At 42.6% G+C, this 129,059-nt stretch overlaps 1 protein-coding gene across 1 annotated transcript; it reads right to left on the bottom strand.

The window, feature by feature from the left end:
* Positions 1–9,406: 9,406 nt before the first annotated feature.
* On the bottom strand, positions 9,407–112,218 carry tmeff2a (transmembrane protein with EGF-like and two follistatin-like domains 2a). The gene is made up of 10 exons (XM_079169858.1): positions 111,913–112,218; positions 99,049–99,158; positions 71,853–71,982; positions 60,393–60,419; positions 29,749–29,845; positions 18,545–18,693; positions 16,598–16,642; positions 16,297–16,426; positions 12,799–12,957; positions 9,407–10,042 (listed from the first exon to the last, which is right to left on the bottom strand). The coding sequence occupies exons 1-10, from the start codon at positions 112,109–112,111 to the stop codon at positions 9,946–9,948; spliced, it is 1,143 nt and encodes a 380-aa protein (XP_079025984.1). The 5' UTR covers positions 112,112–112,218; the 3' UTR covers positions 9,407–9,945.
* Between the last annotated feature and the right edge of the window lie 16,841 nt (positions 112,219–129,059).

The following is a 129,059-nucleotide window of genomic DNA, read 5'->3' as shown; positions in this document are numbered from 1 at the left end:
CACGTTGTGCCCTAAATAGGAAGCTACAACCCGGACACAGTTAGCTTAGCTTAGCACGAAGACTAAAAAACAGTGGGAAACAGCTAGCCTGGCTCTGTCCGACAGTACAATAGCCGCTTACCAGCGCCTCTAAAGATTGCTCATCCGCACATTGTATATCGCATGCCCCCGTTTTCAGTCTTCGTGCTAAGCTAAGCTAACCGGCTGCGCGCGGTAGCTTCGTATTTGACCGACAGACATGAGTATCAATCTTCTCATCTCACTGTTGTAAGCAAATAAGCGTCCATCCCAACATGTCAAACTATTCCTTTATGAAATAAAATGGCACCTTTTATTGACATGGCATCAATATAGTTTGCCATTTTCTTTCTGTTACAGCTCAGTTTTTTGAGCACATGCTTTCAGAAGTGCCCTTGACAGATTCTCCCATGTCAACATCCAAGGCTAACACTTCTCCTTGAGGGTTACCCGCTCGACAAGCTTTCAAAGCTGCCGGAGTAGAGAGGCGGTGTGACACGCACTCGTCCACAAGCAAATTTCCCACTTCCTCTCACTCAAAACCCCAGTGTTTCCAGGCCATCTCTCTGTCGCCGCTTCTCCTCGGAGGCGCACACTTCTGTCAACATATCACCTCCCATCCCGAGCGCTTGAACTCTTGACTTTTCCCCACTTTCACCCCCTCGGTTAGAGCGGACGGAATGACGCTCCCATCCGGTCATTCTTCCAGCTGTCCCCCTGCTTTCCATTCCTTCCCCTTCCTCTGCCCCCCCCCCTATTTTTTCTCCATCACTCCCTTTATCCTCCTCTCTATCTTCTGCTTTCCTGAATTCCTCCCGTGTTCCCGATGGCCTGGCATGTTTCACACGTTCCCATCGCTGCGTCAAGGAATGTTGTCTTTCCCTCGCCTGTTTTACAAAAACACTTGCTATTTATTTAAGGTTCCCCTTTCTCGGTAAACCCTCCTACAGTTACATTTAATAGAATGCACTTCAAAACAATGATGTCACGCGCTCAAGCTGTCAGAGAATGGGTTAAATAGGAGAAGGGTGGATGGACAGCTTTACAAGTCAGCAAAATGGATATATAGCGCAATATCCCCTCTGGAGGCCTAGAAATGCCAGTGCATGATCTGATTCTGACACTTCATTAGACCTTTGTGAAACAGAGCAAGAGCCAATAATTAATATATCAATCATAATTCATACCTTTATATTCTGCTAGAGGTGATTACGATTGATAAATCAAGTTTGAGATTTTCTTATTTTGCCAAAGAACACGTCCACAATCAGATTCTCCGTTAAGAAGTATGCTACTGCAGCAGGAACAGCCATCAGCATATTCCATCATTTTCAACAACAAACATGCCGCTGCAAGTCGCATCATCACATGAATGAGCTCCGTATCCAGGGTGAACCTTCCTGGAGTTGTTTGAAAAACCTCCAGCAGGAGGTGTGGCATTGCTGTAACCGTTGGCTCTTTGGCAAACTATCAAGGATTATCTTCAAACTAGTTTTTGAGTTCTGACCTGAAGCACCAACCCACACTGTATTTTATACACACAAAAAAGGGAGGAGATGGTTTATTCTGGGAGGGAACAACTTCTCACACACATGCTTAATCACCTGGGTAGTTTCCTCAGTCTTGTTTCTTTGTCTTTGTTTTATTTCACCTTTACATCGTCCACAGTCCTCTTCATGCTGGCTTCATCTGCTGACTTAAGAGGGCGGTGACATGGTCCCTCCCGGTCCTGCTCTGGGTTGCTCTTGGCCACATGTTTGTTCAAGCGCCCGCTTGATGCGGGTACAAGAATGCAACTGAAACACTCGATTGATGGAGACTTTAATGATGGTTTCCCACAGACGGCTTGGGTTGCAGGTAAACAGTCAGTGTGGAGGGCAAAAGAGGCGGCTGTGCAATTTTGGAACCCACAGGCCTTCGACAATGATTTAGCTTTTTATTGGTTTAAAATCAGGTATGCTGAGAACAGAAAATACCGAAATCAAATATATCGTTTCTATACCTCCAGTTGCCAGGTGAGGCCAAGACAATGACATACTTTATTATTTAGAAAAAAAGTCTTCTTAACACAATAATCACATGCCATATGTACAAGATAGTATATTGTTTTTGCTTTTGTTTGTTGAACATGGAAAGTTCAACTCATCCACCTGCTTCCTCACACTTCACAGTCAGTTTTGTTCACTCCAGGTCATGTGATACCTGCAAGAGACACAACAAGCAGGTTCCCTGATCAGTGTTTAAATGTGACCCCTAATGCTTGTGATTAGCCACAACAACTCCGCACAGGTGGTCACGCCTATGATGGTACGATGGATGCCCGGCAGTGTTTGATTTCCATAACCAGCTCAGACTGGATGTCTGGTCGCACAGTGGGAAGGAAGGCAGCAATGGTACCCTTTTCCCGCTAAATCAAAGGCCCCACACGGAGGGGAAAATGGCATGCTGGGACCAAAACAGATGGCGATGGATCTTTAAATGACCCTTTATCACAGACCACCGTGCGTCGAACACGCGCTCACTTAAAGCTGGCCTTGTGTGCTACCATAGGTGTGTGTTTGTGTGTGTGTGTGTTTCCGGTGGTGTGTTTGATTTCTGTGATGCTATCAATTCCGAAGCTAATGGACCAATTTTCGAGGTGTTGAGCTTTTATACACATAGAACGTGAGGAACATGTGTGTGTGTGTGCTTGTTTGTTTGTGCAAGTGTACATGTTTTCATGTGTCCAACGCCATCTATCTTCAAACCAACGGGCCAATCCTTCACTGCCAAAGGTGTTGTGGTGCACTTCGTTGATTGTAAAATCAATGCGAAGGCTCTCCTGGCCCGACGGTTCCCACAGCGTGGATTTCTGCAAGGCGGCCACGTGCCTCCAAGCAAAACAGTTTGATTTCGCTGTAATTTCATTTATCACCTGTACTTCTCTACACGCCATCGGTCATTTCCCCAGATGAATCTCTCGAATAGAGGACATTGTATTATTCAGTGATATGTCATTTTTTTACATTTGAATGCCTTGGAGAGCGAGCCTGCACGTTCAAACACGCCGTCTAAAATGGTACGGAGACCGTTCTGGAATCGTGCATTTCTAAGATAAGTGTCAGATTCCAAAGCTGAGTGCCTATCTGTTAGGCTGTGTAGGTGTGGAGTTGGGATTCTGCGAATGGGGGATTACTTCTGCGTACACCGGTTGTTGAGTTTAGGTGTGTTCTTCCTTCAAGGTCTTTGTCTACCACAAATTAACCCGGGGCCATCCGAGATGGATCGCTTCAATGCATGGCCACACTTATACTCCTCTTTATTTCACTTGTGCATTCAGTCGAGACACAGGGCAAACATTCACAACACATATAATCCTGTAAAAGGCACCTCTGTGCTTACCTTTGGTAGTAAGTATGGGGTTGGTGGGACCGCGAGGACCTCATCGGTGTAAAAGAAGACCTGAGCGGGCTTTACCATTAGGTGGGCAACTGCCTCGGCCCACCTGCTAAAGGTCTATTAAGATATTTAGATATAATACATATAATTTCTTACAATAAATAATGCAATGCTCCCAAATAATTTATTTTATCATTGGCAATGTGTCACCTCCTGCGCTCAACAGATGAATGGATTATTCCATCAGCAGGCGAGCCACCGCTGTGCAGCACACACTAAGTAACGTGAAAACGCCAAATGCCCTCTCTAGAGCCGGTGTTTAGTTTGTCCGTTATGGGCTTCTGTAGAAACATAGTCGGACCCCGTGAGGAAGACCCACTCCCCATGTAGATATAAAGAGCTCATTCTAAGCTAAATATAATATAAGAATATGTTATATTTTATTTCTGCCTTAAATCTCCCCAAAGCTGACACACCGTTCCTTTAAGCCTCACGGTAAAGTGCAAATGACATCAACACTTATAACTGAGTTATCACAGTGGGCATTCCCACAGTAAAGAAACCTTTAGTTGATATGACCACTTTATTAACAGTTGCTTATTTACACATCCAGCAGCTACAGAGCAACTTTATTATTCATTTGAAGTCACGTTTCTGGCCACCTGATGAATACAAGTCTAATATTCACTCGGTTTTGGTCTCAACCAACTCCTGAGGGAAACATTGGACTATTTGTCTGCTAAATGCTCCACTATGTTCACCAGCTAGTTGTTAAATGCAGGCCTTTTTGTCGTCTTCTGTTGTTAGTGCTAAGATGTTTGTTGGGTAAAAAGCTAGCTAATTAAAGGGTCTATGCTAAATGACCTCAACAAATACAACTTGGTTGATGCTAAGTGCAGGTGGTGTCAGAGTGTTTTGGAAGCTAACATTTACTTTAGTCCTATAGAACCATGTGACATTTGTAAATCCAAACTTTACACTAAAATGAGAGTGCTGTCGTGTAAAGACACAGCTCTGACAATGATTAAGAAGAGACATGAGAATGTAACAATAGGCCTATTGGAATAAGTTGGAAAACGCAGGTTATAGCTGAAGTTAAGAGTTAGTATAAATGTAGTTAGCTTAGCTAAACGTTTTATTAAATAGTATGGCACACAAGTTACTTCCACACATTGTGTGCTTAAACTCAAACATATAACGTAGGAAAATTAAACAAATTCTTAATAATATACTTTCCTAGTTTGAGAGGGGAACAGTACACTTTGGTAATCTTTACCAGCACGTTAGCTAACTAACATCTGACATTAGCGCTAATTAAGATCCTCGCTAATGCTAGAATGATAATGTTAGTCACGAAAGACTGAAGATAAAGTTATATTTGCCCAGCAGGATTTGAACATTCCACTTTCTGTGCGACTTTCTTACATATTTGGTTTGATTTCACTTGTAGTACAGAAGTTACGGTTCTGTCCCCCAGCCATTCATAGAAATAACAAAACTGTTGAAGTGCTTCTATATTTTTGTGGTAGAAAAGTGACGCACCTCAAACCCGGGGACCCCCCTGTCTTCCATTTGGCTCACACACCTGGAGTCCCCAGACGTGAGGTCTGCAGTTAAACCCATTTGTACAGCAGGGCCACTGTGAAATGTCCATGTTGTACTGTTGGCAGCAGTTTCATGTGGAAATTGAATCTAAAAAAGCCTAACAATAAATTTCAAGTTGCATCCAAGATTTATCACTGGTGCAGTATGTTCCTCCTCCACCAGCCACCTCTCACAAGCTGTCACTGGAGCAAAATCTGCTCCATCAACCTGCACTTTATTCTGTTTAAACTTGTTCACGCAAATCCAAGTAATAGTGGCAAATGGTACACCCACAGATGGCAGAAATGAAAACCACATCACGTGCCGTCCACATGTGACTAAAGTCTTCCTTTATTTCCTGAAAACGTGGAGGGGTTTCCTATCTTTTTTTGCAGCTTGTAGCGCTAGCTGTCTGTCTCAAGTTATTGCCTGGGTACACATGTTGTTCAAACTTTTGAGCAAGTAAAAGTGAAATCCACAGGGATGATAATGCTGTCCGCTAATGATAGCATTCACCACATTCCTCGACCTCAGATCAGAGCAGATACTCAGGCATTCACAGAAACGTCCTTCGCACTCCTCCCTGGCCTCAGGCCCACTGGATTTGAGCTGAAACCAGCAGGAGAAGACAGGAAACTGAATGGATTACACTGACTGGGTCTGCTGGGTACTGTGCAGACACACAGATGTGTATACAAACAGGGCTGTGCCCATGGGTTGACCCTGAAGGCTACGGAGCCCGGGAGGTGCCGTGGAGAAAAAAAACAAAGCAATCCATGCTCTCAAATTACTTGTTTGTGCTCTCGATATAACAACTCCTGCTCTCGAACTAGCAATTCATGCTCTTATTTAACGTTTTTTTTTCTCTCACCTCCGCTCCTTAAAAGGTTGTATAAACAGGATTCAGAGCATTCATACATTAGCAAACAACTACTTATGTTGTGCCCCTGTCGTGATATCGTGATACACAATTATGTCCTCTAAGTTGACAGTGAGAAGCACATACTAACTCATATTTCTCAGAAAATCAGAATTAATGAGAAAATACTACTTTTGATTTGTAAAGTACTCAATTCATACAAAAGGACCGTGTGGTTATTCCATATAGACTTGAATGACCAGATATCGTTATCAAGGTGTGAAATTAGATTTATTGTGATAGAATATTTTGGTAATGTCGCCCAGCCTCATAAATGGCCACAGTCAACATGTTGGCATGTGTCATACGCAGAGTTTGGACTTGCACCAGCTGTGAAATAAAAATGTTGTGACAGATTTGATGGAGCTCAGGGCTCCTCCTGAGGACGGCTGCTTTATTCCAAGATATTTGACCTTCTGTGTGGAATCTCTGTGTTACAGGTTTATGAACTTATCAATGACGTTACTGCTGCTGTGCCACATGCGTGAACATTTTCTTAATTTAGAGATGGCTATAAGTATGACACGTGACCATAATGGGTAAGATTTATTCAACACATTGCAGATTAATTGTAGAGCAAAGTGATAGATACTCAACTCAACATACATGAGAGACATTTCTGTGTGTGTGAAGAATAGGACAGGAAGCAGAATATAGGTGCTCTTAATGCTGCTTATTTCAGATTTATCACACATACAAAGACTGCCGCATATGAAACGCTTGTTTTTATGTATAGTGTGAATGCATCATTGCATCAGCTGACCCTGAGCACACTTCCACCTGAGAACCTCCTACATGAACCAGGATCTTTTCCCTCACTGACCTCACTCACTCACTGAGGAATGCTGGTGGTATTTGTGTCCTTAAGGCTAAATTATAAAACATCAACTCATTCTCAGGTGGCTTTATTAATATGTAACCAGCAGTGTTGACAAAAATAGTGTTTAATAAAGCTAATAAAAATACTCAGTATGCTGAATGTTGCATTATTGACTCGATATTACAGATGAAATACTATGTTAATATCATTGTAATGTGGAAAACATATGGATGTTTCACTTTGATATAATGTCAGGTTTAATTCAGCACTTTCTGATTGCAAAACCAGAAGCTGCCAACTGGCTGTCAAATACAATGTAGAGCAGAAAGTACAATATTTAAGTAAAAGCTACATTTTTTTGAGATTTTGGGCTATTTTGCCTCGATAACATCTTCTTTCAGACTAGTGGAAGGACACATCCTTGATACACATCTAGGTGTTTATTTCACTACTTTGTCGATTTGCGTCCGTAGATCTCCTATATTCACCGAGCATTTCAGAAAACGTGTCATACAGACAAGAAGTGTCTTAATGTAAGTGATCAACATTGTTATATCTATAAGTAAAATGTTTTGCCCTATTCACATGGGGTGTCTCCTTAAATAGGGAGGCAGGAGTTCGGAAAAAATGTTGGATAAAAGCTTGTTTTTGTGTTTATTAGTGTTAAAAAAAACACACGTCTGTCACATGAAGTACTTCGGGAATAAATTACTGCATTCTGTGGTTCATAGTGGTACAACTGATGTTGTGTACGCCAAATGAATTACAAAGTTGTTCCAAAATTGAAAATGTTCGTTGTCGGCAGGATTCGAACCTGCGCGGGGAGACCCCAATGGATTTCTAGTCCATCGCCTTAACCACTCGGCCACGACAACTTTCCACCGAAGTTGCCATAAAAAACAAAGCTATTCATCACAGCTGGCATTGTTGCTGACAGAGCGTTACTGAAATGGGTCGATCATGCGCCATCCTTCCGCTCACGTTTACATCTGAAGCCGGTTGTAGAGAGGTGCTGCTGCAGCACAGCACCATCTAGCGGTGGTGGACGCTTGTAACTGATTACAAATCACATTCATTGACATCGCTCTCTTTGTATGCACTTCAAAGTCTTTGGAAAAGTAGAAAGTCGGTTTAAACGACACAACAGCGAGAAATGAAAACAATATGCCAAGCGAGGGCGATAATAAAACATGAATATAAACTGGTATAGACACGGGAGGCATGCAATCTTCACTAGGATGTAGGATACAGGATCACGCAGAGCTAACACTGTTGGAAAAGTACCCCATTAAATGTAAATTCCTGCATTGAAATGCCCTTAAAGTAGGCATATCACAAGTAAAGTACATTTCCCTGTACATTTAAAGTTACACTGTAGACACACATTCTCCCTTCAGAACCTTACAAACCCAGTTCAGTAACCTGTTCAGTGCATCAACCAATCTGATTAAATCCTAAACTAATTTAAGGTGCCTTCAGACTTTAGCTCAGTGTATCAATCTAGTACATGATGTCAATGCATAAATAACTGTAGAGGTAACTCTTTAACATCTGTTAGCTCAAATGCACATTTTGGCGGCCACGCACACCAATTCATACAGCAACGGAAAACAACTAACGCTGCACAGGTTAGCCACTCGAAAAAAGAAAGACTTCACTTCCCGTTTCGCTCTTTACGTTCCACCAGCTTCCTCTGGAGTACAGCGCCCTCTAGTGGCTTTAGTGGCAACATCATGTTTGCCACTAGGCTACATATAATTGATATATATATATATATTGTATATATAGTATTATATTAGCCATATTTTGCTGATGCGTTAATGCGTGAGTCTAATTTTACTGCTGCAGTTGGTCAAGGCAGAGCCAATTTTCTCGACTTATACTTATATAATGCGTCTGTAAATGCATTACATTCTGTGAGTTTATCATGTTTTGTATGAAAAAAGTAACTCATAATACAAAGCTGTCAAATAAAAATATAGTGGAGTAAAAAGCACAATGTGTAGTGGAGAAAAAGGATGAAGTGTCCATGAAATACAAATCGCATGACTTCTTTAAGACTGGTGGAAAGAAAACATCCAAAAAACGTATTTATACTAGCTTTGTCTATTTGCGTCTGCAGATTTCTCCTAAATTCACCAACAGTTAGTTTTAGACAATAACTCATTTGCATATTTCATCATCAAATAAAAATAACTATAATTAAAAATGTTTTTCTTTAAATGCAGAGAATGTTATAATAATGTTATATATTTTATTTATACATATATATATTGTTACCAGATTAGCCCAATTTTAATATATATTACTTAAAACATTGTGACAATAGTAGGTACTAACTAGCCTCTAGTTATTGCCCGGTCATTGTAAAATAACAAAGAGCGACACAGCATGTTACATTTCGTGATATAAATTATTTATTTACATTTACAGAAAAATGACCCCATCAAGACAATGTAGTAATAACTATTGGAAATAGAACCCAAGATACAGAAGCCGACGTCATCGTCACAACCGAACAGAGAGCTCTATAATAACATTGTGCCCTCTGTCAAAGGTCTCCTATAACACAAGGTGCAAAGGCATCACGTGTAGCCCCGAAAAAAAACCTCCCAACCCCCCCCCCACACCCCACACCCCCTCCCGGACCAAACAACACGCAACTCATTTAAAGCCCGTTACCCTGCTCTGCGCTACCCCGCTTTGCTTTGACCCTCCTCATCTAGAAACGACAGACACCGGCTAGCGCGCCTCTACCAAAGCTCACACATCTAATACACACTCCCCCATACACACACACACACACACACACACACACACACACGCCCACACACATTCAGTATCCCCATTGCCCCCCCCAACACCTCATAGTTCAGTTTTTCAGAAAAAAACCCAGGGGGGGGGGGGGGGGGGGGGGGAGGGACACGGTGCAGGGAGACACATCTGCACCTGAGGGGGTTGGCGGCGGTCGGGGACTGACCCCAAATGTGCGAGTCCCATCTCTGACTGGTGCGCCAGCTCTTTGCTTCACCGCCATCCTCCCTGGGCATCCTTGAAGTTCGTACTGGGAGAGAAGAGGGCGAGGAGTGAGGGGGTTGGAGGTGGGGGGTGGGGGGTGGGGAAGCAGATCCTAATTTTCGGGGTTGGCCTACGAGGAGGGGGAACATCTAACGCCACAGCGCTCCGTAAAGCGGAGGTGGGACTCCTGTCCGGTGTGTGTCCGGGCTCAGATGAGCCGCGTGGAGGCGCGCATGGTGTTCTCTGTACTGAAGTGGACGTTGTTCTGCTTCTGCCGGTTGATCCTGTTGGTCCGTGGGCACTTCCTGTGCAGGAGAGAAGAAGGGGAGGGGGGGAGGGGGGGGGAGGGTTAGCTATGCCACTCTGCAGCTGTGAAAGCTCATTCTGATGCAATTCGGATATTTGTATAGACCTCAGTACGCTCGTCCTAAAATGATTTCTGAAAAGGATGAGGATGGAAATGTTTTTCTTATTGTCAACAAATCCAACGAAAAGACCAAAGCCAAAATTGATTGAGTAGAATCAAAGCCTGATGTATCGTATTCCTCTGTGTCACAGAGCTCCATTGTTGCTCGACAAACACATCAGTGAGCCACACCATTGCTCTGGGAGACATGTTGCTTCACTACAATGAACACTGCTGTGTATTTTGGGTGCTGTGCTCACTAGTGCATCAAATGTGTATTAAGTCCACAGCTGAAAATAGTCCCCAAAACTGTCCAGGATGTCTTGTTGAAATAATGGCCTACTTTTGATTTCAGAAGCGGGGACACACAATAAAGTCAGACACACATATTTTCTTTTTTTTTTTTTAAATCTAATAATTAGGACGTTAATGGTTATTGTGCTTCCATAATTATTGGTAGTTTAAGAACAACACAATGTATGTAAATCTTTGTGTCGTTATGCACTCGTCCGTCTTAACATCAGCTGTAGTGTATTTTATGATAGATCATAGCTTCCTTACTAAAAAGACGATTGTCCTTTACTGCCTTCCAAGTTTCGATTTGACACCGTAAATAAACACAGAGATTGAAGATAGATAAAATGCTTTCCCAGCCCAGATCCGTGCTTAAAGTCTTCCTCTCAGCCTGTGCACTCTCCACAACCTCCAGCAACAGGGCAGAGAAGTCAAACCCAGGGTAACAAAAACCCTCACTCATGAAGCTAACTGCTTTCAGCTCAAAGGAATAATGAAGTTTTGAGGGACAAACTAACGTTAGTTTGGGTCTTTTTCTCAGATGTGTAGCAGAATACAGAGTTGTGTGGGAACAACATATCATCTGGCACTGAATCCCTTTCGAGCAGACCTTTTCCAACATGTGGCGTGATGTTATACACAGGGTGGCAGAGCGTAGAGATGACCTTTTCCACTCCCGCCTGTTTGTCCTTTAAGTGAACGGCAAGTCTTTATAACAAGCGTGAACCACAAACAAATCCAGCAGCATTGATACGACTACAGCTCAGTCTGCCCCCCCCCCCAAAATAAAGGGATAGGACACTGATTCAACCGGACCACTTTATGAGGTACACCTGGTCACCTGCTCGTTAACGCAAATATCTCGTCAGCCAATCGCGTGGCAGCAACTCAAAGCATCTGTAGATGAGACGGTCTGCTGAAGTTTAAACCAAGCATCGGAAATGGGGAATGAAAGGTGATTTAAAGGGCTTTGAACGTTGCATGGTTGTTGGTGGCAGACGTGCTGGTTTGAGTATTTCATAAACTGCTCATCTGCTGGGACTTTCACGCACAACAAAACATCTCTAATGGTTCGAAAAAGAGAAAATATGGATGAGGTTCAGAATTTGGCATCAACAACGTGAAAGCACAAAATCCATCCTGCCTGGTATTTACTGGTTCAGGCTGGTGGTGGTGGTGTAATGATGTGGGGGATATTTTCTTGGCACACTTTGGGCCTTCAGTAGCAGTAGAGCGTTTTTTTAATTGCTATTTTACCTTTCCTAAACCTTAACATAGTATTTCAGTATTTCCCTTGACCTAACCAAGTAGTTTCCAGGGAAGACAGAAGGTCTTTTTTTTTAAAAGACCGTATATACAGTATGTAACGGGCAGCAATTGACACGTGTTGCTGGACTTTCGTGGGAAAACGCACAAAAAAAAAGAAGGTATTTTTGTAAGGTATCATATGAGGATACGTCTCAATAGAGCAACATGTGGGGATGTGGCGGAACTGGAGACGCCGTCATGTCAATATGAGCCGAAGTCAGTGCCACGCAGAATTAAAGAAAGATGTACCTCATCAAGTGTCCGGTGAGCGTTTGTCTGTTCAGATTCATTCACACTCCTTCACATTGTGTTCATTCACTAGACTCCACTGAAACGAGCGAGAGCCGTGTGACGCATCGCGGGCTTATTAACGAGGCGGAGTGTTTTTATACTTCTTGCCCTAAATTAATATCGCAGAAGCAGCAGGACACACTGATTTAACAGTGTGTGTATTCAGTGTTATAACTCTCTCTTTCCTTCTTTATCCCCCCCCCCCTTACCCCCCCCCTCCATGCCCCTTTACAACTCTCTCATTTTGTCCCCCGTCCTCCTCTCCTTTGCTCAGAGGAGCAGTTTTGTCTCGGCCAAAACTCTTTTAAAAATCTTTTATTAAATGTCATAAATTGCTTAGGTCAGCCGGAGGCAGACAAGCCCCAGGCTATATATATGCGTGTGTGTGTTTGTGTGTGTGTGTGAGTCTTTAATGTGAATACAAAACGTCTGTTCAAACACAAGTTTGAACGCCTACACAGATATCTGTGTGTATCATTGCTTGTACGAACGCGTTGCATGTTTTCGGGTGTGTGTGCGCGTGCACGCTCGTGTGTGTGTGTGTGTGTGTGTGTGTGTACGTCCACAGGGAGCGTGACGGTACTTTCTCTCTGTGGTGTAAGCAAGGTGACCTTTCAGCTGTTTCCTCCAGGCTCAGGAGCTCCACAGCCCCCCTTGTGACTCCCAAATACAGACCGCATGGAAAATACTGCTGCCAGGCTCATTAGTAGTCTGTGTTTCAATGTGAGTGTGTGTGTGTGTGTATGTTAGGCCATGACTCACCTGGTAATGCAGAGCACCACCACACAGATGATGACCACCTGGAGTGCTCCAATGATGGAGGCGATGAGGACGTAGTGCAGTTTGCCGGAGCCTGGAACCACATAGAGCACGTTGTACTCTTTGATGTCACACTGGGGGCCTCTGAAACCCGAGTGACAGCTGAGAACACACACACACACACACACACACACACACACACACACACACACACACACACACACACACACACACACACACACACACACACAAAAAGTGAGATGGAAAATGTTTTGGGCCCTTTGTCCACAACTACAGATGGAATTACGGTTCAGCATTTACAGCGTGGGTTCAAACGATAACACCGGGGGCCGGCTCGTGTTTTCTCCCACAAGTTTCGGACGGCGGTGGATTATTAGCGGTGGAGACAAACAAGCAGTGGCAGTAAGCTGTATTTGTCAAATGACTTTGCGATCACAGAAGAGCGATAGTGACAGTTTGCCTGGTTAAATCACCAATGTGACTGTGAACTGTAATTCAGGTAATTTAGAAAAAGCAACTTGAAAAAAAAGCTATTAGGGACGTGCGGCGTCAATGTAATTGACGTTTTCGGATTTAGCCAGCTTAGTGTGGACGTAGTCGGAGAGAGCCAGACACACACACACACACACAAAGAGAGAGAGAGAGAGAGAGAGAGAGAGAGAGAGAGAGAGAGAGAGAGACTAATGGAGATGATTTTTGCCCTCAGAGAGGAGCTAAAATGGTTCCCCTTTTAATCTCTCTTTCTCTCTCCATCTCCCCTTCTTTCTCTGCTTGCCTCTCTCTCTCTCTCTCTCTGGGGAGGTTGTTACCCACCAACACCTGCATATCCTTGTTTGGTACCAACATACACACACACACACATTCTCCATCCCTGTGACCTGACACTGGGTAAGATGAACATTGCAACCCTGTTCTGTTTGTGCTCCGTTTCCACAGACGCACGCCGCTCACATAGAGGCGACCGCTGTGCTTCCCTCCTCATTAGGACACAAGCTCCGGCATCCCTGCAGCCAGCAGGGGGCAGCAGAGACCTTCCACAACCCCCTCTCTGACGAGCCCCCCCCCCCCCCCCCCCCCCCCCCCCCCCCCCCCCCCCCCCCCGCTCTATATGCATGAAGAATGTGTCTGGCTGGGTGAGCTGGGACGAGCGAGGTTAGAGAGAAAGGAGGGGAGATAGAGGGAGCGAGCGATACCAAGACCCCCCCTTGGCTGCTATCAGGCTGTAAACGATGGCAGACAGGCTCAGGTCTGCCATGTGCATTCATTGTTTGTGTGTGTGTGTGTGTGTGTGTGGGTGGGTGGGTGGGTGGTGGGTTTTAATATCGTTCCTCATTGTACCTTTATGTAAATGCGTGTCTGGGCTGCCTGTGTTCAGGTCTATGTTGTGTGCTTAGGTGAATGTGTATGTGCACTGTATGTGTGCTGCCTGTTGCAGCTTTGAGGCCGCTGTTCTGCAAGTGTGTGTGTGTGAAGTGTGTCTGTATTTGCTGCTTGTATTCCTATTCTTATGAAGCCAAAATGTGACCAAAACCCTCCAAGGTCCGGACATTTTGCTGCCCAATGTTCGTAATGGTTTGGACGCTGTATTCCCCAAAAGGCAGCGCTGAGATCTGGGAACCACTAAAGGCAGCTCCGAGGGAGCAACAAAACAAAGCCCCCAGGTTAGCCAAACTGAGGAGAGTTTTCTTTTCTGAGTTTCTAAGTTGTTGTTTTTTTGTGCTCCTCTTCAAGGTGAGCCTCCATCACAGGTCACAGACTTCCAGGCTAAACTGCGCGCGCACAGGTTTCCTCTGCAGTGAGGGATTATCACAGACACGTTCAGGCTGAAGCCAGACCGGTGTGTTGAGAAACGACGAACAAGCTTCACACCCCATTGAACTACGTACAGATCTCAGTTTGGATAATGGCAAAAAAAAAATGGCTAAGCATTCAAAATGTACATCTAAATGGACTAAAACAATAATTATCCTTTAAAATGCTGGTTTAGGGTTCGGACTAGAAGTAGGACTAGGTTCAGGTCAAGGTTTCTAGTAAGATGAGGCATGTAGTGGTCATGTTTATGCTGCTTTTACTATTTTTTGGCCACTTGGGATTAGCCTAACAAACTGTAAACAATACTGAGATTAGTGTTGTAGTAATGAGTTGCTATGGCTAATGTGTTAGCAAACAGTTATATATTAAAGCACAGACAAAACATATCTGTCTCTTTAGCTGCTAAACACACCAGCTCGTGGCTAACTTTGTCCGTTTTGCTGTCCGGTGCTGGGTAGACCGGGTACAGGGGGTTTAATCAGAGCTTTCCTACTGAAAGCCACGGTGATGAGAGGAGCGATGGTGGATAAAAACTGTCAAGTTGTGAGAAGAAGAACCCCCAAAAATGAGCTGAAAGATGCTAAAAGAATAAGTAATTTCAAGTGTTACAGCAGAACTGCTTTCAGGTTAGTGCTGAGGTTTTTGAGTATTAGACTGTAAGCAGTAGTTGTGTTGATCACTTGCAATTGAAACGCTTTTTATAGTTGCTGTGAACAATACTCAAATATTTCAGAGCTTCTGGGAACTCGCTGATGACACACTCGAGGTGTCAGTCTTCCATGCACGGTGGTGTGTTTGCAGCCAAGTATTATCATCGGCAGACAGATGACGGTGCAACAAAGTGTGGGTTGTCGAGATGAAATCATCACCGAAACCGAATGATACTTGTGTGAAACGACATCATGATGTGCGTGGAAGGAAACTCCACCGCGGGATCCATTTGAAGCGGTGAAGCATATTTGACTGGTCAACAGCCAGATCTCGACTACTTCCTGTCCCTCAGCACACTGGCAAGATAAACCCGACAAATTGATAACAAATAGGCTCAAGCGCTCTCCTTCAAAGGCTTAATTTCACAACTGACGAGCCATCTTACATTACAGCGCTTTCTTTTTCGGTGTCTCCAGATGAGGGAGGGACGGCGTCATCCAGTTTGTGGTGAAAACACAAGAGCCGGTCTGGGTCCTCTCTTGTTATGTCGGATGTATTTACAGCCCCAACACAGTAACAGAGTTACAATGTAAAAACACTGTTGCCACTAATAGCCGAGATGAATATAGTTTAATTGATTGCTACATGAGAATCCATGCACTGTAGCCCATAATTAGCTACTACCCATATAGCCTTACATATTGCTAGCTATTAAAAACCCATTCAACTCATTGTGAATGAATAATCAATAGCCCCGACTCCAATGCATTATGCTAAAATTACACCATATTTGGAAAATAGGGTTCAATTACCTAACTTTTTAGGAATGCTCTAAACTTGTCCGCCAATATTGTGGCATTAACTGTTAAAAAGTGTTAAATAAAACAACAGCAAATACGTAGAACATGATACTGATACTGTCTGCCCTGTCCCTACCCGTCCCTTTTCCCCACAGAACAGTACCACTGTGTGTGTGTGTGTGTGTGTGTGTGTGTGTGTGTGTGTGTGTGTGTGTACCTGCAGGAGGGCTGAGCCGGGATACTTGGGAACTGACACTCCCCGTGGACGCAGTAGTGTTTGTAGTCATCCGGACAGGGGATGTACAGGCCGCGGGCCAGCTCGTTCCTCGGATCCTCTTTTTCCTCATCTGCGTGAACACAAATCGCATGCACTCAATCCACCAATCCTCAAAGCAACACGTGCGAGATGAGAGCAACGCTCGAGAGCGACGCAGACAAAGAATAGAACGGGAGTCAGGAGGACTAATGCAGCTTTGAGTGGCAGCACGTGTTATTTGGCGATCCGCCATTGCACTCACCTGTGTTGGCCCGTGCGAAGTGTCCGTCTCCGCCTTTGATGTCGCCTGGAAAGGTTGAAAAACAGATTCAAAGTGATTTCAGGTCACCACATCCTCCCTAGGGCTCCAGCCCCCCCCCCGCCATTATGGGTTACATTGTTCAAACTGACGCCGGTGCGAGTAGGGGGGGGGGGGTTGAATGTGAATCATCATCTCAACAAAGGGTTCACCTGGTGTGTGTGCACCCGTCCAGTTAATGTGTATGTATGTGAGCTATTCTCTTCAAAAGTGAGAGAGCGTCACACCTGGAGAATGGTGGAACGGAGCAGAGGGTGGAAGAGATCAGGGGGAATAGTGCATGTTTTGCTCACCTTATTGACGCTGCATTGAATTCCTCTTTTCACAATGGCAAGACGAAATCTCCTTCCAATCATTATCATTTTATTGATTTCTTTCTGTGGTCCGTGAATTTATTCTGTGAAAGTATTTCCCAGGTTTACGATGCAATTATTTCCTTTTTAAAAAAAAAAAAAATCGTATTTATTTTTCCTTTTTTATTGGCTCTCGGGACACCAGCGGAAGAATAATAGTGAAGAAACAAAGCGGCGTTTCCGTGAGATCAGAACCTAGAGTCTAGTTTGTATGGCATCCACGTAAGAAAAATGACAGAAAACTAAATTCCTTTTTAGGGCCGCTCAGAGGGGGAGACGCTGCAAACTAAACAAGACTACAGCTACAAAAAAAGCCTCTTCTTTCCTCTCATCCTGCTTCCTTTCCTAGCTTCACACATTGATGACAACTTGAGGTCTTAATGATACTGCACTTCAATTTATGAGCATCTGGTGCCACAACTGCATAAATGAAAATATTTTAAATGCTATAGGCTTGTTCAATTCTGAGCTACGGTAGAAAGCAAGAAAAAAAGAAAAAAATTAAAACAGTTTCCCTGTAATATGACAAGTGACACATGGGGAAGTAGTGTAAAACCAGCAATCTAAATATCAAGCTGCCACTTTGAATCCCGGCTAACGTAATGTCTACTTTTTCACGGGTCCAAATCCCTCCCGTTTCTTGCTTCGCTCGCCACTTTTCCTGATTGAAACGGAATGCGGGGAGCCGTGATGGGATCGATCGGGGCGGTGCGACCCAAAAGGGTGCAACATGGGGGAATACAGATTTGTCTTTGTGTTCCAGAGCTGGTTAGCCCTGATTACTTTCCTCCCCATTACTCCTCAAAAGCTTTCATCTCGGTTCTCACATCTCGATCAATTGTCCTGTTGGTCCTTGGTGGACGCAGAGCCAAATAAAATGCTCGCACATGTACCCATACACAACAAAAGCCGCTAACAATTGAGATCTGAGCACCCCCCCTGGATTGAGACGGTCTCGTTCTCTCTTTCCACCTTGTGACAACTTCGGGCCAGATCTTGTAGTTGCATAAAGCAAAACTAAGGAGAAATTGAAGTGTTGGGAGATCATACCTCAAATAAAATTAAATAAAAAAAAGCTTATCCACAAGAAATGTTCTCAAGCGCCTTTGTCTTCTCCCCTCGTGGATTAGCACTATCACTCGGTGTAGGGATTCAACCACAGAGATTAATAAAATAACTTTATCCCTGGGACCGTTGCAAACAAACGCTGCACCCAAATAAAAGATACTACACTAAAAAGGGGGGGGATAATCGTTCAGTAAAATTATCAATATACATAGCAGAGAAGGCTATGTGGGATTTGGGGATTATCTTTGCACACTATTCCGAAATATGATTGAGTGCAAATTCTGAAATGTGGTTGCAGCTGCGGCTGGAGGGAGATATAGAGTCGTGTGGTCTGCATTCAGATCTGCAAGCTGCCTCATTTACCCCCAACTTTAACCTGACGGCTTCCACTGTGGGTGTGTGTGTGTGTGTGTGTGTGATGTTGTGTCTCTTGGAGCGATCGCATGCTGTGCGTGTTTTGGAGTCTGACCTTGGCAGTGGCCCAGGTACTTGACCTCGATGCGTTCCTGCTTCTGACAGGACGCCTCCTTCACCTGGCAGGGGTTGTCATAGGAACGACCGTCTGAGGCACACACCGGGTTGAAGCTGATGTGGGAACAGTCGATGTTGCAAACACACCTGCAGAGCAAGAAATCATATTAGTCGAGGCGTCCCAGCATTTGTTTTATTATCTATGCCAAGATCTGAGATAAATGAGATCTGAAGTATTAATAACAACGATAGCATCTTTATTCTGAGAGACTTGTATGTGGTTTTGACAGCGAGGGACGCGGACTCGTTTGGGGATTAAAAAACGAGACAGAAAAAAAACAGTACAGCTTGCACTCAGTCAGGATGTTGGACCATGCATAGTAATCCTGTTCAAACTGGGTTCTGGCACATTCAATCTGACACAATAGAAAATGGATTTAACTCCAAGAGACAGACTCCACGGAAGGCTTGATTGACAGATGATGTATTCTTATAATGGCAGGAAGCAATTAATAATGACAGAATTGTAGATAACAAAGCAGTACATTTTTTGTGTTGCAGGGGGAAATTGCAGCACAAAAAACAGCCGCCATTCCAAGGCTTTCAGATATGTAATTTATTCTAGATAACATTGAAAATAGCCTGAATGGAAAATAATAACGTATAAGCTAAAGCTATCATAGTGCACACTGAAAAACAGCTCGGTGAAAAAAAAAAGAAAATTCATTGAAGATTGCAGAGCAGCTTTCTGGTATTACCCCATGTCTTTTTAATGTCCTTTAACAAAGCCCACTCGGCTGAGAAATTCTAAAAAGCGATCATCGATGAGGATGAGGACGGCCGCAGAACATTGGCTTCGAGGCCACAGGCATGTCTGGTGTGTTATTGTCACAGCTGGGCACTAAAGTGTGGCCTACATTACCTTCAAATGGAAATTCTGTTATTTCCACAAGCAAGTAATAATCACTGATAGCTTGATTAGCTTAAAGTGGTGATATACATGTTTTTTTTTGTTGCTTCATCCCATCATTATGAAGTAAATGCTGATTGCAGAATCTAATGGCTATAGAATAATGACACCCTCGGCGATCCGATTGTTTCCCTATTAGCCTCGCTTTCACTATGCAATTCTGTCCGCCACTGGGTCGTGGTCTCCCGGGGAAAATGAAGGCTCCATCTTTTACTAGTTTTACTCTGCCTGCATAATAGCACTGAGCTCAGGGTTTCTAGTTCAAATTGGTGTTCTTACGGTTGGTTCTTGCTTTGGGCAGTAGCCAGGCTAGTAGCGGTGGCTATGTTGCTAACGCCACTGCTAGGTAACGCTAGCAGCCCGAAAACGAACCGGGGACTGCAAAAGAAACCAACATCTGTGTTTGTTTCTGGCTGCTAGTGTTAGCTACCGCTAGGCTAACACTAGCAGCCAGACAGAGACATCTACGATACGTTGTCCGGTTGGGAATCCAAACACAGATTTTCTTTTTTTGCAGTCTCCTTTCAAAAATGAGCTACTATATTCTGTTGTATCAGTTACAACTTACTGACTACCAGCCAAACTAAAATTGTGTTCAGGTTTAGTAAAAGACATGGTTTGGGTTAAAATGACTACATTTGTTATGTTATTTAAGGACGGCAATTTAAATAAATAAACGGTCACTTTTGGTTTTAAACGAGACACGATCAGAAGTCTCCTGAGTGAAAGTCTCCTGAGTGAAAGTCTCCTGAGTGAAAGTCCTTTGTTTTTTTGCCCCATCTACCACTCCATCCGCCTCCCGACACAAACTTTCGCGGACAGTCTTTTGTAATCCGCAAAAATTATATTTCCCTCGAAACTAATATATAACCAAATACAAAGAGAGAGTGAATGTCAATTTTGTCTTCGGCATGTAGCTATGCTTTTTCGACTCCGTAAAGCAGATCAGTTGCACCCTTCCATACAGCTGATGTTTCTGGTGTGTTTTTGTGGCAGACTAATGCATTCATTTCTCAGTGACTCAGGCGCTTACTTGATGCTTTCAGGGCTCGCAAATTAACCGGGCAATTTGCTGTCGCACCACAATTTTCTGTGAAATTTAAGCGTGAGACATTCTGTGTTTGTCTACGTGTGTGTGTGATAGTCTGTGTGCGACATCTGCAAAAATGACAGAGAGAGAGTCAGCACATACACCTGCGTGCATGCGCATTAATGTTTGTGTGTTTGTGTGCGCACGTCTTTTGCCACACGTGTAGTGTGACCCTTAAGTGCGTGACAGGCCCGATCAGCAGAAATTACACCCAGATTGCCTTCCCTAGACAGTTGCTGCTGAGTAGCACTAAACGCTAGATTCTGTAATTATAAATCTGTCATTATTCTCCTGGTCTTTTCATTTTCCCCTGGTGCCAAGCTCTCAGTAAAGCACAGGCATTCAGCTGTCTTACAGCTGCATTTGCATATGTGCACACGTGGGCGCCCACCAACACATAACCGTGTGCCCACACACACACACACACACACACACACACACACACACACACACACACGAGCAGACACCTTCTCAATCAGCCATGATGATTCGTACTGCTGACATTGATGTTGATTGAAACGCCGTGCAGCAAAGCGTGGCAGTGCTCAGCTACTGTTGTAATGATGGATCAGCAAAGTAGGAATGATGTAAAGAAGGGCTTTGTTATGCATCATAGAAGACATCCAAAATCCTGCTTGACACTGCAGGTGAGCCGATGCAGCTCTGAATGACCTGCCACTGCAAAAGGTTACACAATGACTCTGCAAAAAGAGTAGGATTTTCCTGAAAAATAACGTCTAGACTGATCCCATAACAATCCCTCTCAATCATCGCTTATGAGACCTAGCTACCGTGGCTCCTATAAAATGACGTTCCCATGGAACTAAACTACATTCTCAAACTAGTTTTGAGGTAAACAAATGTATTACAATTGCAGTTTTAAACAGCAAAAAAATGCAACAAACTACTTTGTTAGGTTTAGGCAACACAACTACTTGGTTAGGTTGGGTAAAAAACATAGTTTGGGTTCAAATAACTACGTTTGTAATGTTATTTAAGCTGCGGACGTAAATTAGTATAAGTAAACGTTCACTTTTGGTTTCAAACGGGACACGATCGGTGGTCTCCTGGGTGAAAGTCCTGTATTTGTCTGACCCGTCCACAACTCCAACCTCTTCCTTACATGAACATCATCTAAAAAACAAACGTAATCCACGTATTACGTTTCCATTCCCTCGAAACATAATACAGCTCGGCGAAGGGGCAAACGGACAAAGCTCCTTCTAAAACAAGAGAAAATATTGGGTTAGCTGTCACCTGCTGACGACTACCCTAACCTCGTGGAGCCAGTAGGCTCATTGTGTTTAAAGGGTTAATTCACCCAAATGACAAAACAAGATATATTCCGTCTAACCCCAAGACGATCTCTAGCCGTGCATAGTTTGGGTTTTATTTGCAAAGGTTTTGAAATATCTGCCTCAAGACCTCGCTGTCAACAGCTCTCACCAGAGAAATAGTCCCAAAATTAACTGTTGAGTCTGTATATCACCCACAGAAGTAAAGATACTGTCTGTGGAAAAATATGTTATTGAATTTTTATATTTGTGATTTTTTCACTACAAATGAATCCCCATTCGCTTCCCAATAAGAGGTGTAAAAGTGACAAGAATCAGAGATAAGAATACTTTGATAAACAACCACAGATCCAACACAAAGTCTTTGTGACAAAAATTGATAAAAAAATATATTTTCACTCTGAGCTCATCTGCCTCTGATCTATGTGTGTGTGTGTGTGTGTGTGTGTGTGTGTCACCACTCTCTCGCTAGCTATTCACATACAGTATGCCCAGATTTTCAAGGAGAATAAATAACATTCTACCCGTATACAACACTGCCGGAAAACCTTACATTGAATCGTCAGTATGTAAAACACACAGTAGTATCATAAAATGTACCAGTGGCAATATAAATCTTGCAACATCAATGTGTACGCTGACAGCAGCAAATGTCACATCAAGACTACACCAGCCCCTGACTCCTCTTGGTTGAAGGCAAATACTGAAGAACTCTGTTTTATTTACAAGGACTTGTACCCGTACAGCATTATTCAAGACAATAAATTTAGGCCTGGGTAGATTTTAGGTAGCATAAAAGCAGAAAACGTGTATTACTCCCCACGTCTACTGTTATTGGTGTAGCAGTAGACAACAGGTATTTGTCATTTAGTATTTGATATAAAAATTAAGAAAATATTCTTTTAGTCACGGATAATTAAAACTACATATAGTTTAGAAAAAAATAAGTACAAATATGAAATCTTGTCCAACCGTGGCTTAATTGTGTTGTGCTGAATTGGCTTGGACTCACAGAGAACTGTATTGTTATAAATATAACTACTGTATATATTTTTTTGTATCGGATCATGGACAGTGTATCGAGACATGTGTCAAATCCTCAAAGAGGGATAGATACACACCCCTACTTCCATTGTGAAAGGTGGATGCAGATACCACACAGTTAAAGACAAAACTATCTGTAGAGCTAGATACAGAGCTAGAGAGGCAAGTGAGTTGTTTTTAGTTTGAGTTAACCTTTAAAGTGTATTAAAAAAAACAGACTTTAATTTAGCAATAGCCACCCAGCCCCAAGAGACGATTAGGCTCACAATTAAAATGGCTGCTTTATCATTAAGAGCGTCTAAATGAGCATAGTTCAATCATGAAAGGAGGCAGCGAGAAGAATTGTGATGAACTAAGAAAGCGAAACATCTTAAGAGCTTCTGAGCTAAAAGGACATTTTCATAGGGAGTATAGGCTTCACGCTGCACACATGTACATGTAGACATGCACATTATCCCCCCACAACCTCCCGCCGTAGGAGAGCTTTCAGAGCCTCGGCCATCCCGAGAGGCCGCTGTTGCTCGGTGGCTGATGTCTGGGCTTCATGCATTTTTAATGAGGCCTCTCACTTTCTCCACAATAGGCACTATACCACCAGACTGCAGTGCGTCAACACATCCTAATGCTGCCCGCACACGCACTCGAACACCTGCAGACAGGCGTGCGCAAACAGCCATGTACATGCACGGGGCGGGCGATCGCTTTGTGATAAGCATCGCTTTTTGCTTTTTCTCTCTCTCTCTCATACACCAAATCATTGCTTTCACACATTCTGCTGAGAGGCACAAAGTCGTTGAGAAGTGCTAGTGGTGTTGGTGTGTGAACGTGTGTGCTGTACATATCGGAGTGTGTGTGTGCCACGAGAGCGCACTTTCTCGGCAGGATGTGTCGTATTGATTAGTTCCCTGCGATTGTTTCCCTCCCATCAAAGTCCCCCCCACCCCCCCCAGACTGTCTGCTGGCTTCCCAACCGAAAAGGGCACTTTACACTCGTATTTTATTACTTTAAAAAAAAAAAAATTTAACCTTTATTTAGATAGACAGTAATCTCATTGGTTCTCAAGAGGGACCCGGTTAAGACACAACAGCAATACGACACAAAGTTACAGACAGACAGGACATTCATACAAAGACGAAATAGAACAAGAATGATTAAAAGAAGTGGGTAGTTTAATAGCTATGCACATGCTGCTCTCTCCAGATTTCTAAAAATAAGTTTAAAATCATACTGGACAGCTTCAGTTCTTGCTGTAGCGTGTTCCAGGTTGAAAGGAGAACGCCGTTTTCGTTTTTTTTTACCAAATTCTGTACGGACTGAGGGGATGGAGAGAGTGATGAAGCGCTGGGAGCGTAGACTACGGCAGCCCTGTTTTACGTGATATGCATGCGGATAGTAATTGGGCAGCAATCCAAGGGTGGATTTATAGATAACATTATACCAGTGCAAAGTTCGGCGCATGGATAATGGCGGCCAGTTGACTAAAGAATAAAGAGTGTAATTGTGTGTGAGGGGTTTACAACCGGTTATGAATCTCAGAGCGCCGTGATAGACAGCGTCCAACGGGTGAAGAGAGTGAAGAGCTGAAGCGTTCACGTACACAACATCCCCATCATCCAGACGAGGCAAGAAAGCAGCAGCAGCAAGCCATTTCCTGGCATTTAAGAAGAAACGGGATTGTGTTCCTTAAAAAAAAAGGAATCCAATTTCCTTTAAAGATGATCAATACGGAAATTTGAAAGAAAGGCTTTCATCAATATTGCTATGCCTAAATATTTTAAGGGAAACTTTGTAGGACACTGTAACATAAACACACTGCAGCTGAGGCCAACATATCCACTGACGGCCTCATGTTGTGTACAAATCCTTAGCAGCAAACCTCATTGCAACTGAACATAGCATTGATTTTCGTAATCCTTAGCCTCAAATTTCACTGTAATCCTTTGAAAAAATGAGTGAACGGCAAACAGGCAGACAGGGAGAGAGAGCTAAAGAGAGAGGAAGAAGAGAGAGAGAGAATAAATCAGCAATGTTGACACAGAAAGAAAAAGGGAGAAAGAGAGAAGAGAGGATATACGTCCATATATATGTACACATATATTATATATATATATATATATATATATATATATATATAGAGTATATATACTAGGCTTGAGCGATATGATGAGATAATCGTCCAATACGACATTGGTTGGCCACGAAATTGTCCTCACGTGTCCTGTTATGAACTCCCCGTTCAACAGAATACACAAGTCTACCACGACTCCATCCAAAAGGAGCAGCCGGACCAAAAACACCTACCACAGTGAGCAATCAACCCTCAATCTTTGGGGCATTCGCAAAGGCAACAAAATATCTATGTGCGACTATAAATTTATCGTTGTTTTATCGTCAGTAAGGGAATTTCAATATCATCCCAGTGCTTCCCATTCATTACCTAGACTCTGGCGGCCAGCCAAAGTCTATTTTGTTCTGACACAGTTGTAAAAATGAACCACACATTTCAACAGGTGGGCTGGCTGGCCCCCTCCGCAATCAAATGGCTACAAAGAGACACCAAACAACTTCAAAGAGATACAAAACAACCTCAAAGAGACACAAAAAAACACAAAGAAATGATAAAAGACTTCAAAGAGACAGAAAACGACGACAAAGAGACACCAAACAACCTCAAAGAGATGCATATCATCCACAAACAGACTAATAACGAGTGCAAGGAGTCACAAAACAACTACGAAGAGATGATAATTCAACACAAACAAAAACAAAAAATGACCACAAAGAAATGGCTCATTCAAAGGAAAGCAGAACTACCATAAATCCGTTGTGGGTGTCTTATTCCTGTGTAGGAGGGATGTCGTGGGGTCAGGGAGCTTGAACATGTCTGTGCCCGCTGGCCCATTGTCTCATAATCTGTCCAAGTCAGTAATGTGTGGAGGGCTTCCAGGGAGATGTTGTGTGTACATGTGTGTGTGCGCATGTACCCAGCTCAAGCAAAACAAAGGCAGCTGCCCACCTTCCCTGTTGGCCTGTGACTGTCTGGCATTTCATTGAAATTCTCTTTGCTCTTCATAGAATGGGCTTTAATAAGGTCGCAAGTGGCGTCTTTGAAAAGCCCCACGCTCCTTTCTCGGGAGGTCGAAACCCAGCGTTCGCACGGCAAGTGTCCCCCCAGCCCCTCTCTATGGCTAGCCCACTATTTGCTCCTCCTCTACCATAATTCTATCAACACTGATGGGTGCTATTGACGGGTTTGAAAGCTTGGCTTTTCGTGGGTAATTACAGTTTTACACCACAAATGGATCTAAATGGGTTTTTGCAACACTCTATTGATCCTTGAGGGGTAAATTGGTCTTTTTTTTGCCTGTCTCCTGCCTCCAGAGTACATAGAGCTACAGAGGGATGGCGTAAGGAAAGCAAGACATTTTGTAACAGCAGGGTCAAATGCAGTATACTAGTTTAGCCAAAACAGCTTTAACCAACGTACAGTATTTCAGTCAGTCACATCACTGAGCACAATTTTATTTTCCTTATTTGTATCTAAATGATGATGAGAAATATAATCAAAGTAATGTTGATTGGTGAAGGGACTGGAATGGAAACGCTGCTTTCTGTTGACCAGACTGCTCAATGAAAGTATCACTTCTCAGCACATTATGACAATGGCCCTTCATCATAAATGTCACGCATGCTATTCTGTTGTCAAAGTGTATTAAAAGACATCAAAATGTTGTGTCATGATTGCACTGAAGAGCACACTGATGGTTTATTCCTCTAAAGGCCACAAATAATGCTGTTGATGCCACCAGCATTGGCTCGGCATTTTGGAAAGCAATACATTCATATCAGAGTGGCTTTAATAGTACTTTGAGTTTAGCCAAGTTCCAGATCTCTGAGTTGTTGCCCACATTTCTCAAAGAGAATAAAGCGCTACTTCACCTACACAATGACCATTTGTAAATCATAGAGTAAATTTCTGCTTTTGCGTTTTACCGCTGCGGGGCTTCCACAGGTTTGATTATATGCAAACCTGCTAAACCCACATTTGTCATTATGACACGTTCTGGCAAATTAAAAAGTAGCCTACATCCGCACGCCAACTAAATACAACTTGAATTGCATTAATAACAAGAAATATGACTATCAGACTGACGGAGTCACTAGACAGGGTGTGCACAATCCTGTAGCCATATGCCAGCTACAGGAAGGAGATCACATTTCAGTAGAGCTAAGAGGGGAAGAGGTGGAGATGAGCATTGTGTTTCTTCACGAGAAAGTTCATGTGTTTTTTTTGGGGGTGACGAGACGGGTCTCGCCCAGCCAGTATAAAGTTATAGTTGAGAACGTAGCAGCGCAGTGTGTGTGTACAGTTTATTCGTCTGTGAATGAATGCTGCGACTTCTCAACACCAAAGCCCCTGTTTGCACTGCACTCATACGGCGGTTCTGGCTGATAACATCGCAGCACCCAAGCACCCGCCCTCTGGTTCCCCCCCTCATGACACCGTCAGCTCTGCCAGCACTTTCGCCATTGTTTGCACTGTTAGCACAGTTAGCTGCGAATTGCCGGCTTAGCCGTCGCCATGTTGAGAAAGCAAATACCCCCAAAAATGGAATGATTCTGTTGGTGCCGTAAGATGCAACAGTGAAGTCCGTTTACAGCCCCTTACCAATCAGCTGTGCACTATGTCATGCAAGTCGTGAAAGACAGTAAGCTACGAGGGGTCAGGATCTAATGTGTGGCCATGTCTGTTGAGCAAGAATGCATGTCTTCGTGATTGCCTGATCTTCCACGGTGACCATATAGTCCGACCAGAAACAACAACTTTTAAAAGGAATGGTTTGTAACTTTTGGGATATACACTTTCAAGATATTCACTTGTTTGCAGAGAGTTGAATGAGGAGATTGAAGCCATTCTCATATCTCATATCAATCTTCTAATTCAACTGTAGAAAAGTGAAGAAGCGGATTTCCCAAAAATGTCCCGACAACTCCTTTAAAACTGATTTCTTGGATCAATACGACAAAAGTGAACTGCTCTTGGCAAAATTCTACCGCAGCTTCTATGTCGGCTGAAGACGACATCGCCAAGACGGACGCATCAGTCGCTACTAAACGATGATAACACGCTCCCAAACACAATACAACTAATATGAATAAAACATCAGACTAAATGATGAAGTGAAAACAAAATGTCACTTGAGTCTGATTATCATGCCACTTTGAGTCCCACATACCCTAAAACGCAGTGGCTAGCAATTTACGGGGCATATATTTATCCCTACACAATGTTTGTATGAAAATAGGAAAAAGGCATTATAATAAACACATCACTTTTCCCATCTCCTGGCTTTTGATTACAGTCATCTCTCTCCTCTCATTGTTTGATTAACTGGCGGTTTTGTTTGATTAAAATCAGCTGCCGCCTGATTGGAACAATATTCATTCTAATCAAAATGATCCTGCGCCGCGCCCGCGGTTGGCTGCTGTTTGATGAAAATTACCTGCTGTTGGGTTACGATCACCTGTCTGATTATTTGCCAGAAACATTTTCTTGTCAAAGTACCTTGGGGCTTTTGGAAGATTAAAAGAGAACTTGTAGTTTCCGTTCTACAAGAAAGGACGCTGAAATATTCATGTCTGTTTGTGTCAACTGCTTTTTTTTAACAGGATACATTACTGACTTAGGCTGCCTCTCTTGTCTTATCCATTGTTTTATTTATTTTTTGGGGGGGGGGCTTTGTTCCATGCTTGAGGCTCCATTATCTCGAATGCTTTCAGTTTTGCGTGCACGCATCATCGACAGAGTGCTCTGTGCTGTTGTGACCTTATGAATTTGACCTTTGGGGATTAAGAAATTGCCAATAAATCAATTTCTGTGTTTTAGCAGAATGTTAAGGTGCATTTGTGAAAGTGGGTGGCATCACGAGGAGTGGACTCCAGCTGTTTGGTATTTGCAACAAGGCTCCGAATGCATCATGAAGCCATTCGTTGGCATTACACTTACGGCACACCAGGGTACATTATCTTTCCATTACATCAGGCAGTTTGATAGAGCCATACTCTCAGGGCACTTCTAATTTCAAGCGGTACGTCTGGGATTTCTTACACGGCCTGCCTTATATTTTGCTGATACCAGCCGATCCCTGTTCCTCACCGAATCAGCGATGTTGGTTCACTGAAGCTGCCGAAAAGCAAGTGCACCGACGCTGCTGTCTGGTGCAGAAAAACCGTGCACCAGACGAGCCTTCATCTAATTGAGCTCTGCACCCGCATTGTTTATCCTGCACCCATGAGGGTGCTTCTGGCGCTGCTCCTTTGCTGATGCGCGCCGATAACACATCGCCCGAATCCGTCTCAACCGCAAACAAACGGTTAAACTCACAGCGAACGTTAGTTCTTCGCTGAACTAGTTTTCCTTGGATGAGTCAAAGTCATTTTTGGCCTGACATTGGCAAGTCCTGTAAGGATAGTAATTGGATTTCCAGAATAAGGGAAGAAATCTCCTTTCTCTCTGTGCCCTGCTCTAGTAATTGAGGTTAAATGAAATGGTCAACCATGCAGTAAACCTTCAGTGGGTGTTCAGCAGCGGATGTGTGCAGTATAAAGAAGAGTTCTCATCTGAATTCTTAGTGTTCAAACTCGCAAACATTTTTTGGAAAGGCAAACATTGATGTATATAAATATATATATAGGGGGGATTTTTTTGACAGAAGAAATATGAAAAGGTGTCAAGATCACTTGAGTCTAGCTGTGTAGGTCAACTGGTGTCACGTGGCTTTTTGTGTGTGTGCAAACTCACCAAACATCCTCGGCGTCCACGTCGCATTCAGCCCCGAACTGGCAAATATCGCAGGTAGACGTTTCCTTCTGCCCTGCCTCGGTGGAGCCCTCTCCTCCTAAAAAAAAAAAAAAAAGGGATGGAGGGAGACAAGAGGAGAAAATGTTTCACGCCTGTTTCACTCAAGACGGATCTGCAACAGCGTGTCTGCGACTGTATTTGTCAAACACCCAACTGGTGCATTCAGAGGGAGCACAAACCTGTCACAAGGGCGCGTAACAATGCACCCCCCCCCATCGCAATGCAATGTGACCGTGAGACATCAGTTTTGGACAACACAAGTGCATTTATATTCTGCCATATCCCGTCATAATCCCACTGAAGCCATCTCCTTCATCCTTTCAACCCCCCCCCCCCCCCCCCCCCCCCCCCCCCCCCCCCTCCATCCCCTCCCTCTCGTCCCAGACTCTCCCCGCCTGACTCTCATCTATCACTCCCAATATCCCCCACTGATCTTTTTGGAGTCCCTCTTTTATTTCATCCCGCTGATTTCCTTGCGCTGGGAGTGCGACGACTCCTTGGCGGCGGGGCCGGTACTGCCGTCGGGCTTACCGCGGCTTAGGGACCCCGCCGGTGCATATCTCGCCTCATGAGCGGCCGAGGGAAGTAGAGAGAGAGAGAGAGAGAGAAAAAACAAAAAGGAAAAAAAAGCAATCTGGCCAATCTGAAATTGCATTCTCCTACCACAGAGGACTCCTCAGTCTCTGCCAGCTTTGGCTCTTCTTCTCTTTCCCCTCGGCCCTCATCTAGAAAATAGAAAAGCTCTATTTTTAAACTTACTAGGGCCCTTGAGGACAACTTTGGAGAAGAAGGCGAAGAGGTGGAACTTGGCATCATTTCAACATGTCATATATTTAATCTCCCCCCCCCCACACACACACACGTGCACAGACACCGGCATCCCTCCCTTGTGTCGCCTCTTACATTTCCCTCCTGAAACCTTTGTTATTTCTCGTGATCCCTGGCGACGGATGAATTGGAAATAACTCTTTTCGGGAGGTTTAACCTGATTTTCCGCCGTCAAACTTAAGTTGGGCTTGACTCTTATTTTAAGGTCAAAGTCAGTCGACGTTACTTCGCTGTCTTTCACAGTTGAATCCGGTTAGCATGTGACTCTCCTCCTGCGTAACTCAGCTTGGATTTCGTGGCTGTTGTGTCGGATTACGCAAACAGCTTCGTTCGCCTCTTTTGCCTGATGTCCAAACACACAGTGCGGCCAACAAGATTGGAAAGTTCCTTTGCCGAGGATGTTAAACTCCTTTTCAAATGCCCAGCCTTTGCTCGCAATGTTCTTTCCTTTGGAAGCGGCGTCTGAAGCTTCAGGTGTTGGACGGCAGCCACGGCGGTAAGGCATCGCGTCCTCTGAATGCTGAACATTAACGGTCAGGTGGCAAGATGTACGTTCTGTATTCACAGCTTTGCTTCGCTTTACCTTCAGGTCACAGGACTGGCAGGACTACAAGGTGTGAAGCTGCATTGGCATGTAGCCAACCAGTGGAGCTTGAACGCCAAATTGCCTCAGTGTTCACCGCAAAAAAATCTCGTATATATATTTCTGGAATCTATTCTATTCAAAGTTTCCACCAGAGCTTCATTTGTTTCCAAAATATTCCTTGAAAAGTTTCTCCATAAAGGTTCCCTCTTTGTTGATAAGATAATTAAGCATTGAATGTAGTGAAGGCATCTACAAATAATGGCCTTTTAGTAGAGGAAATCATTCTGGCTTACAGTTTCATGGCGGTGAGGAGGTTACAGACTTCATGTGCTGGCAGAAAGACCAGCCGCGGTACGCGCAAAGCTGGCAGTAACAAGACTCTTTATACCGCCACCTGTCTCTGCTACTGTTATCATGAACCTCATCATAGCTCAACAAAACTTTATCTGGAAAATTTCAGTTTACCACTGAGATCCATCGCCCTCCAAAAAAAACACGTTTTAACCATCTACAGCTCCTGACAGAAATCTGAGGGGAAACAGTTTCTCCTCATTATAAAAAAATACACAGCTGATTTCATTAAAGGGGCACTCCACCACTTTTTACTCATGCAGTGCAGTTCACCAATCAGCCGATGATGTCATCAGGGATATTTTGTCTTGGGACACAAAGAGAAGATGTGGGCTGTGAAACAAGTGGGTATTCCGTTGACATGTAGGGTCTAATAAAAGATTCTATCAAGTTGCATTGTGGGAAATGTACAGTAAGATCCAGTGTTTTGGGAGCTAAAAGTCAGGATATCTCATGCTCGGCTGCACAGATTTAGACCATTCTCCTTATTATCTGTCTCTTGTGAGATCTACAACATTACTGAAGTGCGATACTAAAATGCTTTAAGTGGCCGAGTGAACCAATTCCAAATCCACGCGCAGAAAAAAAAAACAGTCGGCAAAATGCTTTCAAAAAGTATTGAAACGTGAAAAAGAGAAACGAAATCATGTAGTAAAATAGTTGCTGTCGTAGCGACTCCATAGTGAGCTTGTTATACATTTCTCTTAAATAAGCTGGAGTACTTTTAGTCCCTAGTATGGTTTAAACTCCCAAAACTCTAGATCCTACACTTAATGTACCATAATGAAACTCGATAGCATATTTCTGTCCCTGCCCCGGTTACTGTCCATGTCCTTCAAACTCTTTGCCCCTGATTTGACAGGCAGGCTGTCTTTTATAAATACGTCGTCTCAATCTCGAGGGTTATTTCCTCCTGAGCCACAGAAGACATTACACAACTCACAGTACTACACACAACCTGAATACTTTGCTTAGCGAAGTTCCCCTTTTCAAACTCGCTAATGCCAGCAATTCTTACAAGCCCATGTTCCTTAATTCATAGACTTTCAAGGCGTCTTGCCAGTGTTGTCCTCAAGTGTTCAATTGTGCGAGACAGTTCAATTATATGGGCTTGTTTTTCCTGTCTCACATCAGAGTTCAAGGTGCTGGAAATGTGATTTCCCTCATTTGCACCCGTCGGGTATGTTGTGGCGTGTGAAATTTTTCACAGGGCTCTCGCAGGGCACCGGAGCTAGCCAGCCTCTCTGGCTGCTTTGTCCTCTGTCAAATGATCAGCTCCACATAAAGGCTTGTGGGCAGGCAAGCATGTAAGCTCTCCCACGACTCTCCTCTCCTACTAGAGAGAGGAGAGAGGGAGGGGAGGGAGAGACTGTACATGATTCAGCGATGCCTGCTCGTATTTTCTTGCAAGTGCAAAATGCCAACATTGCCTCCTCTCCCTCTTTCTTTCTGTCCCCTGCTCCCCAAAAGCCAGCACATCTTGTATGCACACACTCTTCCTCCGGATCCCCGTACACGGTACCGCAGGCGCAATTACCAAAAGACGACTGGGGACTGCCAGTGTTTTCCACTCCTCAAATCCCCGATAGAGTCTCCTGTAGCACTAACACAACATCGGCCCTGTTTCTGCGTCTGCTAATCCCTGGAATCAGGAGACACGGCTGGGTAATGACTGAACAGATTAGCCCATCCACTGCCCCCGCGATCACCCCCCGCCAGCTCCTACATCACCCAGTATCGATCCGAGTCTGGGCCAGACCGGTCGGCTGGCCTCCTTCTGTGACCACTGTCCTAGCCTCACCTTCATCTCTGCCGAATCTTTGCTTGCATGCCTTTTTCTTTCCTTTTTGTGTCAAGCAGAAACAATTTCACAAAGGTTGTGTGGAGCTTCCTCGGCGGGTGGAAGGACGTATATTAAATCCCCTTACTGGTGTCTGGAGCTTGGCCATGCTGTACGTACCATATAACTCACATAACAATGACAACAGAATTAAACTTCTGCTTTTAAACGACTAGATTCCAGCCCTGCACTCACCTACCTTTTCCCACAGAAAGGAAGTGCTGCTGTAACTTGTAAAATAGAAGCAGGGAGAGCCACTGTGCAACGCAAACTAGCAAAAAATACTTGATATAGCATATCAAATCTTTGTTTTTTTAAACTCGCTTGTCAAAATAAAAGCAATGAATGTATATTTCCATCTGCACATCAGCTTATTTGATGAAATTCCTAGTATATTAAAATAAGCAAGTTATCTAAGCTTGATATGAATGAAGGACGAATATCATGCACAAAATAATCAATTGTACAAATTCAATTTACAAAAAACATTACAAAGTTGAAGAATAAGTTGAGTGGAGGTCATATGTATATATCATGGTGTAGAGCGACTTTAGGGTAAGTCGGCCTAAATCTGGATAAATGTAACAGCTGATCAGTCATACGACTTTATGATTACTTTATAACTAATTGAACGTTCCAAACTAATCCGATGAGGTGCTCAGATTGAATGTGAAGCAACTTTTCACCGAATAATTTACGCAAATCCATCCCACACAGCCATGAAAAAGCATGGCGGAAGTAGCAAGCTAACTAGCCAGCTGTCCGCTAGTTAGCTAGCGAACACGCTTGTTTTTCCCACCATGCTTTACTGCTGCACTGGTTACAGAACATAAGCCAAAGCTGTCACCCATCTGGAGGTGGCGATGCGCTGTCCTCTGTGTGTGTAGAAGAAGCATTAAGTTGTTGAATTGTACTCGTGTACTCTGGCTCTCTACTGCAAAACCTCACTTTAGTGAGTCAGCCACTTGACCATCCTGCTACCTTGATTTAAACTTCTATTTTATTTCCGTGAGTCCAAAAAGGTCACTGGTGAATGAGGCCATTTTAATGATCTACAGGATTTCATGGCAAAGATGACACTCAAGACACCGTTGCCAGGGTGATAAACTTGTCGCTGCTTCATGTCTATCTGGGTTACAGTTTTCCAGTGACCACATGGAGACTCTGAACCTATGTGCAAGGAGTTTATATGCTTTAACAACACTAAAATAGATGGTGTCAACGGCTCAAATTTTAAAGAACCTCATGCAAAACGACTGAACTTACGTCCTTGTGCAAAGACAAATGGGGGATAAATTGCGGTGTCCAATTTGTCCCCAAGCTGATCGACCTATTGACATAGACTCAAAGCTTTGACTGCTGCCAAAGCCTTGACTATATACTGACACAAGGGGTGAATGTAATTATGGTATGCTTTTGTTAGTCTTACCTGCACTTTGTCTGCCTTTCTTTCTTCCTCGCACTATCTCACCTTGTTCTGAATATTACATTATAAAATGTGCTCTAGTACGGTAGAGCATGTTTCACTGCTACTGTACTGTATGCACAGGCACGGAGTGTAGGTGCCTTTCTTGTAGATACATCAATGATACAAAAAAAGTGTATTAGGGAAGGAGACAGGAAGAAAGACCATTCATTAGAACGAAAGAACAGAAAGAAAGTGAGACAATTTCTCTTAGTGGGCACACACACACACACACACACACTCACACACACTCACACAGACAAAGAAACACACCCAAACACAGACAGGAGATTTAGGGCACTCTAGCATGCAGCTATCATACGGATGATGAATGAAGCCCACACACCCCTGGAAAACAGAGCGAGACCACGACGACCTTGGTTGCAAACACACCGGGGAGAGGAGATGAGCAGAGGGCTGGGAGGGAGACACGGGCTGATACATCCTACATATATATATACGGCAGTGTGTGGTCACTGAAACAGATTCAGGGTAAACCCCACATGGCTCACTATTGTTACTGAGCCGCCCTGCAAAAGGTTTAGCCCGTGTTCAGACATTTTTACAGCGATTTATTCAAACCCCCCGGAGCATTTTTACTGATTTGTTTGGTTCAAATGGGCTTCATGTGGGATGGGCACGTGTTGTAATTTCACGATATGGCCTTCAACGTGCATAAAATCTGTATTGTGAGCAGGTATGGATATTGCACAGGGAGAATTGGTTTAGGACAATAAAACGACGGATGAATACAGATTATTATAGTTTATAGTAACTTCCTATAAAATACAATAAGGCAGTGAAACCCCCGGTAGACAGTATTCTATAGCTTACCCTCATTGATATACTTTACATGATGTGGAAAAAACATTAGAAACATCTCTCAGTATAACACAATACAATTAAACAAACTACAGCCTCCAAAATTGCCACTAATTTCAATCAAAAGTCTCTAAAATAGTCTCAACAAACAAACATTATAACCTTCATGAAGGTGTACGGCTGTTGTGTTAAACGGGATTTGTTTTAGCTACGTATATGTACCGAATACTGTACATTTATCTTACCAATTGCATTGAATGTCCCAAAAGAGTTGTAGACAGGCTACAGCAATAATTGCACCATGCAGGGAAACAAAATTATGCCTATTGGCAGCTGTGATAAATCTTAGCGAGGGCTGTTTTCTTCCCGTAAACAGACATGTGATCCATGAAAGGTGATACAGGAAGCAATAAACATGAGCCAGATAGCTGATAATGGCCCGGGACGATGATACTGAATCTATGGTACGGTCACATTGTATCTGCATCACACCGCCAGCATTACATGCAGTTTGAACTCCGACTCATCTACATAAGATGTAGTCTTTCAGTTGTGTGAGCAGCTCCATTAAAGAAAGACTGCTGACAATTAAACTATGAAAGCCATCAATCAAAATGGCATTATCAATGGGCCGCTGCCCCAAGTGGCCGACAGGGCGACATCTGACAGGGCGAGCTGGGCCAGAGAACAGAAGACAGCCAAATATTCCATAAACATAATGGACATCAATATTAAAAAGATGACAGATGAGACTGCCGACAGAGGCCAGGATTCAATTTCTATTCTTTTTTTTCCCCTGCAGGAGACCATATCGCTTTTCACAAAGTCATTTGTCAGCCATAAGGCCGATGAGGAGAGGCCGAGCTCCTCCAAGAAGTGAGCCAAGGGCTGTTGTTCCAGTGACGCAAATGACAAAATGAATCAGGCACGGGGCAATAATGACGTTGATATGAATAATGTTTCCATCAAAATGCTTGGTGGGCATTGACATGGGAACACAAAACACCGTCCATGTAGTAGTACTCCAATAGACCGAGGTGGATGTAGTCACCCATTGGATTGGTCATTTTGAAGCCTTGAGTTTGCGTTTGGCTGTTGTAATCTTGGCTTTTGACCGTCACCATCTTGTTTTTTTTTGCAACCAGAAGCGCCACTAGTTGTAAGATGAAAACGTGACTCACAAGGTAGCCACGCCCTAAAGCATCCTTGTTTATAACTGCACAGCAAAATGGTACGAGCAGCAGAAGAGGAGGGATGCTGTCGAGCTGCTTGTGTTTCCCCCATTGGCCAAGTTTAGCCCGAACACATCATAACTCAGATAAAGTCTCAACAGGGTTGATTTATTACTGGCTTGTCTCATGTTTTAGCAAGACCCTATCAGAAGTGACAGCCATCATTTGTAATTGAGGCTTGCTGGTGCATGGTGTAAAGATGATTCACATGCGACCTTGCAGCTTAAGTGTCGCAAAATATTGCTGGTTCTCTTCATTCATGTTGCAGGTGGTTTGTGGTGCAAAGGCAGAGTCACATAAAGGGGGGGGGGGGCATTGTTTGTTGTGGTGGTTGCATCAGTTATCACTCAAAACAATTCTCATTCTCTCACCTTTTTACTATTCACGATAAAAGACTGGGCCTCTGAAGTAAAGTAAGTCGGAACTAAATTCAGCAGATAACATGCTAGAAATACAATTTGACTGAGTTTCAGGTATCACAGGTGCAGCTGCAGCCAAGTACAACTACTGATCCATTGGTGGGGACTGCGCAGCCATTAATGAATCCGTGAATAAGGTCCCCAACTGGGTCAGAGCCTTTCTCAATGGATTAAAATGAGGAATTATGGCTTTAAACCTTCATCTTTCCCGGCGTTGAGAGGATTAGATTCTGCGTTCTGTTCTCCTCTTGCCTGAATGGCTCAGCGACTGTCTTTCAAACCCTATGTACAGTCAATAAGAGCTGTGCAAAAGAGCATTCAGGTTGCTCAATAAACTTAATGAGAAGTGATCATCTGCACCTTTTACTTTCTTCAGTCTTAACTGAACACAAGCAAGAGTGTCTGTGTCCTATTGATAGATATGCAAGTGATTTAATACCTAATTTAGAGGGGCATTTCTATTAAAAGAAAGTTGCTGTTCCTCAAGCTTCTTGATTGTGTCCTGGTTTTTGAAATGTTTCGATACTGGTCATAGACTGTATACAAAATGTGGACTTAGTCACCATGACATCATCCATTGGTTTGTTGTTTGCTGTTTTGAAGCCTCAAGTTTGTTAATTTGACCGGTGCCACCATGGTGTTTGGCCACCTTTGTTTTTGGTCGCCATCTGGATTTTTTGGAACCAGAAGTGTAGCTAAGTACAACCAAAACTAAAAAATAAGACATCTTTACCAAAAATGTTGCTATCAACTTTCATGAACTGAAAACACCGTGAAATGGTTAAATTGTAGGACAGAAACACTCAGCCTGGACAGTGCCGTGGTAGCGACCTGTAAATCGCAAGGTAGCCACGGCCTAAAGCGTAACCTGCTTTACTATCTTTTTTACTTTTAATGAGACCATCATTTACTAAATGAACATCATGCTGTATTGAAGAAGACTTGAGACTTGTTATTGAGACCATAAACTCATGTTCCCAATGTTTACTGAGGTAATAAATCAAGAGAGAAGTAGGTTCATTTTATTATAAATTTCTATAAAATCTGACTTATTTTTGCAACCAGAGGAATCGCCCCCTGCTGGCCATTAGAAGGAATGCAACTTTAAAGCACTTCAGCATTGGCTTCACTTTTCAGACCCGGAGGTTGCCGTCAGATACTGGTGCCAATTCAGAGTGGAAATGTTTTATATTTTAGAAAATAGTCTTACCCACTCTCTTGACGAGAGTGACATGAGAATATCGATACCATTCCATCTTGTTGCCAAGAAACACTTCAAGAGCATGTTACTCCCCTAAAACAACTTTTAGTTTTTACTGTTTGGGTACGAATTAAATGAGCTATGTGTTGATTAGTGAGCTTAAATTGTGCTGTTAGGCGTATTTCGAGCTGTTTCTCCCTTGCTAAGCTAAGTTAATTGCCTCTTGGCACTAGCTCCAGAGTTAATACACAGACATGATTGATATCGATCTGTCCATCTGACTCTTGGCAAGGAAGCAAATAGGCACATTTCCCACAATCTCAATGCATTTCTTTAAATGATGGTGCCAATGCCAAAATGATACTGCACATATTTTGATAACTCACTTTGAGGAATCATTTTTTTCTACAAAAGTCAAAAATGAGCAGAATTGTGTGCTTTGGCACATCTCAGCCCAAAAAACAGTTGAAGCTTTAGTAGATGAAATCTAACTTGGCCGCCAGGAAATGATTTGTTATTGTTTTGTATGTTTTGTGCAGAACAGTGTGAGTTTCAATAGAAGCCCATCAGATGTCACACAGTATTTGATATCAAGTTTTAGAGACGATGCACAGTGCACTGTTTTGGCAACAACAGGGTGTGGAATCAGCTTTTGTGCCTCTGTATTTGCTACGGCCCACTTTTTGAACAGTCCCTTCCTTTGTCGTGTCCCAGGCAAGATTCCAATTTTAATCCGGAAATAAGATGAACTAGCCTAAAGCAAGTCACATTCAACTTCAAATAACACAGGGAGAAATCAATGCAGGCTATTCCTCCCTAAAGAGGACACCCATCTATTTTAAGTTTGATCTGACTAATTCATTATGACAAAGCCACGGCACTGGCCCACAGCACTAAAAAAAAATTAATCAACCCCACTAAATAATTCATGCCTTTGTTTCGGGCTAATTTCAATTCTATTTAATTCACATGAGAGCGGGAGATAGTGCCAATAAGGCATCAAAATGCAACGGATCACCATTATTGGGCCAATGTTTTCCTTTTTGTCCATCTCTCCTTCCTTCCATTACTGCAATATTTGTCGTCATACACACACACCTCACAAGTATTTTGAATTTCTCATTCACAGCTCGCATCAGCATGCTCGTTGGAAATTCAATTAAATTCCCTCTCAGTTCGCACTAGCAGCTAGGCCTCTCTAACCTTGGCATATTTACTCTCCAAGCCCCAGCACAGTGTGGAGAACATACAGGAATGAGCTGGCAGGGAGCCGCACACATCCTCTGTTTCTCTATCTCCACCGTTAACCATTCACCCTTGTGGAAAATTGTGATGCACTCCCGTTTGCCGAGTGGTCGTTCTGCAAAAAATATCCTGTCCTGTGCGGCTCGTTCGGGCGACAAGTAGCACACATTGACCAGTGTGGAGCATTCATGGATAGGTACAGAGACACTTCCTTGTGCTTTGATTGTATTTTGAAAATTACCCCAAAATAATACACTCCCAAACTGGCTTAGCAAAGACATTACTGCAGAGTTATTTGAGGAACCAGAATGTTGGTCCACTTCTCAAACTACTGCTTTCGAGCGTGACAGCAACAACTTGTCATTTCGGGAAATGTATTCGTTGAATGAGGAGATTGATACCACTTGCATATGTGTGCAATATGTGGAGTTAAGAGATGGGAGGCAATTAGCTAGCTTAGCATGAAAACGAAAAGTGGGAGAAAGAGCTAGCTAGAATGTTGTTCCTCCATCTGTTCACAAAGCGAAATGTGAAAAAAGACTAGTTACCTGCTGTAACTACTTGTCTTCAGGTGCAGTGATATTGGGCCGAGCCAGGCTCAGTGCCATAGCTGTTGACAGAAGTGTGTGTCTACGCCTCCCTTTTTCTAAATTCAGCTCCTTGGTTTTATCGATGTCGAGCAGTAGGTTGTTGCAAACCTTCGACTACAGAGTTCTCTTCATGTCGGGGAGCATGAAGTCAGGTTTCAGCTTTTCAAAAAGGACAATGTAAGAAGGTCCTTTATGCACGGACACCATCGTGTATTGAACGGCAAGAGGAACGCATGCTAACCTTGGAACTGTGATGGTCGATTTTTTTGTCAGGGAGATAGTTTTGACAAGCTGGTGCTGCCGACTAGATTCATGGGTGAGAGTTAAACCGAAAGAAAACACAGCCAGCCCCAACTGAAACCTAAGGCGAATCCATGCAGATGTCGCCGCTTACCCCGGGTCCTAGCGCTCAGCTGGCAACACACCAGGCCCCACATGGCAAACGAACAAGAGCTGACGAATGACTGCAAGCTAATGCTTTGTTTGACCAGCAACGGAGGTAATTAATGTGTCATTTGCTGTAGATGTTACTGCTAAACATGCCTAGCTTGACTGCTTGTGGTGGTAATTTGGGGACGCAGACAATGTTTCAAGTGCTTTCCAGCTGCACCCTAACTAGCCATCGTCTGGTTGTTGAGCTATAGCAACAGTATTTAATAAGTCATTTTTGTCCATATGCTCAAGTGATGCATCATTGTCAGCCAGTGGCTTAGAGCTGTATTATATTGTCGTAAAAATAACAGCTGTCAGACATTTTTCTTTTTGTAATTTCTTTGTTTAAAGTTTGATGCCATTTCTTTAACCACAGCATGAACTGTTTCATGTTGCACGGCAGCAAAATGACCCTTTAAACCTGTCTGTCTGTGTATATCCCTCCAGCAGGAAGAAGAGACGAGAAAATGATAGAGATGAAAGGAGAGAAACAATACAAGACAGAGAGCGAGGCAAGGCATGCAACCGTGTGGTTTCCTTTGAGTGTTTTTGTGTGAATTTCTATAGATAAGAGGACCGATGACCTCAGCAAGAAAGAAAGAAATGATTATTTATTATCCACTTTGTAAAATCAATTGATAAAAAAAGTCCTACACACAAACATTGTGCATTTCATGCAATGCTTTGAGGCACTTTGGCAGTGATAGAGGGAATTTCAAAGCCATTACTGACCCGTGATAAATGTTTAAAATCAAATGTTGCCAACATCTTCTCATTAAAATACTGAAACTGACTCTTCAACCCTCAACATTTACATGTTGCTATATCAGACCAGTACAGAAAGAAAGTTAGCTTTGCTTTGACTTTGGACTGGCATCAGTCCATGTTTTAATCTTATCTTGGGGCTCGTCTTTAAAGCAGCTCAGTTAGTCTGCTGTATAATGAGTTGATCTGTTAAAACACTGCTTTCATACTGAAACAGATATCTGGCCAGAAAGGACGAAGCTCTCCAGTACGAAGCTACTATTATGAAGCTTTCAGGATCTGACAGAAGTTTCAAAAGCTTTGTTTTAATTTGGCTGCCTATTTCTCTGCACCATTTAGGAGCACTTCAATCACAATATGCATTTCACTCTGGCGTGTAGTGCAGACATCTGTAGTGTCACTGTAGTAGGCACAGCTGCAGCGTTTCGCTTGATAATTTCCTAGATGTAAGAATGAGAAACCTAAATATACTATTGGGGTAAAGCGCTTAACAGCACATCATAGAGCCATATAGGAATGGATAGCCAACCTCCTAAAGTAATGCATTGCTAAACAAACCACGCGCTATTGTTTTGGTGTCAAAAGTCTGATAGACTGAAAAAGATGAGCGCTTCTTCTGAGGAAATCTCTGGCCAAAAAAAAAAGCAACAGCTCATCAGCCGTAACAATCATAAACGTAAAGATTCATTGTGACAAAACGAGGCAACAAGACGTCTGTGGTTGCTTTAAGTCTGACACAAAACAGACAAATCTAGTCTGCCAACGCACAATGTGAAAGGTTTCTTTTGTGGTGATGAATCTATAGCAAATCACCTGAATCTGCAGCTCCGCTCTGCTTTACGGAGCTTTAAAGTGAGTTGCAGCTCATTGTTTGGCTGTCTGGCCCACAGCTCCACTGTTTCGGTTCACTGTCACAGCAGCCTTTTTATAGTGAACAAGCGCTAATAACCCACTGTACACGGAAACCGCTCAGCAACAAACGACACACAGGCACAGCTAGCGGCTAGCCGGTGACAAAGACGTTTTTCAGCATTACTTCATGTTAGAGCATCCACGATTCTCTTCTAATTGTTTCACGTCCTTTCGTACGACTAATGAAAACTGAAACTGCTAAATGTCGAACACAACTCTATTAACAGGAGCTCATGAGGAGTATTCATCAGGCTGAAACGGCAATTTGCGACCAAGTTTGTCCCGTTAAGAGAGTTTGGTGAATCCTGAATTGAAACACTTGTACGAACAAACCTCACAGAACATTTTGGGAAAGTTTGAGGATAATAAAATGAAACTTTAAGATTCCATTTAAAGAAACTTGGACATTTTGTTCACCATCTTATCGTGGAGTGTACTCATGCTACGAAGGTATCTGTTCATGTCCACGAGGAATGATTACAGTGACCAATCATTACAACTTACAAATGGTATTTGAGTATTTTGTTAGGATAAACTTAAAAACATCTGAGCCAATCATTTAAGTTTAAGGGGATCAATAAGCTAAACAAAAATATGGACTTGGTCTATATTGTGATACACAGTATATTGATATTAAGTCAAATAAAGAAATGATCATGATAGAATGTCTTGGCATAGAACAAGGGGCCTCATGCAAGAACCACGACGAACCGATTTGATCTGAAGCGGCTTGTGTGAGTGATTTAGGAGAACATGCCGCATTCAGACATATTCCTGTATTTTGAATGTTCTCTTAGATACAAACACAATTTACGAGGAGTCACGTGCAAATGTTCTGCTGTTATCCAAGCCAAGTTTTTCCACGAATGAATTGTATATTTCATTACTTTTACAATTTTGAGTTTGAAAACCCTTCATATTAATGTTGACATTATCCTTTGTCTTTAAATTAGCTACTGATGCATGCTATTGCATAAAACTACATAATCAATAGAAAACATATCAAACCGCTCCCGCTGCAGCTGTTGATGGCCTCGCTGTGGCGAGACGTTTTTTCTATGGAACCATTTTTTCTATGACAGTACGACTCTCAGGTGACAAGGCATTAACAGCACTCGTTAGTTTTGCCCATTCCTTTGCTTTATCAGGTCCCTTAATTCCGCTGCTGACTCTGTTAAAAATGATACGACTTTACGGATATCTGAAAGCAGGAATTCAATAAAGGGACATATGGGGCAAAGCGTAGCCCTATATGGGGATATTGAATTTATAATTCTCATAAAAGCACGCTCATTTTCGCACAGGTGGCATTCATCATGTTTATGCTGGTCATTTTCACAGTCATCTGAGGTTTGGAACATTTGCTGAGTCTGACGTGGCTAACTCGTACGAGCCCACTGAATAAAAAGTTAAAACCCTCTAAACCACAAGCAGTTTCGGGCAGTTTTTTGCTCCTGTCACATTTTTCTCTCTGTGGCCTTGACAGCAATATATTAGTCCTGCACGTCTATGGAAACAGCACAATCATGGCTAGAAGTAGTAGATAACTCAAAAGTGTCTTCTGTGCAGTATAACACAGTTACAATGCCATAAATCATAAAAAGTGCAAGTTGAATTTCTTTGATAATTTATTTTACGAAAAGTTGCCAAACAATGGAATAAAAAATTCCTTGTATGTGCAACATACATTGGCAATAAACAGTTTCTGATTCTGATCTATACATCCGACATTTGTCTAAGTTGTCACATGTTTTACCAATGTTGGAAGAAAAATGGAGGCTCCATGGCCTATATATATATGTCCTCTTCTCAATGCACTGTGTTCAGCAGCCTGCAGGTCAGTCTAAGTTTCATGGAATTTTTTGTCACGTGACTGTTGGTCTCAGCTAAATCAATCATGGCTTCCTAGCTGCACTGAGAAGTGCGGAATTTAATTATTTTTTACAGTATCTGATTACTTCAAACACTTTATTCAGGGCAAGATTTTGAATGAGACATGTAGAATAAAATGTTTTTGAGGAAATATCAAAATTTTCAGCTTAGTTGCGGTTGCGTTCTCTAACGGATGAGTGTTCGTCACACATAATGTGTTCAAGAAAACTGAGGATTATGATTGTTTTTAAAGCTTCTGGGTATGATAAACGGTGTAGTTTTGGGGATTGTTTAAAGAAATCATGCTTTTCCATCCCACTGACAGGTTTTGGGGTTCAGAGGGTTAAGATAAGAATACTAAAATGTTCTTGCATGAGCTCCAATGTATGCACCTGCATGCACTGATTCTCTGAGCATTCCCCTGACGTCCCCATCTATTGACCCCTCTGTCCTTGGGCAAACAACACACTTTAGCAGCCTTGGCACAGCAATGCCCCTTCTGTTACCATCACCTGTGTGCTCCATTGTGCATCGGTGACAAAAAAAAAATCTCAGGAAATGTCAGCCTCCAGCCTGTGGCTATTCCGTACCAACTCCACCTGTGTCGGCTCACGGCCCACTGAGCCCCACCATGCCACGTCTAAACTCGCCACCACCCTGCGGGGGCCAATCGCGCACCACTGAGTGTTGGAGAGGAGCCGCGGACAGCCGGATGGTGGGTGAGCGGTGGCAGGGTTTGGTCTCGAGGGAGGAAGAGGATGAGAAAACTCCGGGCTACTGGCTAATCCTGTGTGCACAAGACCACCAGAGAGGATTGGCCGGGGCTAAAGTCAGAGCTACAGTGGGGGAGCAGATTGGGGATCAGACTAGGCGGAAAGGAGCTGGGGAAAAGGGAGGCAGAGTAAAGCCATATCAGGGTATGGAGGGTGTGTGGGGGAGAAGGATGAGGAGAGGCAAGAACTGGTGGTCTCCGGTCTAGATATTTGACAGCACAGATATCCGCACTGTAACAAAATCGTAATGAAGAGAATGTAATCAATCAGCGCAGCAGTTTGTGCATCCCTACGATGTACAGTATGATATGCAGTCAACATTTTACCTTGAAAATAAATCTTAACCAAAAACCGTAACCATGTTTGTACTGTTGTAACCATGAGGACGAAGCTCCTCTAACCTTTGCAAAGTAGTAACCCAAAACACAATCTTTCCTTAAACTTAACATGTCGTTTTTTTTTTTTTACTAAACCTAACCAAAGCTTAACCATAGTTTTCCCTACATAATAGAAATGAAATATTTTAGCAGCAATTTGTACCAGTTATGGGTGTGGGATCAGATAACGTTGAGATGTGTTCACTCTAAAGGGCAGTTACCAACAACGTAGCTTGTCGTTTTAATGTGAAAGGCATGTTGGGTCTCCAAAAACGAATATCTGTCCCTTCAGCAGTTGCTGACTTTGTCCTTCTGCTGTTTGGTGCCAAGCATAGACTGTATGAAATACGGATGTAGTCTCCTTGACGTCACTCATAGGTTTCTCATAGGAGTTGTTGTGAAGCACAAAGCGTGTGGCGACTCATCCTAATACCCTGGCTAATCCAAAAATGGGCAAAGGGGTGACGCAGAGGAGACAGCTAGCAGCTAGCGACCTGAGAGTAATAATTCACTCCCGCAGTGTTGTCATGAACGGGGATATTAGCTCAAGACACCGAGGCTGTAAACATGTTTATTGCTCCTGTAGTTGTTTTTGGGCATTTTAACATGGAGGTCTATGGGGATTGACTCACTTTTGGAGCCAGCCTCTGCAGAACGTTATTTTATGTAATATTTCCACATTAAGTCAATAATCAAATGTAATGCATCGTCCCACAGGTGGCCTCATTTAATGGGGTTAATGTTGAGACTGACATAAACAGTCCAATGAAGACGACACAGAAAAAAAAGGCTGTACACTACATTCATTCACAAACACTGTATGTATTCGGCTTTACGTTGAGCAAGTTCCGGTGGATCTTTTTTTTTCTTCTATTCGGAATTTGCCTTTATTTCATATTTTTCATTTATGTAACTTATTTAAAATATTATCAATTTAGACACAAGTTTGTGCACTTTGTTGACTTGTTTCGGAAAGTGTTTTATAGGGTTAGTTTAATTCGATAATCGATTGCACTGCGTGGAAATGCACTGCAAAAAAATGAAAACGATGCACTCTATTTGTGTCGTTTCTTGGAGTTTTCTGTGGCAGTGAAAAACATCGGAAGGAAAAATGTGGCAGGGAATTGTTCCAGACACAGTAGTGAATTCTTGCGTTTTTTCTTTTGCTCCATACGCGCCATGCCCATGTGTTTTGCTGCAACGCAAACAATCACAGTTAAAGAAGTTGATGGAAGCAAATCTTTACAAAATGTGTTGATTGTCTTGGTGTCCATACAATCAACACCTTCAAAACAAACGTCACCAACAGCTATTCAACACGTTGTTGCTTCCACATTTCAGAGAGGTTAAATTCAAACACAAAAATGTAATGTACAGCAGAAGCCACACCTGAAGCGCGATTGACACGTGTATTCATTATCTAGTTAGATGTGTTGAAAAGGCAACTTTCTGATGGAACTGTTGAGCCACAGAATGTTACGAAGCAGAGGGACAAACGTAGAGGAAGGAGATATGCGTTTGTAAAACGTTAACATTTTGGTGGAGCTAACATTAGCGGCGTACGTTAGCACACCATTAAAAAGCATTAGCTCTTTTATGCTAAGCTAGCTACTGAAGGTATACTGAATGTATTCACATGCTGCTTTTGCTTTCTAATGATTGTAACAGGGAATAAAGGCCTACACAGCGTGATAGGAACAGTGTTGTTTCTTAATTTCATGGTCTTCTGTCTGGATCTCCAGGTGATATGGTGGTTCACTTTTGCACTGTGAACTGCTTTAGCTTCTATCTTGATCCTTTTTAACCTGTTTTTGCTGCTAAATCAGGTTCACATCCTGGATATTTCCTTCAAACACATATTGTAGACCCTTCTGTCTGCTTCTCTCGTTTTTTCTTTTTATCAAAAATTAGAACCCTGGCAATTAGTGACAGTCTGGCAGAGTAGCAGCAGGGGGGCAAACTTAGCAAAGGGTCAATTATTACCTTAAACGACTCCTTCAGACTTGTTGGCACCACTGTATAATTTTGAAAGAGTACAAATTCAATCAGTTATGATAGTTTTATAGTTCCCTCACTACCCCCCACTTCCCCCTCATTGAAGAACTATTTTGAATCTATAAAGCGAGCCCACAGGACCTCCAAATCAGAGAGAACAGGACCAAGTGGTGGCAATGCTGCCGTCCAGTGATGAAGAGGAGGAACAGCCACACGAAGAGGGCAGTGAGATGGAGCGTTACATGAAGGATCACACAAAAGGCAACGCAGAACAGCTGGAATTGGTGGGGGGGGAGCTTAAAACGCTAAAATAATCCCCAGCATGCCATCCACCTCCACACCATCAGAAAGGATTTTCTCCACGGTAAGTTTTATTGAGAGTAAAACAAGGGGCGCACTTCTCCCCAGGTGACGGGACAAATTGGTCTTCCTCGCAAAAACAATTTGATCAAGCTGATGCAGGTGCAGTGATAGACTGGCTTATTTAGTTTGATGAGGTAGGACGAAGTGATTTAAAAACATTTTAGCCAGTTCTAATGAGATTTTTGGACACTTGTTTAGGCCAGTTAGGTCTCTGCACCGGCTGACGGCGGACTTGATTCTGACTTTTATTTCTATCTTAGTTATTTCTATTTTATTTATTCATCGGGGAAGCTTTAATTTGAATTGCTGATATTTTGAAATTGTTTGGCCAAATAATTAGGCCTATCTGCAATTATTTATTTGTTATTGATAGGTTTATCTCATTCTATTTAATCCAATATGTTGTACAATTTACTTGATTTTGCGTGGATTACAATGTTCATCAGTAGGCGATGGGCAGATTCAACCAATAAAATTAGGTATATTCTTAATTGGGGACACCGCTAGCGTGCTGTGCGGGTCACCCTCGCAAAAAAATAAATCATAATAATCAAGGTTTCGGTGTAAAAAGACTGAATAAACACGCTGACTGTTTCTTTACTGCCAATGCACAATGTGAACTCAATATGATCTGCTCCTCTGATGTAAACAAACCTCCAGCCTCGCTGGGCGTTCCCAAAGCACAACCTATAAGTTCTGCTCTCAAAACACAAAGCCATTAGCACGCACGGTTTCCCCCCACTTCAGCGCCACGAGGGATTCGCCCGCTCCTCCAGAGAGGAGTCTTAAAGCCCAAAAGTAAACAGCCTTCAGATGTTTACATGTGGAGCACGACGCTGGCGAATGCCTGCAGAGAGTGAGTGGAGAGCTAGTTTGCACTGATGATGAGAAGAATCAGAAATGGTTGCCTTTGGTCTATGGTGATTGAAGCTGTATTAATAAGGGATACATATTACATCCACAGGGCAAAAGGAACATTTATACTTTAGCTTGAATGAAGCAAATTTAGACCTATCAAATATAGCATTGTAGATCATTTTAACCTTTTTCATATAAAAGTGAGAGAGTGCTGAAGGATTAACTGTATATCTGTGTACCTATAATCCCTGTTATTTCTAGTGTTAACTGTAAAATAAATGCACTAATGGAGCCCACCGTGGAAACACTTGTAATGTCTGCCCTACTTTCATCATATTAACGGCTACTGCAAATAATAAGATGAGTCAAACAAACACCTACAAAGTGTCCAGCAGATATTACACCTGAGCTGTGAATTTAAGTCCCATAAACAATGACCTGTTCTGGGTTACTGCTCAACTGAGCATCAGCAGAATAATAACTGCCGCAATTATATTCAGGCAAATGAAAGAAGAAAAAAAAGATGTCCGTGGTAAAATGACCCACAAGAGAAACCTCACCATCTTCTCTCTCTCTCTCTTTCTTCATACCTGGAATTGAGGCCAATGTCTCTCTGTGAGCCCGTAACTCAAAACTGCTTCGCCAGCATCATCCAGCCGCACGCAGCCTCTAATGAGCTGCGCTAGCTCGCCGGTGACAAAGGAAATGACAGCTGGCGTGATTACGGAAAATCTGGGACTTGACCAAACTGGAACTTGCGGGGAAGGAGAAACTCCGGACAAGTTACAAGTTACAGTAACAGCATGACAACATAGTATAGTATAATAGTGGTAGTAATACTAGTATTTCTGAATACAGAAATAGAGAAAGTGGGCCAATGTTCCATTACAAGTGTTTTCTATCAGGCTTACATAAGAAGGCATGACCTGAAATCCAGAGCGAAGGGCCAAAAGGGCAACGCCATGTCCCCGCTGCTGCTGCCGTGTGAAGGATTACGAGCCTTCACTTATCTGGGACATCCTATCTGTTTCCCAGAGTACAGTCTTTACAGCCGTGACACTTACACCATAAGACTTGTGTATACAGCAGATGGTTATGGGACAATATAACTGAGCATCACTGAGCTGATATATGTGTAGTCCGCCAGGTTTCGCCCGGAAGATGAAGATGCAATCTGTCATTTGTTTTATCAGCCCCTGTATGTGTTGACATTATAAGAAACCGCTGGCTGCTGTATGTGTACTTTTACAATCTACTTTTTCTCCAGTTAAATATGGAGGCTCACGACTGCTGACACACTGAAACCTGAGAGGGGCGGCAGTTTGTAACAATTTCAAATCCTTCTTCTGCGATTATGCCCCCTCACACACACACACACACACACACACACCGCTTCTTTCCTAAAGGGCCCACCTGATTCCCTTGTTCCCTCTCTTAATCCCGGTCAAATCCTGGCCATTACAGAAAAAAAAGTCCAATCCTTCCATTTCTCTCTACCAATATCTGTCCATCCCTCCTTTTCCATCCCTCCCTTTCCATCCATCCCTCCCTTTCCATCCATCCCTCCCTTTTCCATGGCCCTATCTTGCTGCCCTCCTGCTCCACTCTCCGTCTCAGCCCTGTCCCATTATTTTCAGGATGACAAAAAAAAAGAAGAAGAAGACAATAAAATCCCTGATGCCGGTGAGAGCGAGAGCTGGCCCAGAGGTGACCCTGCTATTCTCATCAGCCTCCGTCCCACTTTTCACCCACCTCCACTGATAGCTCTGACACGCGGCGGCTGCCACTCGCCGCTTACGCTCCCTTCTCACACCAGATACTGTCTTAACCTCACCACCATCATCACCACCACCACCACCACCACCCCAACTCATCTCATTCAGAGCCCCTGCTGTGCACACAAACACACACACACACACACAAACGCTAGGGAAATTTTAATAATCATTTCAGAGTGGTATGATTGGATATGTTCCCGTGGAGAGACGAAGGAAAAGCAAAAGCAGCAGAGGTGAGAGATGGAAAAAGGAGAGAGAGAGAGAGAGAGAGAGAACGTGTGCGGCTGAAGGGATCTAACGACTTTGCTTCTATCTCATTCGCAGATCCCATCCCTCTCCGTCTATACACTACCTTATCCCCGAGCCAAAATCAAGGCTTATCGGCCAAGCCTCTCTCACGTGCACCGCATGAACGTATGCTCTGAGAAACCGCGATCTGTTATTAACGTGGGGACTGTCTCAGTGTACGTTACAATAAACCTAATATATCCTTCCACAACAATGTGCAAACCCTTTTATCTTTACCTTCACAATCAAATGGGAGTATGAAATGCTGCTGTTTGGTGGATTAGTTTATCCGAAGAGACTTGTGTCTTTTTTAGCTCAGTAGTGCTATACTGTAGCTTAGCACTGGTTGTGTGACATCACGCACGAAGCAGCTGGATTTCAAATGTCAGTGTTTTAAATGACATTCTAGTTAAAAAAGTGAGAAGATCCTACCTACTGTTATAATGCATCCTGTTAATGCTGCTCATTAGCAGGTATGTTCGCAGTTTTAGCAACTATAACCACAGCAAATGATGTATTATTATATTACTGGTTGAAGTGAAGCCAATTTGAGCCTATTTATACATTCTGCATCATCAATGTGACAGTCCTATAACCAGTCCTATAAACTACATTATCGTTTCCTAAAATATGTTGGTAGACATCAAAAGTTAAATTCATAGAATATATTTCATAAAATATAAACCCGGGTGCATCATTTTATAATATTTTCTCATCTCAGTCTTGCTGTGCTTGTAATTTTTCTAATGTTTGAAGCTTTTCTCTGCTAACCGCTGTCGTCCTGGAAAGCCCTTTGATGTTCAGCTCTCACAATTTAATAATTCTGTGTGGGGATAAAGCTGTTCTCGTGGGCCTGATCAACACAGGTCTGGTCAGACAGTCAGTTCAACGTGATCTCATCCCGACTGGTGACCTAACATCACCTGACATAACACTGTCGGTAATAAAAATCACTTGAGTAAAAAGCCTGTGTTTGTGTCCCCCCCTTCCCCCCCTTCCGCCCTCACTGATCTTCTTGCTCATTAATACCACACCCGTTGCTCTGAGTGTCTAATAAAGGTTTAGGATGGGTTTACATTGGAGTTATTGAAGGGGGCCTTGTGTGCCTGTGTGTCTGACTACGGTTTTGAAGCCGTGAGTTCGACATGTTTTGCAACCAGTGAACAGAAGTGACCATATCTGGACTGCGGAGGAGTGACGTACAGTCGCCATATACGGCTCTGGTAGCGGTAGCGACCTGTCAATCACAAGGTAACCACGCCCTAAAACATACCCTGCTTTATCATGTTTGTTTTTTTTACTAAAAATGGGACCATAACTATCACAGTTATATATTACCTACAATGTTGCACTGGACGTTGCAGAAGTGGTTGAAACAAGTCAAACTTTTCTGTTTTCACTGAGCTTTCCTTTAACGTCGAGGCTATTGGTGCAGAATGTCAACTTCAGTAAGGTGCAGACTTTTCAACAGGGCTGGAAGCCTATCTGCCCTTCGGCTTTCACCTGCCTATTAGGGTGGAACATATTGGCTAGATAGGTTCTGTTTGTGTGTGTGTGTGTTTGTGTGTGTGTGTGTGTGAGAGAGAGACATGCAGCATAGAATGACCAAATAGGACATGGACAAACACACACACACACGCGGGTGGGCTGGCGTTAGTGGGCCTTATCGCAATGCCACAAAGTGGGAAGATTAGATTACTCACTTCCCCAAACCTCTAACTTGGTTACCATAGCAATAGCAGTGTGACTGGGGCGGCAGCTGGTCCTTGTGGAGGCTGCTGAAGCGGGAGTGGATGGTGGAACAATCACCGCAGGTCAGCCAGTTATTATACCACAGTAACTCACCGTCCTGTTCTATTCTGTTCTACCTTGTTTCCTACGTCAGGTGAGCTCATGCTCACCAAACACTGAAGATCATTCCTGATCATGCTTAACGTTAGCTAGCGTCAGCACTAACACTGGGCTTTTGACTGAACTCGTGGCTCCAGAATATTCGGAGAGTCCACAGAATAACCTCATGTAATCATTTTTGTGCATTGCTGCATGCCGACCACGGGGAGATCAATTGAAATTGAATTCATAATTGCGCCGCGGTGGAACCTCGCCCTTAATTCAAATTAATGAAGTGCTTGCAAATCCATAGTGTTGTGGGTTTGATCATTAGATGAATTACCCCAATCGGGTCATTGTATTTCAATTAAGCCTGAGCCCAGTGTTTATCTTTTCATTAGTCAACACTCAGGGAAAGTAAATGTAAAAATAAAGTGAGGGGGCAGGAAGTGTGTCGCATGTGCACAGGAATATTCAAACAGATCTAACGCCGCTATCCATCTCGGAGAGACTGTCGCGTTAACTACGGCGATATAATGACGGAGTAGTCATTTTAATTGTCTTGATGGCGCTGAAGGACTAGTGCTTAAAAAGTCTGAGCCTGAACAAAGCTCAGCGAATGATTAAAGACACACAAAGAAAATCAGGCGGCTGAGAGGGACACTTAAGACAACACTGAGGCGTACCGTAGGTTTGCATATGGACGGTAGGGACACGTCCCTGTCAATACTTTGGGAGACCAGAAGTGTCCCAAATAAAATAAATAATATTTCACATTATCACACACACAGAAGGAGAGGAGCAGAGGAGCAGAATCGCTCGTTGACAGTTACGGAGAAATTTCACTTCTGGCGTGACCTCGTGGTCGTAGCCAGCCATGAGGTCACCGAGGTCCGGACCTCGATCATTATTTCCTATAAAGCCCCACCGGCTCTCTGCATCTGAATGACGTGAAACCACTTGAAACTGACAGACGTCAATAAGACGGCGGCGAGGTGACTGGAGAAGGCAGAATGTGTGTGAGTGTGTGTGTGAGTGTGTGTGGCGCATCGCAGTGACAACACAGTCGTGTTCACGGCAGCGAGTTTGCAGACAAAAACTATATGATGATGAACCACATATACGTAGAAGTATTAGAAGTTATTATTGAAAACTATTGACGCTCCGTGGTACCATTCTCTAATGTCATTTGATGTTATCCTGGATTTCTACATCCCATGATGATCATTTTATCAGCTGCAATGCGCTCCACAGCTGACCGGGAGTGTCCGCAGCATAAAGTCCGGCCCTTCTCCTCTGCACTCCGGGGGATTTGAACCGCTGGTTTGATAATGTGGATCCAGACCGCACTTTATCAGAAGCGGTGGGCAATGAGCCACACGATGGTGAGATTCATGCATGATTAGAAGTGTTTTCTGTTAGTTTTGGTTTTATAGGGCAGGGACATTTTTTAGAAACTTTATCCTCATTAAATTGCAACTTTATTCTTGTAACATTACAAATTTCATTATGTCTTAAAATATCACGACTTTGTTCTTATTAAATTGCTTTAATTTCATTATATTAAACAAGTTTTGAACGTGAGCAGAAATCTTGCTGTGAAAATAAGCTATTGCAGTCAAGGGGTGTATAAATGAATTAAATTGTATTCATGTAACATTGACGTTAATAGGTACCACACGCACATTTTTAAGAGGTTAAAGACACAAATGAGGCGGAAAGAGTAACTCATGTCTACATGTGGGAAGTCTCAGCAGAGACGGCATTAAATAATAATAAGTTGATCTAAAGGAGAATAAATATTTGAAGCAATACAGAATGCGCGAGAGCTTTACTGCATTATATTCCGTTATATTTGTGTATTTTGAATTTTCACCTGGCGCCTGAATTTCGTCTTCTCCTTTACATTAAACCAAAACATTTCCACCATAGATTGATGCAAACAAAAAAAATGTATGCAGGAAATTAGGTCCCTCCACTTAATATCTTTCCCCAACAATGTTAAAACCAAACTTACGCCCTTGCACTTAGAAGACGCCTCATAAATACGAGTATTAAGACTGCAGGCAGACTGATGCTCTCCCTGCTGCCGCTGAGGGCTCATAATGGAGTCGTTTTTTACCATTCAAACAGAAAAATGGCTCTGATAAGTCACAGGACACTGTTTTGACCTTGACAAAGCACTTCATTTAGATAAGAGTTACCCTTCGAAACTGCAGTGAAATTAGGTCACTTTAATGCCCGAAGCACTCAGAGCATGACAGAGTTTAAATCTTTGACTTTGGGGCTTGAGGCAGGAGTGTCCTGCTGCCTCCGAACCAGCGCTGGTTTGATTTGGGACTACTTTAAGTCTACTGAAGGATTTTTCAAAAAGTACATATTTAATATTGAATCGTAAAAGCCACAGAGACCAGAATTACACGTAGGTCTTTTAAAAAGATATTGAATAATTAAAGTAGCTGGTTCTTCAGTATTTTCTATAGAAGTACATTTTAGAGGTAATTAGTGGTCAACTCCTTTTACTGTGTTTTTTTTTAGCCATGCCAGCTAAAAACGAATGGATTTGCATCACATTTTGTTCAGACATTCATGGTTCCCAGAGGATGGATCCTAATCACTTTGATGATCCCCTGACTCTTCCTCTAGCGTTCATGGGGTTGGCATTAGGGTTGCAATCAATCGAGAGATCAGATAAAAAATAGTGTCAGGAATTTAACAGGTCATAATTTCCTCTCTCTAATATATATATTTTATTTTGCTGTGAAAACATCTTCAAACAACTGTATTTAATCAAGTTTCTCACCAAAAAATACACTTTACAAGATTACATTAAACACATTATGACGACGTTCTAATTTACCTTTGCCAAACACTATATCAGAATAAAACTGAATGGAACCTCTGTTAACCTTGGCTGTTAGCTCCGTTAGTTAGCCAATCAGGACTGCACTGTCCACTGTAGCAGCTAACGTTAACCAGCTCTCCTGCTGCCGATTTCAACGCAGATTTATGTTGAAATCAATCTGCACACCGTTGATTTACAGCACTGTAAACCCCCGCCCCACGATTTTTTGTAATCGAGTTACTCAGGTAATCGCTTCAGCCTTTAGTTGACATTTGTATAATGCCATCCACTGATAACATCAACCTATCAGACGAGAACACGCATCTCCTACCCACTCTTCCCTGCTGCCTACTCCTGCCAGTGGGAGCAATGAAAAACCTTACAGCCCTTCCCGACCACACGCCTCTGGTCAGCCACAGAAAACTATTACAGAAGAGACATCCTCCGCTAACTATCACTCCACAGAGAAATAGCAGCAGCAGCTTCTCTCCCTCTCTCTCTCTCTCTCCCTCCTGAAGCTGTCCATGGTTCTGACACATTTACTGGGTCAATTCAGGCGACCCATCTAGTTGTTGACTGACTGACGTTGTCGTCCATGAAGCCAGCTGGCTAAATATTTCTCTACGGCTCATTTCTTACACGTGACATAATACAAATGTATCTCTCTTATAGTTGGGCATGGCAGCTTCACAGACCTGCACAACATCTCTGTAGCCAAATTCCAAAAATACACAAGTGGGACTTTGTTGACCCCCACAGAAAACTTCAACGATCAAGGCTTTGGTTGTCCTTTTGTCCCCCCCCCCGTGGTCATGTGAGCGCAATTCAATTTTCTCCACGGCGCAATTTGATTTGAACAAATGTCTTGATTCGGACTAAAGGGGCCATGTGACCAGACTCGTGCCCTCGAGGGATGTCTCTGCACAGTTGACTTGTGGTCTCTCTTATTAGATCAAATAAACGAGCGCACGAGAGAAGAAGACGCCGTGACGAGCCCGAATCCTGCACCCTCGCGCACACACATGTAGAGTTAAACAAAACTGGCAACTATCCAGCTGAGCGGAGCTTTATGTGTGTAGATTTATCCTTGGCCATTAAAATACATTTGATTTTTACTCTCCACTGCTGATTTCCTCTACAGGAGTCCAACCCGCCTTTAACAACCGCTTTCTTTAACCTTCTCCCCTGCTCATAAAACACCAGCAGCTGTCCTCTTCCTCCACCTTCTCCTCCCTCTTCCATCTCTTCTACTGTATCTCTCTCGACCTCCACTACGATTCTATCTTTATAGGATGTGTTTGCCTTTCTCCTCCTCCTGTCCTTGGCCCCCACCGCTCCCCTACTGCGCAGATACCCTCTAAGCCCCTGAGCTATTTTTTCTTAATTGTCTCTTTTTCCTCCTGAATGATCGATACGTCAAATTTATCTGACAGTTGGCGAATGAGGACCGTTCTCCGGCTTTAAAACACCCAGAGGTCTGCAAAGGTGAGCGAAGAGCTTTCAATGGAGGATATTCAGAGCGAACCTCTCTCGCTTGTTTTCAGAGGATGGCGGCTTATTTTAATGCGGATAATGACACGAAACTCTTCCCGCCTGATGCTATCAATTTCTGCTGCTCGCTTTTTTTTTTTTTTACGACGACACAGTGAAGCACCGTAATATACTTCTATGGGAGCAAATGTCCTGTAATGTAGAATTAGTAGACTTTTACTTCACGAGGAAATGATTTCCTGTTCTAGCTCTACTTCCTGTTTTATGCATTGTCTGCGCTCTGTTTACGGCCTGTGTTTTGCCATAAGTCTGACTGTTAACTTCAAACAAATGTGAAGTAAATGTAACAATATTTTCCCATTTCGGGAGCTGAAATTATATTTACTTTCACGCATTAAATCTGCTCATCAGAAGAAGAAGTTTCTCGAGACGTGTGCATGGGGCATTAGAACCTTGTCGGCTGGTATGGAGCGACTATTACGCCGATGGCATTTATGCAAGAGAAACTCTGAATTATTTGTTTCTCTCCCCCCCGTCAAACACTGCGGCCTCCATAAAGCTGAATCAACGCTTCTCTAGAACAGAGGTGAGATTATTGATTGTATTTCCAAAATCTATGTTTCCCTTTTAGCGTCACAAAAGGAAAGGGCTTTCAGGATGGGGATCTAACCGACGTGTTTGGCAAATGTAACACTACACCCGGTAACTTTGCTCGAGTGTGAGTGTTGAGCCTCAGACAGGCTCCCTCACAGTGGATGTGAGCAGGGCTGTTGTGATGTAGCCCCACAACGCTCCTCGGCCATGGACGTAAAGTCCGGCAGAGACCTGATCGAGTCTGTTTTTCAAAACCATGAAAATGCATGTCTCCTTTTGTTTCCTCTTCCTCGTGCTTCTTATTCCCGAATACCCTCCTTCTCTTTCCCTGCATCACTCGCCTTCTGTTTCTTCAGTTCTGTTATCTATTTTGCGACTTTCCTCGGGCCATTTCTTTGTCCAAGCACCCCCCCCCTCTCTCTCTGGTTGACCTAGCACCAGTTTCATTTCCGCTCGTTCATCCGCCTGTCTGCTGTCTCTTTTTTTGGGGGGGGGGAACTAATCTCTTTTCCAATCTCTCTCTCATATATGCTTGTGCATGAGAGTTAATGAAGGGACTGCATGGGTAAACACACAGGACGACTGTCAAGAGACGGACCGGAGTAAATATATGCATGCGTACGAACATGCGGCGACGGGTGAACCCGACCACCGACTTGTGTGCGGTCTGGAATGACAACAGCTCTTGTTCGTCAATTAGGCAACAAATAAGAGTCTTACTTGAATGGCACATTAATAATTAGCTGGAGCTTTGGCGTGACTAAAATACAAAATACCTTCTCCATCACTACTATAAACTCTCGCAAACTTCCCAAAGCCCCGTCCTCTTTCAGCTCAATTATTTATTATTTGTAATGTTGGTTACACAGCCACTGTTACTCCGTTTCCTTCAGCAGGAGAAGGAACTTGAAGTCTTAAGAGGACAAGGTTCCCGGTGCCACATGTGGTCTGCGCTGTCCTTGCAACTCTTCTTCTGAAACTAGCCTTGAGTATTTTCAGTTGAGGGAAAACGACAGTGGCAGTGCACATGTGTTGTGTAAGTAGATTTGTGTATCCGGCCTCCCAGTTGTACCAAAAAAAAAAAACAACCTCAGTCAAATTAATCAGTTTGAGATTAGGATTCCCAGAGGACTGTGCCAGTTATGTTTTAGTGAGCCGTGTACACAAAAATTGTGTAATTGCATTTTCCAAAACACACTTATCAGTTTTCCAAATTATTTCCTGCCTCCCAGGCCATACATTTAAGGATGATCTGAAAATGATCTTGCCGAGACTTGAAAAGTAGTTTGAGACATAAAATCCATCACAGTTCCCTGTCACAGTCACATTATCATTCACCGCAGCAGCTGTGAGCCAAAAAACCCCCCTCTCGTTTCATTATGATGCTATCAAGGCCACTTTGATATGCTTTTCTCTGTAAACACTCCCTGCTTCCTGTGGAATTACAAAGATATAAACACATTTGATGGGTAAAAAAATAATGGCAGTGAAAAGTGTATTGATGCACAGAATGTTGGTGGTTGTCCTGTTGGGCATAGACGTCACGAAGGGCGTCGGGTAAATGAAGTCCAGGCCCACCGGTGCTCCTGATGACCGGTCCGACTCTGGCCTAACCAAGTGCTTCCCACAGCATTCTGCAGCTCTTTTTAGGATCTATGTGGAGCTCTCTGAGAGCAACATTAAGAGGCTTGATCTATGATGACCGTTGTGCTTGAGAATTTAGTGCTCTGGTAGACAATTCAATCATGTACGCATATTGGTTGTATGGCGATGACGCGGCAAAAAAAGTCACACCCGCAACCACCTTCACTCCGGCTCTTTTTTCAAGCCAAACTAGAGCCGGCCGCCGCACGCTGCCACGGAAGAAATGCGTCCTGCGAGAAAAATCATAATTCTGTTGGAGATTAATTTTTTTTCGGTGTATTTTTCAGTAATAATTTATCATAAAAAGCACCACATATGCCGTCTGGCTTAAAATTTAGAAGGCTGAAATAATATTCTGACTGATGTTATCTGTTTCTTGTGCTAATGTAGGTAACATAGCCGACTCTGCCGCCAGTAATCACACTGCTGTCACTTTACCTTGCCATTTGTTGTCTCATATGCTTTTTTTTAAGTACCTCTTATTTTATCTTTCTTTTACTTCCTCTATTCATCTGTGCTACTGCCGTCCTTGAGACACTGCAACAACCAAATTTCCCTTCAGGGATTCAACAAAAGGTTTATCTTGTCTTATCTTATCTTTCGGTAAATGGCCATGTGGGGGCAGTGGTATCAAGCTGTAAACACAACACTGACAAATTATCACAATATAGAGCTGCTTTGGTGAATGTGTTACGGGACGGTCGCATTTTTAACACATAAAAGCAGAAATGGAGCCACATTTCCATTCATGTGGGGTCGTGTTTATTTCTTCATATGAGGGAAATATCTGGCTGCTTAAGGCTCCGCTATGTTCACCACTTAGTCCTGTGATCCTTTAACAATATACCAATCTTGATTATTGCAGCTTTAAACAACAAGGTGTGTAAATTAAATTAAATTAAAAAGTAACATTTTAATTATTGGATGGTGCCGTGTCATTATATTCACATTTGGATGTTTTTAATGATTTAATGATATTAAACTTAAAATACATTCATGTTAAACTTCTTTGTTTGTTTATGAATAACCCCTATTTCCTTTAAATAAACTGAACTTGTTTGCCTGTTCACTTGTCTGCCGAGTTGCAAATAGAGAGTCGGTGGAGGAAGAAACACAGAGAAATACATTAAAAAGCAGCGCATGTGGAGTTAGAACAGAGGAGGAGGAGGAGGAGGTGAGTAATCTTACCATCGTCTCCTGATCCTGAGCCTGCATCTGCGGAGGAGAAACAAACAATTATTAACCAGAGTCTCACACACAGACATCGGCTGAATAAGCCTGTGTATCTGCCTCTGTGAGAGTGTGAGTGCACCAGGGCTGTGATGAATGCCATTTTCTTTCCCACACATTTGAAGCTTCTATTGAGGTTTGACGCTATATTAATGCTCCAAATCCCAAACAAAGAACTTTTTAATAACAAGAACGGGTCAGTTTTGTCAACATAAATACACATGTGGTTTTATAATTGTAATTTACGGTGCTGTTAGACTGCTGTTAGACTGCTGCTAGACTGCAAGCCGAATACTTTGTTAAATAACAGCCTGTCGGAAATGATTACGTCTCTTTTTTCAATCAATTTAGACTTCTGGACTTCGCAGGGTTCTGAAGTTGTTAGAAATATTTTGATAAAGATTCAGCACCAATCCTATTCCAACGCTGGAATCTAATCCTGCAAATAGTATTTCACTAATAATATCAGAGTGGCCCGATCTTTATCTGCAACCTGTGCAGAAATAACAGGTTTATAGACAATGAATAGTCATGCAAAAAAAAAAAAAACAGAATCAAATAAATCTGCATTCAAATATCGATTTAGAATCCCAACGTTATCAAAGAAGCTTCGTACTATTTGTTCCAGCTCTAGAATGCGTGGAGAGACACACTTTATGTTCTTGTGTGTGCATTTGAGCGATTCTTTCTAAAAGATGGGGCAGAAAGTGATACTGAGAATAAAAGTGAAAGGGCGCCCTGGGGGCTTTGAGCATCTTCTCCATTCCCTTCTGCGGTAGGACTGTGGGAAGACACTGTGCTACGGCGACTCCTTATCCGCGGCTTTCACACCGAATCTGTGCGGAGCTCCCTCAAAACACACCGAGCGTACTGAAACTGTTCAACAATACGGCTGTGAAAGGGATACTGATGAGCACTTGGAAGAACCGGCACCGTGTAACTTGAGCCGCGGCATAAAGCGATCCGCTCAAATGCCCAGGGGCCATAGACCGGACGCAGAGCCTCAGAGGACTGTGGGGATAATAGCTCAGCTCCATATGAATATCATGTGAGAAGGGCTTAGTAGAGGAGGTGCACACACTAAAACACATGCTGTCTGCCCGGCAAGCTGTACTGATACTTTAATGACGTGAACTTTGGGTCGATAAAATACATTTGTGACGGGATAAAACCATGTCTCCAGTGGGAGGATTCTTTGAGGTCAGTGCAGCAGATGGTGGGTTGTGCCAAGGGAAAGAAACTCTCAAAGCAACCGGTCAATAATCAGTGAGGTGGCTCCGCCTCCAAAATCACAGCAGACATGAAATGTTGTACTGGCAAATTTTGGGGAAAAATATTTTCTTCTTTTGCTTTACATCAGTCTCTTTAATTGAGACGTGATAGTATAAAAATAAGAATTACCGGCTTGTGGTCGTATGTTGTATATCAAGTTTCAGTTTACGTCCATGTCCGTCTTAATTTGTCATCACTTCATTTTATCCTTCAACCCATGGACCCGAAGACACTGACTTTAAGGGCAGGAAGCAAGACAGACGTTACGAGTTTTCACCAGGTTTGTCGATTTTCTTGAACAAAAACTACCATCAGGATACCATCTGGACAGTGCACGATGCTATAATCGCTTAAAGATTGCACGCATAGTGGTTTTAAAATAAGTAATCTAAAATCCATCAGTGAAATCTCTAAAGGCCAATTCTTACTTATGGGGATAAGTCAGCATTAAAACGCCCTGACCACCATCACTCTGCCTCAAAGTTGGTGTTGGGGAAGGTGTTATCTGGGTGTCAGTGTGAGCATCAGTAGTTAACTGGACTAAAAAAAGCGGGGGGTTCTGATTAGAGAGTGGCACCTGTGTGGACAGATGAGAGACTCATCTCATCTGGTTTGGGGTTACTTTATTGGATACTGATGAATAACGATTTTAAACCAATACACAAACTGAAACAAGAGGGTTAGCTTACTGTGTAGGGAGTAAAGCCTTGGTCGGACCAGAACTGATCGCATACAAATACATTTCCCCCTGTGACAAAAAGGGTTGCAAGCATAAGATGCAGGAGCTAGCTAGCCCTCTCTTCCAGGCTTTGAAATTGCTGCCAGATGTGCAGCACAGCCACATAAATAATATAGCTGCAAAACGGGAAAGGGCTATTACAAGAAGATGCTCCCACAATTCCCACAATAATTTATGAAAAACAGGTGAGGGGAAGGTCGTAGTTGCAAAGACCAACACTATGAATATAAAAAGTAATTCATAGAGCTGCTGGATTAAAAGAATTTGCCACATACTTCAAGAATCTCTAAGAAACAACTACTGCAACGACAGCCCTGCAACATACAGAGGCAAAATAAGTATTTTATACAATTTTCATGAAAAATGTTGATATGACAGCTACACTTTCTGTATTTCAACACAACCAACTCTTCCCGGCACTCCCCTCTCCAACTCTAACTCACGTTTCTACCGCCGTCCTCTGACAACAAGTCACCTCTCGAGAGATTTCGGAACGAGACTTCTCCTTGAGCGAGACTTGGTTGGACACAATAAAAAAAAAACTATAATCAGATACCAGTATTTAAAAATATGAGCCTGCCAGTGTCAGAAACAAGCTCTGTCAGTGGACGTATAATGACGGTGAGGAATTTCCCCGAAAGCTTTAAAAAATCCATGTTGTAAAAACCCAGAAGTTTCCCTTTGATACACTAAGACATGTAGCTATGCTCCAACAAAGGCAGTGAAGAAGAAGACTGCCAGCTAGCAAACAGGGATGCAAACAATGCAGATTTCTAAAGCTGGCTTGACAGGTGTTTAACGTAGCCTGAAATGCATTCAACACGCTTGTTGGATCTCAATGATACACACAATGCATTTTGTTGAGTAACAATGAGTGCAAATAGAAACTGCTACACCTACATTGTAAGTCTGTTTCAAAGAAAAATCCACATGGGCAACTTTGATGTTGGAAAAAAAAAAAGATCTCAGTGCACACCCTGTCTTACCTCCTTTTACATCTGCAGAATTTCAGTGACCTTGGTACATGCGGGACACTGCATGTGCAGCGTTTCATGAAAAGGCTTAGCTTGAAGGATCAGAAGGGGTTCATGGGAGATCAATAAAAACCTTTAGTATCTGCACAAGGGCAGAGGTTTCAGGAGAGAAAGGCTGGCATTAGAAAATAGAACAAAATGGCAAGGGAGATGGGCACAAGCGTACTTTTCTGCCCACTTGTCTGCCAAATAAAGGGTCACAGAGAGGAGATAGCGTGCAATTTTATTTTGTGAGAGGCACAGAAGAGTGAGCAAGAGAGCAGAGGAGGCGTGCCAAGAGAGAGAGAGAGAGGGAAAAAACAACCTAGTTACCTTTTGTAGACAATAGATGATTGAGGTGATTTTCTTTTCAGTTTCGCAGCGATTGATTAGACGAGGGACAAAGCAGAGAGAAAGAGAGAGGAACCTTCGAGGGGAACTGTAATTAACCTCACTGTGCTGCTTATATCAGAGGCTGGACTGCATTGGGCACACACACACACACACACACCAATGGAACACACTTTCCACCTTCTGCTGTAAATAAGGCTTGAAAGTTAGGCTTCAGGATGGCTGCAGGGATGTCGACAGGCACTGCATGGCAGGCGGTTTTATGTATCAAACTACCTGTGTGTCCTTGTAAAAATTGATTCTCATATTCTGAAGAGCTATCTTCGCGGTGAACCCTTGTAATGGATTTTTTTTTGTTTTGTTTTTATGATACACAAGCAGCACCACTTCATTCTTTGTACAAAAACTACACAACCTATATGTGCAATATCTACAACGGCAATGAGAGGCAGATTATTTGAGCTGGGGCAAGCACAACTAAGACTCTTCAGTATTCGCAGCTTTAAAAGGCTATGGTAGCTGTCTGGGGAGATGTAGAACAAGTTTCTGCACCTTTGAAAATGATGTTCCATCAAAGCCGAACTTGATAGGAACATTTTCAGCTCAGTGGGAAACATATGGTTTTTAATCTACTGACCACAGGGGGTTGGCGTATCCCGGGATTCCGCAACAATCTTCACCACCAAATAGCTTTCTAGATGGAACGCAGATCCCAAATTAAAATCTCAGAAGCGGCGGACAGTCCGGGGTCATCGCTATATCACACTATAATTTGCCAGAATTGCTGACGTTTCCTCCCCGACTGCGATTAGAGAAGACTTTTCAGGTTCAGAGCCCCAACCAGCCCAGTATCTCCTGGATTTATGAGCATATTGCAGGAATCTGCCTGGCACGATTTACGGCCAGTGCCAACATGTCAGCATTTATGTAGGCAGAAAGCATGGGTGTGGAGGTTGGTGGGGCCGGATGGCTGTCACAGATCTGCAATGAACGCTTGCATTTCAATTGCTGACCGTAACTTGCCATGCTCCGATACTGCAGCAAGCACACACTTTTTGTTTTTGAATGAAGCCCAGGTATTTTTGGATTTAGAATAATCATCTAACCCTGATGTCCCAGTCTAAAGATCGGGTTGTCCCAACCTAAAATGTCCTTCGGAAAGACCTTGAATCCCCTCTGGGGCGCTGCTCAGTATAGCTCATCTTGACCTCTGACCTCCCCGGAGGAGAACTAGCAAATAGAAAATCTCCCTACAGATCAATAACGTATTAGACGATCATCACTTAAAGTGCTTAGAATTCAGATAGAATTTGCAATAAATTAGCGCCGACAAGACCTGAATATTTTTGAGACCTGAATATTTTTCTGGGGGAATTGGGGGTGTATTGATGACTTCTCCTTTACTGTATGTGAGATTATAGCAACGCTGATTGTCATTTAGCTCCTGGTCTACTGCTAACCCAGAGTGCGCGTCTTAAATCATCATAAACATATGGCTCCTGTCATCTGTTGGTGCTCAGGGATTTGCAGAGCGACAAAACGGTGATTAAACATGTCATCAACATTTTAACAGTGTGTCAATTAAACCCTCTCCCAACTCCCCATCGAACGACTTCCTGGAAGTTACACTGTTGATATTTGCGGAATGGAATTGGAAAGTGCTATGTGAGTGCTTGCCTTCGCTAAACTCCCTCCTTTGGGGAAAATAGACGGCTTCGTTTGTTTCACTTGGCCAAGCTAATGCTCCTCACTGCGCCGGGCTCACACTTGATGTGATAGAAAAGTGGTACCATCCTGTGGTAATCAGCTCTCACTGGTTTTGTAACGCTGAGAGCTCTCCCCGCTATCGGCCTCTAAATCAGAACTTCCTTATCTGTCGGTGACATGAAGGGAATAAAGACCTGAAAGGACTGGAATAAAGGAAGTGAGAATTTGCTTCTCTGTCTGACAGACGTTGCACTGTAAAAGTCAATAATGGGCAAGAACACCCCACTTTGTAAGATGGTTCGAACCTAAACCTCTGTCGTATAACATTGCTCAGGACGTGCACACTTTTCTACGGCCGCCATCACAAGACGCTTCTCCTTGGGGCCCATAAAAACAGAAGGCTTTGGTATCGCGTTCGTCTGTGCCTCAGTTTCGACACTTAGCATGAAACTGGCACCTCAGCACGCCTCCTGTTTACTGTTTGGAATGACAGCAGACTCTAACGTCTGGCCTCTTGGCCCTCAGCAGCATCCAAGAGGGTTTGACGGGAGCACAATAAACTGTGCTGTCAAAAGGTCTGTCATGTACAGTAAAGACAAGAAGAGATCTGGTCATGTGACAAGACAACAACATTAACATTGTTTCTCACCAAACACAACATTTTACATGATTACCTATGAACGCATCACGCTAACATTATAGTTTACGTTTGCTCGATACTCATGTTTACAGAATAAAGCACCAACGCGTCGTAATATAACTCAATGCAACGAACGTACGTATGTTAGCCGTTAGCTCTGTTGAGCAGGACTGTGCTGCCCGCCGGCTGCTAACAGCTAACCTTACTAGCTCTCCTCCTGCCGGTTTATTCACAATGTAGCATTATTAGGGGAATTGTCTATCATCTCTGGTACCATATGGTGAAGTAGAGAAACGAGTACCATCCCGCTTTTTTAATTTTGGCATTGACTTAAGTAAGTATCGTTTCTCATGACATGCCATTTGCTGTTGGTGGTAATAGGTCATGTTTGCGATCACGTTACGCATAATTACTTCATGAGGTAATGGTTTAAGTCTGAATAAGTTGTGTAATATTTAAGTGCGACAAAAAAAACACGTAAATTTAAAAATCTATAAATCCAAACTCCCTATGTAAATGCTAAAACAGGTAAATGTGATAGGATTGTTTTTTCAACATTAACAATGGAGAACTCTACATCTACTTTACACTAATTCATATATATAACAAGTGTTTCCCTCAGAGATGTCTGTTTTAGGATGTTTTTTTCACCCCAGCTATTAAAAAACAAGTATTGGAACTGGCAAGCAGATATCCATTCCACTACTGTGGGAGCTAATGGCATTCTGGGAGATGGGGATGGAAAGGAGGACAGGGAGAGATCGAGAGAGAGGGAACCAGAGGGAGAGGATTTTGTGCCAGTACATGTACAGCTTGGGTGAAGTAGTTTTGATGCTCGCATTACGTACAATTAGTAACTCGTATTGCTGGTATTCGTGATATCTCCTAACGTTTCCCGCCGTTGCACTCGTTTTGCGTTGGCTTAGCAGAGAGTATCAACTAAATGGCTAAGTGGTGAAGAGAGCCGAGAGGAAACACTTCAGAAGTAGCTGCCTGCCCTACTTTTCCACATGAAAGGGTTGTGTGCAACACTCGCTTACGTAAGAAAGCTCCCACACAGCAATCCCGTCGTGTGTTTAACTAAAAAATGAAAAGCAAGCATTTGTAAATTTAGATATCCCCATGTTATCGAAGACTTCATTACTTTCCTGACTATATTTACATTTCTTTTCAATTTCTTAGTTTCAAATTTCCTCTTAATATACCAAAGTTGCAGTACATAGGACGGCACTAATTTCAACAGAAATGAGTAACTCCCACCCATTTTATTACTGCATTGCTGTGGAGTTTTAAATACATCTAAACAGCCCTTTATGTCATGTCATGATAGCTTGTTGCTATGCAAATACTTAATTGAAGTATGTATTTAATGAGTTCAAATGTATTTCTTTTTAATTTAACACCCCCTTAAATATATCTGTTTACTACCATTATATTTGAATGAGTGCATCCGTTCTCCACTGAGACCTGACTCCCCCTGAGGAGAGCGGTTTTCTCGCTGCCTTTGACCTTTTGCAAGCTACCACAAACAGAAGGCGATAATGCTCACATTATGACTGGAGATTACTCGTTAAAAAAGGAAATGAAAAACCTCAATAAATGAGTGGAGAAACATAATGAATGCAGATGCTCCCCTACGGGGCCCAAGGACTCGCTGAATGGCTTGATGAGTTGTGAATCACACACTCTGACCTTCAGTCACCAGATGTTAATACAAACGAATACCTTTCCCGGATTTCACAGCGACAGAGTGATGCCTGTTTGTCGGGTTTAATCGTTAGAGACGTTCCAAAGTAGCAGTTTGATTGGCATGCATCAGCGCATATATCTTGTTATTAACATTTAGTATCAAAGGAAGTGTCGATTCTTTTTTTTTTGAGCAAAAAAAAACAGTATACTATGAAAACTAGCACAGTAGACGATACAATAAGAACGTAGTATGGCACTGGGACACCAGTCTTTGCGGACTATCATTTCTGACCGGGAGAAATGTTTTATACCTTCTCTTTTAGTTTGGTTTTTACAGCTCCATATCCCATCACATGAGTGCTTTACAGACAAAAGGCAGCAAACTTTGTATGTTTTACATTGTTAAAACAGTCTTCCATTGTTATTACTAAATGTCTCTGGGCCACTGCTGCATTAATATTACATTGAACACATTTTCAGTCTTCTATCATTTATTTGTTTGTCTCAAGGGTACGTCTTATTCAAGAAAGTTCTTTTTTTTCCCCTCACCGCGTCACCAACCACATTTCCCAAGTTCCCCAACCAAATGGAACGACACAACCACACTAAAATGACTTGAACGCACAATAACCCTTCACATGTAGTATTCAAGATAAAACCCACTGAGCTAAACTTAGAAGGAGGCGTGAGAGTCGGACTCCACTGGAATGAAAATTGATTGAGCCGAGAGAGGGAAGTACACTTGCTTTCACTGTGGCCTTGTTCTGGAGAAATGCCAGAGCAAAGAGAGGGCAACATGTGACGCCGAACAGAGCATACTGTAGAACCACTGTCATTGATTTGTTTTTTCAGAGGACCACAAAAACATCCTTGTTTGAACCCTGCGTTAACATCTAAGAGGCACTGCTTGTTGCATGGAAGAAAGGGGACACTATTCACTTTCAAAAGATCCACAAATCCACATCACGCACACTGGCTTACGCTATCACATGGCTCGCAAAGGACCTCACACACACACACACACACAAGCACACACAACGAGCACTTTAGAGAGAGGCTGGAGGTTTCATGTGACCGTGCAAAAGTCCTGCCTACTGGCACACAGACTGTTACCGAGGTCTCCGCACGTTCCCTCTGCTGAGCTGTGCCCGTTCGAGGGCAACTGAGTCAGCGACTGCTCGACTCAAGCCGGCGATGCCGTCTCAGCCTCAGCAGTGACTCACGTGGGCCTCGGAAACAGCCAACGCCACCTTGCCGGTGGATTCACTCATTCACAACTTACTCAGAACATGACTCACTTAATTGGTGGATTTTGAAAGAATTCCTTTGGGGGCGTAAGGGAATGCTTATTTTTTTTAAGTACACGCTCGTCCATTTGGATTTGTCATCACAGGATGCAACACATTGCGTGGGTCAAACCAATTTCCAACATGTTCTTACAATATAAAAACGAGACGGGGTAAATAAAACACGGCCTGCTTTTGTGTTTAAAAATGTCCCAGACTGCTTGTTCAATGAAAAAAGGGCATGAATAGGAACCAGGCTGGGGCGGTAACTGTGTCTTCATACGTTTTATACTTTTCACAAGCAGCGGGTACCGACGGTACCGACACATCAGTGGTCTGAACGGAGATGATATGGTGATGGCGGACTGGCAGTTGAATAAAATCATCTGGCAAAAAACTGCTTTTGTAGTTTAAAGAAGACCAAAAAACCAAAATCGCCATCTTTCTGAGCTCTTTCAGCTGCCTGTTACACCGCAGAGACCGACCTCTGGTTGCTGTGCACTAAAACACATCACATCAAGTACAGCATCACAGAAAGCACCGCGTCTGTATTTGTGACGGGACTAAAAATCACGCTGTCAGGATTTCTAAATAACCTTGTATACCATAATACAGTGGAACATGTAATATATGTATAACTACATCAAACACTAGTCACAGCGGTCATTTTCAAAAAGAAGGCTGAGTGTCATAATTAAAACAGACCCACCTTAAACGCAGTCACCCGCATGTAAATGTCGTTATTTTACGAGGATCTCATTTCTACTGCTGCCTATAGAGTGAATCCATATAAGCGTTCCTAAACTTTTTTAATGACTAGGAACCTTTAACTTTATGGCACTGCATAGTCCGAGCGGCACTGCCGGTGTTCATAACGTGGCTAATGAAGTGGCTGACCTTTCCCGACTGAAGGCGCCCACCGACTCAGCTGCTTAAACACCAAGCTATATCAGCAAACAGTAATCCCAATTATGTTAGATAATTACACAGAGGGCTTCTACTTTACAGCCCAAGAACAGATGAACACCATAGGTGATTGCTAATTGGACAGGGTACAGAAAAGGAAGTTATATTCTTATTTTTATAAAAGAAAATGGGTATTCCCTGTATACTGTATTAAGGTTAATCTACAACAAGCTATGCAGTTGTTGAACAAAAAAACAAGACGGAACCTAATCGCTCATTGATGTGAAGCAGAGGAGGGGTTTGCCCCTGTGGAGTATGTTGTTTTTTATTACGGGAACAGATTTATCTTGCTTGTATCATGGCCACTTGCCAACATATTATTTTAAGGCAAAATGTCTTGAAAGATTGCACCAATGAGTGTCCAGATCTTAACCCTGACTCACCAGAATCAGCCAAGTCAATATCTTTTTCTACGACAAACATATTTAAGCTGGATTTGAGCATCACAGTTAAAGAGAGTTTCCACCGTCTACTGTATATCGTCTTTATTTGGCTCCATTAGTCATACAGTCAGGATAAAAAACACACCAAAATTAAACAAGTGGGTTCACTGGATTCCTCGCAGAACTGGTGCGAGCACTCTTTGAATTTCTTTTAAAATAAAAAATGTCTTCACATTCCAGTAAAGAATGAAGTGGCGATCAAGATGATGTGTGATTCAGCCATTGGATTTTCTGCTATGTTGAGCAATGCCTCTTGGCAACAGTGTTACAGTAACCACCTATGACAATTCATGCCTTTTGACATTTATTTAAGCATTACGCAACGAAAAGGCCACAGCTGTCAAGCTTTCTTCAACTTTCTGTTTAACACACCAAATTGAAGTAAACTGTTTAATTGACTTGCTTAACGCTCGGCGGTTGAGCAATGCGGCGTTCGGTTTGTTGCGAGGACATTGTGTGGCTATGATGAAATCTCCATCCGTTCAATGAGAACACTTGTCACTTGTCATGGAAGTTGTGCTTGTTACATTAAACTTGGGGAAATTACATCAGTCTGTCACCTCTGGCAATTTATTTTTTCATCATGCTTTAATTTCTTTGAAGTACTGCATCACTCTGCAATCACTGAACCCCCGTCCACTGCAAGTCTCTGCATGTATTGATGATTAGGACATTTAAGCCTGGAAATTGAACTGCTGTATATAATACAATGTTCGATTAGCTATTTTTTACCTTGAGTTATATTACTGCTATTTCAGTGGCCGGTAGATTTGGATGCAAAGACTGTGGTGTGTGTGTTCTGTTCTGAGAACCCCCTGCAGTGCCACACTCGGTGGTTTTCCCGCTGCAGTTTTCTGAACCTGACACAGATAAGACCTGCGGTGAGGTTACAACCCAGGGAAGATGTTCTGAGGGTGGCTGAAAAATGCTTATTTCGGTTTAATCGAGACCTGTAGTGAATGGGCGGGAAATCGGGACAGTCTGCGTTTGCTTCTGGCCAGAGACGTCTAGGTACCAAAAATAAACTGTGCACAAGGCGTCGAATGTCTGAGTTCACGCTGAATGAGTCTCAATTTACTGTCCCATTTTTCTGAAGATGCTCTTGACGACAGCACATCATTTCTTGCGCGAAAGGTGCGATACAAATGCACCTTCTGCGTTACATCCTCTGCATGTTTCCAGAGTGTTACCTTTTTACTCGAGTCTTATCTGTTGGTGTACGTGTTGTGGGCGCTGCAGGGGTGCGATTGTGATGAGCATTTTCTTGGGTTATTCGTCTGCGTGGGCGCCATAATAATGTAAATGCACGTACCAGCAGGACAGGCGCCTTCTGACATAATGAGTACTTCGGACTGCTGCTTGCAGGCGTCCCTGCGCAGGAAACACTCGTTCTGGTAGTTCTGATTGTTGGAGCCGCACACCGGGGCATAGTCGTTGTTGCACTGCAAGAGAGGAGAAAGCGGGTAAGAACGTTAGGTCATATAAATGTCATGTAAAAAAAACACATTGATTGTGTGTCATAGAATCAAGATGAATGTATATTCAATATTCAGACATTCGAGCTCGGTGCCATTGTCTTGACAGGCTAAGGACTTGCTTAACACAGCTGAGTGCTCAATCATACGCCGTGTGTGAGGCCTTGGTAAGGGTCAACTCCATTTCATTAATGCCACTTTAGAAAACAATGCCAAGGACTGATTTTATCATTGTATTATCTAGCCAATTTCTCTGCTCATCATGCAGCATTTTTTTCTAATGGTAAAAGAGAGATTTTCTCAACTGCGAAGATAATCCACATATTGATAACGTATAAATACATTAAATCATTTGAAATGAAATCAAGAGGAAAATGCAACAACTTGAAACTTTGTTTCGAAATTTCAAGACCCCTGAATGAAGATGATATAGGAATACATTTTATTTCGATTTCGTAAAGCTTCTATTTCCTTGCTGTATTTGGAGATATCTCACTAATTTAGTTTTTCAGATGTTGGGGGATGAATGTGTAGTAGAAAACAGAACAATACGTCCCTTTATGACACCGTCAGAGGTCCTTTCAGTGCAAATGTGGTGGTTTAAAAATGCTTAGGGTTTCAATTTTGACCTGAAAAGACCTCAATTTAACATTTTTGAATTCATGCTGGGTCCAGATTGGATTGTGCAAAATAAAATAATGCAATCACACAATGTAACAAAATAATAATATTAGTAATGTGTGAGTGAGAGCCAATGGTTGTGTGATCTGTTTTACCAGCGTGAAATTGAGATTTTCAGCCAACCTTGGTGAAACAGATGCCAAAGGTTGTTGAAGCTGTGTTTTGTGCCTCATGGGTTCGATTATGACTAGATAATAATGGTGAAATATGTTGTTTAAATAAAATCAGAATTACTCATCCCCAAGGTGAAGCAGTGTTGTATACAAATACATACAGCAGTTAAATTGTGCAGAAAATCAAAGGTACAGGATACTTTTATCAAATTGAAACAGACTGCACAGTTGGCTGTTTGACAGATCTATACATTCAGTGCTGGGATTTACAAGGTGTACATTTGTTTATCCCCAAATTCAGCTATAAAGGACAGCTGGGGGTGCATGCCTCGTCAGCATTGTATTCAATTATGGAACTGACATCATCACAATCACATTACAATTGTGAAAGCCCTGAAATCACATTTTCTCAATCAGCTTCTTACTAAGAGTTTACACTCAAGGGACGTCTTTTTTTTGTTCGCACGTCAATACGTTTTTTCCGAACTGTTATTTCTGACATGATACTCTCATACAAAACACGAATATTACGTGGCGAATAAGCAACGTTATTTATTTTTTCAGAACGAGAGTTTTTCGCACTGCAAATAAAGACATCAACCAATCACGTTGTGCGTAACGGACATGTTGAAAACGTACACTATAGTGTACGACAACACAGAGGACATGAAGTCCGAACCGAGACGGCAAATTGTATTACTCCAGACAACCTTGATATAGGCAGCGCAGACCAGATTGAGCCCCACACATATAGACTGTGTCACTGTTTACCAGAGGCAATTTAAACTCACCCAGAGCATTTCGCTCAAAGGAAACGGTATGAGTCAATAGAAACCTGGTCGATGGTCCTCTGCCTGCGAGAAACTATTCAAACCTTTTATTAAAAAGAAATCTGCAACTGTGACAAATTTGCATCTCTGCCGGTATGAATAACTTTGAATGCGAAATATTTGCAGGCGAGAGTTTTGCATTTTGGTGTTGAGTACATGAACACACTAATTTCTGCCAAAGTTAATACAGTTTGATTTGTTCACTGGTTCAAAGTGGACAATGCTTAAAAGGAAAAGGTGATGTTATGTACTTCCAACATAATCTGGTGATGAATTTGATCAAACCAGACCCACACAATCCTGATGAAGCAGATTAACTGACTCTGAAATTCTTGAGAAATAATACCGACAGATGTTTTCTATTTTTAATATTTACCTATGTTAGATTTGCTCGACATTATTTTTAATCAGTCATATTCATGCAACATATTTCTTCAGAAAACAGACCAGCATCTACTGCTGCTCTCCTCTGGTGCCGCTCCACTGGAGCAGTAGCAGGTGAAGTGACTTGCTCAAGGGCACTGAGCAAAATAGCTGCTACGGTACAGAAGAACACTACGCATTCATTTCCCCACATGATTTGTTGTCTTCGGAGCAAGTTTAGATTTCTGATGACTGATGGCACCGAGCACCGACGAGTCTTAGTTTTCTTTTCCTTTTTTTTTGGGGCCTTAGAGGAGAGATATTCATTTTGATTTGATATCGATTCCCCTGTACAACACCGCAGGAATAACACATGTGATTATTCAACTGTGAAATATTCCCTTCTATTCCCTGGGAAGACGGAATGGCTATCAGAGGGTCCAGAGAAATTGTTGCTCCGAAGTCACATACCATAACCTGATTAAATTCAAATGCTGAAAAGTGGGCAATGTGTGAAAATGTGTTCCTGCTTGGCTGTGTGACATCACAAGGACAAGGGGCTCGTTTGAGAGTCCCCACAGGAAGGAGGCTAAGGAGCTCATGGCTCTTTGTCTCCACTTCTGTTCCCCTTTAAACCTCTAATGGATTGACCTGGAATCTGTTCTCTCTGGGCCAAATCATCCGTCTGTGGCCTCAGAGAACATTACATGACTCTCCCATAAAGCATATGACTGTGGAGAAGAATTGCCACTCTATGTATGTTTACAGCCACTTGACACTCCCAACTAGAACGTAGTAGATACGTCCACACTAAGCCAGCGTAAAAATGCATCTTTGTCTTCTCACACTAAGCCCGAAGCCTGAGCTGCTTAAAAACATTCGCCAACGTGAACACATTTTTAAAATGCCTTGAGTTTTAGTGTGGACGGGAAAGAATGGGAGCTTTGTTAAAAGGATGGTGTAAGCCTGCTCCGTCACAGTCAGGAGCTACGATGTAGTGAAGAAGCAAACTTTGCCACCCATAAATCACCGTAGGAGCACTCATTTTAAATAGCAATGATAGCCTATCACACCATACAGCTGTTGTCACGGACCTGTTCTTATGTCACAGACTGTAAATAACCCATTGGTTTGTTGACTGCAGTTTTGAAACCTCAAGTTTGACATTTTGACAGTGACCATCGTGGTTTTTGGTCGTCGCCATCTTGTTTTCTTTGCTACCAGAAGTGACAGAAGAGGGTGGAGCTAAGTACAACCGAACTTACAACAGACACTTTAACTTAAGGCAACCAAAAAATGTTACAACTAACTTTCATGAACTGAAAACACACTGACAACTCTCAAACTGGACAATGCGGTGGGAGCGACCTGTCAATTACAAGACAGCCCCGGCCTAAAGCATACCCTGCTTTATGGTCTATTTTACTGTAAATAGACCATAATTAACTAAATAAACATCATGCTGTATTGAAGAAGACTTGAATCTAGAGATTGAGACCATAAACTCATGTTTACAATGTTTACTGAGGTAATAAATCAAGAGGGAAGTAGAGTCATTCTCTCATAGACTTCTATGCAATCAGAGGAGTCGCCCCCTGATGGCCATTATAGAGAATGCAATTTTCAGGCACTTTTTTAGGCTTCTTTTTTCAGATCCAATGGTTTGCCGCCTGATTTACGCTCATTTGTCAGAACACATTAAGTGACATTTCATCGCAGTAGTACAGGAGTTACTGTTCACAAGGTTAACATAAAACTTTCATGACATTTCTTTTAACATCTTTTTTTATTTATTTAACGACGACTTTAAACCTTTGTCTTTAGCGATCCAAAGCTCACATGTGTTACGAGAGAACGCTCACCTTCCTCAAGGCAATTTCTCTCTAAAACAAAAAGGCCAGCCAGAAAATGAAATGAAAAATATTCATATGATTATCATGCTCGTTCAGGTCATACGACAGAGAGATATGGAAAGGAGAACAGCTAAACTGAGAGTTAGGTATACCGAAGGCGATCACAGAGGGCAGGAGGGGACTGAGCGGAGAATTAACGGTGTTGGTTGAGATCGTTTAGGTGTCTTGAGTGTGGACAGAGATCTTTAAGCAAAGGACCTGAAAACAGCAGCGCGAACGCACATCGTATTCACACATAAACTGCTTTTTTTTCAAATTCAGCTGGCTTGGCGAGAATGTCATCTGAGACACGCAGACACACACACATGGTCTGTTGGCCGCGGGGGGGAAGCGCAAAAAATAACGCGCCATCGATTCAGGAGCCCGGGAGCCTCAGAACGATCAAGTGCGAACACTGTCTTTAACCAGCTTGGGGGAAGGGGGGGGGGCAGAATGCACATAAAGAGAGTAAAAGGAGGAGGAGTATGGAAGGGGAAAGATAAACTGCACACTGGCTCTTGATCAAAGGGATTGAGATGCAGGAAGGAATGGCTGTAGAGCAGAAGAGAGGCAAACATGGTGAGTGAAATTGGACTGGGGGGAGTCAGTGGAAATGAATGAGAGTGAGACAGAAGGCGACTGAGAGGCAATGAGAGTAAAGAAAAATACAGACATGAGACGCAGACAGCTACAGAGAGAGAGACAGAGAGAGAGCGACAGAAAGAGAGAGAGAGAGACAGAGAGAGAGAGAGAGAGAGAGAGCGACAGAAAGAGAGAGAGAGAGACAGAGAGAGAGAGAGCCCTGGCTCAACAAACTTGGCACGATAAAAAAGAAACACAGCGCCTGAAGAAACCAAGGCACAAAAAAAGAGAACATTATAAAATAAAATAAAAAAAGAATGAGAAGAATAAATGGGGACAGAGAGAGAGAGAGAGAGAGAGAGAGAGAAATAGAAAATCCCCTCAAAGGAGAGTGGGAGAGAATGAAAAAATGGCAACCCCACAAAGGCGCTTGGAATAGCTTACTGCAGGGCCCGCGCTCTTTCTTTTTTTTTTGCCATCCTCTATCCTTCCCCTCTGTCTCCCACTCGCTTCCCCTCACTCTCACACTCTCTCCCATCTGGCTCAGGCTGTTCTTAACCTGGGGACTCTCGCTTTATGCCAGACGTGATGCAACGGAAGGGAAAGCTGCCCGGCAGAACCCTGTGGGTGTCTTTTAAGAGTGCCTTCTTTTTCCGTGAAAACCCACCCCCCACCGCCATCTCTTGATCTTTCCCAATTTTTTTTGCCTCTCACCGTTCTGCGGAAAGGAGAGGAGTGACGGGAGGACGGGTGATTTAAAAACCTCCTTCTCCCTCGGAGGAGGTACAAAACGGAGGCAGCTGTGTGCGGATTACGGTCTCCTCCAGAAATACTCATACGTGGGTATGAAGGAGGATCCTGTGTGTCGTGTAGGCCTCTTAAAGCATGTTGGCTGCATCTCTTTCATACTTAAGGTGATGAGGACCAGAAGTGAGCGGCTTAGACAGGCATGGTGGCGGAAACAGATTGCCAAGCGTAAAATGAGACAAGACACAAAACATCTTGACTTGATGCTTTCAACTGATCTACACCTGCTCTAGTCAAAAAAAAAAAGAAAAAAAGAAACCTCGACACTTATCTGCCAAGTTCTTATTTACTCATCAGGGACTTCTCTTGATGTGACAGCGAGGAAGAGAGCGAGCCGAGGTTACAGATTTCAAAACTTTTCAAACTGACTCTGTATTTCTGCGCAAAGCACTTCTTTACACAGCACATGACCGTATTAGAGACAAAGGCGTTCTTGTTGTAGCCTTTGTCGGGGGCGCTGCAGCTTTGATCCTCGAACGCCTTGATGACTACCAGCGTGTGATGTCGGCGCTCTGCTAATATAAGCTTCGTCAGCTGTTGCACTTTACTGTAAGTCGGCCCTCGGATCACTGTCAGCTAAATGTAAATAAAACAAGACAAAGGAGCCAAAAAAAAAAGAAACCGGAGATGTTTCTATGAAAGATAGGGCCATTCGAAGGAAGATTGTGAAGGAGATAAAAAATGAAGTGGGTATATTAATGAGAGGGGGGGGGGGGTGAACAAGACAGACGGTGAGAAAATGTGATCCTCCACAATTGTGTGCAGACAGGGTAGCGGGGGCCATCGGCCCGGGCCATATGGCACGGCCTTATGTGCCCGCTGCCTCGGGCTTTGCGAAAGTCGCAGACATGGCCTTGCACCTCCGCTGTGACAAAGCCTGGACAGTCGTGCGGCGTTTCCACCGAGAGCGCAGCGACAGCGGGAGGTGTCGACGGCCCCGTGTGAAAATGTGCTTGTGCTCTTTTGTGTGACCGGAGCGGCTTAGGGACGGGACATATGGAAGAGAACGCACGTCCGCCCATAGAGGTGAACGTCCGTGCACTTCAGCATACGTTCGTGTTCTTTGGAGATCACATTTGCAGCATCTTGTATGCAATTAAGTTTGTTTCTATTGTTTCGTATCCCTTCCCACCTATTCTGTTTGGGGTTTTTTTTTGTCACTAGAATTTAGTTTCCATAATCCTCCTGCAGGGGCTGCTGTGGATCTGCCTTCCCTCAAACTCTCTTCATCAAAGTTCCAAAAGCTACGCTTTGGGACTGCAGCCAGGACCTGTTGTCTCTCTACCTGCCTGGGATCGGTGCATCACACGCATGCACAGACACACAGACACACACACACACAACGTCTGAGCACTTTGCACAAAAAAAAAAAGATAGGCACCCGTGCCTTACCAGGTCACAACAACACACAACAACCTTGCAAAACAGGCAGAACCATCATCATTCATCCTGTGCCTCCGTAGAAGCTCCCAACGCTGACTTCGGAGAGCGTCCGACATCACCGCCGGCTGACAGGGGTGGAACAAAGACAGGTGGTGGGAAGAGGATGAGAGGAGGAGGGAGGAGGAATGCAGAGAGAGAGAAAAAAAAGCTGGTTTTGAAGAGGAGGGTGTGAGGGGGAAAAAGGAGGGGACTGAGAACGGAGATGCAGGGAGGCCGGCGGGGTGAGGGAGCAGAGGAGGTAAAGAGACTGAAAGGTGGAAAAAAGTGGAAGTGACGGAGGCGGACGGATGAAGGCGACGACAGGGATGAGGAGGAACGGCGCAGGGGATGGAGGCAAGCGACGTGCGCGGGAGGAAACGCTACGAGTGGGAGACAAAGGAGAGGGGAGATGCGAAGTGAAGGCGAGTGCAGGCATCAGTGCGTGACTGTGCGGCAGAGGGAAGGGGGCCATGCCAATTTGAGGGGGAGAGCTCTGCGAAACGCAGCGAGAGCAAACATGACAGGACATCAGCATCAATGAGAGATAAAACAAACGAGTCATCCGTCCGTCCAACGGAGCTCCTCCGCTCCACCCAAACCCTGCAATCTCCACATATGCAAAAAAAAAAAAAAAGATCATTCCGTGCAACAATTAGTCAGACAAGTAAGATATCCACTCTACAAGATTGCAAGATCATTGGATTTGACGTTGAATGGAATACTGTAGTGCATCATTAGAAATTACAGTTTTTAAATCATGTTTAGGTTTAGATGCAGAGTAAAGAATCTGAACTATAAGTCCAGACGCGAACAAACAAAGCTTGATAGCTTGAAAAGCAATCATTAAAAAAGGGAAAAAGGTTTGTGTATACGGCTTATAAATATGCAGCTGTCTGACAGCAGCATATTAATTCAAGGCAGCATGATGACCAAGTTTGTCTGCCGCGTACTTAACTGCCTTCGATTCATTTTGGCAACACTAAAATCTCACGGCAATATACTTGTATTGATGAACAACGGCATGACGTTTAAGCGTGGCTTTAAAGCTCACTGGATTACATTTCTCTGTCTGGTGGCATTGTTGAAACACACATCTGGAATTATACCACAATATTACCGCTGTTACTGTGGTGGAACCAAATCACGACAGGTGGCGCAGTTTTAGATAAGGGGGACAAATTTGTAAATCGAGTAATATTGTGTTATGACTCCCCACACTGTTAAATTCAGTGTAATAATAAATGCCAGAAAAACAACTTTACAACTATCAATAGCTGCTATAGATAATACAAAATAGGCTACTTTGCGATCCATCTGTCCGGATGAAGATTGTCCCTGCAGTGTGGCCTCAGTCCGCCCCCTGGGTCTGATGCCAGGTTACTAAGACTTTAAATACCTTCACAAGGGGGGCACCCAGAGGAAACAACTTCACCATGAACTGCCGGAAGCCATGTTTGTCAATGTAGAGGAGCAGATTTCCAAAGTCCCTGGGCTCCTTATGGTCGATGAAACCCTCTTTCAGACGAAGTGTCTCAACTCCAGTGTTTGTTTTTAAAGCGCGCTTCGTCCTGCGTGACGCCCACATTACTGCAGTCATCGGATCTAGCTATCATTTCATCCCACGATCAATTTTACCCTCACTTTCGGAAAAAACAACAACAACAACCGCAATATATCCCAGACAACAGTCACAATACTGGCAGAAAATCTCTACTCTTTCCGCCTTGGCTTGATCACCATAGCTGACTCCACTGTGGACACAGCACCCGAGCTGGCCTGGTTTAGTGCCATGCTGTCCAACTGACCATCCCCCTGAATGTTTGCTTCACATTTTCTGACCCCCCGATCTTTGTTCCAAGTACCTTTTTAATCCTATTGATGCCAAGTACGATCTGGTATTTTGAAATTATCTATATTTTTCCTTTGATAACACAGGTATATGGCACAGTGTGAAGTCGGGCCGACATTAAAATGAGTAAAACCAGCAGCGCTGCCTCTACTTTCACTTCCGACATGTGAAGAAGTGGGCAGAAAATGACCAAACAGCTGCAATCTACAAAGCGTTCCACCAAGACAGCAGGTGCTCTACAGTACTCTTACTCTTCCTGAACACTATGCTAATTGCAGGGAAAGTCAGCAGCGGCAACACACTGCAGCAGAGCCCAGCATTCACGGCTAATTTTTCAGCGCACAGATGCATAAAGATGAGTGGCTAAGCCTCTGGAGCCCTGTTAGGAGGTTTCAGTGTGTGATCATTACATAAAGGGTTACAATACGTGGAGATTTTGGAAATTCATGGGTGAAATTTGAAAAGCACAGCTTGACTCAATGAAGCTCGCTCACACAGACGCTACTGTACTTTGGACAAGCGAGGCAAAAAGCCACAGTTGTGATTGGGTGCAGGGGGTGGGAGAACATGCCATGTTGTACTTCACGCCTGGTCCTTGGCATTTGGAATTTGGCTTGAAATCATTTTCACGAAATCTTTCATACGATATTAGCGCGGGACACAAAATGCCAAAAATATGTGCTTTGTGCTCTGCATGCGGGACAATATCATGTCCCCACAACGTGTTGAGAACTGGCTTAGTTAAAAAAAAAGAATAACAGCCGTGGCATCATTTTCTATACCTCAGGGGTTTTCAATACACATTCTGCAGGGGTTAGTTAAACATCGGAAACCAAAAAAAACAACTCTCATGTTGACCCTAAGGAGTACCACGTCAACCAGCAGAAGCTCCCCATTCACCAATCAAACCACCAGAAAACCATTGCCATACTAATAAGCTGCTGTTGGCCAATTAAGGCCAATTATGAAGTGCACGCTGCCAGGTGCGAAACACTCACATAAGGTTGCTAAGTAGTAAACGAGAGCCAGGAAAAGATCCTTTGGTTTATTTACATTTTAATGACAACGGTTTTAGTGACTCCAGAAGTGGAAAGAAGAATAAATTGGAAGTCTGTTTATAAAGATGCATAAGTTATACATCATACAGAATGTGTATCAGAGCAAGCTGGTGCATTTCTCCTCTATTTTTAAGGGGGAAAGGGGAGATCAAAATACATAAAAAATAGTAATTGGTTGAAATAAACCATTTCCCAAATCTCATTTATAAAATATTTTCCTCTCTCCTTTGGAAAAAAAAATCAATCATTGAAATGTGGACTGATGTGCAGAAAGTGGTGGTGGGAGGCAGAGGAGGATGAGCTCCTGCTGTCCTCCCTTAGGGCCGGACCTCCTCTATCAATTTAATGTAATACGTTTTTTTTTTCAAGCTAATCGGAGATTGGCCAAAACACGTAAAATTACGCTCCAATGACGATCTCCAAATGTCATCGTCGGTTCTCTCGCGCTTTGCACATGATGAACTGTCAGTAAAGCGAGGATCATTTCCCAGGACTTTTCCAGGACATTTTCAGTGATGATCCAGCTGGTATGACAGATGAAAAATACTTAAATTTACTACCATGAATAAAGGAATGAAAGAGTTACTATGACTATATTCAATTATAATCAATTATACACCTCTTATAAAAACATCAAACCCCTTGAGTTTCAAAACACTGTGTGAATTGCAAGATTAATAAAAGATTTTATTAAAATGCTCGGAGATTATGTTACATCAGTCTCTTGGCTGAGCGAAGCATGATGTCACTGTACAGATGTTCTAGTTATGACAACATTTAAGTTGTAAATCGTTTGATAATTGTCACCCACGAGAGATTACAAACAATTCTTGAAAAGAAACTCTGACTGTGTCCTCAAAACACAAGGTCTACAGACTCCCCTGTGACGTTGCATTCAGACAGCAGCTGCACAAGTATCAACAGAGACCATATCACAAGCTAATGATATGACTGGCTCGGTCGGGGCAAATTTAGAGTGCACAGCGAGGGACTGTTGCACATGCAGGCAATGTGGCAGATGTTATTCACTGAGAAAGGCCTTAACTAAAATGGACTTACTGTGGCCGCCTTTTCCGTCAGGGACTCTTAGTCCCAGGACAGCCTACTGCTATGGGCTTACATCAAGACTGAATGCCTCCACTGCCAGTGTGTCACGCTCAGGCAAAGACTAAAGTCTAACTAGGTCCATCGATCTCAATAACAGGCCTGCAACGTAAAACCATGTGCAAAGTCCATGCTGACTTTTAATCCCCATCTAAAGTGTTCTCCGTCACCTCAATGGCCGACTCTAAAGAATCAAAGATTACACATTGCTATGTCTCTACCTACCGCCTCACTGTGTGGAAGTGACTGGGAGCTTTCTTTTATGCGTAAGGGGACATCAGGCTTGACCAAACATTGTATATAAATATCAGTATCGGCTTCAGAAATCCAGTATTGGTCAGGTTCTACTTCTCTAGTTGCTTCTCTAACCCTAACCCTCTAGTTACCCTTCCAGCCCTTCACGTGACCAAACAATTGAACGGTGGGACACAACCATTGAGGAGCCAACGAAATAGAAACCAACATTCTACATGATACTACTGCAACGTGTACAAGAAGGCCAGCTCAACAACTTTTACTGGAATGCTCACATCTCCAGAGAATGAGTGCCCATATGTGGGCCTGTTGAGTATCCTCCTAACTACAGAGTCAGTGGCTCAGAACTGCTGAAAAGGGGATTTCATTCCGCTGAAGGACACTCTCGGGAACCTTTCTGTGCAAGCATCTCAAGCACCACCCCAACATAAGACAGGGGTTTGAAACACTTCACTACACCGCGATCCCTTCATCAGCATGTGTGGCATATAGACTGAATTTCAAGGACCGCGTTGACATTTTCTGAGGGCAAAGAAAACTGTTTCAAGACGATGGAGTCCACTGATCCCAGCTGAGAGCTAAGGTGCTGTGCAATAATTTATTACATGGCCTTCAAATCCTTCCTTTCGTCTGAGTTGGAGACGCACCGGCTGCAATTTTCTTGGCCAATTCTAAATGTATTAATCTTGTTTTTTTTAAGTCTGATCTCCCGATTCAAATATTTACCAGTTACGATTTTCTTTCGAAGAACCACAATCAACAGCAAGGTTCCAGACTAATGTTTATCCCCTCTGTCCCGGAATCGTCACGAAAAATAATTGCAGCCGTCCCGAAGTTATTGTAAACCTTCAAATATTATAAATATTATAATTTTACTTCTTGTTATCTATAGTGGTTATATGCACAAAACACACAATTCAAATGATTAGGAAATAAATGATTCTATTTCTATAAATACTTGCTTTGAATTAGTCATTTTAACTATGTATTATAAGAGCTAGTGTTAGGAAGTTAAGATGATAATCCCATCGCTAATACCTACCTTACATTGCTGTGAAAACATCTCTCTCAAACAATTGTACTTGTTCATGTTTCTCTCCAAAAACTACACTTTATAAAATGACATTCGAACACGTCATGATAGCGCCATGAATACGTTTTGCCTAATACTCATTTTCACTGAATACAGCTTGAATGCATCATAATGCAAGACAATGCAACCTCTGCTAACGTCAGCTTTCCAGCTCTGCACTACATAGTTCCTTTTGGGTCTATAAAACACAGTTTTTCATTTACCAGTTAGTAATTAACTTGAAGTCTAGAGGAAGACGAGGCTGAGCCTCCACAGCCATCATGCTCAGATTTTTATTGTTTGATGCTTTTGCAATAATCTTCTCATAGAGCACTTGTTTAAAATTCAAAATGAAATTTCAGGCTTTCTCTTGTTTTCTCTTGTTCTATATTCTTTTTGGAAAAAAAGCAAACAAATCTGCTCCAAATAGAAGATGTATGGTGGGTCATACACACTAGCTCTGGCTGTATGAGGAGGCCACAGGCAGACTAAGACGTATAGAAAACTGCCAATTTGTGATGAATTGAGGTAGAAACGGTGCAATATAATAAAGCGTAAGAAGCAATAGACTTCTATGGATTCACTGTTTACTACATGCTAATGTCCTTTTGGACTCATCAATCATCACTGCAGAGCCTCATAAACATAAAGAGTAGCTACACACCTTGCAAAATTAGAGTGAGGAAAGCGTTCAGTGGCTAACCAAAGACCTGAGAAATTACTGAAACTCAATCCGTTTCATTCATAATTAGGTTTCTGACAGGAGTACAAGATAAGTTTCCTTTATGCAATGAAGATACATGTGTCCTCAGGAGCCCACAGTACTACAGTCCCACCAAGAACCAAGAGCAGCCAAGCTTTCCAGGCATTAGAATAGATGATGTAGCGACATCAGAGGAGACGTGAGTTGTGAAAGCGTCGATCAAAACAACACTGTTTACAGTCGGCGCTCGCAATCTCTTGATTTACCGAGACGAGAGCCGACACAGAAAATCAAATCAGCGGCAGAGGGTCAGACAGAGAAAAAGTGGAGACAGACAAACAAACGCATGTATCCACAGAAACAAAGAATATATAGACGGAGGAAGAAGGAAACTAATATACCAGTCACTTAGCTGCCTTAGAGAGCTGACAAGAGAGAGAAGCCTGAATTGACAACACAACTGCATTAAGGACGCTGCGTATAGACAGCTAGATATTCCTGTCTTCTGTTATAAAAAGGTGCATATTGAAGAAATCACTGTCCACAGTGTTTTCCAACAAAACTGTCCAGGACGTTGGGCTAAGTTCAGTATAACATGTGTAACGAGCATGTGCAATAGTATTTGGAACGACAATTACCTGGTTTATGCTGCCCTCTATGGGCTAAACATCCGGGCAGGATAAGTATGGAAAAATACTGATGCAATAATCGTCAATGTGGTGCAAAAGGCAAAATTGGACAAATTATAACAATTACTCAATATTTAAAACACACATTAGTCCAGCAACTATGACAGTAACGTTATATTAACACAACCACACACAGCTAGCTTTAACGGTAGCGCTGACGCTGCTAAACTTACATTTTAGTGATAACTGCAATGTTTGGGACCTAACGACAGAAACATTTAACAAAATTAACAACAATGATGAATACCGACTTAAAGTTTTATGCATGCGCGTACATGTCCACAAACAAGAGCTAACTAACGCGGCAACATTAGCTTGAATCATAGGTTTGAATCCGACAGTCCGACTGGAATGTTCCTGCCCGAACACAAGTGAAAGGCGGTTCAGTCCATTACTACCACTGCTAGGGGTGATGTGGAATAGTCCAAATCGCAGCAGAAACAGGGGTTTTGCTGGTTTAACATTGACCTGCAAATGTGACTTTGATGCCTTGTTTTTTTTTATTTTAGTTTGAAAATAAAGTTATAGTTTCAACTCATGAAAATACGTTTGTACAAGAGAACTTCAAATGGTGATGATTGTGGGAATCATTGTGGCAGATAATCGATACGCTGATGTCTGAGCAGGAGAAAAACTGATGTAAGATCAGATCACATAAAGATATAGATGAGATAATACCGTATTTATCCTGGGGGAAATAACTGCGCAGCAGTTCACATGACTTATTTCACACAATTATTCAATTAATCCTTTTAACCTTTATTTTTATAGTGCGCCACATTTCATTCGCAGTATTTATCCGCCACTTTCTCTTTGGCCTAGAAATCCTCAGGTGTCTGGACTAAGCCATGGATATTCACTGAACCAGAACAACTAGTGTTTGATGTTAACATTTTATTCCCATTACTCTGTAATTGTTAAACTGTATTTTCATTTAATCCACTTGACGGTATTGCTCCACTCAGGCCAAAACAGACATTACGTGGTGAGATATCACTGCGCTCCTTCAGGTTTTCAAATTATTTTCTTTCCCTTTTTTTCTTTTCTTTTTAAAGAGCAGCAGAGCAGCCGAAAGAAAATGGAAGCATTATGGCGTCGATAAAGAATCAATAGTTACCTACAACAACGCTGTTCACTCAGCAAGTGGAGCTGATGTCTATACTCTGCAGGGGTTTGTTTCACAGGCTGGATCCTACTCCACATTCTTTTACCTTTTTCTACTTAATGCAACTGAACCCACAATTAGCCACACCTTGGAGCAAAGTAACCACTTTTGCAGAAAATTGCAGTTAGTTGTGAGTCAATTGGCTGTTAACTCCTAAGATTTATTCAGTGTTCCATTTTAAAAAGGCAATTGAGGGATTTTTCAAAAGAAATGTTGTAATTAAATCGCGGCTTTTCTGTCACTTCACACCGTTAATCGCATCACATGCCGCTCTGACCGAAACAATTAGCGGTCTGACATTTAACACGTCCCCGTTGATTCTTACCCTCGGCGAAAACCTTCAACATGAATGTTTGATGTGCGTTTCACATTTTACTGAAGGAAAAGCCTTGATTAGCCATGAGGTACACATGCTTATGATACTGTACGTCTCAGTCAGCTCTTCCCTGTATGATTCCCACCAGCTATTTTTCATCAAAAGCTCTCGATGCACAATGCTTAGCGGTGCAGTACGTACAGATAGTCGGAGGCTTTTGCTTTTGTTATTTGCATCAAATGAGTGGATTAGCGTTATCTTCTCCAAAGGCCAGCGCAGCGTCAAAGGTGTTTTCACTTATCGTGTCTGATTAGACCTCTTCGGAGGACTGTGTGGGCGTGTGCAGACGGCGGTTGATTGACATCTCTATTACATTTTTTTTTCCTTTTCGTTTCGCTGCAGCGGTTCGGGTGGAAGGATAACATCTTTTACACTCGCTTAAATTCATGACGTTTTGGTTATAATTCCTGGAATTGTTCTAATAAATGTCTTTTGTGATGAAGCTTAGAAATGCTCCCAAACAATATTTCATTCATGCCCCAGTAAGATGGCATCAGAAGACCACAGCCATGTATGCATAGGCAGTATTCAGAGTGATCGGACAAATGCGACTCAAATGTGAATTCACCCCTTTATTGATCTAAATGTCTGCAGTGCATATCATTTAAATATGGAAGCAAATGCAGGAACAGCAATTGTGTTCGTGCCGATTTCAAATGTATTTTCAGCTTGGCTCATAAAGAAGCGTAAACTGACATTTTCACAGAGCATTCCTCTGAGACTGCTGTTTTTGTTTTCCTCTGTGTGTGTGTGTGTGTCTACATTTCAGTATGTGCTATAGACTCCCACTGGGAAAGCGCCGCAATCTTTGTTTTCAGCACTGTGCCGAGTTACACCCTTTTAAAATGTTAAAAATGGCGCTTTTAAAGCGAATTTCAAAAGATGCATTTGAGTTTAAGTAATCACATCCACACGATGCACGTTATCAGCGATTTGCTACACGTGCTGATGGTTAGGTTGCCCGGCCTTAGTGCAAACACAAACACACACACACACAAAGGGAGACACATGCATACAAAGACACACCCTTCATCCACGGAGACCTGACTGATAGCCTGATCCATTTCCTGCATCCATTAGAGGCGGCTCTAGATTATGCAATTCATCCCAAGGCTATCATCCACCTCTATCAATAATAAACATCTCCGCGAAACTAGGGCTCGCCTCGGAGGATGGAGACGACACCGCCCAGCACGTTCTACTTCTGATGTAACCCTCTCTGGTTTCATCAGATGTAGGAGCGCTGCCTTTGCTTTCCACACCACTTGTCTTCAGTTGCCCCGGCACAGTCTTTACTTCTGCCTTCTCGCACTTTTCAAAATCATCGGCTTTATCAGCTCTGACAGAGACGTCTCAGCTCTTATGATGGTGGCTCGAGCACCTGTGGCTCGTGACAAGAGGCAGACGCTGTCGCCCTAGAAGATTCCTCTGTCTTTCCATCAGCTCGCCCCCCCCTCCGTGTTATCATGTGATTGACGTCCGGTGCAGCATTTGTGACATGATCTGGTGCCGGGGGATGGGGGTAGTAACAGAGCTCAGAGACGAGGGAAAGTGTTTTATGTCTAATGAATGAACTCCGTGCAATGTATTCTGTTTGAGCCTTTGATCGGAGGCTGTTGTCAGAGGTTAATCTCCGGCGTCGCTTCCTGAGCCCAGGTTTCCATCCAAAGGCAGCGTGAAATTTTTACAAAATTTTCAGATATTAAACTACCGTCAAGTGATCATTAGGAGTCTGGCTCATCAAGATAAACAGTTGGTGCCGTCAAACCATTGCGGAGGAAGAGGGTGCAATGAGATGACCCAATTACAAAAAGCTCCGTGCAGTCAAACCTCAAACAGTGAAAATGCGGGAAAACATGAAGGAAATATGATATTTATGCTACTTAAAGCTTGTTATGCAGAATTGACTTTTTAACATTTGTTTGGCCATTATCCATTTGGATAATCAATGGGGACAGCAGGAGGAATTTTAAGTGACATTATTTGTTTATTTGAATATACAACTCCGGTAAACCTGTGTTGACAAATATATAAAAAATCTGCATGAATTGATTGTGTTGCTACAGCATGTCCAATACTTAAATAAAGTTTTCATCAAGGCAATGTATTTGATACATTTAAATGATCCAATATCCATGAACCCACAGCCAATTGAGCCTACTCAGCCTCAGAGATGTTCTTGTTTATAATTCTACCCGTCCCCAGAGAAATGTGTCTTGAATCTGAAGAATGTATCTAGAAGCAAGACCAGGTAAGGACCATCACTGGCCTTAAACAAAATGTAGTGTAGTCAAGTGGCCAGAAAACAAGAGAATTAAACAAATTATCTTCACTGATTCATCCATTAAAAAAAAAAAAAAATGGGAAAAGGGTCTTGAAGCCAGAACTGGATTACAGGTGTTAAACCCATTTAGGTCAACCTGGTTTATCCTGTGTCACTGTCTTGAAACAGCTATTTGTCAGATTATTAGCCTCATGCTGGGGGACTGACCTTCTTTCATGTGGGAAACCAGGACAACCAACGCCCTAATGATGGCTCACTGAGGAAGAAGAAAAGCAGTGGTGTGGGTTGGTGTGCCTGAGATAATGGTCGCCGACAGAGTTGGGCCAATTATATTAATCAATTATATGAAACTTGGTATCCCTGGAGAGATTGGCCTTGATTTTCACTGGAGTTAGTACCGACTGGAAAAACAGCTGCAGACAAATGGTGTGTTCCACAGGCCCAGCAAAGTTTTATTTAGTTTGAGAAAAACGTGAGCAAAGCAACACCACCATACCCCCAGACACTTAGAGGCAGTCGATGTCAGGGAAGGTGAATGGGAAAAAAAGAGCAAGAGACCCAACAACAGATCCCTGAGGAGCGCCGTCGGAGTGACAAATCGGTTTCGGCGCCTGACACTGTGTTGCATTCCACAGACCTCTTAGACGGAGGGTTTGTCAAACGTTGTCTGGGTAAGTGACAAACTCTTCTCCCACGATGCCTCGTCCTGTTTACGAACACTGGTCAAGTCCTCACAATGGAGGGAGAGACAAAGAGAGAGTAGCAGACGGCGGAGACGAGGGAGGGTGAGCTGTTTGGACAAGCGAGGGAGGAGAAAGAGACAGTCGGAGAGCAATGGAGGAGAAGGGAGTTACTGTGACAACGGGAAGATGGAGAGAGATAGAGGGAGACTGGGAGGTGGCTGGCTTGTGCTTCTGCTCTTTAACCGCGTGGCAGTCTTCTCTTGATTAGGGCCTAGCCCGCCGGTCCCTGCGGACTCTCCCCAGCCGAGTCACGGGAGACGGGCTCCTCTGTAATGGTGTCTGACAGGCCAGCCAGAGCCACAGAGGAGCTGACACAGATGCTCCGTTTTTTTGGTCAGGAGAGACGCCCGACACAATTCCTCCCCGAGTCCATGCGTCTTTCTTCTCCGCCTTGACTAAATGGTCTGAATGTAGCCCCGGCTGTGGCATGAGTGAACTTTGGATGGTCGGAGACGAGGTGGAAAGGAGCGGCCTCCCTTGAGCACATTTAACCACGTCTGTTGTGGTTTTTAATCTGATTCTAATCAGGAAAGGCAAGCTATGATCAGAATTGGCTATTCAAAACCTAATGTGATGATGCACACAGTGCACTAATACGGCAGCCCTGAGATGCGAAACATTTTAGCACATGATGAATCTCAAAAACAGAAATCAGAAAACATCACATGAAAGATATTACACAATCAGGGAAAGATGCAGGGGGGGAAACAAACCAATGGGAAGTATTTGCTTTTTCTCAGCACAGAACAGAGCAGAGGTGAAAGGATTAGTCAGAAAATATGACAATAAAAATAATAGTTAACGCCCTGGGTCACAAAAGTGACACCATCAATGGCATACAGAGCCACAGGGGAAAGGGAGCGATTGTTGTTTTTTTCCACCTCAAGGCCACCGTACTTTACAGCTTCGTACACATTCAAAAATAAATAAGGAAACCCGGTCAGGGACAAATTAAAACTATATTAAATAGCACGTACAGTAATAGCACATGCTATACAAACACAATTATTTCAACAGTTCACTCCATGAAACAGTCTAACTTGTGCTTAACGCTCGATTCCTTCATCATCACCTGCTTTGTTTGAGCTGCAAGCTCTCACATGTTCAAACCGGGGATATGGGGCTCAGAAACGGGCTTCCTGTGCTAACTCATCTTGCTGATTTCAGTAGGTGTCTTTATCATGCACAAGAGGTGGTGGTGCCACACCGCAGGCACCTCACAGGAGGATTATGAGAACCTGAGAACAATTAATTGACCCAAATGAAAAGAGAAAGCAAACACACTTCCTCACTTCTGCTGCCACTGTAATACAGGGGAATGACATTTTGCTTGTCTCCTTTACCTTTACAGAAACCACTCAAGCTAATCCACAGATCTTCAGAGTATTTTTGCCTGTATAAGGTGTAGCTTGAAGCAGGACAGAATTCTGAGAACTACAAAATGACATTCCCCACCATTGTATTGCAGTTGCGGCAGAAATCTCAGTGGGAGTAAATGGTAAAATATGGGTTTTTGTCATTTGGACGAACTGAATCTTTAACAGTTTGATTCTCCTACAAGCACAGAAAAACTGGCAAGAGGACCACATACTGTTGACTGGAGAAAGACATGCGGGCAGAGACGAAAGAGTATAATTCAGACACCAAATGTATTGTTGAAATAGTTTTGGCCCCAAAAGAGGAAGAAATAAATGAATAAAACGCTTCTTTAGTCCAAGTCCCCACAGTGTTACACGGCAGGGGAGAATACTGTTGGAACCATTTCCCCCCCTAAATACCCTTCGATTTTGAATTTCTTTTCCAGTTCAGAAAAACAGAAGTGACCCTAGATCACGATTGCATTTGGGCTCCAAATATTTTGGGTGGCCTTATTCTTTCACCTCGTTTTAACGATAGCTTTGCTTGGGCAGCACAACTGGTAATGCTTGTTACAGTCTTCATTATTGTGCACTTGACATAAAACAGGAACCTGTTCCTATTTAAATCTGCACGCATTTTGATGCTAAGCTTCCAGTTTCTTTCACCAACGACTGGTGATTTCTACTCTTCTCACTGAACTGTTGCTCAGAGAGTTATTTGTCTCTTTCTGCCCTTTCAATCATCAGTCTGGCTGAACCATTGGACAGTTTGTTCTCCATGTAGAAAGCAAACCCTTCACACAAAATAACACCTATTTGTAAAGAGGACTTTATACGAACCAAAAGCCTGACAGACAATTCACAAATACAGAGCAGTCGTCTCAGACATCTGACTGTAATGAATCAAGCAGGCAGGCACCAACAAAATGAAATGTCTATATATATATATATATACACACATATATATATATATATATTATTATATATTATATATTATATATATTATTATATTCAAAGGAAGCACTGTATAATAATTGTGTTTTTGTTAAGCCATTTAATGCTACTTATTAAATAATGAGATTAATTTCGTGCTCATTTTACAAAGCCTTTCAACTGAGGTCCCTAACCCTATGCCAAGAATAAAATACTGAAAGGAAAAACCATCACAAAATGTTTTCCTCTCAAAACATTAGTATTTATGTAATTAATGTCATCTGAAGAAAAAAAACATATTTATTTATTATTTATAATATATATAATTTAGGAAAGCTACATAATGACTGACAGATTTCTGCTACTGTGTACCGCTACCCTGGTGGTGTGTCATACTTTAAATTGGGACCCATGGCAGACATTTGATCCATCTATTCCATTGACTGGATCCCAATACACTGGAATTTAGCATTATTATTTAATGAGCACTAATTAAAACATAAAACATTAGGAACACATTAAGAGGGTAATAAAATGGAATTGGAACGATGGAAATAAACACCTGTGAGATATGACAAAAATGATGGGTCCAGGGTCTGCGGGGACACCACTTGGCAGGATGAGGGTTATTCTGTTATTCCTACAGAAGGAACCGTTGGTGCTGTAGAGAAACTTGCTTTTTTTTTAATAACGCAATCTCACAGGGATCCAATTCCATCGGGTATAAGTGTCCATAAACAAATGAAATCGCAAACATAATACTCTAAAGGTTGTTCAAAAATGACTTTCAAAATCCATCGCTTATCCAATTGCCTTTAGTCTTTAGCTGTGTGAAGGGCCCTCTACAGCCACCTCATTACCACTCGGTATCAGTTGCTGGAGCTGATTGTGTACCGTATGAAAACAAAAGTGCATTCAGTTTCATGAAAAGTCTGATAAACAACCCTGAGATGATGGCCGGCATTTTCCGTTCCGTCACCTTCGCCCATCATCGTCTTTGTGGGGGGTCCCCGCCGTTAAACGCTCCCATGTGCAGCCGTTTATACGGGCCTGCATCAGGAAATAAATTCACCATTACCCAGAATCCCTAGTCCCAGTCCGCTCAACATGGCCTTGGATGAAAGGAGGATTGATAAATAAATGCAAATATATGGAATGGGGTCTACATCAGAAGCTGGTGTCAGTACCACCTGGGCCTCTGTGTGTGTGTGTGTGTGTGTGTGTGTGTGTGTGTGTGTATCTCTAAAATGCTACGTATTTCATTATTTTACTTATTATATAAGCCTGTTTGTGTGGATGCGGAGATGTTTGTGTGCAGAGTAAGAGAGGGGAAGGTGGGCAGGTCAGTCAAGTCCTGCACTTTGAGCAGCATACTTTGTGTGTGTGTGTGTGTGTGTGTGTGTGTGTGTGTGTGTGTGTGTGTGTGTGTGTGTGTGTGTTTCTTTTTTAAAGGTGTGTCCCAAAGCATTTTCACAGGTCCCTGTTTCGCGCAATGTGAAGGACGCATTGACCTTCCACACCCTCCCATCAACAGCACATGAACCCCACACTTAGCTCTCATTCCCCCTTTGAACCCTTTGAAGTGCCGCGAGCTTCGGCGGGCCCCCGGCCATCACAACCCCACGAACATTAGGCGGCTTCTGGCCGTGAAAGGCGGGAGGGAGCAATTTGAGGTCGGACATTACAGCGAATGGTAGCCACATCAAACAACCAGCGGGGAGCATATTGAAGACCAAATGTGGTGGCAACATTACCCTGAGTTCTTTTATATCAAGTCAATAACCGCGCTACGCCGGCTGAATGTGCATTAGCACGTCAGAGGATACTGTCTGCACAAGCAGGGGCGACTACAAGCCACTAAAGTGTGAACTGGTGTCACATGAACTTTCCCTACAGTACGTGTAGCCGCGAGGGGTCAGCGTCAACTAAATTCACTCATCTGCCCATGAGGTTGTGATCCGGACGTCCATGCATGTAGCCCAAAAATAAATAACTGAGCACCAACTGTGTTGTATGCAGACTATTACTTTATTAAGGATCCCCACGAGTTATTACCGCAGTAACAACCATTCTTCCAGGGGTCCACCATAACCCAATAAATGCTGGGATTTTTAAAGACACTGATATTAATATTTTGGGTTGTTTTGGGACTTTAAAAGAATCTAAGAAAATGAATTTCTTTAACATAACAATGTTGATATTAAAAAAGCCCGACCATGATACATACTGTGCTGGTCGGGACGTTTTACATCTGGAGTACACAATACACAACAGTGTATTAGTGACTCTAAAGGCCCTCAAACCTTGGCCCTTTGGCATTTCTGTATTCTGCAATTCTGGCTGACATATACACAGATACTGATACAATTATCTGCAATGAGCTCTCATACTGAATTATATAAGCATAGGCTCTTTTTTTTTTGTGTGTGCGGAAAATTGAACACTGGATTTATCTGTTAGCTTACTGGAGTTAACATCTCTGACATTTTGAAAAGGCGAGCTTTGTGTTAATGTACAAGAGACAACATAAGACATAAGAGCTTAGGTGCTGTGCAACTAAAACGACTTAATTACTTGGATAAAAATAAACCAGTTGGTAGGTATTCATAGGTTGTTGTAAGTATTTGAATGAATGTTCTTTCTGGCAAGGAGGGTCTCAAATGTAATACTGATGATTTGGGCTCAACTAAAGAATGTTTGCATTTTGCATTTGTGTTCAATGTGCCAATAAGAACATTAAAGATACATTTTTGTGACTTCAATGTCGATAATGTCAATGATGTTTTCAGACACTGTTAGCAGCAGCGTTAAATGAGATCTTTAGAGCTGGTGTGCGCCTGCAGTAAAAGACATAAATTTCCCAGAGTTATGTTGATTTTATTGACTTTTCATTCAAATTGAACTACCGGTAAAACACTTTCCTGCACCCTCACATTGTGGTAGAGATTTTGCTTCATTTTGAATGTGGGTGAAACGTATTTCTTTTAAGTCTGCAGTCAAAACAATTATTGCTCTTTATGGGTGGAATAATGGAGTTTACCTGAGCAATTGTGTATTTCCAATAGCCATTTCAAGGACTACAAACAGAAATACGGTACTGCACACGTGCAGTAATTGTGCTTTTTCAGATCGTTCTCGCACGTTTATCACCAACACGTCAACGGCCACTTTTACACAATCACAATTATTGCATAAAAACAAACTTTTCGATATCATCGTTCAGCGTGGTGTTATGAACTGAACTGTTCCGAGACAATCCGAACAAACAAGCTGGATGTCATCTCCCAGCCCCACAGTTGGCTTCCTCTCGACACGCCTGTAGCCGTAGACATGGCTGGGTGACCAAGCAACACCACCACGAGCCTGTGAATCACTACATGCTACCTGCTCGGCAGCACTGAGCCGTCAGTAATGCCGACATAAATGACCCATCACATTACTCACATCTGCCGTGGTTCACATCTGTCTCCCAACTCATCTGCAAAATCTTCCGCAGGAGTCTCCTCAAACCTCGGGCGCGTTTACAGATATTCCACTCTCGCAATCTGCTGCAGTGCGGCGTCTCGTTTTGTGAACAAACCTGCCGTCTGTCCCCGAAGTACACACACAGGGTTGTCCAACTCTCCCTGCCCTTTATGACTTGAACACCTTTCAAAAGGAGTATCTACATCAAGACGCCTTTCTGCCAATTGCACTTTGAAAAGATGCGCTGGCACACATTTTGTTGGATGCTTCGGTTGTGTCTGCTGCCAATAATCTTTCCTCTGAAACTCACATTTTTTCGACCGTCGGACATTTTAATTTACTGTCGGCCGATTGGCATATTAATTACCTTATGTATGTGTAAACAAAGGTTAAATAAATAAACTTACGGGCAACTAGTGTCACAGTGCCATGGATATTTTGAAATAGTAATCTAGCATTATATATATATTTATTTAGTCTTCTTCCAGAACTGCATGCATCTATGGATTACTATGCTGCTGATTGGTAAAAGGGTTCCTTCCGCTACCCCTACTCCATAACTTGAATTAACTGTCCTGTTGCATTAATAAGGACATGCTAAAGAAGTGATACAGTGTTAATATCTGACTCAGAAAGACAAAGTACAATTACCCTGCCAACTGACCTTTCAAAAGACACACATTTGCTCACATTTTATTGGATATATTGGTCCTGGCAACGAACTTGGGAAATGTGTCTTTCTGTTGGCAACTGCTGTATGTAAACGGCATTCATTGAGAACTGTAAGCAGAGGTCTTCTGTACCAGAAACTGTACAAAGGGCAGCAGAAAAATCTGAGCTGCAGTCACATATGAGAAACAATTGGGGTGACTCTCCAACCCCAAAGAATATATTACTAAGCACCATTACAGAAAGCAATGAAATGTGCCATTTACCCTTCGGTGGACAGTTTTAGTTGAAGTGTTTTCACAGCGCCACGGGCGCACATATTTTTAGAACGGTCGGCTCTTCGGGGAATCGGCACCGCGACCTGACATTAACGAAACCAAACTGGGCAACGATAGCTTTTCCCAGCAGCTACTGGGAGATGAATTACAAATAAATGCTGCGTGTTATTAGTCAGGGTAAGGCGTTAGTTGACAAAAAAAAAAAAAAAGCATGCTCATTTACAGGTGAATGAGGGCATGTTGCTTTGTAGCAGTTTGACTCCGGGCTAGTGAGTGGAAGTCTTGGCTCTTTCAAGAGCCAGTGTGAGACGAATCTAATGCATCTTGGCAATGAATAGTGTCCATTGATTCCACCACATCAAACTCACTTCCTCTTCACAGAGCCCCTTGCATGTCCCTTCCTTTGGTTTTTCTTCTTTTTTTTTTGTGTGTGTGTGTGTGCGTGTGTGAGAGTGTGCACATCCAAAGATTCTGTTAGAACAAAGGAAAATCCATCCAAGATGAGAATTTATACAACTTTCATGTCTCCTCCGTCAGTCCTGAGCGAACTGCCGACGGGAGAGAAATCTCGGACCCGCTGATTTGACACGGATTGAGAGTGACTGATTGTTTCAGGGCACGGCGACAGTTGCTAGGCTAGGAAGGTCACGCTTACGTTGACTGATGAACCGTCCGCACGAACAAACAGAAGACGCATAGATGAGCTGACCTCAGACCCGCGGTATTAAGGCAGAAATTGCGACGTGACCTGCACCGTTCTGCCAGCACAGAGAGGCACCTCGCTGCACAGCGCCAGCGGTATCAGTGTGAGATCTCCTGAAGAGGAATGGAGCTGTAATGTCATTTATCTGCAGGCCTCTGTTAACGTTTGCTCTCAGGGAAGTACGGAATTGAGATAAAAGCTGTTGACCAATCGAGTGCCCGCCTGGCTGCGCAGATGACGCGGCGATAAAGGCGACGGATGAGAACACATGCTGCGTCTTCAGATCTCAGCGGCTCCATTCATCTGGGGCCCTGCGTCGCATGCAAGTCGGCAAAGCTTGCAAGCGTTATACCAAAATCAATACTCGGCGGACTGGTTTGCTCCTTTTTTTTTTTTATGATAGGTCTGGTCGTAAAGTTAAGTATGAGTCATTATCAAGAAGAGCATAATCTCCCAGATTTATGCCATTAACGAGGGCCTTTCAGGCTTCGGTCTCGTCAGTGGCAGTCTTGTTTATGAATGTGGAGAGCGTGCAGTGGTCCAGAAGAGTGACATGGGGTTTCACAGGGAGCCATAAACCACTGCCCCCTGGGGCCACTATTGTCCAATCAAGACAATGGACTTCGATCCAGTTGATTATATGGATAACTCTTTGAACTATTGCTTCACTTTAATAATATATCACCTTTCAACTCAACATAATATCTTCCCAGTTCCATTTGTTTTTATTAACATGTGCTGTGTCTGAAGAAGTTCTCTAGGGCACTTTTAAGTTGATACTCAAGTTAACCGTGTGAGCGCTTTCGTGCCTCTTCTCTGTTGTTGATTGTTTTTAGACTACAACAGAGACGATTGGATTTCTTGACAATGATACTGTTCGACTAATTACTGCAGCGACCCAAAACAACTTGCCAGCCCTCCCCCGACTGACCGCCTTGCAGTTACAATTTTTGAAACAATGAGTCCGGCATTTTTAAAACAGAGGTGGACAAAAGCAGGCTTCACATTTCAAGGCAGCAGTCGTCCATTTTGCCGGCTGAAATTACAATTTAATCTGAAGCTAGCTACCTAATTAACGCTCCATGGATTGGTTGAAAATGCTGTCTTCTGCTCGCATGTTCATAATTTCATACTAGGGCTACAAGATACGTAGTTTTTTTCTTTGTAAGTTGATATTGAGATATTGCTATATCAATAAACAGCACGTTAAAATGTTACCATTATTCATTTTTTATTGGTGCCTTGTACTGGTTCCAGACAATGGAGAAATACTCAGCGGGTGTGCCAGTCATGAACATGGCTTTTTTCCATGACCTGTATCCCCACAAACTAATACTGTATAGCTATCAATGAAATGGCCCTGGTAGGAACACTTTAATGTAACAACTGTAGGTTGTTAGCCGGGTACTCATGCTATTGTATCCTATGTTGGAGCAAATAAAACCCTGTTTAATCCATTCATCACATATTTGCTGGTGTTTGCAGAGTATTGTTGTTACTCCAGCTCCATGCATACGGTTGCCAAGCTATGTTTGGACATTCTCCCGTTCGGAGAAGGGTTAAATGAAAACTAGATTAACACCAAATGCACGTCAAAAGGAAAACAAATTATATAAAATAGTAACATCACAGGTCTTACCTTGAAGTCACAAATGCACGTCACCATGTTCCCAATCCGTAGACATTCCCCGTCGAACTTGCATGTGTTGGTGTCGCACAAGAACAGGTCTGTGTCCCGGTCATCAAAACCTGGAGGACCAAAGCCAACAAGAGACATCAGTGACTAAGTGTTTTTTTTTTGTCTGTTAGGCCCTCAAGCAACTCTAACCTGAGCCCGATCTGGGGTCGTCCATAATGAGTGTCCACCATTAGTCATGGCTCCCACAGCACAAGGCCCTCTTTGATCACATGCTGTGCACTTTTAAAAAGACAATGCTAGTACACGTTCTTGTCCTTAGCTGCCAAAATGATGAAACACATGTAAAAGAGACGAGTCTCTGGACTCTACTGGAGGCACGAACAAAATATATTTCTTCATTTGTTGTTGCGATGACGGCGGCGGTGAACAGAGCTTCATATGTCGGCCCACTATCTCGCGTAGGTCTTCACTAAGGGTTGCGCGTGGTGACTGTAGAGGCCATCGCATGTGAGGCCCCATCTAATGGGAGCATCTGCATTCGTCACGCTTCTCTGCTCATTTATTCAGGTTGTTTCTGTGACATTTGTTTGTGTACAACGAGGCTGACTCTGGGGCGTTGTCCCGGAGAGGCAAACCTGGGATATGATCCGATTCAGGCTGCGTTAGGGATCCCAAATGACTCCAACAAAGCATCCTGAATCAAATCAAAGAGTCACATGGGCATGCGACTAGACGGAGCTCGGGGCTATCAGTCTACCTGAACTGATTGCTTGCACAAAAAAAAAACAATAAAAACAACCCCATCTACATGCAGGCTTTTGCATTTCAAAGTACATAGGTCTACATTCACTTGAATTCTAGCTGTCATGGAGCAGAACATATGATGTCATAGCATTATGGTATATCATTGTGGGGACCTTATCATCTCATTAATTTCAAGGTATAAGAAGCAAAGGTTTTACTCCAAGTTTGCCGTACGTATACATTTTAAATTACTGGTGAGAAAGTTAAACTCATTATGATAGGATACTGAACATATTGGCACAGGCCACAGTGGTCCGAATTCATGAGGAGCAAAACATTTCGAGTCACATTATTTTTCATCAAACCCGATGAAGAAAAAATACATGCTCTGCTTATTTTGATGATGAATTACTAATTGCTTGATGGTAACGCAAATGAGTCTGATTACACCATGTTTTGAAATGCAGTGTAGTAAAAAAAAATCTTATTTTTCTGATTCTCCGTTTGTTTGTACTGCTTATGCATTTGGAGGGCTTAGTGTAAAAGTCATTATTATGCATCTAAAATCTGCTTCATCAGCTTTTAGAGACACGAGAGCCTGACTGATATCCCAGTTATATAGGCTTATCACAGATATGCAAAACGAAGTTACGGTACATTCATGAATGATCGGCTCTGCTGTTGGTAGTTAATCCTTGTTTTTTTGTCATGCTAAGATTAACATATTGTTTTTCTAAGTTTTTTGTTTAGCATTTATAGTATTTGATTTCCAGTAACATTAAGCATCATCTTTCATAACAATATAACGGTCTCATTTCAAGCATATTTGCCAAATCCCTTTATGAATGTCTTAATGACAAAGAAATATGAGATATGTAGCTTTCACAAGGGATTATGATGCTGTAAGCCTTGAAAGTCCATTGGTCAAGCTCTAGTCGTCACATTTGGATCAAGTGCATGATGGGAAAAGAAACAGACAGATGAACCTTTAGCTACATGTCTTAAAATTACATATAGAACTTTTACTATGAATGCACATGTTCTTTTTTTCCAAAGCATGATGTTGCTCGCACGAATAAGCAAATTGAATACTGGAATTTGAATCTCAATGTCTGAAGAAATGACAAAGCTGTCTCCCAACCATGCTTGCAAATAAAGCACAACAGGGCGACTGCACTAAAAGAACCCAGAGAACTGTGGGTACTGATACGATGACTGGACAACAATGCAAAACACCTTATGTTGTGTTATCAACTGAAATCTAAGATATATTTTTACTTCAACCGACCCTATACTAAGCCCTTGAGTCATAGCGTAGCTTTCGGCCAGCTCTCGCCAAGGTCACTTTTACACTGTGTTGTGTAAAAGTGATCGAGTTCTATCTTTCTAACTGGTTTTTACTACTGAATCAGATATATCCTCCAAACGCATTTTGTAGATCCTTCTTTCTGCAGGTCATATTTTAATGAAGCATTAAATATGACAAATATTGTAATTTAACAAGAGCCTGAAGTCCAGAATGTGTGGTATAGTTGGAATGTGAAGCGGACGATGTAAAAGAGATACCTATCTTTGACGTTTAACTATGAACAATGTGTGGCTTGTCCCACTATTTGTCTCAGTTCATGCTTTGTAACCTCATGGAAAATTGTTTAAAACTACAACATGCAACATATTTTACCTATGTAAGTCAAGTGAATATGAATTGAAAATGTTGAGGTACAAACATCTCTTAAAAGTAATATAACTAATATTCAGGTTATTCTTTATTAACTAACTTCATTATTTAACCAGACAACTTCAGTATGAACAAAAATCAAACAAAAAATGTACAGTTGTTCTGTATGAGTGATAATCCACTTCATCAAAAAGGGCTTTATAGTTTTAATCCCCAGGAGAGTTCCAGGTGCTATTGGTACAAAACCTCACAAGAGCTGTAATCAAATAAAAAAGTTGAATTTAACACAAAATGAACCCCAATGCCCTGGTAGAAAACAGGCAGATTGTATCACCCCAAAAAGTTCTCAATGTCCTCAGTTTTGGACTCTTTACCATCAACATTATGAGCCGGAGGTTTTATTTTCCATTCATAGACAGTCTTATTATAATGGGCACTTATACTCAGCACCTTCCGTAACCCAACTGTAATAACCGATGCCCCTTTCCACTTCTAAAAGCCCTCCTTGGCATGGAACAACCTATCAGGCGATAATACCCCATGGAAGAGAGGCCCAGTGTTCACAGGGAACCTGTCATTTGCCAGGGTCCTGAATGACCGTAAAGTGCAAGCCCTCTGTGCAAATATACAATCATCGAGCCAAGAACAGTGACATGAGAGGTCTCGACGCTTGGAGTGCATCGACGGAACAAAGCCCTCAGACGGAAGAGGGCCATATTGTACGAGGCAATCTGGAAAGCCACAAAAAAACAAAAAAAACACATGGCACACATGGGAAACTGGCATGGTGACACCCACTGGAGAGAGGCATTGTTATGAGGATCAATCATACTACTGGCCAGGTGTATATAAATGACTAAAATATCACATACTTTTCACACCAGCTGGTAGACTCTTTGTAAAATGGGAAATGTTTTGTTGTGTGTGAAACCACTCCAAGCGACTAATTTGATAGTTTGATATTTTAGCTTTTGTTTTTTTTCAGGGTTCACTGGAGAGCAGGCTATGGAAAACAACAAATGCAAGTTAAAAAAAGAGAGAATGTGGTGCCATGCCATTAAACGTCTTTATCGAGAAACAGACGTGCAGCTTGGACATCGGCAGGAGCCACGAAGCAAGAAGAACACATGTATCGGTGGTAAACAATAATATCGAGGAATTCATTACCGATGGAGTCATCCTCATGAGCAACAGTGCAATCGAGACTTAGAAATAAAAATACACAATTTGACTACACTAGAATTACAAAAAAAAAACAACAACTGTGAACTGTTTACAAGGATGCAAGTGACTCACCAGCTTTTGTTATGGATGTCAAGCCTCTGAATGAAACAAGTACGAAACATAATAGAATAAATGTCCCAGATGATCACCACTCAGAAACATCAGGGCCAACAGGGTTTTGGCTTCAAAGAGAAGTCAGCACAAATCTTAATTAGTTGTATGACAATGATTGCCTAAAAGCGAGTGCAAATATAGATTTACAGTAATGGTACAACCTGAGAGGCAATTTCTCATACTTGTCAGTTAAGGGCTGAGGGAATGCAATATTCTTAAAAAAATGTCGTTACTGTCACAGTAATAAATGACGTACGTTCACCCCGACATGCAAGTTAGTTTTCATCATCCTGGGGACGTTGTCTTTTACCCATGAAACTAATTTAGTCATTGCTACAATCCCTTTTGGGTCTCTCTCAAGTGGCAGCTGTTTTGAATTCTGCAATCTGAGTGCATACGTTAGGAAAACATCAACGCTGCTATTTGCAAGATTTGTGGCAAAAAAAGCAATTTCTTCATGGCATTAAAACATGAACATATGTCATATGCTAAAAATAAGGGCTGTCAGGGAGATTGTTCTGGGGAGTGAGACTTATTGGGTTTGTAATAGCTCAAAGCATAGTTTAAATCCAAACATGATAATCATTTTTTTCTTTTTTTCAAAAGCTTCTTTTTCATATGTCCACATTTACTACTCAAGCTTCTAGGTTTGTCCAACACAAATCGCTTTCTTTGTTGCGCATGTAAAGATACTAACCCTGACAGCACTGCACACCCATCACATTTTCAGAGAGTGTAATGTCAACATCCGCAGCATTTGACAAATAAAAGCATTTACTGGTATTGTTCTGTCTCCTTGGTATCCATTTCTGAGCTGAAATTCAGTTCCGACAACTACAGATTGCCTGTCTAAAAACAGGAAAAAAATAGAGTGCCTGTGTAGTAAAAGAAACGAAACCAGAAGAGTGACAGTAAATGTTCACTTTCCTTCCAACGCTTGGGCTTAGAGCTCCAAAACTTTAACAAATGACTAAACAACATCCTTATGATATGAATTGTCTTTAAAGATGAGCATTTCCAGTTTGCAGAACTATAACCACCCACCGACATGAAACTGTCAGAATCTCGGAGCTAAGTCTTTCTGATGGAAACAATCTTTGGAAGTACGGAATATCAAAGATGTCTTAATAAGGCAATGAATCTTTATTCAATCGTTTAAAATGATGTGAAAAGCTGCACACCGTCATAATTGCTATATACTGAACCCTGATTCAAAATCCTCAGCTTTAAGAGGAACCTTTTGGCAGTGTTGCCAGATTGGGATAGTTTCCACCCATGTGGTTGGCAGCCTGAGGTCATTCATGTGTGGGACGGTAATGTATCGTGGCCTATGTATGTAGGCTATGAAATGTGAAAAAAATATATACATATATGTATAGGCTACACTTCAGTGACATTTTTGTAAGCTGGTTTTCCACCTCGAAAACAGAGAAGCTGGCCGAGACGTCACATAAGGGTTTTAGCAACCAAGCTAAGGGTTAGCAACCAAGCTAAGTTAAAAAATAAGAAATCTGAACCCTAATGCTAGCTGCAACACTGACGAAGTTGAAAATATGTAGCCTATCCATACGCACACGACAGACCACATTCTCATAAGCTTTTTGCAGGACCATGAGCAGGTGGAGAGAAACTGTCGTCAGCTAATAACCTGACGTGTTAGCTGACGATACTTAACACATTAGCGAAAGATACTTTGGACTTCAACTGTGGACTTCATGTCCTGACAGGCAGGAATTTGTGCAGCCTGAACAAATAAATATTTGCCATGACAAAAAACTGCAAAATGCTAATTGAAAATATATTTTATAAAAAAGACCAACTAAAAACCTACTCACACAATGACATCTAATATATTATGTCCTGTCCTAAAGTAAACATTTAGTAATTAGCAGAAAAATCAGTAGTTCCACCAAGAAGTAGCTATTTAATATATTTTTTTAACATATAAAATGAAATGAAAGAGACTCTAAATGTCTAATTAATTGTAACATTTGATATAATATTCATAATGAGCTGTCATTGTTTACATGTGGTACCAGGTGTAGTGTTACTTGTTTGTTTTTCGTCTTTTTACGTTATCTGAACTTTTTGCCATTGCATGATTCCTGCTCATGTACTTTTTTGAAAAACTAAAAGTATACACATAATCAAACGAAATCTGTCTCTCTAATAGGGCTGCAACAACGAATCGATAAAATCGATACAAATCGATTATTAAAAGAGTTGCCAACGAATTTCATTATCGATTCGTTGTGTCGGCGATTATTACGCCACGTGGCGGAGATGTTTGAGTGTTCACAGCAGCAGAAATAATGGAACGGGACTCCGGTTCTGTAGCTGACGCTGACCGGCGTATAAACGTTGCCATGACAACACCGGAAGTTGATTTACGCGATTTGTATTATTTTCGCGTCATTCGCGCCGCCGCCGCCGGGGACCTCGCGTTTGGTCGCGATCGCCGGGGACCTCTTCACCGCGTTTGGTGTTCACACACCAAAGGCGATGAACGCGGCCGGTATCTCCGGGGACTATTTGTGTTCATTCGCGTGCATCGCGCTGGACCACCGGAGAGGGGGCGTGGCTTATCGGCCTGAAAGCTGTTCACTGATGGATCAGCGCGTGTCTACCCGCTGAACCCCACTCCTGATATTAGTCCATTTATTTTTTTAAATAATGACTTTAACAGCTCAGGGATGTTCGAGCAACCTGTTTGTGCACGTTGTGAAGATGTGTTGCTCTGTGAATATGCACTGTCAGTTCAGGGTTGGAAATTAATGCTTTTTTGTTTTTTTTTATCCGATTCATCGATTAATCAAACAAATAATCGACAGATTAATCGATTATTAAAATAATCGTTAGTTGCAGCCCTACTCTCTAATACTAACTTCTTCCACACAATGTTATTGGGTGCCGGTTGATGCGGGTTCTGTGCACAGCCCAAGTTGCTCATGTCAGAGGCCTGGAAAACGTACACTTCCTGCTGCCACCCTGCCGTTCCAGGAGGAGATTACAGTGAGCTGAATAATTAACGAAAACAAGCTGGCAAACATCAAATATTGAAAAGGTAATGTTTATATGCTAACGATTAAGATGGCAAGCCAAGCACTTACTTGTCTAAAAGAGAGAGCTTGTCAGCCAAATGCATCTCCTCCTACCTACCTGGAATTTTCGCAACACTAAGAAGAACAAGGAGTCCTTCCCCCCTGTTTTAAGCATTGTTCTGATCAATAATTAAGTAGACTAAATTAATAATGAAGGCTGAACAACCACAGCGGTGAGACATCCTTTTCCTGACCTCTCTAATGCTAGGGGGCCTTTTTTGTTCTATAACTTTGCAACAGGTTTTGAAATGTTTGCCATGGAGAGAGTTATATTTCAGCCCTCGTTACATTATTAAAAAAGCATTAGAAGACCCCAAATAGTCATCAGAATGGCTACTTTAATTACAGTCTGAAATGTAAGGCATTTTCAGGTAAGCAACTCCCTCAAAACAGCCAGTTGCTATTTAGTAACTTTTTGATGAGACCTCCCTTTCACTGCCATGTCTTATTCGATTACACGGCTTTCTGCTGTTGTTTCCTCTCAGAGGTGTGGACCTACATGCAAGGGAGGCACTTTTGACCTCCGTGTTGACAAATCTTGGAAGCAGATGGCCGACTCTCCCCAGACTACTGGTAATTCTCTCCACTTGATGGGATTTACAGGCGGCTTTGCATATTCTGCACTCACCCCTTGTCACTTCAAATATCAAAGCATCGCATGGCCTTTCCAGAGTGAACAATAGCAGGACGGTTCAGTGAAGAAGGGATTGTGGCCCCAGCTTGGAAATTCTTCCACAGGAGATGTTTGTTAATTCATGGGGTAAATACGTTTTGGGTAGACATTCATGCAGTACCGCCATTACAATACTACAACTTATGCAGCTATTTTAATTGTGATAATAACAAAAAACGGAATTGGACTCACTGAAACTGGCACATCGGCATTCAGCGAGAGATGAAAATTAAAATTCTCCGCCTCAACTTGTTTTTTGATTTGGATGAACAAAATGGCAAAAAAAGACATGAGCTGATTTTTGGCCAAAGTCTGCAAGTGCACCTATTAAAGATAACAGCCTTAGCTCATTTATCTAAAGTGGTACAAGCCAAAAATGACAAGGCAAACTGCCACCCATGGGTTGACTGTGATAAGTACACAAAATGTTGAAAACACAGTCAACTGTGCTGGATGGATATTAAAAAACAGTCCAATTTGTTTGAAAAGAATTGGCTTTCCATCTTCATTTGCATGTATAGAAACATTGCAAACATGGAGCATTTTGGGGGTTCTTCGCTACAGGGCACCTTGGCAGTGCCCAGGAGGCAAACTAGCACCTCTTCATCTACTAGTCCACACTCCGTACTTGGTCTGTGACTTGAACCAGAAAACCTTTCAGTTCCCAAGCAACAGCAGAAAGCTTTGATAAACCGAATGACACATTTTGCAACTAACTAGTGGACCTGGCGGAACATTTAGCAGCTGAAGAGACAGATGTTTCCCTTATGAATAGGTTGAGACCAAAACAGAGATAAAGACTATATTGAACTTTTATTTGCCAGGTAAAGCTTGTTTCTGCTGCCCCCGAGTAGCCAAAAAATAAGTTAATATAGGTTTAATGCTGCTATTTATCTGTCTCAAAAGTTTTGTATTAGTAATGTAAAATGGTGAAATCATAAATGGACTGCATGTAGCACCTTTCTACCTTAAAGGACAGAGGCAATTTGCTTCTCATTCACCCATTGACACACACATTCATACACCAACGGTGGCTGGGCTGCCATCGCGAGCAGGCTGTTCTCATATCAAACGTAAAAAAAGTAATCCACTGTAATCCGTATACATCCCACGAAATTAATTTGTAGTAATCCACGTGAAAGTTAACCAGGAAGTATTAAGAGCATAGGAAAGAGATTGCGGTGGAAGGACCTGCCAAAAAGACCAGACATTCACCCAGGAGGCCGCTGTTTGTGGTCCGTGTGAAACCAGAGGTCAACATTGATTTATTTGTCACGTAACAGCCGTACTTTAGTAACGCCACTTCTGTAGTTATCTTAACCCAAACCACGACCTTTTCCTACACATGAGTAGATTTGTTGACCAGGTTGTTCCCTGTGATGACGGAAGTTGTATTTGGAAAGACCTAATGCATGCACTGTCTACTGTAGGATAGATTCTGCATTCACATCTATGTAGAATCTGTATGCAACAGGACCATGTGAAGCGTTCTAGTTTACGTTTGTAGTCCGAGTAGTAATGACTAATCACGTTAAAAAAAGGCAGAACGCAATGGCCAAAATGTAATCTGGGAACCCACCGGCTATCGTCTGACGATGATTTTTATTTTTATTGGTTAAACATTAGCTTGTAAACTGGCTGCTTGTGAAACAATCCGGTCGCACACTTCGTCTCTCAACTCCAACTCTGATCTTGCATCTTACGCTGCTAATCTGACTGTAAACAATGGAGAAAAAAACAGAAAAGGAAGTTTTGACCCGGATATCCGCTGGCTACACCAGATTCCAGGAAATATAGCCGCTTGCCGCCACAAAATGCACAAAAAATGGGGAATAGCTATTCGTAGGATATCATACAAACCGTTATATGAGCATATGATGTCAGGAGCCACTTGAGGTTCAGTGTCTTGCTCAAGGACACTTCGACATGCAGAGGGATTGTACCGTCAACTATGTGATTAAAGAACAAGCCGCTCCACCTCCTCAGCAACAGCAACACTATGTCGTAATTAAAGCCACGGTATACCCCCCCCCCCCCAGCGTAAGGTATTTCTGTATCCAAATGTTCATCCTACAGCCTGAAAAGTAGCACATCTTACTTGTTAATTTATGATGTAGCAGGTGTAGGAGGTATGAAGGTATGAGGTAATCCTTTCCTGCCTACAAATATTTTGAACAACGCACCTACCGAGATACAATCTGCCTTTTTTCACACTGGTCCCAGTAGAAAAGCACAAGTGTTACTGAATATCTGGTTACTGAGTATCCAAGTAAATGACAGTGTGACAGTAAGCCAGCATGCACAACACCTGAAACTAAAGCAGCTAAATGGAAGTCAGCCCTCATTAATTTGATTTGTGTCAACTTGTCTTCAGTGAAAAGGGGCTAAAAGCTCATAGAAGTTCATTTATTAAAAAAGGCAGAAAATTGTCAAATTAACACTTTTTCTATTATATTAGTGGGGCGACTGGCTGAGTGGAGAGCAGGGCCGTCTTTCAATCAAAGGGTTGGTGGTTCAAACCCTGGCTCTGGCTCCGGCACCACTAGTTGCAAGTCGATGTGTCCTATATCCAACACGTTCTCACTCCCGACCCGTCAATTAACAACTCTCGGTCGTCGGCTCCAGCGTGCGTCAGTTTTGGATGCGTCAGGGACGCCATGTCAGTTTCCACTTGTTACATGCACAGTGTCTTCTCATAATAAACTTCCGTCTGTACAGGAAGTGAGGTTCAAGTCAACGAAACCACTTAGTTCGATTTAGGAAAAAGAGCATGTTGACGTTAACTTGACTCACCTGAGGGTGAACAAAAGAGTCACGTGACTAGCAACACACTTGAGTCACATAATTAGCAACACACAAAAAAAACGACGCAAGTGGGTTTACGTAGGAGTTAGTTGAAAGCGCGTTGCGCCGAGGGGCACCGACCAAGTGTCTGTATTTGACGAGTTGAGAGCGACACATTGAGCCTAGTGCATCTTCACACACTACAGTACATGTATCCCAATGACGCACTGGGTTTCACCACAGGCAATCTCAAGACCAAGCCATCACTGCACTCACAATAGAACAAAGACGAACTCAGTGTCAAGACCATTTAGGGATCCTCTGTTCTGCCTGAGAGAAGCCTTCGATGGCAGTTGTTCATGGCCAACCACAGATGCAAACCAAACAGAATGACAATCTTTGTTTTTTTTCCTCCCCTCTGTTTTATTGCACGGAACAGAATCTCATTCAGCACTGGTTTAAAGGCAGCACAGCTGAATTTGCTACCTTATTCCCATTTTTTCTCACACTACTGCCCGTAATTATCTGTGTCTTTGCACTGAGGTGACACTAAACTCATCACCAAACAGTTTTTTCCAGCCTGCCTCATTCTCCACGGAGCTGAAAACTGTCACACGTAGTGCTGTTGTTAAAGTGCATGATGTCCAGGAAGGGAGTGGATAATGAAGCCCTGTGCAATTACTGCCTGTTTTCTTTTTTTGTATTATTATGATCATTAGTGAAAGGGCTTTCTCTTTTTCACGATGGATCACGTGTCACTTTTTCCGTCTTATTAATTCTAATTGATGCTGGGTGCAAGAGTGTATGCTTTATTCTCAGTAGAATATATATACAGTATATGCACTTAAGCCTCCTCAAGGCGTGTGGGATAAAAGCCTTGAAACACATATGAGAGTGTATCAGGAAGTAAAGAGGTGGGCAAGTGTGCATTTGGACAGGATGTGTACCATTATCGGCCGTCACGGGGCAAATCATCACCACCATCAACAGCAGCGCAAAATGAGCCTCCAATATAAAACAATACATATAGTGTGGAGAATCTCAATACACAGACTAGGGCGAACCACTGCTAAGGACAATATATTTGTTAAGAAAAGGTAATCTAATTCATCACTGGATTCTGAGGGGAAAACGGTGCCTTTAAACTAAAGGAGAAGAAAAAACAGCAATATGAGAACTAGACTCCAAAGCTTCATTTTTAAAGAATTTAAATATCAAAGATGCTTACAATGATAACAGCAATCTTCAAAATGTTACTAATCAGCATCATCTTAATTAGCCTACTATCACGATCAAATTCATAAAATTAAAAAAAAACTTGAATATCCAAATGAGGTCCCTGTATCTTCTGACGGGGAATTGTATCTGACAGTAAATGTATATATGATTTCAAATCTGTGGCCAGCCATCCTGTCACAGAATACCCATATGACGTGTGTTATTTATCAGGGAAATATTTGGCCCCTCTCTTCATATCAACATCCAAGTATTCAGGCTGCGAACGGCCGGTGGACTCCGTATTGATGCGTGGCTGTTATGAGCTATTGTATCAATACTGCCACTGCCCGTGAGTGTGTGGAATCGGCTCGGAGCTATTTTAAGGGTTCAGACTTTGGACAGGCGACTGGGGAAATATATGGCGGCACAGTCGGCTGATTTACAAAGGGGAGGCGAGGCGCTGTGCTCTGCAGCCCGGTCCGCTTCTTTTCTTTTCTTTTCTTTTTTTATCGCTCTGAGCAAACCCATGGAGAGAAAACAAGTTTACAGCTCGGTGGCCTGTAAAAAAGAAACGACTGCACGCGTATTTAAAGTGACACTTGATGAAACGATGCCAAGAATGCGTCGATTGAACTAGATTCATCATTTTCTCGGTGCGATTTATTCCCAGAAATGTGTATGTGTGTGTGGGGGATTAAACTGAAACTGAGCTGCAAACATCAAGTTACACGGCGACTGCATGAAGTGGCCGATTTGGACTTCACGTATCTGTATCATATAACTAACAGTGTTGATATTATTCTTATTATTGTGGCGCGCGCGTCGCGTTATTCTGGCGACGATTCTTCCCGAAGCCTTCTCTCCGCGCTGCTTCCCGTTAAAACGATCAGCCGCTGCTTTCACTTTGCCTCCTCGGATCGACATCGTTGATCCCCCTTTCTTTTTCTTTTTTCCCCCCTGGTAGGTGATTTATTTTTTCTAACATGAATGCCTCGCTGTCATATGCTCCCAGACAAACTCTATGCAAGGCTAAATGCACATCAAGCAACCCCCTCACCCCCCAAAAAACAACAACTCTGCATCCTCTCATCGCGGGGCTTTGCGGTGTTAAGAATCTGCAGCTATGCTCCACACAACCATGGTTTGCTGGATGCAAACACACAAACACACACTCTCTCACACACACACAGCCACAATAATGAGAGCGAGTCTCTAAACTTTGATTCGGTCCTCTATAATGAAGCTGCGTGGTGGTCTACGGGTCGTGCATGCTGCACATCGGACACCTGGTGAAGCACAAACTCCTTTCAAATGGAAGTGACTCTCACCGGAGCAGTTCCAGCCGGTTGGCGTCTGGCAGTCGCTGAGGGACGAGGGGAAGGCGCGCAGCTGCTCCACAGGTAAAGTGGCGAGGAACGAGACGAGGGTGATCCTGAGCCAGCCTCCCGCCGTCCCGCCCCGCTGGCGCAGCCGCCGGGGCTCCTCGAGCGGTGCCCGCGCCGCCGCCGCCGCCGCGGAGGGACCCATGTCTCACTGGCCCCGACAGCACGGGCGAGGTGGGGAAGAGACGCAGACTCGCACCGACAACTCCAATCCCGGCAGGTTCAGCGGCGCGCCTAGAGACCGCGAGCGGACCATTTTCCGTGCGAGACCGCGCGCCCCATGTAGCAGTGCCCCGGTGGTAGTCTGACCAAAAAAAATTGGGTTCCGCCCGATCCAGGGGAGGCTGCCGCAATAAGAGGAGGACCTGGTGGGTGGTGGAGGGGGGGGGGGGGGGGGGGGGGGGGGGGGGGAGTGGGGGAGTAGGGTGTGCGGGGGGGTGCGGGTGAACTGCCGAGGACTGGTGAGCGATGGAGGAGGTATAGTGTGAGGGATGGAGGCGGGTGGAAAAAGTTAGCCAGGCGGGCAAGACGACTTGCGAGAAGGGAAGGATGCTCGAGGATGAGGAGAAGGGGAAGAAAGATGAGAAAGAAAAGAAAAAAGAGGGAGGGGGGTGATCCGAAAAAACTGTGAAACCGAGAGGATGGAGCCAGAGTATCCCACGGACAGCGGTGTGGAGACGACGATTGTTGTGTGATAGTATCCACGGGTGAAACGAGCAGCTCTCCTGCACGAGCGCAGCGGTCCTCCCGTTTACTTTGTAGGCTATGTGCGGTGCGTTCAGAGTCGCAGCGAGTTGGTGCCTCTCTCTCTCTCTCTCTCTCTCTCTCTCTCCCCTTATGTCCACCTCTCTCTCTCTCTCCCTCACCAGCAGCTGGTTCCTACAGTGGTTATGATCACGTGGAGTGTGATGCAAAGGAGGGAGGGGGGTGCTCCTCCAGTAATAATTGGAATATCGTACTGGTGGAGGCAAAGGAGAGGGAGAGAATGAGAGAGATAGGGTAAAAGAAAAAAAAAAATAGAAGGAAAAAAGTCAGAGTGCTCCAGGTGTAACCCTATCAGTTGGTGGTGCCTACACCATGGATAGGACTAAAAGGGCGAGGATGCACTGCCTTTATAATTGGCCGGGAGCATTTTTTAAAAAGTCTGCGGGAATCGATTCGTCCAGCTTGGCTTCGGATAATTGCTCCGCTTTGAAACGACACGGACGCTATTCCTGGGTCTCTGCCTCCAGGCAATCCAGAGAGACCTCAATATTATTCATATTTCGGACATAACCTACTGCTTTCACGCGGGGCAGGATGCGGCCAGTAATTGACACGCTTTCGGCCATGAAAGGCCTCCAAAGTGTGCAGCATCTGCGCGAGCTAAAAAAAGGGGCCAAGACCAACACAAGGTTGAGAACACTCACCCTCTTTGAACCAAGGAAATTGGAAGCCATGCGCATGGAAAAGCCCTATAGGAAAAACAAAGGGGCTGCTGTTGGTGCCTGTCACGACTATGAAGATACTTGACCTCATGATTATAAGGAGGCAGCGCTGCAGCTGCCTGACAACAAATAATCCTTTTTTATTGCCTTTCACTGAATTAAAGCTCATTACTTGGGGATATCCACCGTTTGTCTCTGCCGAGGGGGTTCGTGACACACGTGTTCCATCAGCTGCAGCAACAGCAACAAGACGCATATAATCACACACACCTGCACGCTAGAGGTCTTCTGTGGCATCACAATGAAGAAAACAATATGGATTTGTTCTCACACACACACAGAGAGAGGTGGATGGGACCCAGAGGTGCACTAGGACACATCTGGGATGTTGGTAATAATGACTACTACATCTGAAGCTCTGGCTGAACAGCAGGGGGAGCAGAGTTGAAAGTCAAAAGTCTGGGATGCATATTTTATCATTTTCAGAATCAGATCATTTATATCATATATAATTTATGTAGTTTATATTTGATGATCAGTGTGTTTTCTTGCCAGACGCCAAAACTGTCGCTGAGGACAGCGAGCCGACTGAGGAGCTCCACGGCTCGACGCAAGTGGGAAGCGCTTCTCCGGGAAAAACACGGCGCTTCCGTATCCAGTGTGAATCTGGTGATACAGGAGGTGAGACTAAATTTGGCCATGGAGCGCCAGGTGAATACTGATGTTGCTTATGAGTGTGCAGGATGTTTAAACCTGCATTGACAGATTTTTATTTTTTGTCCACTTGGGGGCAGCGGATGTAAGCTGTAAACACAACACTCACATATTATTGCCTTTTCTACAGTCGTTGCAAACTCATGAGTGGCTTTTTTACTCATCCAGCAGATACGCACATTCATTCATGAGTCGTGTTTCTGCATACCTGATGAATGTGAGTCTCTACCAACTCCTGAGATAAAATATCTCGCAGAAAGTTGAACCTGTTAGATCTGTTTTCCACCAGCCGCCAGCTTAGACATCTCAGAGCGGTGCTCTCTGGCTGTATGGGTTGCAGCTGCCGCGGCAGTGGGTCGATCACATGTCGCATTAAACACATGCGTTGATGGGCTGCCAGTGTTGTAAGTGGGCATTGTGCTAAGATTTTAATTCATCAAGATAACAAATATAAATGTAGTGGGTACAAATATACTGGCGGGTGAGCTGCAGGCCAGATGTTAGAACAGACAGTCCATTAATCAGAGAGTTGGTGGTTTAAACACCAGCTTCCTTGTGAAAGACACTGAAGCAAAAACTTCTCCCAGTGTGCATGTATGTGGGAGTAAAAACAAAAGCATCTACCAGACGAATGTCATGTTGAAATTGATCCCAAAACAAAGACGTGTATCGTCTTTGTCTGTAAACTTGTCAGGCAAAAGTTGAGTATGTATAGCATCAGCCTGAGGAAAAGAGAAGTCTAACTTGCAGAATAGCGGCAAGGCAGCCCCTTTGTACCAGTGCTAATTTGGAATTCAAAGCAAGACTTCTCTTTTTGCTTCCAGCAGTTTTCATTTGTCCACTGAAGCATTTGGGCACACTGTAAAGTTGCTGCTTTCCAGGCAGCCTTGTGTATAATCTACTGTGTGAAATAGGAGTACAATAGGAGAAACAGGAGTTAAATACAAGTTTTACTGTAATGACATTTGAGAAACTGGTTAAACCATTTCTCTGTTGGCAGTACTTCATATTAAGTGTGCGCTTTTCTTTCAGTAGCACAGCTGTGGAGAAGAAGCTTTAGTCCTTGCTTCCATCAGTGACACCTGCAAAACATTTGCTAAACTTACTTTCACTGTGAGTCCTGGCAGAAGGAGAAAAAAAAGCTGCTTGCCAGGGTTCTGTTTTTGGAGCAATCACCAACAGGACCAGACGGGCCATTTTGGACCAGTTTTCCTGGTGGGCAGTTTCAACCGTTTTGGCTGATGCAACACATTGCAAAAGAAAAGACAGAAAAATCTCAACTCCTGGGGGCTGTCACACTGAGGACTATAGCCCAGACTGGTTGTGGGGCGGAGAAAGCTATCACGTGGACATTGGTCATGATCTGACTCTTTTAGCATATGGTCATAACTCAGCTGCTTTTAATACAGTCTATTTACCACAAAGACATGTTCGTGAATGTTGGCGGGTCTGAGTCAAAGGCCCAGGAGAATATTTCATTCCCATTCCGTCCTGTTTAGATTGAGTATGTGCATAGGCCAGTTGCCACCACTGTGATTTGTAGTAGGGAGTGCTTACATAAGAAGTTGAGTGGGTTTTCTTTTTGGGGTTTTCTTTTTCCTGGCATGGGATGCAAACAAAGCAGTAGTTTAGTGCTGATAGGCTCGGCTCTACGGACGAGCCAAGAGGAATCTTAGAAGATTTTCCAGGTTGACTCAAAAGATTTGTTCCACTGTACAACCCTTTCTTCTACAAAATGACATTCCCAGACAACTAAACTGTATTACATACACATTTTCATCCTGGATTACAGTTTAAACATAAAAAAAAGAAACGCAACAAAATGACTTGGTTATGATTAGGCAACAAAGTACTTGGTTAGGTTTAGTGTAGTAAAAGCATCATGGTTTGACTTGTGGTTGGTATGTTTAAGTTATTTAAGTTACAGACGTAAATTAAAATCAGTCAACGTTGACTTGTAGTTTTGAACGGCACATGAACAGCGGTCTCCTGGGTGAAAGTCCTTTGTTTGTTTGACCTCATTCTCGATCTCTTCCGTATGGGGACTCCTGCTGACAAGGATTGCAAGCTTATTTGTGAAAATTAGTCAAAAACAAGCCAGGAGAAAAATATGTTTCCCTTGAAACAAGTATGAAATCTCAATGAATAAAACGTCACAATAATAACTGATCATCCAGGTTGCTCTGTCAATAGTTTTCAAAATATTTCTTTCATCCAGTGTAGCATTACAACTGTATCAATGAGTGTGAGGACAATCAGAACGAATCAAGGAATACAGTATTACAGCACCAAACACGGTTGCTAGCAGTTAGCAGTGCCGCTAACACTTTAGGTGTTCAACCCTAACACACCATAGCAGCCATAGCAACATGACGCTGATACAAAACTGTAATCCGAGAAAATCAGTTCGTAATTTTAGAACAAAATGAAGTAATTAAAAACATTAATTAAGGGCAACACACATCAGTCGCGTATGATGCAAGTCAGAACACCCGCTGCCGTTGTTTTCTAAGCAAACACACTGTTGGTATCTTGAAACGTGCGAGTACGGGTTAATGGATATCATATCTTCGGGATTTGCCGCTGGGATAACACACAGCAACTTTCCAGAATAGCACCAGTTTTGTTATATTCACTCCTGCGGTGTAACCTGCTGCTGACTGAAAAAAGCCAGTCTCAGGTTCGCTTTGTAAGAAGAGCAATGTTGATTACAATGATGAATGGACTGCATTACTACAGCGCCTCTCTACCTTAACTGACAAAGCTCTTTACAAGTCACTCACACACACAGCTACGCAGCGATGCTAGCAGAGCTGCCGTCCAAGTGGCCTGCCTATCGGGAGCGACTCGAGGTTCAGTGTCTTGCCCAAGGACACCTCAACACGCAGACGGGGGGAGTCGGGGATCAAACCGCCAACCTTGTGATCAATAGACGACCTGCTTTACCTCCTGAACCGCAGCCGCACCCCTTCAAGAATGACATGTACCAACCCAGCTAAAGCGATGATAAATGGGTTAATAATGACATTGGCGGCGGCAGTGGCGTTAGCCTCTGGCTAAAGCAGTAGTTTTCTCCCATCAGCATTGTGTTGCATCTTGTCTAGAGTAGCTCTGAAAGGGCTTTCTAGGCCAGTTGATGGTTGACCAACAACCAATTTGTCACACACACACTGTATCATCCTGGATCAAGGTTAGTGGTGCCCTACTTGCTAGAAGCTAAACCATCCATCTTCCTTAGGCTACCTATACACAGTAGTCTTTCTTTTTCTGATATAACAGCAAAGCACACCTTGAGTGGTGAATACCTTTTGTTCCAAGCAAGCTTATACTAAAACTTTGGTCTAGTGCACCATGGTAACTTAACCAGGCTAGCATAGGATGAACAAATCAGATCTGACATTTACTAAAAAAGACATGGGTATCATTGAGTCATGCAAAGTGACGAACCCGTCCTTGAGGAGCAAATTGGTCCCGGCCCTCATTCTTGTCCTTGCAAGCAACGACAGAGCACGAGCCTAGAGATTCGCCATGCAGGTAAGCCAATCCAATGTGTATTGGCCAACCTTGCATTATATCATTTGCACGCAGGAAGCTAAAGGAATTGAGGTTTTCTCATTTCACATTTTCTACTTAAGTATACACAGCTACTTCTAATCATGTGAACCTTACCAGTGAGAGCTAATATATATATATATATATATATATATATATAACACGGTTCAAAATTTGTTTTCAATCCCAATACATAGACAAAAATAATAAGTTATTTCACACGTGAATGTTTGTGTTGGGTGTGTGTACACCTGTCCAAGACATGCATGACTTGTAACTTTCTTTCAGAGGTCAGGAGTGCAAAATGAAGCTCACACATACATTCCTGAAGAGGTTAAGAGAACTCGGTCTGGTTCTGTGTAGGTGGAAACTTACAGTGCCAGCTGTGCTAGAGTCAATCTTTGTGTAAAACTTCACCCACATGGATTTGCAGGGTGTAAAATGAACCATCTTGGTTTTGGATGAGCGTTACCTCAAGGCCAGTCAGAGTTCTCCAGCTATTCCACTCAACTCCAGTGACCAAAGTTGATAAAGGTCAACACAGAACAGGGCTGAGTCCTGATTGCTGCTCAAGAAAAGTGTTCTGTGCCGGCTGCAGAATTTACAAGTATCTCAAGCTTTAACACGGCTGCAACCGAGTACACTTCGCACTGCGGCGAAACAGTTATTTCTAAAACATTCCTCTTCTGCTTGTGACTCATTTATTTATCCATTAGTCTGACTGAATACCTAGTCCGGTATCAGTGACGCCCATGCAGGCATTGGGGGAAGAGGAGGTCGGCCTAAACGCAGCCTAGCCCCAAGCTAAAGGCTAATTACATTTCTGACTTGCTGAAATGTACACCGTCTCCTGAGAGAGCATTCTGGAATAACACTCAACCCTGTATCAGATATCTGATGATTGATTTTTACCTCATAATTACTCTAATGTATTAATAAATCATCCATTTCTTTAGTAAATCTAGGGGATGACAATGTCATGGGAAACATTTGCCGGTGTATATTACCCACGGCCAAAGTTGAAAGGTCAGAGTGCATTTGGAGGCGTATGGTATAGAGGTGTGTCGGCATGTTGCGGCGATTGCTACGATGCATTGTAACAATATGTTACTGGGCTCTTGGAAGCACTGGCAGTTTCTTGTGTGTGTGGTGGTGGGGGTGTAACTTGTGAGCCAGGCGCTTGTCAAATGTAACTTTTATCACGACTCCAGTGTGTGAGTTTCTCCCCTTGTGTAGCTGCAGTACTTTCAAACTATGATTATGTGCAAGTTCTTGAGAAGAGAGCAGGCTGCCATGTGCAGAGCTGCTGTTCCAGGAATTGTCATCATCATCATCATCATCATCATCATCATCATCATCATCATCATCACCTCAAGCCTTAACATTCATCATCGTTGCCACGTTTATTGTAATTTGCTTTCTCAATCATTGTTTTTTTTCTTCAGGTCCTCACTGGCCAAAATATCTGTCAGCGTCAATGTATTGATTCAAAAGGTTTATTGCTGCTGATGACAACAACGCAACGCATTCGCGACACTCGCTCTCATGTCGGTCATATAGGCAATTGGACTTGTACACCGAGAGCAGCACCGAAATGCCTCATCGTTGTTATTATTTATATTGGAATTGAAAGAAACTACTCTGAATATTATGCGAGCATACAATACATGTGTGTGTCTGTGTGTTTTGTTTTTGTGTGCTCCAGTACAAAACTGGCTTCAGGCCGGTGCTATTAGTGTAACAGAAAACTCATTGTTAAGGCAACACTGTCTCCTAGAAATTACATGTATATACCACTGATCTGTTTTCCCTGTAAAACGCTGCCTGGATCATGTTCCCTGGCAACATTTTTTCTCGTATAAGCACTTTTCTGTACCGCATGCGAGTGGTAGTGGGGTGGTCTGGGTGGTTGGAGGCCATTCAAAAGGATACCTGAGTGGGGATCTGTCAGGTTGGAGAAAGCTTGTGGTTTTGGTTAAATGTAAATAAATTAACCATACAGAGTATGTAGACGCTACGACTGGATATTGTAGAACAACAAATTAAATGTGTAGTCAGTGAACATTTTGCTAATATATTCAATGTCTTGACAACTTGACAACATCGTTTCCTGCGAATTAGGCTTTACATTAACAAAGAACATTTTTAGAAAATGTAATCTAGGCTGCATTATGTCTCTTAACAAATGTATTTGCTGTTGTGAATTAGTCATACATAAATGCAATTTTAACCAGACAGGGTTGGTTCCAGAGCTCAGGGCAGAAAGTGTATTTTATTCTTAAATTAGCAAGCCTGTGCATTGAATTAATAACTAGTCCCCAAAAATGTCAAATTCTCCCACTTAAATATCTCGCCTCCATGCCATTTGTACTCTTCCCGCTTTTATTACTTACTGGACTGCCAAGACTTAATATACTGGAGTTAAAGTGGCTAAAATCAATATTTTTCATAATAACAATGTATCAAATGACAATGTGAAAACAATGTCACAATGTGAAAGTGGTCGTCCGTACAGAGAATTATCCACTCAATCTGCAGCTCCGCTTGGCTTTATGGAGCTTTATAGTAAGTTTCAGCTTACTGTTTAGCTGTCCGGCCCACAACATCACTGCGTTCACTCTCGCCAGTCTCATAGTGTTGTTTATGGCCGCAGCAGGAAAGCTGTCTAAGCCCAAAAGTGTACACTATCTCCTCGGCCAACACATTCTCACTCCCAACTCGTCAACCGACGCTTGGTCAGTGGCCCTATACACTTCACACTATGACACTCCATGCACATCCCTGGCGACAGTTTTGGACGTGTCAGGGAAAAGCGTGTCAGTTTCCACTCATTACATGCATATACTCTAAACTTTCAATGTAGGTTTACTTAGTTTTTATTTTTACTTACGCAACCTAAATACTTACACTTAGTTAGGTCATGAAAAGGTCATGGTTTGGATTAAAAAAACGTTCTTCTGTAAAATAACTAAGTTTGTTACGCAACTGCAGAGAGCAAAGTACGTATACGGTAAAATATGTCAATGTAGACATGGTTTCACACAGGACATGAACATGGGTCTCCTAGGTGAACGTTCTGTGTTTGTTTGACCCATATTTGTTGAGTTGGGAGTGAAACTGGGTTGGCTCGGTGCCAAACAGCAGAGCTAAGGTTGGATTTACATTCATCAAGTGGACAGCCACACGACTCCAATGACAATGTTGCTCCGTAACTGCTGGATGGGTAAATGAGCAACAGTTTGCTAACAAGTTCGTGATAGGGTGATATGTGTCAATGTTGTGTTCACAACTTATTTCTATACTGTCCCCAAGTGGCCCAAAACAACAACTGTTACTGCAGGATACAAATCTAGATTTTGACTGAGAAATATTCTTCAGGTTTTAACTTTGATAGCAATTTGCTGAAGGCATATGCTGACACCCTCAATAGAAATGGAAGACTTAATCATTTGTGTAATTTCAAAAATGTTCCCTCTGATATGATCAGCTCTTAACATTGTAAATGAAAATAAAATGCTATAGAATTTGAACTTTTTCAGTCCTTCATTCAGAAAAGAAGCTTATCAAAGACACTTTTTTCACAAGTAGATGTGCTCTTGAACATGAATAAAAACAGGAACGAGGCATCCATCCCTGACACAAAGCCATTCAGTCCATGAAATACCCATCATAAATATCCCAGTACTTTCAGTCTGGTGTATGCTTGAAGGAATGAATGAGGAAGTAGCGTTTTCCTCTTCCCCACTCATGGGAACTAATAGAGTTAGCCCGAGGGTAAAAGCCTGTAGTAGAGGAGAAAGGCAGCTGCAGCACTGTAGTTACTGCAAACTATACCACTTGGTGGATACTTGCAACTAAAGCGCCACAACGAAAGATGATCCCTCATATGTTAAGTGTGGATGGTACCAGTGGGAGTAAAGCCACTGTTCAGGGCAATAACTACCTATAGGCCCACACAGTTGTGTTTTTATTGTTTTCTTCAAATCTGAGAAAGAGTTAAAACTGTTGCTTTCTTGTGGGCAGTTGACATGTGATGTACCTCTTCCGTTTTGTACTGCACCCAAAACGTTTCACTTTCCTTTAGTGGATCCATCCCCTCTTCTTATCCTCAACTCACTACTTCCATTTCTTTTTAAGATATGTAATATCCTAGGAACTGGAGCGAATTTCTTCAAATGTGGCACAATCATCCACTTGTACCCAAGGATAAACTGGTAACATTTGGGAGGTCAAAGGTCAAGGTCACTGTGACCTCACAAAACACGTTTTTGGCCATAACTCGAGAATTCAAATGCTAAATTATGACAATTTCACAAATGGCTAATAGGATACAATTATAAAGGGATAAACATGGACAGACTTGGATGTCAACTGCAACTTAACTGGTTGGCGGAGGCATACAACTGAGAGTTTTAGGTGTAGTCTCTATCTGAAAATCTACACACAACTTAGTTTAACCCACTCACACGGGTCACAAGTTGTCTAAATGAAAAAATACTTTTGAGTTTTCCCTCAAGCTTTAAAGTGTAAAACATGTCTATAGAGCCTAAACATATATGGTCAAATATTAATTTTGGTACTCAAATGGTTCAATTTGGTACATCCATTCACTGGTGTTTGTAGATCGCTTTAAACCCTACAACATTCATACTCACCACTGGCCAAACCGACACAGAAATTGGATCAGATTCATTGGACTCAGATATGTATATTCTTCACACTTGGGACATACCTTTCTTGGTATGTGTATGTATGTGCATACAGAGTGATTACATAGGAGCAGATGTGGACGAGGATGTGTAACTCAGCGCATCAGCAACTTGCATAGTGTACCACCCATTACCTGCAAACCGGCTACCGCTCTCTTTGAACAGTGAATTTAATGAGCAGGTGCTGGGCAGAGGGACAAGAGGCGTTAAGCAGCTTGTCTCTCCTGATTGCAGGCAGCCGTGCTCGTCTGAGTTAGATGCTGAGGGAGGGATAACCCTGTGCTATCCACCCTTCTCCCTGGGTCTCTGCTCTGTGTGTCACCTTCTGTTTGATTACATTATTATTAATCAATCCACCTATTTAAGATGAATTATAATCACACAATTCAAGCACAAATCCCAAAAAGATCAAGAGTACCATACAGAGGTACAATATTTACAAGTTGTACCTCATAGTATACATATCTGCAGTAAGAGTTTGCATATTCCGATATAATTCATTGTCAACTTTTTTTTGTAGTTCATTGTCAATACTATAGGGCAACTATTAAGAGTACAAAAGTATTAAAGCACCAATTTCAGAATAACACATAGTATGTACTGCTGGATAGCTTAATCTATAATAATACATCACGTAGAATTTAATTTGTTGATTTTTATTTTGTATCAATAATCAAAATATCTATAGTAGCTAGTGATATAAGTACAATATTCTCCTCTGAAATGACCGGGAGTAGAAGTATAACTGAGCCTAAAAGTAAGTACAAGTACCTGACATTTTTTCATCAGTAACATACTTGAGTACATGTTACATTCCACCACTCCTGGGCTCAAAGTCAGAGCTGACAAACCTTCACACACTAGCCTTGTTAGAATGTGTTATATGGACAAACAGTAGAATACCAGAATTGCGGCCCGCAGACCAAGCAATGACTATACAGATGGTATTATGCATCCAATTTACACAAAGTTCTCACACACCATTATCCCTGCATATATATTTTTTGTTAAAAAGGCCAACAGCAAACGCTCAATCTTTGATGATGTATTATATATATATATAGATTCCATGTGAGTGTTTAAAGGGGACATACCATGAAAAACTCCCTTTTTAGTGTTTGTGCACATACATTTAACTTTCCAAGATCAGCTGCCTAGATCAGGATGGGCACTTAAAGAGACAGGCGCAAAAACACAGTACAATACAGGTGTATTCAGACAGACACTATGAGAAAAATGTTTTTTTTTAACATAAAATCCTGTCAACATGTTCTAGTGAAATCTCCAAAGACAAGTATGAAGCTCAAAATGAGCATGATATGTCTCCTTTAAGTTGATTTTCTCACTTTTGTTGAGTGGTCCACAACTGTCAAAGATGTTCTAGTAAACAAAGAAGTAGCCTCCAGTAAAAGTACGGAATGCAGGGACCTTAATAATAGCCGCAACAGGGATTTTGAAGCTGTGACTACTCATAACATTATACTCAATATGACTTAAGAGGTCTTAGAAGCTTCAGCTTAATGTGGGCACTAGCCAAACATAATAATAAAGCTACAAATTGACAATTTTTTCAAAGTAGGTAGATAAAGGAAACCCAAAAGTGCACATTTTTCTGTTTTAATTAAATCTATTCTCAACAGCACTGCTACTTCCATAAACATAAAATGCATCTCTTGGTGTGCATCACCAGGTTTTCACTGTAAAAAGCTGCCTGCTTATATATGTAAATGTAAAAGCATTCATAAACTGGCTGTATGTTAAATCACTGCAGCAACAAAGAGTGGAAACTGTCATGCATTATTACTCAGAATGGTTTCATGCAATGATGAAACATCACTGGTAATGTGAGTGAGGGCATCAGTAGCCTCAGAACCAAGAAGCAGAAAATGCTGCTGATAGAGTTCATGATCTGTTCCTTTATTTGTTTGTTTGAGATGTTACAGTTTCATTTCACTTGCACAAATAATAAAAACACTATAGCGAGCAAAGAAATACAAACTGTCTGTCAGACAAAAGAAATTCAGAGGGCATCACAACAGACAAATGCCAAAAAGACACAAATGCTACCGAAAGATGCAAAAAGGTAGATGAATACATATAAAAAGCCATTATGCAGACAATGATAAACAATGATATGAGGAAGTGCATATGAGAGAGAGAGAGAGAGAGAGAGAGAGAGAGAGAGAGAGAGAGAGAGAGAGAGAGAGAGAGAGAGAGAGAGAGAGAGAGACTACAGGGACAGACATGATGTGATGCTGTCAAATCCAAAGCATAAATCCATATGTAATTGACTCTTATGACATTCTTTAACCAGTCTGCTGATCATATTACAAGAGCGTATGAAAGACATTCTTTAGGTGGATCTTGTGAGGTCGAAAATCCATCCATCCATTATCCTTAACAGCTTACTCTCAGTGGGTCATGGGTGGCTGCAGCGGATTCCAGCTGACATTGGGCGAGAGGCGGGGTACGCCTTGGACAGGTCAACAGTCAATCACAGGGCTGACACAGAGAGAGAGAGACAGCCAGTCACGCTCACATTCACACTGTAAAAGTTGCCATTTAACCTAACCTGCATGTCTTTGGACTGTGGGAGAAAGCCAGAGGACGGTGGGTTTCGAAACCCAGGACCCTTTTGCTGCTGTAACATACAGTGCTTGGCAGGGTCTGAATTTTTGTCAGACATTTTTTGTTTGTTTGCTACTTAGAAATTTCCTCTGCCACTTTTGAAAAATGAAGGAATTACATTTTAGATCTGATGGCATTCGATGTTAAATATATCGACAAAAAAAACATTACATTCGTGTTAATTCTACAGTTTGATTTACACTGTTACTTCCAGGGTTACTGTGCTGTTCTCTAGTTAAGTTGATGCAGTAACGAGTGGGTGTGAACTGTATCTCTAGCCAATCATAACCTACTAAATGTTGTACAGTTTGTCTATCATCATGGCATTAGAGTTGATGAAGCTGTCATCCTCATAGAGCCCTCTCTACGTAATGGAAGAGACTGGCTATCTGCAGTACGGGGGTTCCACAGGGAGCATATCCGGCTCCCCTTCTCTTCACACTTTACATTGCAGACAAGTAAAGCAATATGCTTCATTGTCCTTCCAAAGTATGAAGCTGTATCCTACATTCATTATTTTTAGAGTAAAGAAACAAAAAGTATACCAACTCGTGTAGGCCGATGTTGGATCACGAGAGTAGTAGAAATAAGAAATGACCTGGAGAATTTAAAAGTATTTAAATGAATATGCAAAGCAGTTATTTACACTAATAGACACTATAAGTAAGTCAAGTGGAGTATATGTTTTTGTAGTACTGTGCGGTCTCAGTTGAGCTTACGGGCAAGCTAAACTTTGTCACTATTTCAATTTGTGTATGCTTCCACAGTTAGTTTGGTAACATATAAAAGCAGAGTGGGTGAGAGAAGGCGTAAGTCAGTGTCAGACTTTAGAATGTGAGCACATGGCTATTTCCTGGAGGCGCAAGTACCAGTGGACACTGAACAAATCGAACTTGCAAAACCACCCGTAGAAATACAGTCTTATGAAGTGTTTCAGTCCTGAAAAGGACAAGTTCAAACATAACATGTGACCCCACAATATGATGTAGTTAGCCAATGCGCTGCTGCTCTCTTGGCCTTGGAAGTAGAGTAAAGCCTTGCAGGTAGTCAGCTAGTAAGACAGGCATGCTGCAGCAGCTTACCACGAGAGCAGACACCGTTTATCACCTTTTTGACTACTAAGCACTGCTCCCACTTTAGCAACACGAACACATTGTTTGGCATATTTAGAAGATTCAAATGCTTGATGGACTTGCCCATTTATGGTTGCCTCTTTGCAGTATGATTGGACAATCAGTGTTCAGAGAGGGTAAATGACTGAATACTGACGAAAAGAAATCAAGGTCTCCAAATTGCACATTGTCACTGCAGTACTGTTGAGATTTTTACATCTCTTTGAGTGAACTTTCCGATGTGAATGGTTGTCACAAGCTTTAAAAAACTTGAAAGGGGAATAAATTACCGGATGTCTTGCTGATTTCATAATGGTATTCAATGGTGCGTTCATCAATAAATTGTAAGGACCGAGAACCCCTTCCTTGTAAAAAAACAAAACAGGTTAGCTGATGACTTTTGCATTTGTGGAGGCTTTATTAAACTCATTAATGAGGTATTTCTTTATTACCGTCTTCGCTTAGTGCGTGATGTTATCTATGTCATTCTTATATTAACCTTCATGCAGGGAGCTGGGATCGTCAATTTGTTTGATTGTTGAGATTGCTGTCCTCAAATTGAGATTTATACTCTAAAAACATAAGCGTTGCATAAAAATAACACAATAAATCCATACCAGAAAATACTAATTTCAACAGTGTTGATTGGTATGTATAAAAACTAATGTGTTTTTCCCTCTGAAGTAAGCCTTTTGTCCTGTTTCTGCAAGAGTGAAGTGCCTCTAAAAATACTTAAGCTGACAGTATAATCATTTATGCTTCCCTTGTAAGGGCTTAGGAGATAAGGTCATACAAATTGGGGATGGGAAGAGTGTCTTCTAGTTTGTGACGGCATGTAAAAAAGAACAACAACGACAGATGGTTCCAAATACAGCAGCTGAAGCAGAGAACTGATGTTGCACTGCAAGTCATATATATCTTTATATATTGTGTAATATACAGTATATGTCATGAAACTATTAAAGTGCTTAAGTGGTTTTAGGAGGGACAAGTCTGTTGATTATTGCCCAGATGATGACTCAACGACCTCTAGTCACTGTCGCGTTTAACTTTTTGTATTTTTAATTTGCTTATCTTCCAACATAACCTTGTCAGTGCTCGACAGCCCTGAAACCAAATCCTGAAAGGTCAGCGAGGACAGGAGTGAACAAAAATCAATACGACTGGCTGTGATCACAGAGGACATTTTGAGTTACAGCGGTTTTGTCACTTAGAGAAGAACTTTTTGTGGTAAATTGTGGGTATATGAGATAATGCCGTGTGGGGATAAGTGTGTGTGAATAAAAAAAAAAAAATGTATAAAAGTTAAAGTTTTATAAAAGTTTTAAATTAAATTTTTTCCAATACATTGAAAGAGACTTGACTAGAATGTGTAGATGTGTGCTCAATGGCTACATATCAACATGAAAGGCTTTTGCAATATCACCTTCACTGCAGCTCTAATAAGGTTTGTAGGGCACTCAAGTTTTGAGTGACAGCAGGCACTTATGAGAAATTAGTGCAATAGCCAATGGCAAAAGAAGGAACTATATTGAGAGGATGTTATCTAGGCTACAACGCAGAGAGAGGGAGAAGGAATCTGTCAAGCTTGTATCTTCATTTTCTGGGTTGATGTGGTTGATTTGTTTTTGGCACAGCTGAACCCAACTCATTTCTCACCCTGATGGACGCGGTATGAGAGACAGACACTCGTCCCCTTGAGGCTTAAAGAGAATGCAGGGGGTAGGTGTGTTTTGCTCTCTTTGAGCTTGCGGGGCCACATTGAACATCCCTTGTGTACAGCGTGATCACTCGGCACTGGCCAAATTCGGACGCTTGGCCAGTGGCCCGCGGCGCTTTGATACAGACCAAACCCATCGATGTCATTATTAAACGCTCAGAGCAACAAACTTATTACGAAAAGCGAAAAAAAAGTATTTTAAGGGTGGGCAGGAGGGGTGGTGGATGGGTCAAACAAACCATCATATCCTTATACAACGGTTCCTATGATAGCTTACAGAAAAGTTTGTGCATTTTCCTACGAAAATCCAGCAACGCATGTCCAATGTTACATGCATACAGTCAAAATAAACGTATATCTTCACAGGAAACAACTTTGTTAGGTTTAGGCAACAAAAAGACTTAGTTAGATTTAGGAAAAGATTGTCTTTTGGGTTATAATAAAATAACTGATAAGTTCCGTTACTTATTTGACAAATAAATCAGCATTGACAAGTGTAACGGTCTTTAAAAAGTCATTGTGAGATCTTCACAAAATGTTCACCTCGATGACAATACTATATAAAACATAACTTAAGGTAATACAAAGAAAGCCCTGACATTCTCTTCAAAACAAAACAAATGCCACTGATGAACTTCATATAACTGTAGTCAAAATATTATCCAATATCTCGGTAGAGTAAGAAAAAGAAGAAGAAGAAGAAAAGAAGCCCACACGCTGGCTGTGGAGGTTCCCGGGCCTTGAGCAAATGATTCAATGACAACTCATTCGTTGTACAGAGGTTTGCTCCAAGGTCAGGGACATACTGAGCATAATAATTCCTTCAACAACATCCAGGTCCCCCCCGAGGCTCACGCAGCTCAAAAGAAAAAAGCCCTGTGGAGCCATCACACGGTATACAGCATTTCAGGACCAGACCCGAGTGTGTTTACGTGTACTAGTAATTTAACCCCCGAATTTGAAAGTCTTTTAAAAATGCAATTTGCATGAAGGCCATGTTTTGTTGAGTTAGAATTGTACTTTGGAGTCCAACTGAGGAGATGAAACACCTGTGCACTACCACAGCACTCTTTACACAACACTTTATTTTCAGGACAGCACACTGTGGAACCCACAGTCCATGCAGTAAGTGTAAAATACAGCACGAGATACGCTTGGCACAGCCAAAAGGATGAACTCTCTGGCATTCAGGGAGTCAAATCACCTGAATAGTATGTATGTACAACATCAT

This window comes from Pholis gunnellus (assembly GCF_910591455.1).
Source record: "Pholis gunnellus genome assembly, chromosome: 12".
NCBI lineage: Eukaryota > Metazoa > Chordata > Actinopteri > Perciformes > Pholidae > Pholis > Pholis gunnellus.
The sequence above is the reverse complement of the archived record's forward strand: the minus strand, read 5'-3'. Positions and strand labels throughout refer to the sequence as shown.

What these genes read in the sequence shown, in the direction of transcription:
- tmeff2a (XM_079169858.1), bottom strand. Translation starts at nt 112,111, where the DNA reads ATGGGTCCCTCCGCGGCGGCGGCGGCGGCGCGGGCACCGCTCGAGGAG. An exon ending in AGAAGGCGCCTGTCCTGCTG is followed by an intron (nt 60,420 to 71,852) that starts GTACGTGCATTT and finishes TCTCCTCCGCAG; the next exon opens with ATGCAGGCTCAGGATCAGGA. An exon ending in CCGGCTCAGCCCTCCTGCAG is followed by an intron (nt 12,958 to 16,296) that starts GTACACACACAC and finishes GTGTGTTCTCAG; the next exon opens with CTGTCACTCGGGTTTCAGAG.